This window comes from Budorcas taxicolor, chromosome 18 (assembly GCF_023091745.1).
Source record: "Budorcas taxicolor isolate Tak-1 chromosome 18, Takin1.1, whole genome shotgun sequence".
Classification (NCBI taxonomy): domain Eukaryota; kingdom Metazoa; phylum Chordata; class Mammalia; order Artiodactyla; family Bovidae; genus Budorcas; species Budorcas taxicolor.
This window is the reverse complement of record NC_068927.1, coordinates 53838395-53942634: the sequence shown is the minus strand read 5'-3', so window position 1 is coordinate 53942634 and position 104240 is coordinate 53838395. Positions and strand designations below refer to the sequence as shown.

At 54.0% G+C, this 104240-nt stretch overlaps 6 protein-coding genes across 11 annotated transcripts; all 6 read right to left on the bottom strand.

Moving 5' to 3' along the window:
* Nucleotides 1-6350: 6350 nt before the first annotated feature.
* APOC2 (apolipoprotein C2) lies at nucleotides 6351-8511 on the bottom strand. Of its 2 annotated transcripts, none has more exons than XM_052656604.1 (4): nucleotides 8400-8511; nucleotides 7076-7151; nucleotides 6736-6934; nucleotides 6351-6574 (listed from the first exon to the last, which is right to left on the bottom strand). In XM_052656604.1, the coding sequence occupies exons 2-4, from the start codon at nucleotides 7128-7130 to the stop codon at nucleotides 6484-6486; spliced, it is 345 nt and encodes a 114-aa protein (XP_052512564.1). In that variant the 5' UTR covers nucleotides 7131-7151; nucleotides 8400-8511; the 3' UTR covers nucleotides 6351-6483. The 2 variants fall into 2 exon arrangements, with proteins under 2 accessions (XP_052512564.1, XP_052512565.1); XM_052656605.1 differs by having other exon boundaries at nucleotides 6736-6895.
* A 488-nt stretch (nucleotides 8512-8999) lies between these two features.
* On the bottom strand, nucleotides 9000-12264 carry APOC4 (apolipoprotein C4). Its single transcript, XM_052656722.1, has 3 exons — nucleotides 12189-12264; nucleotides 10790-11015; nucleotides 9000-9165 (listed from the first exon to the last, which is right to left on the bottom strand). Exons 1-3 carry the CDS (start codon nucleotides 12262-12264, stop codon nucleotides 9000-9002), a joined length of 468 nt encoding a protein of 155 aa, XP_052512682.1.
* A 10907-nt stretch (nucleotides 12265-23171) lies between these two features.
* Nucleotides 23172-28125, bottom strand: APOE (apolipoprotein E). 3 transcript variants are annotated; one of them, XM_052656338.1, is made up of 4 exons: nucleotides 28013-28125; nucleotides 24993-25058; nucleotides 24315-24504; nucleotides 23172-24030 (listed from the first exon to the last, which is right to left on the bottom strand). In XM_052656338.1, the coding sequence occupies exons 2-4, from the start codon at nucleotides 25033-25035 to the stop codon at nucleotides 23313-23315; spliced, it is 951 nt and encodes a 316-aa protein (XP_052512298.1). In that variant the 5' UTR covers nucleotides 25036-25058; nucleotides 28013-28125; the 3' UTR covers nucleotides 23172-23312. The 3 variants fall into 3 exon arrangements, with proteins under 3 accessions (XP_052512298.1, XP_052512297.1, XP_052512299.1); XM_052656337.1 differs by lacking the exon at nucleotides 28013-28125 and adding an exon at nucleotides 25833-25873; XM_052656339.1 differs by lacking the exon at nucleotides 28013-28125 and adding an exon at nucleotides 25518-25790.
* A 5021-nt stretch (nucleotides 28126-33146) lies between these two features.
* On the bottom strand, nucleotides 33147-44885 carry TOMM40 (translocase of outer mitochondrial membrane 40). Its single transcript, XM_052655736.1, has 10 exons — nucleotides 44775-44885; nucleotides 44383-44662; nucleotides 43588-43655; nucleotides 42927-43019; nucleotides 41958-42059; nucleotides 40777-40882; nucleotides 35637-35759; nucleotides 35423-35499; nucleotides 35212-35314; nucleotides 33147-33789 (listed from the first exon to the last, which is right to left on the bottom strand). The coding sequence occupies exons 1-10, from the start codon at nucleotides 44883-44885 to the stop codon at nucleotides 33650-33652; spliced, it is 1203 nt and encodes a 400-aa protein (XP_052511696.1). The 3' UTR covers nucleotides 33147-33649.
* A 3939-nt stretch (nucleotides 44886-48824) lies between these two features.
* Nucleotides 48825-81343, bottom strand: NECTIN2 (nectin cell adhesion molecule 2). Of its 3 annotated transcripts, XM_052655851.1 has the most exons (9): nucleotides 81064-81343; nucleotides 67000-67395; nucleotides 63397-63693; nucleotides 62104-62221; nucleotides 61434-61582; nucleotides 54214-54367; nucleotides 50820-50883; nucleotides 50628-50714; nucleotides 48825-49756 (listed from the first exon to the last, which is right to left on the bottom strand). In XM_052655851.1, exons 1-9 carry the CDS (start codon nucleotides 81152-81154, stop codon nucleotides 49493-49495), a joined length of 1620 nt encoding a protein of 539 aa, XP_052511811.1. In that variant the 5' UTR covers nucleotides 81155-81343; the 3' UTR covers nucleotides 48825-49492. The 3 variants fall into 3 exon arrangements, with proteins under 3 accessions (XP_052511811.1, XP_052511812.1, XP_052511813.1); XM_052655853.1 differs by lacking the exons at nucleotides 48825-49756; nucleotides 50628-50714; nucleotides 50820-50883; nucleotides 54214-54367 and adding exons at nucleotides 57525-57762; nucleotides 58541-58689; XM_052655852.1 differs by lacking the exons at nucleotides 48825-49756; nucleotides 50628-50714; nucleotides 50820-50883; nucleotides 54214-54367 and adding an exon at nucleotides 57023-57762.
* Nucleotides 81344-88671: 7328 nt separating this feature from the next.
* BCAM (basal cell adhesion molecule (Lutheran blood group)) lies at nucleotides 88672-100050 on the bottom strand. The gene is made up of 15 exons (XM_052655510.1): nucleotides 99902-100050; nucleotides 97699-97820; nucleotides 96936-97164; nucleotides 96744-96814; nucleotides 96401-96497; nucleotides 96122-96304; nucleotides 95114-95250; nucleotides 94712-94868; nucleotides 92161-92276; nucleotides 91913-92054; nucleotides 91611-91747; nucleotides 91304-91448; nucleotides 91071-91215; nucleotides 89987-90104; nucleotides 88672-89894 (listed from the first exon to the last, which is right to left on the bottom strand). Exons 1-15 carry the CDS (start codon nucleotides 99981-99983, stop codon nucleotides 89889-89891), a joined length of 1887 nt encoding a protein of 628 aa, XP_052511470.1. The 5' UTR covers nucleotides 99984-100050; the 3' UTR covers nucleotides 88672-89888.
* Nucleotides 100051-104240: the final 4190 nt, after the last annotated feature.

Sequence of the window (104240 nt, the reverse complement as noted above, 5' to 3'; positions counted from 1 at the left end):
CTGGGAAATCCCATGGGTAGAGAAGCCTGGCGGACTATACAGTCCATGGGGTCGCAAAGAGTCAGACACGACTTAGCGACTCAGTTCAGTTCAGTCGCTCAGTCGTGTCTGATTATTTGCGACCCCATGAACCGTAGCACGCCAGGCCTCCCTGTCCAACACCAACCTCCAGAGGCTACCCAAACTCATGTCCATTGAGTCGGTGATGCCATCCTACCATCTCATCCTCTGTCGTCCCCTTCTCCCCCTGCCCTCAATCTTTCCCAGCATCGGAGTCTTTTCAAATTTTCGCATCAGGTGACCAAAGTACTGGAGTTTCAGCTTCGGCATCAGTCCTTCCAATGAACACCCAGGACTGACCTCCTTTAGGATGGACCGGTTGGATCTCCTTGCAGTCCAAGAGATTCTGAAGAGTCTTCTCCAACAGTACAATTCAAAAGCATCAATTCTTCTGCTCTCAGCTTTTTTTTATAGTCCAACTCTCACATCCATACGTGACTACTGGAAAAACCATAGCTTTGACTAGACGGACCTTTGTTGGCAAAGTAACGTCTCTGCTTTTTAATATGCTGTCTAGGTTGGTCATAACTTTCCTTCCAAGGAGTAAGTGTCTTTTAATTTCATGGCTGCAGTCACCATCTGCAGTGATTTTGGAGCCCCCCCCCAAATAAAGTCTGACACTGTTTCCATTGTTTCCCCATCTATTTGCCATGAAGTGATGGGACTGGATGCCATGATCTTTGTTTTCTGAATGTTGAGCTTTAAGTCAACTTTTTCACTCTCCTCTTTCACTTTCATCAAGAGGCTTTTTAGTTCTTCACTTTCTGCCATAAGGGTGGTGTCATCTGCATATCTGAGGTTATTGATATTTCTCCCGGCAATTTTGATTCCAGTTTGTGCTTCTTCCAGTCCAGCGTTTCTCATGATGTACTCTGCATATAAGTAAAATAAGCAGGGTGACAATATACAGCCTTGACGTACTCCTTTCCCTATTTGGAACCAGTCTGTTGCTCCATGTCCAGTTCTAACTGTTGCTTCCTGACCTGCATATAGGTTTCTCAAGAGGCAGGTCAGGTGGCCTGGTATTCCCATCTCTTTCAGAATTTTCCACAGTTTATTGTGATCCACACAGTCAAAGGCTTTGGCATAGTCAATAAAGCAGAAATAGATGTTTTTCTGGAACTCTCCTGCTTTTTCAATGATCCAGCAGATGTTGGCAATTTGATCTCTGGTTCCTCTGCCTTTTCTAAAACAAGCTTGAACATCTGGAAGTTCATGGTTCACGTATTGCTGAAGCCTGGCTTGGAGAATTTTGAGCATTACTTTACAAGCATGTGAGATGAGTGCAATTGTGCAGTAGTTTGAGCATTCTTTGGCATTTCTTTTCTTTGGAATTGGAATGAAAACTGACCTTTTCCAGTCCTGTGGCCACTGCTGAATTTTCCAAAGTTGCTGACATATTGAATGCAGCACTTTCACAGCATCATCCTTTAGGATTTGAAATAGTGTAAACGGAATGTGATCCACTGGAGAAGGGAATGGCAAACCACTTCAGTATTCTTGCCTTGAGAACCCCATGAACAGTATGAAAAGGCAAAAAGATAGGACACTGAAAGATGAACTCCCCAGGTCGGTAGGTGCCCAATATGCTACTGGAGATCAGTGGAGAAATAACTCCAGAAAGAATGAAGGGATGGAGCCAAACACCTGATGCGAAGAGCTGACTCATTGGAAAAGACCCTGATGCTGGGAAAGATTGAGGGCAGGAGGAGAAGGGGACGACAGAGTATGAGATGGTTGGATGGCATCACCGACTCAATGGACATGGGTTTGGGTGGACTCTGGAAGTTGGTGATGGACAGGAGGCCTGGCTTGCTGCGGTTCATGGGGTCACAAAGAGTCGGACACGACTGGGCAACTAAACTGAACTGAAACAACAGCAAACAGTAGCGTGCCCCGAACTCCCGGGACTTTCTTGGCGAACATGTACGCTTGCCACAGCCTCCCTTCTTTCTGCCCCTCTCGCGTAACTCCGCCCCTTTCAGTTGTATGAGCCTCCTGGGTCATTCTGTCCGCTTCGCTCCGTGGAGTCTTTAAATCCTTTTCATTTCAACTTTCATGAGCTTTCCCGGCCACCGTAAACGTATCGAACCGCTCCGCTTGAACCACACCCCTCCTGCGTTAAAGGAACTCTGGTCTTCTAACCAAGACTTGGTGGCCTCTCTTTCTGACCTTTTGTTTTCCTCTGACAAGTCTCCCTAGGTTATAGCACTGTGCGCTTAGTTACTATTTCAGACTAGGCGACTTCACTTTCACTTCTCACTTTCATGCATTGGAGAAGGAAATGGCAACCCACTCCAGTGTTCTTGCCTGGAGAATCCCAGGGATGGAGGAGCCTGGTGGGCGGACATCTATGGGGTCGCACAGAGTCGGACACGGCTGAAGCGACTTACCAGCACCAGCAACGCCACCACACTTTCTAACTGGACCCTCTCGGCCCCTGCCTAAAGCCTTGGGGCTGCCTAGTTTAATGCGCAGGCACGTAGCCCTCGTGGTCTTCGCATTCCAGCCAAACCTGCCACTGCGGACTCCGCTTCAGGGACTCAAAGAACTCCATGCCTTTTCAATAACTTGCTACAGCTCCGGATATGTGTTGAGAGACCCTTGGCCCAAGGAAGGAGTAATAGAGGCCCAGAGAGGACAGAAGACTTAGCAGTTGTGAAACGTTCACCAGTGAATTGGATGGAAGTCTGACCTGGGTTCAAACCTTGGCTGTGCTGCGGAGCAGCTAAATGATTGTGGACAAGTGACCTCTCTCTTTGGGCTTCATTTTTTCCCTCTGTAAAAGAATGTAAAGCACCTGGCACCCGTCCTCACTTAGTGTGGACCTTAGTAAGTGATCAGTATCAAGCCCTGTGGTTATGAACTTTACATATGGTCTGGAAAGGAAAGCAGGCTTTGCATTGAGATATTTTAAATATTTATTTAACGTTTTACTAACGAGATTCTCCACTTTCCTCGAGGCCTCAGCTCAAAAGTAGCTGTCCTCCAGGAAACCCTCCTGAGCTCCCAGACCTCCTCTATCCCTGGACTTCCCACCCCGTCCCTGCCCACTTCGTGTCATCACGGATGGAGGTGGGTGTGTCTTCGTCATGGTCACGTGTCTCCAGCACTGTCCCAGGGCATGACTGCTGAGTGAAAGGATGAAACTCTTGAGTGCAGTGAATGACTTACCTCTGAGCCAGCACAAGGACAAGAAGAAACCTTAGAAAACGTCTTGCCTTGTCCCCTTCTAGTACAGATACTAACGATAGTAATGATTCTGTGAAATTGTAGGCCTAGTCTTCAAGTCTAGAGATGGAATGAACATAATGATGAAGTCTCCCAGAAGATGGGCAGATGGAGATTTTGCGGGCTTTAAAAACAACTATGAGTCTTATTTGCCGCACCTGGGATCTTCACCGTTGCACGGGCTTCTCTCTAGTTTGTGGCGCATGGGCTTAGTTGCCCTGAGGCAGGTGGGATCTCGGTTCCCCCACCAGGGATCAAACGCACGTCCCCTGCATTGGAAGGCAAATTCTTAACCACTGGACCACCAGCGAAGTACCTGTGAACCTCTTTTTTAAAAGTGCAAAACCGCGAGTACAAATTTAAATAGAGGACCAAAGAAAGCCAGTTTCACTGTTACCCCATCATTGCTCTCAGCACTAGACGCCCCAACATCCTCATATACCGCAGAGTCCTGCTCTGTTGCAACACCAGGGGCTCTGAGCTACACTGTGACCTCAGATGGGGCCCTTGTAAAGCCCTCCCCCATGTCCACTGAATGACCAAGTAAATACTTCCATTCCTGTTAAATCAATCACCGATCAGACCCACTCTGTGCTCCACTAGGGGACGCCCGACACCAACCAGAGGGTAAGATTTCAAATTCTAAGGGGGCTGGGGACCTGAACTTCTGGGTCCCCAAGGAGAACGGATTGAGGGTCCTGAATTCTGGGAGAGGAGGAGTTTGGGGGGCCTCGACTCCCGGGGTCCTGAAGGGAATGTGATTGGGGGTGGGTGCCTGAGAAAGGAAGGAGGAGTCTGGGAAGTACACCAGGATCGGTTGGAAACAGAACTGGCCTGGGCAGTGGTTTGGTTTGGCTTGAGTCTGTGGGAAACAAGTGGACAGAGCAGGGATTGTTCATCCAGGGTCCCCCCCTGCCCCATCACCCACTGGGCTTGGCAGCTTCAGTTATTCCCAGGCCCTGGGGACTTTGGGGGCATTTCCCACAACCCTCCCCAAGGCCCCTGTTTTCTGCTGGACTCACAGCTGCCCAGCCCCAGGACTGGGAAAACTGCCCCAAGAGAGCTGAAAAGGCTGGCCGGAAGCTAATGTCAAGTCTGTTAGCAGACTACAGGCCCTGCATCCTCAGAGGCCAGTAGCCCGACCCATGGGACTTGGGGGCACAGGACCCACTCTCTAGTCCTTCCAGATGTGGGAGTCCAGGCCCTTCGCCCCCTCCACGCATGGGCCCCAGCACTGTCCTCCCTCAGACTGCAGGGCCTCTGCTCTTAATTCACCCCCTGTGCTTTTGGCCGGTAATTCCCCACTGCCCAGATACCAGAGGATAGAGTCCATCCGTTCAGACCTGGGAGCCAAGTGAATACTCCCCTCCCCTCCCCCTACTTTCCATCAGCAATTGTCCTTACCACACTTCATTGTGACTCCAGGTACCCTGTGACCAGCCCAGCTGCGTCCTTTAGAGTACGCTCCCTGTGACCCCTATCCAAGGTGGCTGCACCTAGATCTTGAACTCTTTCCTCACTTCTTCACCTTTTCTTCATCACCTGCATTGCTGTCTGAAGTTATTTTTTCCATGGATCGTCTCTGCCTCCCACCCTTTCCCCTCAGCCCCTCTGTTTGTGACTCAGGATGGAAGAGTTTCTGGTCCTGAATAGGAGCTCAGGAAACATTATTACTCTTGCTAGTAAGAAGAGCTAAAAAAGCATACTGCCAAGCTGTAATCAGTAAAACCGTATAAAGCTGGGTCAGGACCCAATCAGTACCTTTTGGAGGGGTCATGTGAAGGCAAGGTCAAACCAGTCAATCCTAAAGGAAATCAGTCCTGAATATTCATTGGAAGGACTGATGCTGAAGCTGAAACTCCAATACTTTGGCCACCTGATGCAAAGAATTGACTCATTGGAAAAGTCCCTAATACTGGGGAAAATTGAAGGCAGGAGAAGAAGGGGACGACAGAGGATGAGATGGTTGGATGGCATCACCAAGTTGGATATGAATTTGAGCAAGCTCCGGGAGTTGGTGATGGACAGGTAAGCCTGGCGTGCTGCAGATCATGGGGTCGCAAAGACTCGAACACGACTGAGCAATTGAACTGAACTGATGAAGGCAGGGCTGTCTTTTTCCCTGCTGTGTCTCCAGCGCCTGGTTGTGTCTCAATAAATACATGACGGGGTGCGGGGCGGGGGGGCAATGTATAGGAACTGGCACAGAACACAGCTTTTACAGATCTGCCTTCTTGGGTCCCAGCCAACCTGGGCACTGCCTTCCCACACTCAGCAATGACTCATGGGCACCACTCTCCCCTCTGCCACGGGGCCATTGAACACCTCTCTGCAAGGGCATATTTAAAGTGTCAGCCCAGTGATTGATGTTGATGAATGGCAGAAACCAACACAATATTGCAAAGTAATTACCCTTCACTTAAAAATACATAAATTTTTACAAAGTGTCAGTCCAGGCCCCAGACACAGTCAGAGGCCACTGTAAGTAAGCTGTATTCATTTACCTGATGCTGGGAAAGATTGAAGGCAGGAGGAGAAGGAGATGACAGAGGATGAGATGGTTGGATGGTATCACCGACTCAGTGGACGTGAGTTTGAGTAAACTGGGAGTTGGCAGTGGACAGGGAGGCCTGGTGTGCTGCAGTCTATGGGGTCGCAGAGTCAGACATGACTGAGTGACTGAACTGAACTGATTCATTTATCATTTTACAAATGAGGAATCTGGGACTTCCCTGTTGGTCCACTGGTTCAGGCTCTCTGCTTCCACAACAGGTGGCACAGGTTCGATCCCTGGTCAGGGAACTAGATTCCACGTGCCACATGGCATGGCCAAAAAAAATGGATGAGAAAGCCAGACCTCGGTGAAGGTCAGTCTCTAATGATTGTTGTTATGATTATTCGTTATTATTATTCACCTCTTTATTGTCACTGACCAGGTTAGGAAGATATACATAGGATAGGTGCTCAATAAGTGTTGGCTGGCAGGCATCAGCTCCTCCATCTTGGACCCTGAGGTCTCAGAAAAGTGACGACGTCGAAAAGAATAAACTTGGCTTTATTATTATTATTGATAAGTCAGGCTAGAATTGGGAACAGGATGCTGAGAGTTGCAAGGAAGAGGGCAAGGGTGTAGATCAGGGGACCCAGGGGGTTGCCGGAGCCTGGACTCCCCCGTGATTGGGGGCCCAGCTGTTAATCTTCTCCTGACAGTATGGAAAAGACCTGGTCAGTAATAATCCCTGCATAGGTGGTCACAGCTGCCGTGCTTTTGCTGTATATGTCCCTGGGGAGAAAGGACAGACGGACTGAGGGAGGAAGGGCTGGGGGTCTGGACCCTGTGTCTGAGGGATGGGTGGCTGGGGGTCTGGACTCCTGGGGCTGGGGGAAGAGAGGCTGGGGTCTGGGACTCCGGGCTCCTGGGGTGTGGGTGGGGGCAGGTGATACCTGATTTTCTCATCCACGGTGGGCAGGTATGTCTTCTTGTACAGCTTCTGGGCGGCTGCCTTGGCTGTATCCCAGTAACCTAGGAGTGACTCCTGCATCTTGGTGAGCAGGGCAGGGCTCGAGGCCTCATCTTGCTGGGGAACATGGGCCCCTTGGGCCTCTGCAGGAGGAGAGTGCGTTAGGGTAGCTGAGGGGCCTGCTGCAGGGGGAGAAAAAAAGAGGGAAGGAGAGGGATCGGCAGGGGCAGGGCGGCACAAGAACCTGACTGGGAGGATGCTTGGGGCTCCTCCCCCTCCTGGCATCCCCACCTCCCCTACCAACCCCACTCAACCCCACTCACCGAATCCCAACACCAGGAGGATGAGAAACCCGACCAGGAAGTATCTCGTGCCCATGGCGTCAGGAGACCTGGAACACTGAGGCGGATGGGGGCAGGGCCATGGGAGGCATCTGGTCCTGGGGTCTCCGGGCCTCAGGGATACGGGCCTAGGAACCCCTCTCCCCTTCCTCCCCACCTGAGTCAAGTTCCTAATGACTTGAGCCTCGCTTCCTAATATTCGATGATGCTACTCCTGCTTCCTGGTTGTTCCATCTTAATTCTCTTCTTTTTTTTTTTCATTGTGCTGCATGGCTTATGGGATCTTAGTTCCCCGACTAGAGACTGAACCCAGGCCTGGCACTGAAACTGCCAAGTCCTAACCACAGGACCACCAGAGAATTCCCCGCAACATCTTATTTCTAACATTCATTCATTCAAGAAGCATTTCTTCAGCACCTGCTGTGTGCCAGGTGCAGTTCTGGGCCCAGCCATGAACACAGTGGCCCTTGCCCTCAGGAAGCCAACGTGAGAGAGAAATGCAAGGAGCAAACGTCAAATGAATGAAGTATAGTGCCTGTCTCCCTCTGATAAGTGCTCTGGAATGCAGAGGATGTGCTGTGTAGCCCGGGAAAGCCTCAGCAGTGGGGTGGCTTTTACGTTAAGACCCAGTCAGTACAGGGCCACGTGCCACAGTCTGGGTTAAGAGCCACCACTTGGATGAGTGAGTTTCCTCTGCTCTGGGCCCTGTTCTACCCACATTCCAGAGTCATCTTGATCCCAACCCTGGGAGGGAGTCACTCAGGGACAACAGGGGTCAGCCCATCACATCACCCTCCACCCCATCACATCACCCTCCACCCCATCACATCACCCCCCATGTTTCAGAGACTGCGGTGTGGAGGTTGACATCTGACAGGAGGCGGATTAGCACACACAGACATTCCACAGTTTTTAAATTCCGTGATTTTTTTTTTTTAACCCCGGCAATGCCACATGCTCAGCTTGCGAGATTTAAGTTCTCACACCCAGCACAGAACCCAGGCCCCCAGCAATGCAAGTGCCCAGCCGTAACCACTAGACCACCAGAGAATTCCCTAAATTCCATGATTCTAAAACTGGAACTGATTTTTTTTTTTTTAAGGCTGAGCCAAGCAGCATGCGGGGTCTTAGTTCTCCAACCAGGGATCAAACTCGTGCCCCCTGCATTGGGAGCTCGGAGTCTTAACCACTTGACGGCCAGGGAGTTCCCTGGAATCTAATATCTTGACTTTTGCAGTTTCTGATCTAACAATCTTGGTCCACTCCTGCTGTCCCCCGCCCCCCCCACTTCTGTCCCCTCTCTTACCAGACTCTGGCGGCTGTCCTCAGCAGCTCCAAATGGGCAGAGAAAGGCTTTATAGCTCTTGAGATCCACCCCTCCACCCCCACCTCGACACCTCGGCCAAAGTCCTGGCCAACAGGACTGTGGGGGTGGGAGGGGGAGAGTTGAGGGGGAGGTGGCGTGGGGACAGAGAGGGAGACAGGTTGAATGGGGGGCTGTGGAGGGGTCGGGGGTTCTGGGTGCCCACCAGGCACCAGGTCTGGGGTCTTCATAGCGTGGGAGGGGAAGGCAGAGCTCTGAAGGAGGGGCGGCTGGCAGGGGTGGGGGGCTTGCTAACTGCTCTCCAGCCTTCACCCTCCACCCCAAACGGAGAAGCCTGAAGTCCTCTGCCACCCATAAGCTGGCAGTGGTGGGTCCAGCACTGAGGGCGGGGTGGGGTCATCCCTCGGGGCCTCCCAGTCCTTCCCCTCCTCACCCCCACCCCCACTGTTGCTCCTGCCACGTGTCACTTCCTCCACCCCTTAACCTCTGGAGGGGGATGGGGGGTTATCTCTGGCAAGGCCAGGAGGGACTGGGACAGGGACACACACAGGAGAACTTGTTTATTGCAGAGGGTGTGACGCTTTAATTTTGGTCGCTAGGCCTGCAGAGCAGCTGGGGACACAGACTGTGGGCCTTGTTCAGGAGGCTATCCTTGGAACTGCGCAGCCAGGCCTTGGCGCGAGAGCCCAGGCCCTTCAGATGGTCATCGTAGTAGGTCTCCATGAAGCCCCGGAAGGCCGTGGGGCCCCTGGAAGGGAGGGGATTCACAGTGGAGACCGCAGATAGCCCCCGAGACTTCTGCTCAGTTCACCCATTCCTCCCTTTGACCCAGGAGCCCCCGCTCTCAACACTTACCTCCACCCTTCTCAGACCCAGCGTCAGAGCCCTGCCCCCAACCCATCCTGCTCCTGGAAACCCACGAGTTGGGCACAGTCCCTCCTCCCCCAGACCCAGGAGCCCAGACCCAGGATCCAGACCCCCAGCCCCTCCTACCCCAGACAGAACAGGATCCAGACCCCCAGAACCTCCTACCCCAGACAGACCCAGGATCCAGACTCCCAGACCCTCCTACCCCAGACAGACCCAGGATCCAGACCCCCAGCCCCTCCGCTCACAGACCCAGGGGTCCAGACCCCCAGCCCCTCCTCCCCCAGACCCAGAAGTCCAGACCCCCCAGCCCCTCCTGCCCAGAGCCAGGATCCAGGGCCCCAGCCCCTCCTCCCCCAGACCCAGGGGTCCAGGCCCCCAGCCCCTCCCCCCCCAGACCCAGGATCCAGACCCCCAGGCCCTCCTCTCCCAGACCCAGGGGTCCAGACCCCCAGCCCCTCCTCCCCGAGACCCAGGGGTCCAGACCCCCAGCCCCTCCTCCCCCAGACCCAGGGGTCCAGACCCCCCAGCCCTTCCTGCCCAGAGCCAGGATCCAGGCCCCCAGCCCCTCCTCCCCCAGACCCAGGGGTCCAGACCCCCAGCCCCTCCTCCCCCAGACCCAGGGGTCCAGGCCCCCAGCCCCTCCTCCCCCAGACCCAGGATCCAGACCCTCAGCCCCTCCTCCCCCAGACCCAGGGGTCCAGACCCCCCAGCCCCTCCTGCCCAGAGCCAGGATCCAGGCCCCCAGACCCAGGGATCCAGACCCTCAGCCCCTCCTCTCCCAGACCCAGGAGTCCAGGCCCCCAGCCCCTCCTCCCCCAGACCCAGGGGTCCAGACCCCCAGCCCCTCCTCCCCTAGACTCAGGGGTCCAGGCCCCCAGCCCCTCCTCCCCCAGACCCAGGATCCAGACCCCCAGCCCCTCCTCCCCCAGACCCAGGGGTCCAGAACCCCCAGCCCCTCCTGCCCAAGCCAGGATCCAGGCCCCCAGCCCCTCCTCCCCTATACCCAGGGGTCCAGGCCCCCAGCCCCTCCTCCCCCAGACCCAGGGGTCCAGAATCCCCAGCCCCTCCTGCCCAAGCCAGGATCCAGGCCCCCAGCCCCTCCTCCCCTAGACCCAGGGGTCCGGGCCCCCAGCCCCTCCTCCTTCAGACCCAGGATCCAGACTCCAGACCCTCCTCCCCCAGACCCAGAGGTCCAGACCCCCAACCCCTCCTCGCCCAGACCCAGGGATCCAGACCTCCAGCCCCTCCTGCCCAGAGCCAGGATCCAGGCCCCCAGCCCCTCCTCCCTCAGACCCAGTGGTCCAGGCCCCCAGCCCCTCCTGCCCAGACCCAGAGGTCCAGGCCCCCAGCCCCTCCTCCCTCAGACCCAGGGGTCCAGGCCCCCAGCCCCTCCTCCCCTAGACCCAGAGGTCCAGGCCCCCAGCCCCTCCTCCCCCTAGCCCGCCCCCCCGCCCCTCCCCCTCTCTGAGAGCCAGGCCCCCAGTCCCCTTCTGCACACTCACCAGAACCACTTCCACTTCTGTCTGGTCCTGTTCACCAGCGGCTCCACCCACTCCTTCACCTTGTCTGGAACCAGGCTCCAGGAACTCCTGGCTGGCGCTGGCGGGGGGCTCAGGGTCCTCTCCGGCTCTTCTTGCTCCTTCACCTTGCCTGGAACCTGGCTTTGGGAAGTACTGGCTGGCTCTGGCAGGGGGCTCAGGGTCCCCTCAGGCTCTTCTTGCTGGCATGCTAGGTGGGACCAGAGGACAACTTGGACGACCGGGCCCCTGAACCTGTCCCTCTCCCCTTCCCTCCATGCTTGGGGTCGCTATCACTCCTGGAGTCCTCCCACTGCCTTCTCTGTTCCTCTGACCCCTCGCCCCCCTCCAGCCATCGGTCATCTCCTTTCACCCCCTGTGCCTGAGACCCCCATCAGCCCTCCATCTGCCTGAAGCATCCTCCCGCAGTCTGTAACCCTTGCCCCTCCATGCCTCCCTCGCTAGCTGATCTTGCTGCCTCCTCTTCTCCTGCAACCCCACCCACACGGTCTGAACGACCTCCATGGGCAGTGAGGGATGTCCCCAGGGACGGAGGTTGGCAAAGCCATGTGTCAGGCTGGTGGGCCAGGGGTTCTACCAGGAATCACATACACCTGTCAGTCCGGCACCCCTACACCCGGGCAAAGCCTCACCTACAGAGACCAGCCATCACACGGCTACATGTTTACAGACATATATGGAGGCACCCATGCGACCAGTGGGGTGCCCTTGGCCAATGACTTAACCTCTTCAAGGCTCAGTTTCCCCTTCTGTAGAATGGGCTCGGGACAGGACCTAGCTTATAGGATTACTGTGAGAGTTCAGGGTTAACACGGAGAACTGGTTTCCGGCACATCGGAGGCACTGTGTACATAGTGATATTTTAAATGCATGTGCAGAGGGACTTCCTTAGTCCAGTGGTTAAGACTCTGCGCTTCCAATACAGGGAGCACGGGTTCCATCCCTGGTTGGGGAACTAAGATCCCACATGCCTCGTGGCATGGCCAAAGCAATAAAACTGAAGAACTGCACATGCAGAACCCAGACATACTCACACAGCAGTACACAGACACTCTCCCACCCGCTAACCCTCAAATCTTTTGCATAATTACCCCCTAAAGACACACACGTGCCCACAAGCATACAAATGCGTGTTCACACACACACGTTTACCTCGCCTGCATGCTCTTTTGCTGACACACACACAAGTGCAAATTCATGGTCAGGGTCATCTGTACCAACCCCGTGTACACACTCTTCAAACACAGCCACCCCTGACACAGACTCCCAGACACGCGCACAGATCTGCATGCCTCACAGTCGCGCACACTCACACCCCAGGCTGCTGCGGGGTCCCCATACCCCACCCCCGGCTCTTCCTCACCCACGACACAGGCCAGGACCAGAACGCAGAAGCAGAGGGAAGCCAGGGCCTGGGGCCTGCATCCAGGGAACGACATTTCTGGGGGCCTCTGTCCCTCTGAGCTCAGCTCTCCGGGCTGGGGGAGGGGCAGGCTGCACTGAGCAAAGCCCTCCCCTGGCCACCTCCCCACGCCCCTTGGCAAGGACTTCAGAGAGAGAGGGGCCCAGGTGACAATGACAGTCAGAGGCCATGCCCGCCCCTGTTGGCCTCCTTCCTACCCTCCCACCACCCTAACCTGACAGGGGAAGACAGAAGTTTCTTTGGCCTCCTGAGCTGAACTGAGTTCAAATCCTGGCTCCACCTCTTGTGACAGGCCCTTTGGGGCCTCAGTTTCCTCCTCCGTAAAATGTGCCCCAAATCCATACTTTAGGATGTAAATTAAATGATGTGATAACAAGGGAAATTAGATATTTTAAGTTTGTAAAATTAAAACTTTTATTTTATTTGGTTGCACTCTGTGGCATGTGGGATCTTAGTTCCTGGACCAGGGATCCAACCTACACCCTCTGCACTGGAAGTTCAGAATCTTAACCACTGAACCCCCAAGGACTTCCTAAGGAAGATTCTTACTGTGGAAGCTGGCAACAAAGGTGCTCACAAATCAGAGTTGCCTATTCTTTCTTTTGTCTCTGAGATCCCTTAGCCACTGGGCTATAGAGCCAGACACACCTTCACCGCTTGATCAGGGTGAATATATGCCCTTCTCTGGGCTCAAAGTCTCCATCTGTAAAATGGGTATAGCAGTAAGTGTCTGCCTCCCAGGGTCCACATGAAAGCCAAGTGAGGCCCTGTGAGGGAGAGCTTAGTGGGAGGTTGTCAACATCAGGCTTCGGTCAAACACCAGACAGAGAGAAAATGAGCCTTTTTCTCCTGGGAGACTTGAGTTGTGAGCCAGGGTGCACAATGTAGTCAAGAAACCACGGGCTGGATTCTTTGGTCTAAGGGAGCCAGATAAAATACAGGATGCCCAGTGTCATTTGAATTTCAGAGAAATAATGAAGTTGTTTTTTTGTTTTTTTTTTTTTTGTATAAATATGTCCCACGAAGTATTTGGGAAGTATACTAAAATTTATTGGTTGTGTATCTGAAACCCAAATCTAACCAGGCATCCTGTGTTTTTATTTGGTGATTCCAGCAATCCCTGGAGGAGGAAATGGCAACCCACTCCAGTGTTCTAGCCTAGAGAATCCCATGGAGAGAGGAGCCCGGCGGGCTGCAGCCTGTGGGATCGCAGAGTTGGACACAACTGAGTGACTAAGCACACACGCAGTCTGACAATCGAACTGTGGCCACAACCTGAATGACTGTACAGGACTGATCAGGAGGCCTTCCAGAATGCTGTCCATTCCAGTGGGCCCCGCGCGGGCTCTGGCATACTGTAGGTGCTCATGAGTGCTCCCTAGAGTTCCTCACTCACAACGTGTGTTAGCAGCTCAGTCGTGTCCAACTCTTTGCGACCCCATGGACTGTAGCCTGCCAGGCTCCTCTGTCCCTAGGATTTTCCCAGGTAAGAATACTCGAGTGGGTAGCCATTCCCTCCTCCAGGGGATCGTCCCGACCCAGGGATCAAACCCCGGTCTCCTGCACTGCAGGCAGATTCTTCACCGTCTGAGCCACTGACGATAAGTGAAATAAAATCTCCTGCAGTTTCCGACTGGGATGATGAAAATATTCTGGAAATGGATAGTGATCATGGTTGCACAAGATTGTGTATCTACTTAAATCCACTGAACTGTACACCTAAAAAATGGTTCAAATGGTAAACATGATGTCACATGTTTTACCATGATTAAAAAAAAAAAAGAGAAAAAAATCCACCTTGCATTGTGTTAGGGGAAGCAGTGGGGTGTTGAGTTCAGAGTCTGGCTCCACCTCCTTCCTGCTGTGTGACCTGGTGTATGTTGCTTAATGTCTCCGGGCCTGTTTCTTCATCCATGAACCAGAATCATGGACTATGTGCCTACGCAGGAGACTGAAGTAGATCGTTTACCTAACTTACCCTAACAACGCCAGACACACTGCAAAGCCCTGTTGTCAACCCCGCTGCTAATTATTAAGCTTGCATTTCCTGGTGCTCGCTACCCATCAGGGGCACATTAACTCACTGAATTAACCTCAGTCCTGCGAAGTGGGCATCTTTTTCATTCTGATTTTACAGGTGAGGAAACTGAAGCTGTGGGGGTTGGGCTCTCCAGCCAGTAAATGGTAAATTTGAAGCCAGCCCTTTCACTCTGCCTAACCAAGCCAGAAACGACCTCTGCCTTCACTTCCCCCACCCCAATCCCAGAGGGCAAGAGACAGATGGAAGCAGGGCCAGGGGTGGGTGGGCCTGAGGGGAAGGTCTCTGACCCGGCCCAGGCTCCAAGGTCAGCATGAGCTGTTCCCTGCTTGCAATGTTTGCCCATCTCTGTCATCCAAGGCAGGAACAGGCTGAAGGTCGTTCAGGGTGGACCTCAGGGATGGCTCAAAAAAACAACTCTGGGTGAAGGGTGAGGGGCAGAGAGGTCACAAAGGGGGAATGGGGGATGGGAGCAGTAAGCCCTGAGATCTCAGCATGTGTGTCTGGGGACAGAGAGCATCTCTGAGCCTGAACCTCTGTGTCCACAAGATCGTCAGTCCCACCGCCAGACTCCCAACCACTCTGTCCACTCCCGGGTCTCTGCTTCAATCCAGATTCCACTCCCTGTCCCATGAAATCCTACACTCCCTTCCCTTCCGTCACCCCTAACCTCTCACCTCCCTGGCTGCTCTGGGTTGTGGCAAGGAAGTCAGGGGTGGAAGAGAGATCGGTATATCCCTTCCATCTCTACTTTCTGCCTTTGTCTGGAAGACCTCCATTCATTCATTTTATCATAAAAGTTGAGATATTTGAAAAAGAAAACACAGAACAAAAAACTTAGACAGTAAATATTCACATACCATAACAGTCACCCTTTAAGAGTGTACAGCTCAGACTTCCCTGGTGGTCCAGTGGTGAAGACTCTGCGCTTCCCTGCAGGGGACCAGGGTTTGATCCCTGTATGCAGTGTGGTGATGCCAAAAATAAATAAATAAATAAAGTGTGCAATTCAATGAGTTTTGGTATATTCGTAAAGTTTGCAACAATCACCATTATCTCATTAGAGAACATTTCATCACCCAAAAGGAAACCCCACACCCTTTAGCCCTCACTCCTATCCCCTTCTCCCCAGGGCAGGGCAACCACGGACCAGCTTTCTCTTTGTTGTTGTTCAGTTGCTCAGTCGTGTCCCACTCTTTGTGACCCCATGGACTGCAGCACACCAGGCTTCCCTGTCCCTCACCAACTCCCAGAGTTTGTTCAAACTCATGTCCTTTGAGTTGGTGATGCCTCTAACCATCTCATCCTGTGTCTCTGCAGGTTTCCCACTTCTGGACATTTCATATGAATGGAATCATAACATGAGGTCTCTCGTGGTGGCTCCTTTAATTGTTTTTCCCTGCTGCAGCGTGTCAGTGCTTTGTTCCTTTTTTTTTTTTCTCCTGGATTTTTTTTTTTTTTTTTTTTTGAGGCTTGTGGAATTTTAGCTCCCTGACCAAGGATCAAACCCCTGGCCCTCGGCAGTGAGGGCTTGGTGTCCTAACCTCTGGACCACCAGGGAATTCCCAGGGCTTCGTCTGTTTTACGGCTGAATGATATTCCACTGTGTATGGATATACATACACTATATGGATTTATTTACTCATTCATCAGTTAATAGGTATTTTTTGGCTGTTTTCCACTTTTTTGACTATTACAAATAAAAGTACTATTAAGAGGTGTGTGTACAAGTTTTTGTGGGAAATTGTTTGTAGACCTAGGAATGCAATTGCCGGGCCATGTGGTAACCGTGTTTAACTTTTTTTTTCCTCTTTCGATTTTATTGAGGTAAACTGGACATACAGCACTGTCTAAGTTGTACGGCATAATGATTTGACTTACATACATCATGTAAAGATTACTAAACACCCACATTTCATATAGATACAAAATTAGAGAAATGCAAAGAAAAATTTCTTGTGAGGACAACTCTTAGGATTTGCTCTCATAATAACTTTCATATAATGTGTGTGCAATGTGTGCATGTGCGGTTGTGTCAGACTGTCTGCAACCCCTTGGCCGGTAGCCCACCGGCTCCTCTGTCCAGGGGATTTCCCACGTGAGAGTAGGTTGCCATTTCCTTCTCCAGGGGATCTTCTCAAACCAGGGATCGAACCTGGATCTCTTGTACTGCAGGCAGAGTCTTTACTACTGAGCTGCCAAGGAAGCCCCCACATATAATGTACAACAGGGTTTTGGTTTTTTTTTAAAAAAAAAACTCTCACTTTTACCAAGGACCCACCAATGTGGGCTGAGATCTCACCAAAACCGTGAAGAAGGTGGCCCCTGGTCATCACCAAGAAGTCTACACCAGCCTGGGCAGCCACTTCCACACCAACAAGCGTGTAGGCCAGGAGATAGCCCTGATTCTGGCAGGAAGGTCAGCAACAAGATCAAAGGTTGTGTTGCACATCTGATGAAGTGGATTCAGAGAGGCCTGGTGAGGGGTGTCTCCATCCAGCCGCAGGAGAAGGCAGGAGAAGGGAGAGAGAGTTAAGTGCCTGAGGTCTCAGCCCTGGACTAGGAAATCGCTGAAGTAGATCCTGACGCTAAGAAAACCCTGAAGCTCTTGGAGTTTGGCAGTCTGTCCAAACTGCAGGTCATTCAGCAGCCTAGAGTTGGGATGAATTTAGAGCTATTTGAAGTTTTCTGCTGTGCTGAAATATTTTCATTAAACCTCAGACCAAAAAAAAAAAATTCCCAAGGCGATTTTTTTTTAAATTGAAGTGTAGTTGATGTACAATAACTATTTACTTTTTGAGGAATTGCTAAACTGTTTTTCAAAGTGGCTTCATTCATCCTATTTTCTACTCAGTATAAAAAAAGTTTTGGTTTTTTTTAATAGCAGTATGGTTGTTTACAATATGTTAGTTTCAGGTATGCAGCAAAGGGATTCAGTGTGTACTCATCTTTAAAAAATATTTATGTATTTATTTATTAGGCTGCACCAGGTCTTAGTTGTGGCATGTGGAATCTAGTTCCCTGACCGGAGATTGAACCTGGGTCTTCTATATTGGGAGTGCAGAGTCCCAGCCACTGGGCCACTAGGGAAGTCCCCCTGTGTGTCTTCTGAGCCTTTAACGTGAGAGATTTCTGGGGATTTAGGAGAGTGCTTGCGAAATCATTTGATTGATTCCAAAATGCTAAATAAGTAAACCAAGTTAAAAGTAATTTTTTTATGAAGTCGCTACAGGATATACCCATATACCAACTAGGGAAGACCAGTGCAACTCTTCATAGGAATTCAATCTAATAAAGGATATGGGGGACTTCTTTGTTGGTATAGTAGTTAAGAATCTGCCTGCCAATGAAGGGGACACGGGTTCGATCCCTGGTCTGGAAAGATTCCACCTGTCTCGGAGCAGCTAAGCCCATGCGCTACAACTACTGAAGCCCGTGCACCCAGAGCCCATGCTCCGCAACAGGGGAAGCCATCGCAATGAGAAGCCCATACACCACAAGAAAGAGTAGCCCCTGCCTGCTTCAACTAGAGAAAGCCCGCTCGCAGCAATGAAGACCCAGCACAACCAAAAATAAATACATTAAAACAAAAACTAAGGACATGTGCACGTTTTAACACGCTGGATGTGATGCCAGTGAGGCTGGGGTCGGGTGTGTGTGCTTAATTGCAACTTATATGATAGGCAAGGTGACTTGGGGGAGGAAGTCAGAGTAGAACATAGCCCCTAGAAGCCCCACCAGGGTTCAAATCCCATCTCTATGCACTTTGGGCTTTGTGATGTCTAGCAAGTGACTTTAGCCTTCTGGGCCTCAGTTTCTTTCTCTTATATAATAGGAGCAGTGACAGCATCTGCCTCAGGGGGGTTTTATAAAAATGATAGATTACTTCAGGTTTGTTTTTTTTTCCTGATTTACCATATTTGTTTCACCGAATATTAAATCTTTGTACCACACCTAGTCCTGTGCCAGGCTATGCCTGGGTCCACAGTGGTGATGAAGCCCTGTCCCTGCCCCCCGAGTCTTAGAGTTCAGTGGGGTGTGGGACAGACCCATCCCCAGACAGTGATGACCCAGAGTGGACAGGGCTGGGATGGAGGTGCTTGACCCAACCTGGGAAGGCTTCCTGGAGGGCTTCAAGGAGGGCTCCCTGGAGGAAGGGACATCAAAGCTGAGACGTGCAGACTGGGGATTGTGTCAGTCTTTCCTGGTTTCTAGCCCATGCCCTCTTTCAAATCCCTCTTCGTTATCCGTTCAAAATGTAATAAGATCTACCACCTGCATGGTGATGAGTCAACCCATGAAAAATGAAGCTCATGATTACACAGGGCGTAGTGAGTCTTTGCCAGCCTGTGGACATACGTCCGCCTGCCCCTTGGGCTTGGGTTTTTTCACCATCCTCCAGGACCATCTCTACTGTATGGCTGGATAGGCATCAGGGAACCAGTCTCCCAAGTCTGAGCACCTTGAGATCTGAGAACCAACTGTGTGACCACAGGGACTTTGCCACCTCCCAGTCTCTGAATCTGTACACCCCAGTCCTCCCTTGCCCTGGGAAGGATCCTTACGTGGCCTTCAGAGGAACTTCTCTGTGTTCGACGGTGCCAACGACTCGCTGTGTTGTCTTCATGACTTGACCAAACCACGGTACTCCTCTGATGATGGGAAGGAATTTGATAGGACCTGGGGCCACCTGGGCTGGGGCTGGCAGTGCCCAGAAGAGGAGCAAGGGTGCAAACATTTCCATAACGGGAGCCCTTTAGGATGAGATTCCAGGGATGGGAAAGGAGATCCTTGAATGTGGTTCTGGGTGTCATGGCATTAGAATGCAGCGGAGGGTACCAGAGCGACCAGATCGGGTTCACGATGCTGGTAATCGCCCTACTCTCAGCGCTAGACTGGTTCCCCGCCCTTTCTAGGCGTGGTAAAATCAAATTATCCAATCACGAAGGAGCGAGGTGATTACGTCATCGGTTGCTAGTGCTCCTCTGGGCAGATTGCCATCCACTGGACCAGCCTTTAGAGAGCCGAGACCCGCCCTGGGCGGGTGGAGATGCGGGGACACTTGGTGGAGGATATGAGATCCAGGGCACAGAATGGGCCCCAGGGCTCTCAAGGGTCCTCTAAGCCTGTGCCCCAGGCCCGAGCTAGCTTCAGTCTTCCAAATCTCAAGTTCTCAGTGTCCCATTCCACTTTTACTGCCCCAAACCATGAAGAGAGCCACCAATAGGACCAAGGGCGACAGAACGAGTTTTGTGGTGGGGTGGGTCCGGAGGGGCACACTGAAGGTTCCTTCTGGGCACTGAGGACAGCACGGGGCCTTATTGATGCCGGGGGTGTGGAGGGGGAGGGGGTGGGGGTCAGGTTAGTCTCCCTTCCCTTAAGCCCTCACCTGACCATCTGCCTCCCTGTGCCCACCCACCTCCTCCACTTCCACCCCTCCTTGGTGGTGGTGGGATCAAGTAGGGCACAAGCCTGAAGCCTCAGGCCCAAAGCATTTTGTTGTTCAGCACCTGTGCCTCTAAATTTCCCTGACTGGTGGGGACCTCAAGCTGCTATAGTCCCTTCCCAACCCAGAGGACAGCCTTCCCCCTCTCTCTCTGGTCATCTTCCCTCAGGGGTCTCTCCTCCCAGCCTTGGGTGGGCAGGGGCGAGGAGTGGGTTCTCTCAGTAACACTCAATAACTCACTAACTTAGGACTTTCCTGGTGGTCCACTGGCTAAGACTCCACGCCCCTAGTGCAGGGGGCCTGGGTTCAATGCCTGGTCAGGGAACTAGATCCCACATGCTGCAACCAAAAGACCTGGCACAACCAAATAAACAAATAATTATTTAAAAAACAGACAAACCCAACTCACTAAGTCAATTCACACTGTGTCCCCAGGCCATCTCTACCATCCCCTCTCCCTTCTTAGCCAGCCTCTTCAGGTAAAATGACTCTTCCTCCCAGAGTCTGGGGTCCTACAGTCCACTGCCACACACCTGCCCCTTTATCACATCCAATGTCACTGTCAGACTAGCCTTCTTATTCCCCCATCTTTCTGCAACTGGGAGACTCCCCCAAACTTCCCTGGATGCTCCTCTGGGATTTTAATTTCATGGCTCCCAATGTTTTTTGGAAAGAAGTCTTTATTTTTTTGCCACGCATTGCAGGATCTTAGTTCCCAACCAGGGATTGCACCCAGGGCCATGGCAGTGAAAGCGCTGAGTCCTAACCACTGGCCTGCCAGGGAATTCTCTAGAGAGAGGTCTTTTCAACCTGTCAAAGGTACAAAACCTCAGCTGCAAGACTCCCGACGTGTGCCCCTCCAAGAGATCCACCAGGAACTCCCTTCTGTCTGTTCCCCCACTGTCCAAGCCTCCAGGGCCCCTGTAAACACTCCATCTGCCCTTATGCACCCTCTTGGCTACTCAGAAGACAAGCACCACCCCCTTCCCTTCCACTACATCAATCCCCCCGGGGCTCCCAGCCAAGGCGTCCCCCCTCTTCCGCCCAGCTGTCTTTGACTGCTAGTGAACCCTGGCAGCTGGAAGAGGGTGGCCCTGGCCCCAGACTCCAGGTTGGCTGGCCTCGTGCCCCAACACCCACGTGTCAGCCTTGAGGCGAAGTGGGGTAGTTGTGAAAGCGAGGCACAGACACTGCTGGGCAGGATTGCAACAGCCCTCCGGCCAGCTCTGTGCTGCCAATCCCTGTCGGGGGAGCCCATCTGCTTCCTCTCTGAGCCCCCAGTGCTCCCCACACATCCACCCAAATGCCCCTGCTCCCCACCCCATCCTGTGAACACCAAAGGACCACTGCAGTCTGCCTGCCTCGTCCTCACCTCGGCTATCCGAGTTTCTGTTTACACATGGCGCAACTGAGGCACAGCCAAGAACATTCAGTGGCTCAGTGAGAGGCTAAGGGTCCTCCCCTTCTTTGTCTCTCATCCTTTACCCCCCTTCCCGGACTTCAGGCTGTCCCTCTGGATTCCTGCTGGGGTCAGCCTCCACCCCCACAGCACCCCCATCAGCCTCCTTGAGGGGAATGCTGTGGTGAGGCAGGACACCCTCTGTGCTTAGCTGCCTTCATTAGGGAGAATTCAAGATTCAGGTCTTCAAGTGGACAATATGGCTGATGCCCCTGCCCTCATTGACATCTGGGGAAACAGGCTCAGGGGGCTTGGCCCCAGGCCCTGGACACACAGTGAGTCAGCAGTTAACAGGAAACGTGGGTGGGACTAGGCCCCCTGCCTGAGTGCCCAGAAAACTCCCCCCACCCCCACCCCCCACTCAGTCCCAAGGGTGAAGCATCTGGTGGCAGGGAGGGGCTTGATTCCATCAGGACAAACAAGGCAACTCCAGGGAAAACTCGGAGTGGAGTGCAGTGTGTTGGAGCCAAAGCACGCAGAGGTCAGCCTGGGAGATACAAGTCCTGGCCTGTCCCCTGTGGGGGAACCCTACTCCCCTCCTCGGAGAACTAAGGGCGTGGGAGAGGACAGCGTTGGCACCTCCAGGCTCCAGCCAAGCTTCTCTGAGTGTAATTTCCAACCGGCTCCTCCAGCCCTAAATAGCAGGGGCCTGTTGCACACCCTCAATGTGCCTCTCTCTGCAGTCTGCACCCAGCACCCAGTAGGCTTGTCAGGGTAGACAAGAAGCCAACCACCCACTTGGAGGAGAGAAGGAACAAGAGGAAGCGGTGAAAGGTCTATGTGCAACAAAATGGTGGTGAGGGCAAACCCAGATGAAGGGAAGAAAGAAAGAAGCCACTCCAAGAGCAAAAGAGGGCTTCCCAAGTGGTGCAGTGGTACAGAATCTGCCTGTCCACGAGGGAAAAACAAGAGTCGCAGGTTTGATTCCTAAGTAGGGAAGATACGCTGGAAGAGGAAATGACAACCCACTTCAATATTCTTGCCTAGAAAATTCCATGGACAGAGGAGTCTGGCGGGCTACAGTCCATAGAGTCACAGAGTCGGACATGACTGAGCGCGAGTGCGACACACGGGCAAGAGAAACCAGAGTGAAAAGATGGAGGTAAAGTGGAAGACAGAAAAACAGAGACAGAGGCAGGAAGGAGGCAGAATCAGATCAGGCAGGAAGGAGAATAAGAGTAGGGAAAGAAAAAAAGAAATGACGATGGCTAGATTAAAAAAATTTTTCTTTTTTAGCTACACTGAGTCTTCGTTCTGGCAGAAGGGCTCCGGAGCATGCAGGCTCAGTAGCACATGTGCGATCTTAGCTGCCCAACCAGGGATGGAACCGGTGTCCCCTACATTGGGAGGTGGATTCTTTACTACAGGACCACCAGGCAAGTCCAGAAAATGGCTCAATATTCACAGCAGTGGTCTGAAGCCTTTTGAGTCATGAGGCAGATATTGTGAAGCCAGGCCAAATGAGGCTCAGCGAGGTTGCTTTTTGCCCAGAGTAGTCAGGGGCAACCGAAGAGTTTAACCCACTGGTGGATTTGTTCCAGAACTTTGTCTCTGCAACAAATCGGTGAGAATTAAGGAAGAGAGTGAGCAGTTTTGAGTAGAGATGGAGGGAAAAGGGAAAGACTCAAAAGGGGACTTGCGTGAGTGCTGTCACTTCCTATGGACCATAGCCTGCACCAGGCTCCTCTGTCTATGGGGTTCTCCAGGTAAGAATCCTGGAGTGGGTTCCCATTGCCTTCTCCAGGGGATCTTCCCCACCCAGGGATCAAACCCATGTCTCTTGCGTCTCCTGCACTGCAGACGGCTTCTTTACCACTGAGTCACGGGGCAACTCTGAAAGGGGACAGAAGGAAAGAGACAGAAAGAACACAGGCATACACAGGCTCAGGGGGCAGGACAGCGCGCTGTGTAGTCAGCAAGGGGAAAAAATGGGAAACTGAGGCTTGAGCTGTGACAAATCACACACGGACGCCCAGCAGCTGCCATGAAGCGTGATAAATCTTTATTATGCTAGGGCCCACCAGGAGGGCAGCTGGGGCAGCGGCAGGGCCTCCTGCAGGCTGGGGGCACCGGAGGCTCGGGGTGGGAGTAGGGGGGCCCCCCAGGGCGATGCCCGGGCGCTCAATGATTCTCGCTGGGCGGAGAGGTGGGGCTGAGGTGCAGAGCCAACTGCACCTTCTCGACCAACCCGGCCCACTGGCGCTGCATGTCTTCCACCAGGGGCTCGAACCAGCTCCTGAGGCGGGCCTGGAAGGCCTCGGCCTGCAGGCGTATCTGGCTGCCCTGCTCCTCGACCTTGGCGCGCACCTCCTCTAGCTGCTGGCGCATCTTGTCCAGGCGGTCCTGGGCCCGGACGCCCACCTCCTCCAGGCGCCCGTGCAGCTTCTGGCGCCAGGCCTCGGCGCGGTCCAGCAGCGGCTGGCCGGCCAGGGTACTCAGGGTGGCGGCCCGCGATTGGCCCTGCTCCACCAGGGGCCTGAGGCGCTCGCGGATGGCGCTCACACTGCGCTCAGCGCCCTCGCTGGCCCCAGCTTGGTAGACGGCCAGGCGCTTCTTCAGGTCATCGGCGTCGCGGAGCAGGCGCTTGCGCAGCTTGCGCAGATGGGAGGCCATGCGGGCCCGCAGCTCCTCGGTGGACTGGCCCAGCATGGCCTGCACCTCGCTTCGGTACTGTGCCAGGCGGTTCCGCAAGTCCTCCATGTCGGAGCCCAGCCGGGCCTGGGCTGCCTGCAGCTCCTTGGACACGCGGGCCTGTGTCTCCTGGGCCATGGGGGCTAGCTGTCCCTCCAGCTCCTCCCTGTAGGCCTTCACCTCCTTCATGGTCTCCTCCATCAGCACCCTGGGGGCCGAGAGGGCAGGAATGGAGAGAAGAGGTGGGGATCCTGAGCTAGGGTGATGGAGGGAGAGATGAAGAGGAAGGTGCCAGACAGAAAACGCCGAAGAACAGGATCAGAGAGAGGGAAAGCCAGGAGCCCAAGGAGAAAAGAAAGCAAGAAATGAGCAGAGACCAGACCCCCGCCAAGTGTTGGTGATGGGGACGGAAAGAATCCCAGATCAGAGGAAACTGGGGTCCCGAACACACTGCCCACTGGAGGGATGAGGGGCCAGGGCAGAGGCACTCACGTCAGTTCCTGAATGACCTGGGTGTTGAGCAGCTCCTCCTGCACCTGGTCAGAGAGCGTCTGCACCCAGCGCAGGTAATCCCAGAGGCGGCCCAGCACCTGCTCCCAAGGCTGGCTGTCCTGCCCCCGGGGCTGCTCCGGAGGCAGGGGCTCCTCGGACCCCAGCTCTCCCTCCATATCCGCCTGGCATCCTGCACACAGACAGTTCACCGCGGTCAGGGTCCTCTGCCCGCTCCAGGCACACAGTACCCGGTACAGAGGAGGTGCTCCACAGAGGCTGGTGGGCTTCTTTAGAGCACTGGGGGGTGGAGATGGGGTGGAGAGACGCCCAGCCGGTTTAAGCTCTTGATAAGCATGGATTATGTGTGGTCCACGTACTGCCACGCTGGGGCGATAGAGAATAAAACAGCCCCAGATAGAGAATAATCACCGCTGACACTTAGCTGCTCCTCACTACCTGCCTGACAGCAGTGCGCTAGAAACTCTCATTTTAAGGATGGGGAAACTGAGGCTCTGAGAAAGTAAAACTGCAGCTCAGAACCAAGGAATGTCAGAGAGACCTCAGACCTGGGGAGATAGACCAGCAGATGAGAGGACCCACGGACCACGGACGGGAGGACGGCAAGCTGAGGATGGGAGGGGGTGGGGCAAAGAACCTGGGCAAGCCCCGCCCCCATACCTGCCAGAAGCGCGACCACCAGGGCAACCCACAGAACCTTCATCTTCTGGCTTGCGATTGGCCAACCTGAAGGAGGGAGAAATTGTCACTCAACCCTGGGGGGTGGGGGGACTCCCTCCCCCTCAGAGCCCCGCCCCACCCGGTTTTAGCCTTCAAAGCCTCGCTCCCAGCAACATCCTAATCCAATTCCAAATATTTACCCAGCGGCCCCTACATTGTCTATTTCATTCCCTCATTGTCTCCTCTTATCTCCCCATCCCCAGGTCTGCCGCTGCCTTAATTCCATCTCTCTCCCAGGGTTCAGATTCCACTCAACCCGCCTTCCCCTCCATCCCGGAGTTCCCCGAGAGCCCCGGCTGGACTTTCTAAAGTTCCAACCTCGCATTCCCCTCTGTATCTTCCCATTCTCAGCTCCAACTTCACATCTAAACGCTGTCTTCCGCATATTCGCTAATTTAATCCTCATTTAGAAGTCATTCAACCCACGCTTTAGCTACCGTGCCGCCGCCCCTGAGCCTCCCTTACCGGAAATCTTAGGACGATTGTGGGCATCCAGTAGGTGCTCAGTAAACAGCAGTAACAGTTAGTGGGTTTTTGCTATCTCTCGTCTGGTTTTTCCTGCAGGTCCAGCTGCTCCCCTGAACCCACCTTCCAGTCCAAACGGGATACGCCTGCTCCCCACCCCTCTAGGTCCAGTCCCCTGCCTCTGGTCTCCTCCTCTGCTCAAGCTTTTGTCCTGGTCCGGGCGGCGTCGGACCGTCACCTCGTCCACCTCTCCCGCAGCCCGTCCCCCACAGAAGCCCTGAGCTGGTCTCCGTGCCCCCCAGCTCTGCTTCTCACCGCGCTCTTCGCCTCCGGAAACCGCGTCCTTCGCCTCCGGGATTGAGCAGGGACTCACGGATCCCAGATTCGTCCAATTATAGGGCTCCCCCCTGGCCCGCCCACTACTCCTGAGCTGGGGCAAGCTGGGCCAGCCCCCTCAGGTCACGAGGTGGGCTGTCCTCCCCCTTCACACACACCAAGGAGGGGAGGGGGTGGGGCCTGGAGGCCTGGCAGCCCCCACTCCCAGCCCCCTTGAAAAGATGACTTCTCACCTAGTAACTCAGGCGGCTTCCTCCATCCTGGTGGGTGGGTGAGCTGGTGAGGCTGGGACAGTGGGCATGGAAGGGGCTGGAACAGGCCACTGCCCACAGCACCCATCCCCTGCCCCTCTCTTTTCCAGCGGATGGATGAATAGAATTTGGGGAAAGGACTGGGGGCCTGAAATCCCTGGTTAGAGGAAGGAGGGGATTGGGACTCTGGGTAGGGAGGGGGAAGGGAGCTGGCTGGCCCAGACAGAAATGGGATAGGAGTTCTGGGGACAGTACAAGGTATCTGCTACAAGCCCAGGCTTTGAGTGCAATCTGGACTTTACCATGAGCTCCCTCTGCGCTCTTCCCTTGGGCACAGGAGGGTGCCTCTCTTGAGCCCCCTTCCCCGGTTGAGACCTGAAAATCCAGCATTTCTCCCAACTGTGTATTGTTCCTTCAGTGGGGCCTGAAGCATGCTTCAGGGCTGTGCCTGCTTAGGACTGTGGATTCCGGAACCAAACTGCTCAGGCCTGAATCCAGGCTCTGCCAGTTGTCAGCTGTGTGACCCTGAGCCAACGACCCAGCCTCTCTGAACATCCAGTTTCTTGGTCCACAAAACCAGGAGAAGAGTTGCACTTAACACCGTCATTCGGTGAAGCAACAGGCTACTGTGTGTACTGAGAACAAGTAGGGTTAGCTGGCAAACAGTGGCCCCATGTTGGACTTCACTTCTGTGCTGGGCCACAGTGAACACTCCTGTCCCTCCCTCCCTTGCAGCCCTGTTCACGAACCCCAGCTGTTTCACAGATGGGCGTCCTGAATTGAGAGTGTTGTAGCCACACTCTCTGCTCTCCGGGAAGCAAACTCACTCAGGACAATGCAAATAGTGGAGTGCAGCTTATTACACCGGTGGGCACAAGGCAGAGTCTTCTCTTAGCCAAGGACCCGGCCAGTTTTTGACAACCTTATATACCCTAAGTGTACGTGCTCAAACCCTCCTCCCCAAATTCCTCGAAACTAGCCTGGATAATGTGAGGGGGCTAAATCATGATTCATATATTAGTCCAGACACCTAATTAGGGTAACATATATCAATAGGTTTTGTGCAGATAACAATTTGTTTCCCTCTGGGGTAGATTAGTATATTCTTTTCGGCGACAGAAAGTCCAGGAACAAGTTCTGGAGTCCCTTTATCCGGGGGGTCTGTTTTTCAGTTGGAATGTTGTTTCTATAGATTCTGGGCACATATTTCAAAGTCCACTGGGAGAACACTCAGGCATGTAGTCCAAAGTTTAAAAGAAGTCTAAAATGGGGTCCCGCAGCCAAGATGGAGTCCGCTTTGCCCACTTTCCTCTTTCATTCCTCTCTCTTGATGCTCCTAACTCTTAGTGGGAGCATCACTCATAGGAATATATTGTACCCTAGGCCTCCTAACACCGATCTGGGAAAGTGAGGTTAGTCTCTAGGTTACAAAGTTAACAACATGTTGTAAAATGCAAGGGCCGGATAACAAAACTATTAAAATGACAGTGAGCACAGTTTTACACCAGTCACCCTTTACCCAAGATAGGACCGAGGTCCAGAAGGGAATATTTTCATCTGACATTGCTTTTACTTGGTTCCTCATGTCACCCAAAGCAGTCGTTACATTGCCAGATAAATCAGGAATGTATACACAACGGTCAGCCTTAAGTATGGCACAGGTTCCATACACAACATTCAACCTTAAGTATGGCACAGGTTCCTCCCTGTGAGGCGGTGAGGATGTCTAATGCCATTCTATCCTTGATTTTTGTTGTCTTGCTTGATGCAAAAAAACCTCATAGTCATATCACCCCTCTGTAGAGGTGATACGCGCCGTGGGAGCCCGTCGATCCCAGATAGAGGCATGGCGCTGGACTGGCCCAACAGCCTTGTGCCCCTCTTTAGAACAAATCCCAGATACCTCACCTCCTCCTGGCAGATCCGAGCCTTCTTTTTCGAGACCGGGTAACCAGCCTCCATCAGCAGTCCCAGCGACGCCTTGGTTCCTTCCCAGCAATCATCCTTGTTCTCAGCGGCCAGGAGCAGATTGTCCACATATTGCAGCAACCAACAACCAAATTTTTCTGGCTGAAATGCGCCTAAGTCCGAAGCCAGGGCTTCTTCAAAAATGGTTGGAGAATTTTTAAACCCTCAGGGGAGGTGGGTCCAGGTTAGTTGTTGTTTGGCGCCCCCTGTTGGGTCTTCCCACTCGAAAGCAAAACTTGGTGGTGATACCTGGGCTAGGTGTGTACAGAAAAAGGCATCTTTTAAGTCCAGACAAGTATAGCACTTTTGCACTTGGAGGGAGGAAGCTGAGTAAGGTATATAGGTTTGGGACTGTGGGTTGCAGGGTCATGGCAGCTTGGCTGACCAGCCTTAAATCTTGTATTGGCCTGTAGTCCTGTCCCCCTTCCTTTTTAACTGGCAGGATTGGTGTATTTCATTCTGATTGGCATTCAATCAGGATGCCAGCCAGTTTCAGTCTATTTATATGTGGCAGTATGCCGAGACGAGCCTCCAGGGGCAATGGATACTGGCGTTTTCTAACCGGGGTGGCACTGGGCTTAAGTTCTATTATTATTGGAGCATGGTGTTTGGCAAGCCCAGGGGGGTTTCCTTCTGCTCAGACCTCGGGCAGTTGTTGAGCCAGTGTTTCCTCCCGGCCGTTCATCCCCTCTAGTCTTTTCTCAGTATATTCATGTAACCTCCATTCATCTTGTGGGGTAACTGAGAGGGAGAGTAAGTAAGTAAGTAGCTGGGCCCATGTGCAAAGTGGGGTGTTCGTGGGGGGGAAAGGTCATTTGTGATCCCAGTTGAGAGAGTAGATCTCTTCCCAATACAGGTACTGGGCATTCAGAGATATATAAGAACTCATGAGTCACTTGGTGGCCCCCGCCATCTGGCACTTTTAGGGCTTACAGAATTGTTTAATCATTTCCTTTCCAGATATCCCAGTTATGGCAGTGGCCTTTTTCGAGAGAGGTGCCGTGGGTTCAGTTACTACTGACAATCCTGCTCCGGTATCCACCATGAAGTCAGTAAGTTGGTCCCAACTTTTAATGTTATCATGGGCTCTGTGTCTCTGAGCCCCGGCATCCCTATTCAGCCTCTCATCCGTCAAGGCTTACCACTGTACTGGTTGATTCCCGGCTTTTAGTGGTTTTAGGACATTCGTTTTTCCAGTGGCCAAACCCTCGGCACCAGGCACACTGATTGGGCTGTAACGTGGACCTAGGCTTTCGTGGAGGTTTCCTGAGGGAGTGGTCTCGTCTCCAGGAGGGAGGGGCTTTCGTGGGCAGCCCGGCAGGCCTTCCCAAGGCCACGGCTAGCATTGCAAATCTCTGGTCTGCTCTCTTAGTGTCCTCCCTCCGTCTTTTTTCAGTTTCTTTCTTGGCTTCCACATCTCTGTTTCTGAATACTTTGTTTGCAATTTCAATTAGTTGGGAGCTGGACATTGATAATACTCCATCCAGCTTCTGGAGCTTTCTTTTAATATCAGGGTAAGCCTGTGACACAAATGTTGAGTTTATAATGATGTGAGAGCCCCTGGCTTTGGGGCCGATCAGCATATAGAGTCTATAAGCCTCACACAGTCTTTCATAAAATTCAGAAGGGGGCTCGGCCCCTCGTTGCACTACTCCGGCAGGTCTTGCCATATCTGTAGGCCTGCGGGCTCCTCTTTTTAGTCCTTGTAGAATGGCTGTACGCTATCTGTCTAATTGGTTTCTCCCCCCGTCTGTATTATAGTCCCAATTAGGTCTGTCATCGGGAAGGGTTTGTTTCACCCACATCTATGGGTTTACAGTTCCTTCTGGAACCATTTCTAGCAGCCATTTCTTTGCTTCAGTAAGAATTCTATACTGCTGTTCGGGACTGAAGAGGGAAGTTAATAATTGGATAATATCGTCCCATGTCAGTCGGCGGGTACAAAAAATAGTTTCCATCAACCTAATCATATCCTGTGGCTCCTCTGAATATGGTGGCGTATATTTTTGCCAGTTCAAGATATCAGTAGACAAAAATAGTTGATAGTAGTAGGCCATGGGAGCCTGGTGATAATTACCGTCTTTCCCCTGTATGCGGGCCTGCTGGACTTCCCTAAGGGGCATCTGAAATAGTGTCTTTTCCTCTAACTCCTTGGCAGAGCACAGTCTCTGTTTAATTCCAGTGTTCCCCTCCCTTTCTCATCGGTACTCTTGGGGAGGGGGGGTTGTTGGCGGTGGGTAGAGCTTAGGTTGTGCCTCTGGGGTAGGAGCTGAATCCGGAGGGTGGTATCCAGTGGTCCCTCCCGCTGGGGTCAGATCCTGCTGGGGTGGTGGCTCTGCGACCCCTGGGGGTGCTGAAGGAAGGGTCGGGGACAGCATTGATGCTGGGATGTCCTGTGGCCTCTGTCTGGTGGCTGTTAAGGCCCCGGCCTGGCCGACACATCTGAGGGCCGGTTCATCGTCCAGTACAGTGGGGGAGGAAGTTCCTCATTTGGATCCTGTAGAATCTCTTTTTTATCATCAGTTTCTGTGCCTTTTTCCTTCTCCATTTTGAATATAAAATCGTGCCCATGGTAGAGGAATCTTGGGCCAGCTCTAGCCAGGAGTACATACGGGAACCGGTCGGGTGTCCAGGCTTCCCCGTGACTCTCACCTAGACTGCTTTTATTATTTTCAAGTCCACTGTGCCCTCTGGTGGCCAGCCAACTCCCATAGCAGACTATTCGACCTTGAAGAGGGTGCACAGCCGGCCAGGTGTCATTTTTACCCCATAGTCTCCTCTGAACCCCTTTTTGAAACTTTTGATCACAGTGGTCAGTATGGTTGCCTTAGATCTGTTTCCTCCCATTTTGCCTACCTTTCCGGGAGTGTCCCTTCTCCTGTTGGCGGAGTTTCTGGTACCCCAGATACTTCTGATATTTCCACTCGATGAAGCGCTTAAATTGCCACTCGGCTTCTTCCCTGATAGGATTGAAAAGGGCTTTGCCGGCCAAGTCCCAGAGGGAGAGGGGAGTCCAGCGTGCTTTCTCCCGTTGTTGTATGTGCTTGAACCAGAATATCACTTTGTCTAGGACCACTTCTCCTGAAACTTTAAGTGCCTTCTCCGCCTTGGTGAGCTTGATTGGGCATCGACAAAAGCCCAGGTGAGTTAAATAACCTGCGTCCCAGGCGATCTCCGGAAAAGCCAATTCGTACGCGCTTATTATTTCCCTTTCTCTGCCTTAAGAAGCTTGAGGGGATTGAGGCTTTCACAGCAGATGGGACACTTCCTGGGGGAGGGCAGAATACGTGCACACAGAGACCGAGTTTCTTCCCCCAGTAACCCTCTTGCGATTGCCTGGTAATAATTTTCTGCAAGACGCCACCTCCTACATGACAGTCACAATAGAGTCTTCCTTAAAACCCCGTCACATCTGTCAACCTGTACCCAACAATCGCAGTCTCTCATACATCAGCCACCATAGGTCCGTGCGCTTCTCTAACCTCAGGGGGCTGAGCAGGCCCCCTCTCCCACCCTACTGGGTGGGACCCTCCTTACCTGAGCGCTCAGTTTCCTTGCTACCATCCACTACTTGCTAACAGGAGAGGTCCGGGCGTTGAAAGGCAGAATTCTTCCAGAGGGACGAGGCACCCTCACCCCTCTAGGTGATTCAAGCCTCAAGGCCCTGGAGGAGCCCCATATGGGACTTGTCTCCTCAAAGTGCAGAGCTTCCCGGCCAGTGCACCAAAAATGTTGTAGCCGTGCTCTCCGGGAAGCAAACTCACTCAGAAGGACAATGCAAATGGTAGAGTGCAGTTTATTACACCGGGGGCCCAAGGCAGAGTCTCCTCTTAGCCGAGGACCCGGCCAGTTTTTGGGACAGTCTTATATACCATAAGTGTACGTGCTCAAACCCACCTCCCCGAATTCCTGGAAACTAGCCTGGATAACGTAAAGGGGCTAAACCATGATTCATATATTAGTCCAGACAGCTAATGAGGCTAACATATATCAATAGGTATTGTGGAGATAATGTTTTGCTCTGGGGTTGATTAGTACATTCTTTTTGGTGATGGGAAGTCTAGCTACCAGTCCTAGAGTCCTTTTATCCGGGGGGTCTTTTTTTCAGTTGGAATGTTGTTTCTAGATTCCAGGCACATAGCTCAAAGTCCACTGGGAGAACACCCCGGCATGTAGTCCAAAGTTTACAGTAAGTCTAAAATGGAGTCCCACAGCCAAGGTGGAGTCCCCTTTGCCCACTTTCCTCTTTTAAGAAGAGATTCAGGGTTGAGGTGGATGGTAAAGTCACTCTGGAAGAACTGGAGGAGTTGGGATTCACTCCTGGTCCTTTAAGGAGGTGAGGGCTGCTGGATTCCATGGGGCTGGGGAGGCTGGATGCCTGGTCCCAGGAAGGGACCCCCAGTGCCAGCCTGTGTGCTCTGGCCTCAGAAGGCGCTGGCAGGGAGTGGGTGGAGTGGCTTCTCTGGGCTATATGGGGTCATCATGGGTCAGCAGCCTCCCTGCCCAGACACTGTGTGAGTGAGAACTTTCAGTTCCCCTGTCTGGAGAGGGGTTAGCGATGTCAGCTTGCCTCAGCCCTAGGTGCGCAGAACTGACCCCGCCCACGAGTCAGACTCCAGCCCATCCCTCCCCCACCCCACAAGAACTAAATGATTCCAAACTCTTTCCAGGTGCTCAAATGCTTCCTGAAGTTTCCTGAAAGCGTTGACCTTCTATTATAATCAAGTCTTAACACCACTTCATCCCCTGCCCCTTCTGGAACCTGGAAAGACCCCAGAGTCCCAGCTGGCTGCCTCCCCGCACCCGCTTCAGTTCACCGGGACAAAGTCTTCTGCGGCCTCGCTGGCCACGCCAGGCTGAGTGACCACAGGCTACACCCTCCCAGGGAGGGAAGGTCACAGGACAGCTGTGGGATCCTGGGCCAGGCCCTTCCCCTCTCTGGTCTGGGCTCTGGCCAGTGACCAGGCTGGATTCCCTTGCCCCCCACGGGCCACTGTGGGAGGTCAGGGCCGGACCAAATGGGCCACAGACACAGAGGAAAACAGAGGCCTCCCATTTCTTTTTTTTTCCATGTATATTTTTTGTTATTTTTTATTTTTTTGTAAAATGTCCCGGTTCTTCCATAACTTATAAACATGATTTATACCGAGGGGTGGATGGGAAAGCGGGCAGGGGCGGGGTGACTGGGGACGCACCTCTCCTTGCTGCCCCCTTGGGGCTGGGCCCATTTGGCCATTTTCAGGGAACGGGGACACCCCAACACCTCCCTGAGGTTGTCTGGCCGCCTCTGCCCCTGGTGCTCAGAATCCTGTAGGCCCCTTGACTCCAGAATTGCTTCCTGGACCCCAAGACTACTGGGCACGCGGCCCCTTGTCCTCCACATCCTGCCGTGCCTGTCCTTCGGAGAATCCCCCCTTCAGCTGCTGGGGTGATGGGTCCCCTCCTTTCCGCTGCCCCCTGACCCCCGAGGAGGGAGGGAAGGGAGGGGGAGGGGGGCTCAGGTCTCCCCTCCGTGGCAGGGGGAGGGGGAGGTGGGATCAGAAGGAGGAAGGGCGAGGAAGGCGGGCCTGTGGGGGCTCAGCCAATGGTGAGGCCGAAGCCGCACTGGAACTTGTTCTTTCGGTGATTCAGGAAGGCCCCGAGGGCCAGCGTCAGGGGCAGCGGAGGGAGCTTCTTCTCCAGTGTGGCGCCCACGATCCAGTTGCTGTCCACAGAGCCTGTGGGTGGATAGCTGTGTGAAGAGCCTCACCGGACACATCAGACACCACTGGCCAGGCCGCTGACTGTGCTGCCCCGCCGCCCGGAGCCCTCTTCACGCCCCCAAGTGCTTCAGCCCTGAGCTCCGCGACCCCTCCCCTCCGGAAGCCCTTGGCCACCCCGTGGACTACCCTCCCAGTCCCAGTCTTGTCCACATTGGGTCGCTGCTGTGTGTGGATGGGCCTGTCCCCGCCACTGTGAACCCTGGGTTGGGGGGGCCAGGTCACTGTTGTGTCCCCAGCTGGGCACAGAGCAGGTGCTGAGTATCTGCTGAAACGGAGACTAAAATCTCTCCTCGTGCCCAGGACCTGATGGGTGTGCAAGTGCTTGCTGCCGTCTGTACCCAGTGGAGCTCAAGGACTCCCTGAAAGGGAGCAGAGACGCTGCAGTCCAAACACAGCCTCAGACCTGGGGCTCACTGCAGAGTGAGGGCTTAAGGCAGGTTTCAGAGGCAAAACAAACCCCTCCCCCTGGGCCCCCTGGCTACTTTTGTTAAAAAAAATTTTTTTTGGCCACACTGCATGGCTTTTGGGATTTTAGTTCCCTGAGCAGGGATTGAACCCGGGACCTCAGCAGTTGAGAGTGAGACCACTGGACCACCAGGGACTTCCCCTGGTTGCCTTTAGAAGCCTTGAACCAGGGCCACTGAAGCGGCCTTCCGGGGTGGTCTCCACACACCCCAAACCCAAGAGCTACTGTGACACAGAGAAACTTAAGATGAGACTCAGTCAGCCTGGGGGAAGGTTGTGGGTCTGGCTGTGACCGGGGAGCCTCTCTAAGGGGAGACAGTGGGGCAAGGCCGGCTGCGCTCCAACTTGCCTTCCATGCGTGAGAAAAAGAGAAGCAAGGGCCGTGCATGCAGGCTGCTGAGGGCTGCTGGCTGGGGTGGGGGTGCTCCCTGCAAAGCTCGGGCCCAGGTGCCCCCGCACCGTCTTCAGAGCACTCCTGGGTAATGTGGGGCCGGCATGCTGCCCTCTCCCAGGCGCCCCGCACCGTCTTAACGAGCGCTCCTGGGTAACGTGGGCCGGCATGCTGCCCTCTCCCACTTCCTTGGCCCGCACCATCTTAAGGAGCGCTCCTGGGTAATGTGGGCCGGCATGCTGCCCTCTCCCAGGCGCCCCCACACCGTCTTAACGAGCACTCCTGGGTAATGTGGGCCGGCATGCTGCCCTCTCCCAGGTGCCCCCCCACTGTCTTAACGAGCGCTCCAGGGTAACGTGGGCCGGCATGCTGCCCTCTCCAAGGCGCCCCCGCACCGTCTTAACGAGTGCTCCAGGGTAATGTGGGCCGGCATGCTGCCCTCTCCCACTTCCTCGGCCTGTACCCCGCTCAGGGCCGGGTCACCTCTTGCTTCTTTCTCTCAAGGAAAGCGAGATCTGTACCTTTGAAGAGGAGGTTGGCCTTGGGCAGGTCCAGCTGGTACCCAAAGGAGACACTTGTGTCCTGCATCCTTGTGCTGGCCTCAAACTCCACACCCACCTGCAGCTGGAGGGGCCAGGGCAACACACACGAGTCAGCCTCCTAGGCTGGACTCTCAGGCACGCCAGTCCTGGGCACCCCATACCCAGCCAGCCAGTCCCCAGATGGGCTCACCTGGTCACTGGCTTTGTGGTAATACGTTGCATGCATGCCCGCCTGACCCAATGTTACTGTCGCCAACCAGTTGTTCACTGGAAGAGAGCAGGTGGGTTACCAAGGGGGCTTAGGCAGCCAGGGGCCCAGGTTATGCCCCTCTTCCCTCAGACCCAGGAGTCCAGCCCCCAGCCCCTCCTCCCTTAGTCCCAGGGCTCCGGGCTCCCAGACTCACATGTGTATTTCCCAGCTAGCGACATAACAGCGCCCTCCTCCCCGGGCCGCCGGTGGTAGACCAGCTCTCCGCCCAGGGCCAGGCACGGTGTGATGCTCTGGAGGTAGTGGGCCACGAGGATCCCTGCAGGCGAGAGGTGGAGTCATGACTTCTGAGCTTGGTGGTCAGTTTCCACCCGGTTAAGGCAGCACCAGACTGGACTCCCACTTCCTTGGGCCTCCCACTTGGGCTCCTTGCTGGAGTCGTTCACAGGACTGAGGTCAGCCTCCCACGGCCCCCAGGACCTCATCTCCTCTGCATTCACCTCCCTTTACACAGGAGGCTGCAGAGGCTGAGGAGTCAAGTCGCTCCCACATGGTCACAGGACACGTCAGGAGCAGAATCCAGGGCTCCCCATCTCCTGAGCCCAGGCTTTGAGCCACCCTGCCGCCACGAGTGGTAGGTGAGAGCACACTTTGGGGCACCAGACGGCCTGGGTTCAAATCCCAGCACTTGCTGCAGGGGTAACTGAGGGCCACTGGCACCACTTCCCTGTGAGCGGGACACCTCGCAAGACTCTGAGGAAGAGCAGAGCGCTGGATGCAGGCATGGTGTGCACAAGGCGTGCTCAGCACACAGCCAGGGCCCGGCTGCCACGGAGACTGGCCCTGCGGAAGTCCACTTCCCGGGCCCCTCGGCAGCAAGGATGGCTCTGAGGGGCCCTCAGTGTTTGCTAACCGCCCACTCCACCGCCGGGCTGAATTCCTCGAGCCCAAGGACTGATACTGTCTGTCTTTGAGAGCCCAGGAGGGTGGACACCACAGAGGTGATCACTGCGGAGGGCAAGGGCCAGGGAGGAAGAGAGGCAGTGGGGGACACAGAAGGAGTGACGATGGAGAAGCGGAAAGCGAGAGTCATCTCTGTAAAGACGGGGAAGCGATCAGGGATGGAGGTGGATGGCGGGCCCTGACGACGCCCAACCTGAAGGACAGAGCAGGTGAGGACCGGTGAGGTAAGCTTAGAGATGGACACCCAGCCAGAATGGGGAAGACCGGGGCAGGGGGGAAGAGGTGGGGACAGGCAAGGACAAGGAAAGCGCAGACGTGCAGATGCTTCCCTGGACAGAGATCAGAGGCACCGAGTGGGGACTGGCCTGAGGGGGCGGGACAGGCCGGGAGGACAGGATGGGACCTGCTCGCATCTTCAGGCACACCCAGGCAGGGGCTGCCACTGGGGGCGGCTGCGATCAGGGCAGGCTGGAGCTGGCTTCTCCCCGGGAGTGGGTGACACTGACCCACCTCCTGGCCCCTCCTCTGCCAGCTGGTTGTTAAGCCATCACCCGCACACCTCTGGACAAGAGCAGCCTCTGTCCCAAGAGAAGGGGAACCTTGGGCCCACAGAGAGAAAAGTGACCAACCAGGGGTCACACAGGGACTTCAACTCAAGAGCCTCTGGTCATGGTTTAGACTGAGAGCTTCGAGACCCCAAACTCCTCTCCCACCCCCCATCTCCTCGGCTTGCCACACCCTCCGCTTCCCAAGCCCTACCCTCCTCCTTGGCCTCCTGCCCCAGTCTCATCCTCTCCAAGCAGCTTCACATGTAGAGGGATCTTGTTAAAGCGCACACCCGACCCTGCTCCCCCTGCTCAGAACCTGCCATGATGCCCCAGCATCAAGGACACCCTGGCTTTTTAGGACACGGGCGCAAAGCCCCCCGTGGTTCATCCCCAGCTTTCAACAGACTTCCTCCGAGAGCTTCACAAGTACTTGCACAGTGCTCATCCTCACAGGTCTTTTCCTTGAACATCCTGCCCTTTCCTAGCACCTCCATCTCCTTCAGATCAGTTTAGTTCAGTTGCTGAGTCATGTCCAACTCTTCACGACCCCACGGACTGCACCACACCAGGCCTCCCTGTCCATCACCAACTCCCAGAGTTCACTCAAACTCATGTCCATTGAGGTGGTGATGCCATCCAGCCATCTCATCCTCTGTCCTCTCCTCCTCCTCCTGCCCCCAATCCCTCCCAGCATCGGGGTCTTTTCCAATGAGTTAGCTCTTCGCATCAGGTGGCCAAAGTATTGGAGTTTCAGCTTCAACATCAGTCCTTCCAATGAACACCCAGGACTGATCTCCTTTAGGATGGAGTGCCTGGAGTGGCTGTGAAGAACCCACTGAGTTCAAAACTCCACGAGAAGGAAAACAACACCTATTATAGGTCTGAGAGCAAAGAGGTGGCCTCGGACAAGGGGCAGAGTGTGGCTTTCCTGGAACCTATGGGGCTGAGGCCATACCTGGCTCCCTGGGGAGCGGGTACACAGTCGGCTCTTGGCTGGGGCCTGACAGAACAGCTTCCTGCCCTCCCCACGCTGCGCTCCCTGGGGCTTTGGCCACGTAGCCTTCCTCTGGGAGCGCTGCCCTTCTCTTCACCCTCCTCAGTCTAGACACTGGCATCGAGAGGCACTGCCCTCATCACTCCAGGCGAGCCGGGCCCTCCTGTTGTAAGCTCTCACAGCAACCTGGACCTCTCCCAAGTAGGCGTTCTCCCAACAGTAACACAGTCACTGTGATTATTTGTCTTAAGGCAAGAGTCTTGGCTACTGGCCGGGGAGGGGCTGTGTGTCCCAGGGTGGGCACACACTCGGGGTGCTCAGAACGAAGCCGAGGCCCCAGAGAAGGAGCTGAGGCCAGGGGAGGGGACCAGGTAGTCCGCGGGCTCCTCGTTAGGCCTTGACTGTGATTCTAACGCCAGGCCCTCTGCTTTCTCGCTGTGCGATCCTGGGGCGGGGCCGATTTCACCCCAGACCTTGTACTTCCTCACCTGTGAGAACCCCGATCCCCCTGCCTGTTGTGGGGCGGCCCAGAGACCCATCCCACAGTGAACCCTAACTAGCTGTGTCTGGCCTCATAAGGGGCTGACAGGTCCACCCACTGATTCCTTCACCACGGTGCACTTGCTGTGTGATTGTGTCTTTGAGATGGATGGGGAAACCAAGGCTTAGAATGGGTGGAGCACCAGCTGTCATTGGTCATGAATAATTACATGAGTAACTACTCATATCCTCAGTACTGCCCTGGGCCCAGAAGTTCTGATTGGTGCTTGAGGGGAGGGAAGGATGTCTATAGGGACTAAGAGACCAGAGTGTCCCTGGTGGCCTTGGGCTCCAGGGAGGAGACTTAGAGGTCAGTGCTGAGGAGCAAGAGAGGCCAATGCTGGTGAGTGTTTGCAGGGGCGGAGGCCCTGGTGCCGTGGACTCTGGAGGTGGCCTTGCTGTGTGTCCTTGGGGAAGTACTTGCCCTCTCTGGGCCTCAATCAGACAGGGATAATGGCAACGCCACCCCACAGGGCTGTGAAGGATTGCACGAGCCAATCCTCATTGGCTCGAGTGACTGGATGAAGGCCCGGGTGAGCACAGTACGCCGAGGGCCTGGCAAAGGGCGCCAGGTGGGAAACAGGACCTGCGGTGACCGCTGCTCACTCCTTCGCGCACTATTTTCTGAGCACCTACTCTGTTCCCAGCACAGTTCCAGGTGCTAGGCACCTTCACGCACTCACCCCCCAAGAGCCTGCTCTTCCTGATAGAGCGAACAGCAGGCACAAGAATCTGAAATCACCAACTCTACCCTTCTGGTGGGTCAAGCCCCCCCTGCCCCCCAAAAAGGCTGACTTCTCAACTCTGACCTCCCTCTTATCCCCCACACGGAATCCAGCAGCGAATACTATTGCTCCGCCTTCAAGGTACATCCAGACCCCCAGACCTCCGCTTACCCCCTCCGCTGCCCCCTTGTGGCCTGGTCCTGTAAGAAGCTATGTCGGACGATCCTGTCCCTTTCAAAATCCTCTTGTGGCCTCAGACTCAGAAGCTCTCCAGAGCTTTATGTTTCAGCCCTGCCATCCTGACTTCTACCACTTGCCCTCCTTCCTCATTTGTTACAGCTCCAGTCCTCCTCGATGTTCCAGGGAAGGGTCGTACCTCGGGGCTTTTGCACTCGCTGTTCCTTCCGGCCGAAAAGCTCTTTTCCCACATATCTGCTTGGCACCTTCCCTCACATCCTTCTGTCCTCATTCAGATACCACCTATGTAATGAGGCCTTCTCTCAAGACTCCACCAGCCCCTCCCGACGCCACCATCTTTCCACAGGGCTCCATCACCCACCTGCTTTACTCGTGTCTCTAGAATGGAAGGTTCCAGAGACTTCCCAGGCAGCGCTAGTAATAAATAGCCTACGTGCCAGTGCAGGAGATATAAGACACCTGCGTTCAGGTGTCTTACGTAAGACCCTGGGTCGGGAAGGTCCCCTGGAGAAGGCCATGGCAACCCACTCCAGTATTCTTGCATGGACTCTACCCTGGACAGAGGAGCCTGGTGGGCTACAGTCCATGGGGTCACAGAGAGTTCAAGAAGACTGAAGTGACTTACCACGTGTGCACGCCTCCGTTAATATACATAATATAAAAATCACCACTAGAATGTCCAGAAGACAGACTTAATTTTCCTTAGTTCACCACCATATCCTCTGGACATGCAATATATGACTCATAGTCAAGAAACATCAGATCAATGTAGAGAAATCAAAAGGCAGATGCCCAGAGACAAAAATAAAAAAGGGGGAAGCACAGAGGAGAGACCAGAAGTACAGACATTAGTCAGCAGGTCCTTGCCCCCGAGCCAACCCAAACAGGAATCTTCCTTGTCGCCCTCCATTGGAGACTGACTTGCCTCCCCTCAGCTGCATGTGGGCTCTGCCTGCCTTGGGGTCAGCTCTGTGCCCCTGAGCAACCCCAGAGCCCCAGGAGCAATGCAGCAGCTCATTTCCTTGGGACCTGTCACACGCCTGACCCCATTTGAGACTTTCCACACGTGACCTGCTCAACAACCCTGTAAGGCAACCCGATTTTAACAAATGAGGAAGCCAAGGCCCATGAGGGTGATGGAAGCTCCCCCCACCCCCCCGCCCCCAAATGCAGTGAACCCAGTGGCAGAGCTGGGACTTGAACCTGTTTGTCCCCCCATGAGGCTACAGGACCTAACTGATGCTCTGTGTTCTGAAGTCACGCCTGCCCCTGAAACCATTTCTTGGACGGCAGAAAAGGAGGGTCAGAGGGAGAAATGGACTTGCTGGGCATGGGGTCTGACCACCTTCCAAGCCCTGTGCCTCTTACCTGAACCCACCAGGACGTCTGGGTTTCCCAAAGTGACGGCTGCTGTGAAGTCGGAACCCCGGTACTCCCCATCCACCTGCCAGTTCACAAACTTCGACTGCTGGGTCTGTGGGGGGAGGGCCAAGTATGAGGGTGAAACTGAGCAGGACTCCATGGGGCCCACCGGGGCACAAAAGGCCTTTCAGAGGCCTCCTCTTTTTGTCTGTAGGAAAAAGGCTTCAATCTCCTAGACCTTCCCCGAGGGCAGATCCATTTACTCATCAGAGAAGAGAAATCAGAAAGAAAGAAAAGCAACCCGCTAAGAGTCACACAATAGTGCCGGGAGGGCTTCTCTTAGGGCTCAGCAAGTGAAGAACCCACCTGCAGTGCAGGAGCCACAGGAGACACGGGTTTGATCCCCGGGTCAGGAAGATCCCCCTGGAGGAGGAAGTGGCAACCCACTCCAGTATTCCGAAGAGTTGTCTGAAAAATCCCATGGACAGAGTAGCCTTGTTGGCTACAATCCAAAGGGTCGAAAAAAGTCGGACCCAACTGAGTGACTAAGCACAGCACAACAGTGCCCTGATAAGGTGGAATCCTAGCTCCTGTCAAGGACCGCCAGGGCCTCCACCCAGGAGGAGCATGGCAACTTCCAGCTGAGCACAAGACTCCTGGCACACCACCCACCCTATGGCCTCACGACTGACCAACCAGAAGAAAGTCACACACCCTGCAGCACCCTGCCCTCAATGTGCCTGTAAAAGCCCTCCCCTGAAAACTGGGCTTCCCTGGTGGCTCAGACAGTGAAGAGTCTGCCCGCAACGCGGGAGACCTGAGTTCAATCCCTGGGTCGGGAAGATCCTCTGGAGGAGGAAATAGCACCCTACTCCAGCATTCTTGCCTAGAAAATCCGATGGACGGAGGAGCCTGGCAGGCTACAGCCCACAGCGTCGCAAAGAGTCGGACACAACTGAGTGACTTCACTCACTCACGCCCTGAAAACTACGGGGGAGTTTGGTCTGTAGAGAACCAGCCACTCATATTTCTCGCTTGATCTTTGCAATAAGCCTTTCTCTGCTCCAGACTCTGATGTTTCAGTTTTTTTGGCTGCACAGTGCCTTGAGTTCTTGGTTTCAACACCCAAGGGCAGCTTGGGGCTCAGGGAGGCTGGGGGCCATTGCCGACTCCATCCTCCCACTCACCTGGATGGCCATCTTGGACCTGAGGCCAGGGCCCAGCTGATGAATGACCTGAGCATTGAGGCTGCCACTATTATCCATGTCACCCACCAGCACGGGAAATGCCTGCGGGGTAGAGGACAGGGTTAGAGGTGAGAGGCCTAGTGTCCTGGATGGACATGCATGACGGGCTCTGGTGAGAAGCCTAGGACTGGGAAGCCTAGAATGAGGTCCTCTCCTCCAGGAAGCCCTCTAAGACCACCTAGGCTGAGTTAGGCTCTCCTCTGGGCTCAGCCTTTGGGTTCCCCCATTTCAGTCCTACTCTCCCCGGACTGTTCCTTTCTGGGGACAAGCTTATTCTCTTTCTCCACTAGGCTGTGAGCCCCTACGGCTGTCTCAGTTACTGCTGTGTCCCCAGGACCACCCAGCACAGAGATGGGCAGGACACGGGGGTGCCCTGAAGGTTTGCTGAAAAAATAAGTTTATTGCATGGAAATAGTTAACACAAGCAAAAACCCAATTTAGCCCCCCAATTCCACCTGTGTCCTGCCCCAGCCTCCTTCTGGGCTTCCAGTTTTGCCTTCCGTCTTCTAACCCAGCTTCCGCAGACAGCCTGAGAAATGCTATTTCCAAAGCACCCATATCACCGCATCTTCTCCTCCTTTAAATCTTTCCGTGGCTCTCTAGTGCCCCCTAGTGGAAGTTCAAATGCCTGGCTTGGCCTTCAAAGCCCTGCATGATCTGCAGCCCAGCCCTGCCCACTCTGGGTCATCACTGCTTGGTGACCCTGGTGTCCTCAGACTCACCCAGAGAAGTGGGGGTCAGGATGAAGGAATGACCCAGGTTTCGATGCACCCTGGAGAGACCTTGTTCCCACCTCCCCACACCACCAGCAGCCCAGTCTCCTACTGACAAAGCTTTCTTCACTGACTGGCTACATTATTTGTTAGAAGAAAGATACAATGAATGAATGAATGGCAAAAGGTATCTCACCTCTGTGGGACTGAGCTGCTTCGTCCCCACGTACGTCACCCCGAAGTGGTAGTTGGACTCCCCGATTGTGCTGAGGGCTACTGTGTGGTTCACCTGGGAGAACAAGGAGGGCTGTGGTGATGGGCCTGTGCGCCACCCCCCAAGGTACCCAGCCGAGCCCATTTCCAGGTCAGCTCCCCTCCAGCCTGGGATGGGGGATGCTTGCCAATCTGACTTCCCAGTCAGGGCGTCTCTGGGCGTGGCAGGGGATGAAGACTGGGAGGTGTGGCCTGACTAGATTAGACACTAAAGAGAAGGGATGTGTGGGGCACACCTGGTACTTCATCCCTGCCTGGATGTTGGTTGCAGGGGTGGGTCCCTAAACCCTACCACTGCCCCCAGATTGAGTGGTCAGCCTGGCACTGTCTCTGGTGTCTTTAAGTATCAAGGAGCCCAGATCTTTAAGGAGAAGTTAAAGGACTGGAGAAGGGAATGGCAACCCACTCCAGCACTCTTGCCTGGAAAATCCCATGGACTGCGAAGCCTGGTAGGCTACAGTCCATGGGGTGGCAAAGAGTCAGACATGACTGAGCGACTTCACTTTCACTAAAGGACTGGATGTGCAGATGCAGAGGGATGGTTGGGATGACCTCTGGAGGATAATGGCACAAGAAAGGCTCACCTGGAAATGATTACTCAACCCTTTGTTGACTGTGAGCTTCACACCTTCCATCTGAACAGGAAACAGCTCTGAAGGAGAGAAAAATGCTGTCACACTTCAACACACACACCCCATCTCTCATCCCTTTCTTCCCTATGGTCCCCACTCTCCCTTCTCCAGGAACCCACAACCAGCACACTGCACAAAGCACCTCATCCAGTAAAGAGGCAGAACAGCCCAGAGGATGGGCTCAGGACCAAAGCCTTTGCCTGTATCCAAATTCCAGTGCCACCATCTACTACTTGTGTGACCTTAGGCAAGTTATTTTATCCATGTCAAACCTATCTGTTAGTTGAAGATGCTCACCACATAGAAATACTGCAAGGATTTAATGAGTTAACACACACTGAATGCCAGCACAGTGCTCAATAACCCACCACCACTTTCACTACCACAATTACTCCAAGCCAGGATCCAGAAGCCTTGGGTTCCACCCCACTGATCCATTGCTGACACTGTGACCTTGGGCCTCGGTTTCCCTCCCGATCACATGAGGCTGGCTTGGCCGATTCCTGGGGCACATGAGGTCCTTAAGGTTTTTCTGTACCGCTCTGGCGTTCCATCCTGAGGTTCCATCATTTGATCCCATCATTCTAAGCCCCAGGTTCAACGTTCCACTATTCGATCCCAACGTCAACTCCTAACGCTCTGTTAAATGATTCCAATGGTCCGTGCCAATTCCCAAGGTCCTCAGTGCGCTCCTCCTTCCCCCGAGATCCGGGCCATCACACCCCTGCCAGGCCCCTAGCCCCTCACCCTTGCACTTCCGGTGGCACTCCTCGAACGTGCCCGGGTTGGGCAGGCAGCCGCAGGCCCCATCGTCCCCAGTCCCTCCAGCGCTGGCAGCCGCAGTCCCGGGGGTCCGTTCGGAACCTCGACCTGTGCCAGCCCCAGCGCCCAGGCCGCCCCCGAGTGGCGGCAAAGTGAAGCCGGGAGGAGAGGGCGGAGGTGGCGGCAGTCCCACGAGGGGAGGCGCAGGCGGCGGCGGCGGCCCTGCGGGCGGCGAGCTAGCGGCCAATACGTTCCCCATGGTCGCCTGCAAGGGAAAAGGTCAGAGGGCAGAGGTCAAGGGCCGCAGGCTCCAGGCTGAGTCTCCAGCCAACACCCCCCAGCCCCCCACCCCCCCCGCTCAGAACCCCAATTCTTACGTGCGGTAGCGCCTCCTCCCGGTCCGGGCTCCGCTCCCACACCGTGGGCCACGCGCAACCGAACCCGCTGCCGCCGCCGCCGCCACGGTCGCCCCGCCCCACCAAGCCCATTGGTTTAGCGGGCCCTGAGGTCCTCCCGCCAGCTTCAGGGTCTGGCCTTACTATTGGAGTCATGGATGAGAGTCCCACCCACCTCTTTGGAACGTCCTTTTCTGTTGGTTCCCACTCACAGACAGGTCACAGCACACCTCCGTGCCCTTCCCATTGGCTTGGGGAGCCCACGCCGATTGGCTCGCCATGCCGCGGGTTCCGGGGCTCACCCACCATTGGTCTGTGCTGCTCAGTTTGCACCGCCCATTGACGTAACACCTCCGCCCCATTCCCGAAGGCGTCCCTCTCTCGACTCCGCCCCGCGGCGAAGTTGTTAATGATAATTGGTCGGCCTTGGCCCTTGCAGCTTCCTGATTGGCTCCTGCAGGTACAGGGGGTCGGACCCTGGTGTCGTAAGCCATCTTGTATGTTCATTGGCTAACGTGCGAGGGTCAAGGGACACGGATAAAGATGCGTTGCGCAGCAGAGGCTGCTAGGCAGCAAGGTCAGCCCTCGCGTCCCACCAGGCACCACGGCAAAGGGGCGGACCCCTAGTCCGAAGTCGGGGACCGAAAGCCGGAAGTGCTAGCCCTTCGCACAGTGCCACGGGAAGAATTCGAACCCGTCTTGTGAACTCTGTTCTGCTTCTGGTTACCCACAATGCCTCTTACCTATTTAACGGGACAGTTGCCGTAGGCCCACCCCTTTCGTTACCCATCGTGCTTTCTGTGTCTTTCCCCCAACCGTTGCCTCAGGCACTGAAGCGTCTATCTTTGGCCCATTCATTCTTATCCCATTACCCAGCATGCCTTCTGCTCCATTCATTTCAACTTAGTTGCCCGTACGACTTTTAGCCCTTTTACGCCTGTTCATTTCCCACTTTCTTTTTTTTTTTAATGTGTATTTATTAATATTTGGCTGCACGGCTGGACATGTGGGATCTTTAGTTGTGACCTGTGAATTCTTAGTTGCAGCACGTGGAATCTAGTTCCCTGCCCAGGGATGGAACCCTGTCCGCCTGCATTGGGAGCTGCAGAGTCTTAGCTGCTGGACCACCAGGGAATTCCTCCCGCATTCTTCTAGCTGTACCATAGTTGAGGATCAGGCTTTGTGTCTATTGCTCTACTTGCCTGTGGCCCCTATTTCTCCCTTATTCATTCCTCCACCCCTGGCTCTTTCAGAATTTTCCACAGTTGATTGTGATCCACACAGTCAAAGGATTTGGCATAGTCAATAAAGCAGAAATAGATGTTTTTCTGGAACTCTCTTGCTTTTTCCGTGATCCAGCGGTTGTTGGCAATTTGACCTCTGCTTCGTCTGCCTTCTCTAAAACCAGCTTGAGCATCTGGAAGTTCACCGTTCAGGTATTTCTGAAGCCTGGCTTGGAGAATTTTGAGCATTACTTTACTAGCGTGTGAGATGAGTGCAGTTGTGCGGAAGCTTGAGCATTCTTTTGTATTGCCTTTCTTTGGGATTGGAATGAAAAATGACCTTTTCCAGTCCTGTGTCCACTGCTGAGTTTTCCCAATTTGCTGACATATTGAGTGCAGCACTTTCAAAGCATCATCTTTCAGGAATTCCATCAACTCCTCTAGCTTTGTTCATAGTCATGCTTTCTAAAGCCTACTTGACTTCACATTCCAGGATGTCTGGCTCTAGGTGATCACACCATCGTGATTATCTGGGTCGTGAAGATCTTTTTTGTACAGTTCTTCTGTGTATTCTTGCCACGTCTTCTTAATATCTTCTGCTTCTGTTAGGTCCATACCATTTCTGTCCTTTATTGAGCCCATCTTTGCGTGAAATGTTCCCTTGGTATCTCTAATTCTCTTGAAGAGATCTCTAGTCTTTCCCGTTCTGTTGTTTTCCTTTATTTCTTTGCACTGATTGCTGAGGAAGGCTTTCTTATCTCTCCTTGCTATTCTTTGGAACTCTGCATTCAGATGCTTATATCTTTCCTTTTCTCCTTTGCTTTTCGCGTCTCTTCTTTTCACAGCTATTTGTAAGGCCCCCTCAGACGACCATTTTGCTTTTATGCATTTCTTTTCCATGGGGATGGTCTTGATCCCTGTCTCCTGTACAATGTCACGAACCTCATTCCATAGTTCATCAGGCACTCTATCTATCAGATCTAGTCCCTTAAATCTATTTCTCACTTCCACTGTATAATCATAAGGGATATGATTTAGGTCATACCTGAATGGTCTAGTGGTTTTCCCTACTTTCTTCAATTTAAGTCTGAATTTGGCAATAAGGAGTTCATTACCTGAGCCACAGTCAGATCCCGGTCTTGTTTTTGCTGACTGTATAGAGCTTCTCCATCTTTGCCTGCAAAGAATATAATCAATTTGATTTTGGTGTTGACTGTGTGGATCACAATAAACTGTGGAAAATTCTGAAAGAGATGGGAATACCAGACTACCTGACCTGCCTCTTGAGATACTTATATCCAGGTCAGGAAGCAACAGTTAGAACTGGACATGGAACAACAGACTGGTTCCAAATAGGAAAAAGAGTACGTCAAGGCTGTATATTGTCACTCTGCTTAATTTAACTTATATGCAGAATACATCATGAGAAACGCTGGGCTGGAAGAGGCACAAGCTGGAATCAAGATTGCCAGGAGAAATACCAATAACCTCAGATATGCAGATGATACTACCCTGAGATACTACATATCTCAGATGCAGATATGGCAGAAAGTGAAGAGGAGCTAATGAGCCTCTTGATGAAAGTGAAAGAGGAGAGTGAAAAGGTTGGCTTAAAGCTCAACATTCAGAAAACGAAGATCATGGCATCTGGTCCCATCACTTCATGGGAAGTAGATAGGGAAACAGTGGAAGCAGTGTCAGACTTTATTTTTTTGGGCTCCAAAATAAATGCAGATGGTGATTGCAGTCATGAAATTAAAAGATGCTTACTCCTTGGAAGGAAAGTTATGACCAACCTAGATAGTATATTCAAAAGCAGAGACATTACTTTGCCAACAAAGGTCCATCTAGTCAAGGCTATGGTTTTTCCAGTGGCCATGTATGCATGTGAGAGTTGAACTGTGAAGAAAGCTGAGCACCAAAGAATTGATGCTTTTGAACTGTGGTGTTGGAGAAGACTCTTAAGAGTCCCTTAGTCTGCGAGGAGATCCAACCAGTCCATTCTAGAGGAGATCCAACCAGTCCATTCTAGAGGAGATCCAACCAGTCCATTCTAAAGGAGATCAGTCCTGGGTGTTCATTGGAAGGACTGATGCTAAAGCTGAAACTCCAATACTTTGGCCACCTCATGCGAAGAGCTGACTCATTGGAAAAGACTCTGATGCTGGGAGGGATTGGGGGCAGGAGGAGAAGGGGATGACAGAGGATGAGATGGCTGGATGGCATCACAGACTCGATGGACATGAGTCTGAGTGAACTCCGGGAGTTGGTGATGGACAGAGAGGCCTGGCGTGCTGCGATTCATGGGGTCGCAAAGAGTCGGACACGACTGAGCGACTGAACTGAACTGAACTGATTATCCATTGGACTGCTGTTGTAGATTATTTTTGCTTATGCCCTGGACTCCTCCCGCTCCTTCCATTAACCATGGTTTATGCATTTTTGCTCATTATCCCCTCACTTATCTCTTTCATATCTTTGGTCCTTTTCTTTTTGTCTGTAACCTATCTTAACTTCTAGTCTACTGATTCCCTCAAGCCCTGGACCCTGAGCCACACCTCCCCCCCCACCCCACCCCGCACTCATTACCCATTATGTTCCACTCCTATCCCCTAAACAGCCCACAGAAAACACCAGTAGAGACCTGGTCAAAGTACAAACTCATATTTTGTAGGAAATGCTATATTAAAAACCACATCCCCATCCCTAACCCAGATGATCCACTCCCCCCAACCCCCAAGGAGATGTTTGGGTCCAGTCCCACTGGGCAGGAGTAAAAGGGCTCAGTAGTCTTCAAAGTAACAGCAGATTCTTCTTCCAAGGTTGGCATCAGCAAGGCACACTCTGCATGAGGCTCACCCCATGTAGCCCTGAGCTGGGGCTTAATTCTCTGGAGACAGGAATTGGGGTAGTGGGGGCACAGGGAAGAAGGGTCAGTACCCTGAGACTCCTGCCTGCAGGAGGGAGGAGATGGGGAAGTTCTGCTTTGGGCTGGGGAATCCCCTCCCTCCACCTTTAGGGGACAGGGAGGGGAATGGGTGACAGAGGTTCTGCCGCCTGGAGGGCTCAGGTCTGAGCAGCAGAATGTCCCCAACACCCACCCCAGCAGATCTATTAGGAGTTACTGCCTGGGGAAATATCAGGTCTGGGGTCTTCTTTGGGATTGGGGAGGAGTCTGGAGATGGTGGGTCGTGAGAGGTATAATCTATGTCTGGTGAGTCCTTGGGTAAGAGTGTGTGCAGAAATCTACCTTCTCCAGCCCCTCCTAAGCTTATTAGGTTTCCATCGTCATGGCCAGTTTCTCTGAATCAGAGATCATTGATTAGAGGTCACAGTGGAGCCACCAAGATAGATGGTGATGATGAGATGCATGTGTGCTAACTGACAGTGGCTGGGCCCGAGGTCAGGGGCCCTAGATCCCTGACAGAAAGTTAAGATATCAGAAAATGAGAGGTGAAAGGGCAAGGCCATGGTGGCTCACACATACATGGCCCGGGACATGACAAAGCCTTTGCCCTGGTAGGCCTCGGGGGGGCTGGAGTAGGACAGGGCGTCATAGATGGGGTTGATCTTGTCCATGTAGTCTTCCTCCTCCTCCTCGTCCTCTAGATCCAGGGAGACCCTCTCCACAGCAGGCGGCCCTGGGGGCACCAGGATGGGGGACCCCAGGCTTGTGGCCCCAAGGATCAGGGGCCCTGACCGCTCTTCCAAGGTGGGCAGCTCATGGTATCGAGGCATTTCCTGGGAATGGGGAGGGAATGAACCCAAGGTTACCTCTTGAGCATGACACAGAATCCCAGTTTGCTCCTTAACCCTCGAATCCTGACCACCGTCTCCCCATGCCAACCAGAACAGACCTCTCCCTATGTCACCCCTTGTTCCCTGGGTTGATATTGGGATAATCATGTAGGTGGTTCTTAACTCAAAGCCCAGAGCATGGACCCTACCCCACTGATCCTAAGCCTCTCCTTTTCTTTTAATCACTGAAACCCTGGTCTTTCCTCATGAGCCTTTGAATTCAATCTTGACCTAAACTTAAGCTCTACCCTTGAAACTTAACTTGTTCTCAAACTCAATATCCACCCCCTGACCTCCAGGAGGCCACTGAGGGGAGTGACTGTCTGTCTTGTCCCAACTCCAGGCACAGTACCCAGCAAATGGAGATACTCAACTGGTCCTCTTTGACAGAGTGATTTTAACTCTCATCCCTTGTCCTTGGACTTTCAAAACCATGTCCGTCCTCACTGAATCCTAAATACATCTCAATCCTCTAAGCTCTGACAAGAGATACAGCCCTGAACTTGAGTTGTAACCTTTAAATCCTTGATCTGTTATGTAAGATTCTGCGTGTGTGCTCAGTCATATCTAACTCTGTGGGACTCCGTGGGCTGTAGCCCGCCAGGTTCCTCTGTCCATGGGATTCTCCAGGCAAGAATACTGGAGTGAGTTGCCATTTCTTACTCTAGGGGATCTTTCCCACCCAAAGTCCTGCGTCTCGTGCATCGGCAGGCAGATTCTTTACCACTAGCACCACCTGGGAAGCCTCCTTTTATGTAAGGAGGCCCTTAAACTCAGATCCCAAATCCACCCTTGACCTTTCCCAAGTTCCTACCTGCTCGGCACATGAGACACCAGCATCAAAGTAGGGGGTCTTGAGTGGGCTGTGCTCCGAGGCCCCCAGGGTGAAAAGCTGGGAGGGCTTCGATGGGAGAGAGAGGGACAAGTCAGGACCACCCCCCTGGCCTCAGTGGGGGAAGGTGGGTGGGGAGGTGGGGGCAGGCTGGGCTCCAGGGAAAGTGCTTACCATCTCTGGTTCCTCCAGCTTTGCCTTTGGGGTCGGTGGCTTGTATGAGGGCGGTCCCTCCAGTCTGTGGGGTAGGAGGTAAGTCAGGTGGAGGCTAAGCCCTGAGAACCCCTCTGTTTCAGAGCCACTGCACATCGCTTTCCTCTACCTGATCTCCCTTTTCCACAACCCACCTCCCCTTCCCCTGCTGTCTCCTACTCATCCCATGAATTTCTCTTCTTGCAGGAAGTCCTCCTGACTCTCCAGGAGGAGACAGAGTTCCTGTGATAGGATCATAGCTAGCTATGTGTCTCTAATAGGGCACGTACTGAGTTTGTATTTGAAATATTACTTCTGATCTCATTCAACAATTGTATCCTGCTGCGAACAGTGTGAGAGGAGAAAAATGAGATTTGTCCTGTGTTCCCAGAACCCATGATGAGGAGTATCAGGACATATTTGGAGAAAGACAGAATGAGAACTTCCATGGTGATCCAGTGATTAAGAATTTGCCTGCTACTGCAGGGGACATGGGTTCGATCCCTGTCCCGGGAACTAAGACCCTATGTGCCGTGAGCCAAATAAACCCATGGGCCACAACTACTGAGCCTGCATCTAGAGCCACAGGCTGCAAATACTGAAGCCAGGGCGCCCAGAGCCCATTGCCTGCAGCAAGAGGAGCCCCACAATGAGGAGCCTGCGCCATAGCTAGAGACTAGCCTCTGCTTGCTGCAACTAGAGGAGGCCGGGGCGCAGCAGTGAAGACCCGCGCAGCCGAAGAGATGATTTTAAAAAGAGAGAGAATGAAAAGAATGAGTGAAACGCTTTCCTGTCGCCCAAACTATATTAAATTCCCTCATTCTGCACACCCACAGGCCACAGTATCCTGTACATATAATAATGGCAGGTGCTCACTACACCTTCTATCCCCAGCTCAGATGTCCCTGCCTCCAAGAAGCCCTCCCTGATCTTTCAGGCTGAGTCAGGTGCTCTCTGTAGCCGCGCTCAGCTCCTTCAGTTTCCCTAGCCCATTCCTAGCCATCCTGGACTGTCATTGTCTGGGGATGGATCTGTCTTCTCCAGACTGGGAACCCCAGGAGCTCAAGGCCAGCGCCATCTCAGACACCACTGTGTCTCATGGGCTTAGAAGATGAGAACGTCAGCAGGTTGTTGGTTTGCATGGACTAGATGATTAAGACTGGTTCACAAACATCCATCTTAGGGAGCTTGTTATAATATAGACGCCAAGCCCTTCTTGTGAAAGTGCTGATTTAGTAGGCTTGGGGTTAAGCCCAGGAAGGTGCATTTTTAACAAGTGCTCCCCTTACACACGCTGGGTCACATTATTTCAAAACCATTTTGCCCCCAAAACTTTCTTGCTGAACAAATTTCAACAAGTGATTTCAGCTCTCTGAACCTGTTTCCTTTTTTGAGAAGATGTGTAGCCTTAGCTCTGTCTGAGAATTTAGGTTTCCTTGATATGATACGTTGATGTGTGTGGATATCTTTTATTTGCATTTTATATTTATTACTTTGGGGACATTTTTTAAAGGCTTATTTATGTATTTGGCTGTGCTGAGTCTTCCCTAAGGTGCATGGGCTTCTCTTCTTGCAGAGCACAGGCCCTAGGCACACGGGCTCAGTGTGTGTGATGCAAAGAACTGGTTGCTCTGTAGCATGTGGGATCCTGTGGGACAAGGGATCAAATCTGTGTCCCCCGTGTGGGCAGGTGGATTCTTAACTACTGGGCCACCAGAGAAGCCCTTCTTTGGACATCTTTTAAGTGTTTTGTCTCATCGTTGTGTTCCTAAATTTAAGGGCCTCGCCCCACGGGGATACTTTCTGAATTACCTACTGAATGAACAAATGAATGGATGGATATGAGGCTTCACTGAGATCACAAGTACGATGCCTCTTATCAAGTCTCCATAAGATGCTGTTGAGATGTCAAGATGCCTCTCATAGCAAGTGCTCTGCAGAGAGGAGTGGAGCTAGTTTCCCCTAACAGCCCCAATATTCCTCTTTCTTCACAGTAATACGGATTTTGACTGGGCATGTGGCCACCCAGAATAAAGACTACATTTCCCAGCTTCCTCTGCAGCTAGGGCAGCCATGTGACTAGACCCTGGCCAATGGGAAATGAGAGAATGTGATGGTTCCCTCACAGCACTGCCCTCTATTTCCATTTCCCCTTCCCACTGGCAGGCAGGGTGGTCCCTGAGGCCAGGATGGCCATGTCTGGTTGTCCTGTCCATAGACAATGATAAGAGAGAAGGGAGCCATCTTGGAATGTGAATGAAGGGAAGGCAGAACAACAAGATAGCAGGAACCTGGACTTTGATGACATCACAGAGCAGAATTGTCATGGCCGTGATTTCTAGGAAATAAACCCTCCTCTCCACCTCATTTAAGTCCTGGTCATTTTGAATACTTACTTATTTGGTTGTGTCAGGTCTTAGTTGTGGCAGATGGGATCTTTGGCCTTTGTTGGAATCTTTAGTTGCAGCATGTGGATCTAGTTCCCTGACCAGGGATCGAACCCAGGCCCCTTGCATTAGGAGCGTGGAGTCTTAGCCACTGGACCACCAGGGAAGTCCAGTCCTGGTCATTTTGGAGCACTCTGTTTCACAGAATTGATACCGTGCAGGGTCCTGTGGGAGTCCTGGGGCACAAGGCCTTTCTGTGTCCCCCATTTCTTTGTTTATGGGAAACACCCTTCATTCAGCCTCCATGACCTTCCCTGAGTGCCAGTGGGGAGACTCAAGCAGTTGTTACTTAGGGAAGGCAGGAGATGCAAGACCAGGGAGAAACAAACAGTTGAGAGCAGCCTTGGGCCAAGGTCCTGTTTCCCTATTAATGGATACACACACAACAGTATCTTTGAACTACTCTGCAGATAAAGAAATCCCCTCCAGGTGGGAGAAGCAACTGATTAATGATGGTAAGTGGCCCACAAGCAAGTAGACCCCAGACCAGTTGGACCTGAAGCTTGATGCTGCTGACTCCTACTTACCTCAACACCAACCCATCAGAAGAATGTCCATGGGATGATCACACTCTCTTTGAACAATTATATAAAACTTCTCAATATCTTCCTCAAGTTAGGACACTTGGGTTCTGAGGGCAGTAGCCTGCTGTGTCCCCCTTTGCCTAGCAAAGCAATAAAGCTACTCTTTTCTGGGTGTGTGCTAAGTCGATTCAGTGGTGTCCGATTCTTTGCAACCCTCTGGACAGTAGCCTGCCAGTCATCCCAAATTCTGTCTTGGAGATTTGATTCGGCACTGGTGTATGGAGAAGCTGAGCCATTTCAGCGTCACAACCATCACCAACGACTTTCTCCCAGCCTCCTCCCGGACCCTGTGCACCCTGGTCCTGGGACCCCTCCCCCATCCACTTCTTAGGACCCTTCACTCACTCCTCCTCCTCCTCTGCCCCCTGCAGCCTCTGCTCCTTCCGCTGCTGCCTGCAGATCAGGATGCCCGTGGCGGCCACAGCAGTAGCGATGATGGCAGCGATGATGCCCCCAATGATGCCCCCTGTGGCCCCTGCTCCGGCTGTGTTGGGTGTCTCTGCAAGAAGGAGGACAGCGTGAGGGAGTCTCCAGGAGGAAGCCACACAAAGCCTTATTCCCAGTCCCACCCCACCCTCCAGTCACCACCTGCCTGCCTACCACCTCTCCCAAGGGCAGAGGACATTCTTTTTATCCACTTAATCCTCACTGAGCATTTGTTGTGCGATAGAATGGTGAACAAAACATCCAAAAGCGCCAGTCCCATGGGACGAATGTTTTGTCGGGCAGGGAGGCCACAAGTAGAGAAACAGACATAATAGCTAATGTGCCAGGTGACGGCAAATGAGAGAGGGTAATCGTAGGGGACTTCCCTCGTGTCGAAGTGGATAAGAATCCACCTGCCCGTTTGGGGGACATGGGTTCCATCCCTGGTCTGGGAAGATTCCACATCCTGCGGGGCAACTGAGCCCGTGCGTCACAACTACTGAGCCCACGCTCTAGAGCCGCCAAGCTGCAACTCCTGAAGCCTGCATGCCTAGAGGCCCGTGCTCTGCGACAAGAGAAGCCACCACAGTGAGAAGTCCGCGCACTGCAATGAAGACCCAGGACAGCCAAAAAAACCAATTATACACATATATATGTATACTTCCCTGGTGGCTCAGATGGTAAAGTGCCTGTCTGCAATGCGGGAGACCTGGGTTCGATCCCTGGGTTGGGAAGATCCCCTGGAGAAGGAAATGGCGGCCCACTCCAGTACTCTTGCCTGGAAAATCCCATGGACAGAGGAGCCTGGTAGGCTACAGTCCATGGGGTCGCAGAGAGTCAGACACGATGGAGAGACTTCACTTTCACTTTCACATATAAAGGCAAAGCCACATAATGCCACATAATGCCAGTGTCATTCACCTTACTTATAGTAGGGAAGTGCTAAGTGACAGAGCAGGGTAGTCAAAAGTAGTCAGAGAGCGTCTTACTGGGAGATGTTTGAGCAAAGGCCTGAAGTAGCTGTAGGGGGCGAGCCATGAGGGTATGAGAGCATTCCAGGAAGAGCCAACAGCCAGCCAGAGCCAAGGTCCTCTGGAGGAAGCCTCGGGTTGTTTTTAGGGACAGGAGGGAGCAAAGCAGAGAGCTGATGGGAGAGTGTGGTGCTAAGGGAAGACAGGTGACAAGGAATGGAGCAAAAAGGCAGAAAATCGGGGGCAGGCGTGATTCTGGGCTTGGGATCAGAACCCCTCATGTATTATACAGAATGAAGTTATCCTGGGCTGAGCACTAGAGGGCCTCCAACCTCACAGGAAAAGGGGTGGAGAGAAGTGTGACTCCCCCGCTACACAATCCTGGACCTCTCCTTTGTAACACTTTCCACTTCCTGAATCATTATTGGAGCCATTACCTGTTTACTTGCCAATTTCCACACTGTGCGGTCCAAGGGACGGGGTCTGGCACACAGCTGGTGTTTTTCTAGATGCATAAGGAGGCGCCCAACAGGGACACTTGGGGAGCCACTGTCTGCCAGATCGACCACATTCCCGCTCCTGGCACTACCCTCCCGGTGGGGGAGGAGGCGGCAGCTGGGGTGGGAGGTGGGCAGGACAGGACAGGGTGGTACAGACAGTAAACAGCCAGAGGAAATAACAAGTGTGCCGAGGCCCCGCTCACAGGCCGCCCCCTTCCATCAACCCCGCTACAGAGGAGAGGAGAGAAAGCTGCCCGAGGGAATGCTGTCTGGATCCCTGGACCATCCCATTTCCACAGCTTCCTGTTACACAGCCTGGCATCCTCTGGAGGGCTTCTCAGAGCGTCGGGGAAATATCAGAGTAATTGCGCTCAGTCCACACACTTGCCCATCCTAAGGCTGCTCCTCTGACTGCGCGCCACCGCCGTGTCCGCCGCAGAGCGAGTGGAACGCTCTGCTGGTGGCAGAGGCAGACTCACCCAGCGTCTCCCGGGTGCTTCACCCCACGCTAGGTGTTCCGGTGCAGCCTTAACTGGGTCCCAGGACAGCCTCAGGAGCAGAGATGAAGGCCACCTGGGGTGGTCGTGGGGCTGGGGAGAGTGGAGGTGACTGGATTTAACCTTGCCTCCTTCCCCGCCACCCCCACCACAGTCCCCAGCCCGAGTTTGGAAGATTTTCTAACGGAGAGAGGGGGCAGTGAGAAGGATACAGAGCCCCTCGTTGGGCCCAGCCTGGGGATAAGGGACTAGGAAGAAGGTAGGAAAGGCTGACGTGATGTCCTCCCTAGGTGGGGCTCCCCTGATTTCTTAGCACCCCAAGAATGCAGGTGGCAAGTCCTCTCTTCCAATGTCCTCAGCAGACTCCGGGAGGTCGGGTCTGAGATGCCCCCAGAGGATCAGATTCCAGGCCCTCGCCACCCCTGAGGGCCCAGGAGTCCACGATCTCAGCCCCACTGGGCCCAGAAACTCAGTTCTCCGGCCAGTCTGGCCACTCTGCCTGGGAAGGCTGTTCTGGAAGCCCCGCATCCAAGCGCCAGCCCCTGAGCCCAGCTCCCCGGGCCTCAGATGGCTCGGACATCCAATGTGTCCTTCAAGGACCCAAGTGACCAGAGTCCTCCCTTCCATCAGCCTCCCCAAGTCTAGCCCCCACCACGCTCCCTGTCTCCAGCGCCCACCCGCTGGGACCTAGCAGTCCCTGTCCCACCCCCCAAAGAGGGGGTCTGATGTATTACAAGACACCCCGGGATGTTTTCCTCCAAAGCGTTTATTAACTCCTGAGTATCATGGGGCCATGGCAGGCTGGAGCCCGAACCAAGAGTCTCTGTGGGGGGTGGTGCTCTGTGGGTCCCCATTCTCCAGCGCCCCCCTCCCCCGGGGGGGCCGTCCCCTGCTCCTTGCGGCCGGGAGTCAGAAGTCCAGTGTATGATATTGCAGCGCCCTCTACATCCCAGGGAAGGAAGCGGGAGGTAGCCTTGAACTCCAGTGTGTTCCGGACAAACGAGTTCAACCAGCCCTGGGCCCTTGGCTGGCCGGTGTGCGCAGTGCTGTGTCTGTCTCAGTCTGTCTGTCTGTCTGCCTGTGGGGGGGTGGTGGTGGGGGGTGAGTGGGGTCACACGTAAATCGCCCGCCGGGAGATGAGAGAGCCGTCCAGCTGGGACTCCAAGTCGTCCTCCAGCGCCGGGGGCGGCGGCAACATGAGGCCTTTCTCTGCCTTCTCCTCCTCGTCCTCATCCTCCTCATCCTTGCCCTGTGGCCTCAGGGGGCCAGGGTCCACGGGCGTCCAGAAGACGGGACCCCCATTCCCAAACACCTGAGTTTTCGGGTCGCAGGACCCTCCTGTGCCGCCGTCTCCTCCTCCTCCGGGGCTCTTCCTTCTCCTCACCCTCAGCAGGATGAAGGCCAAGGACCCCCCAGCCAGAAGCAGCAGCACCAGCAGTGTCCCCCCCACAGCCCCCCACACCACTGGGCCCGCGCCTTGAGACGAGGCCCGGGGGGTGTCTGAGGAGAGAGAAGAGGGGTGAGAGAGAGAGGGAGACACGAGGTCAAGAGAAGACATCTGGAGGTGGGGGGCGGGGGAGACAGGACGCAGCAGGGCAGGGCTGGGAACTGGGGAGGCGGGGAGGGAAGGGAGAGCCCCGCTCACTCTCCGCGCCAGTGGGTGCCCTCCCCCGGATGGATTTCCTTACACCTGCCTAGTGCTTTGCTAACAAGACAGAAAAAAAAGAAGACTCCCGAAATAACGAACACAAAACCAAAATGACGATTGCTAGGGATTCCCTGGCCGTCTAATGGTTAAGACTCCGTGCTTCCACCGCAGGGCATTGCTCAGTCACTCAGCCATAGTTTGGACTCTTTGTGACCCCATGGACTGCAGCCCGCCAGGCTCCTCTGTCCGTAGGATTCTCTGGGCAAGAATACTGGAGTGGGCTGCCATTTCCTCCTCCAGGGAATCTTCCTGACTCAGGGGTAGAACCCGAATCTCCTGCGTCTCCTGCACTGGCAGGCGGATTCTTTACCACTGAGCCACCTGGGAAGCCCTGCTATAGGGGCATAGGTTCAATCTCTGGTCGGGGAACTGAGAGCCCACCTGCCGAGCCACGCGGAGACAAAAGCAAAAACCAACACACACATACACACGTGCACACATGAAACAACAGCTCGCTACCCAACATTTAAAGCACTAGTCATTTCACTGAAAATTCCACATTTCTTTTACGGCAAAAAAAAAAAAAAAAAAAAATCAGATCTGGCACCATCACTCCCTCGTCTCTTTCACCTGGTGATGGGCTGTGGCTGAGTGAGGCTGCGGACTCCGGGAACAGAGTTCCACACCTGGCCACTCTGTCACTCGCCAGGACCTTGTAGGCATCGGAATTTGGCACTCCCTCTCAGAAACTCTGAGGTCAGGGTCACAGAATCTTGTGGCTGATCCAGCCAGAAAGAAGCAGAGATGGGTTTGAGCCTGAGGCTGTTGGATCCCAAAGCTCCTAGCACTTGAGAGAAGGGGACTGAGGAAATTGAGCCCCCCCATCCCCAAGGTGGAAAATGGTACCCCTTAAGCCCACAGTCCCGGGGGTTTCTTCTCCCTGCTGAGGCTGAGCTGGTGGGAGGGGAGGGCGGGGGTGGGTAGAGAAGGAAGCGGGGGAGCGCTAATCGGGGAGGAGTGAGGATGAGGGAGAGGGCATCTGGGGCCCACAGATGCAACCAGCATCTTATCACATATCTGCCTTCCCCCACCCTGGCATGCAGGGCCTGACTGGGAGAGACCAGGGAGGGACCTGCTCATACCTGACCCTCCCCTCCCCACGTTTACTGGAGTGGGGTGGGGTGGGGGTCATGACCTAGGGGGCTGTCAAACCAGTGCAAACAACAGTAAAACAGAAGAGAAAAAGTCCACCTCAAGGGTGAAGGGCCAACAATACTCTGTGAAACTTCTGGCGGGGATATATGTCTACTCCTGCACCCCGGGGAAGGCGGAAAGACTCTGTTCGGTGAAGTCTGGAGGCCAGTTTTCACGCATGTTGGGACGTGTGTCCGCGTTACTGAAGGTAGTATTTTGGAGGTGCTGGCTGAGCGTGCTCCTGTCTTAGGGTCAGAAGTTTCTGAAGCAACGTCTAGCCTGCGGTGTGGCCTGTGTACTTGTTTTCTCTGGCATGAGCCCCAAATGGAGTGTGATGGACTGTGTAGGTCTGTGTGCACGTGAGGAACGGGAGGCGTCTCTGAGAAACCCTCTGAGGTGACTTTGCCAGGAGCTGTGAGTGAATCTCCTCTCCGGGCAAGGCCCTCTGTTGACACATCACTACCTTAGACTGAATTTCTGGAGTGCTCAGAGAGTACCCCCATCTGCTGGAGTCCATCTGTAGGTGTGTGACTTTGCAATGGTGTTTTTGACTGCCTGTGGGTCTGCGGTTGCCTTTGCGGGGATGGGGGGCGTTTCCACGGGTGTGTGATTTTGTGCGCACCCCACCCACCCAGGTACGTGTGCTTCACTGGGTGACTACTGCCTGTCCAAGGCTGAACTCTGATGGTGGTGTGTTCACCTTGGGGGTTGCCAGTGGTGGGCGTTCCTGGGGTTTCTGGCTGTTTCGGGGGCAGCGTCCCTGCTTTTGTGGCTGTGTGTTTCTCCCATGGCCTTTTAGCGTGACACTGTCTGGGTCCTGCAGGCTCCAGACCCAAGGGCCCAGTGTGGGCGGAGAGACCGGTTTCTCGGGTGGGTGTGTATCTGGGGTACAGTTCAGGGGGTGTATTTCCAGTTGGGCACCTTGCTGGGTGGGTGGAGCTGACCCTCCTCTGGGTGTGCCTTGGAGGGCAGGACTCTGACTGGGTCATCGCTGTATTCCCAACATCAAGGAGAATGGCTGGCCAAGAGGAAACCTCAGCAAATAACTTGTCAGAGGATGATTTGTTGACAGAAGCTCCACAGCAGCATTTCTGGAGTTTCCGAGGGCGTGCCCTTGAGAATGTCTTCAAGTCTCCCTCTCAGCGTCGGGGTGATGGCGTTTCCCCGTGTGGGCTTGCTGCGTGTCTGTGTGGCGGTGTATCCCTCCAGGTGTGTGTGTTTGTGGACCTGAGTGTGTGAGACGTGCTGAGGGTGGGCCAGTGGTCTCTCTGGGCGTGTGGTTTGTGACAGTGTTTCTCAGCGGCTATGTCACATCTCCCTGGCACGTGTCGGAATTCCTCAAGAGGGATCCGTTTTCATTTTTTCTGGGGGGGGGGGGTGTGGGTTGAGGATCCGTTTTCATGTGGGTGTCTTTCTAGACGTGTGTCTGTGTGTGTGAGTGCGTGTGTGTGTTGTGATTGTCGTAGCAAGGGGCCTGCTTCCACCCGTCTCCAGTGTGTGTGTCTGTCTGTCTTCACACGGGTGACTCTGAGTTTGTCTTTGGTTGTATTTCTGAGATGGGGAGGCACACCAAGGCCCCCTGGCTCCCTGTAAGCATCACAGTCTACAGTTGTGATTTTAACCCCATTTCCATCAGCCCGCACCTGGGCTTCATTTCCTTTCACTTTTTCCCTCTCCAGCTGTGTATCTTGGGTCCCGTCAGGGAGACTCAGAGCACTTCTGACTGCCAGACACACCAGCCACTGTTTCCAAAATACCACCTCCAGGGAGTTGCCTGGCGCTCCACTGGCTAGCACCCCACGCTTTCACTGCCATGGGCCTGGTTTTGGTCCCTGGTCGGTGAACTAAGATCCCGTCAGCTGAGCGGCAGGCCAACAAAAGAACAAAAACCAAAACAAACCCAAAATACCACCTCCAGGAACACAAACATCTCAACACACATACGCAAACTGGTTTCCGGCTGGTACCGGCCAGCCCTCCCTGTAAAAAGTCTATTGTCTCTGAGTGTTCGTCCAGCTGCCCTCCCGTGACTGAGTTGTCTGATTCCCATGGGTGTGTCTCGTTGGCTGGAGGCTGGGCCAGTTGCCCTGGATCTCTTCCTAACGACCCTTCTCAGGCCTCAAGTTCCTAACTCCTGCCAGCACCTACCCAGTCACCCCAATCCAGACTCCACCTGGGGCGGGGGATAAAAGCCATGCCCCACATCGGTGAGGTGGGTGCAGCCCACCCCAGGTCGGCGGCACAGCCCCCCAGCGCAGCCCCAGAGCCCAGCGGGAGGAACACTCGGGGAGCAGGCCCTTGTCGTCACACCACCCCAAGACCCACTCACCTCGAACGAGGACCACCTGCTCGGCTCGGCCGGTGCCCACGGCGTTGGTGACGGTGCAGATGAAAGTGGTGTTGAAGAGCCGGTCCACTGAGTGGACGATCAGCTTGGGGCCCTGGGCCACTGCTGAGGCTGGGAAGACACCGGAAGTCCTAGACGGTGTGGGGGTCACGTGAGAGGGACAGCATGGTCCACGGGGGGCCCAGATCTGGTCCCTGATGACACAACCCTCAAGAGCCAAGCTCCACAGCCTTGAAACTTACTCCTTGACACCCCAAACTGCCAGCTCCCTCCTCCTGGGGGACTTACGGTTGCAGGCCTCAGGCCTCGGGTGTTCCTTTCTCATGACACAGGAGTCTGAACCCCCAGCCCCTCCTTCCTCAGACCCAGGGGTCCAGGCTCCCAGCCCCTCCTCCCTCAGCCCCAGGAGTCCAGGCCCCCAGCCCATCCTCCTCCAGACCCAGGAGTCCAGACCCCCAGCCCCTCCTCCCCCAGACCCAGGGGTCCAGGCTCCCAGCCCCTCCTCCCCCAGACCCAGGGGTCCAGCCCCCAGCCCCTCCTCCCCCAGCCCCAGGAGTCCAGCACCCCAGCCTCTCCTCCCTCAGGCCCAGGAGTCCATGTCCCCAGCCCCTCCTCCCCCAGACCCAGGAGTCTGGCTCCAAACAGGACTCACGTGCTCCAGTCGTAGCCCGTGGGCTCTGGTTTGCTGCGGACATTACAGTTCAGGGTGGCCTCACTACGGCCGATGTACCAGTTGTCGTCATAGCCAGATATGGAGACCTGGGGGGGATCTGCAGGAAATAGGGGGGACTGGCTCAGTGATCAGGGGAATCCCAGAAGGGGTGACAAGTGAGTAGACAGATAAGAATCCTAAAGAACAGGGTGGGCTGGCAGGAGGTGGACCCAGGGACAGTGCCTGCTCAGAGACCGCCCAGGGACTTCACTGAGGGTCATTCTGAGGAAGTTATTGTTCAGTGCAGGCAGCGTCCGAGCCAGCCACTAGAGATAATGTGTGTCATTTCTGACATGCCCAGAGCAGATTAGGGAATTAGTTTAACTGAAGGCATTGTCTGGGGGGCTAGTATAGAAAATGCTGAGTTGGGGTATGCGGTTGGAAAAGCTGCTAAGGTAACTATTTGGCAGAGTCTGTGGGGAGAATGCCAGGAGAGCCTCTCTGGGGAATATCGGGGTGGGGGGTGTCAGGGGAAGCAGTTTGGGGAAGAGTGAGCTCAGTACATATGGGAAGGGGTCGGTATTCACAGGGTCCAGTGGTTAGGACTTGGTGCTTTCACTGGCATCGCTCTGGGTTCAGTCCGTGGTCGGGGAACTAAGATCCCGCAAAACCACCACCACCATCGCCACTAACGGCATTGACAACAGCACAGTATGTCGACAGGGTCCACAGGGGCCAGTGTGGTCACATTCGGGGCAGAAGTTGGTGTAGAGACCCCAGGCGAGTCAGTATAGACAGTGCCCAGGGAGCCAACTCAGACAGTATGAATGGGGAGGTGTGCATAAGCAATACCGGGTTGGGCCAAGGAGACAAAGGAGTTGATATAGAACAGTGAAGGAGCAGTGTCAGCTGGGGTCCATGGGAGCCAGAAGAGATTGCTGGGGGCACCTGTATGCTGGTTACAAAAAAAAGGGATAGCCCTAGTTTGCGGTGTTTGTCAATTCTCTTGGTATAAATACTCCCCACAGTTGATTCAAGCAACCAGTAACACTTAATGGACGTGGAACTGGGAAGAAATGTACAAAACTGACCCTTGCAAGCCCATTCTGATGTACTATTGACTGCGGCAATAAGTTGAGAGCCTAGTGAAGCCAGTGTACACAATGGGCAGGAAGGCAGTGCAGAAGTTGATCCAGAGTGCCAGTGTAGACCGCACTCCGGGATCGCGGAGACAGTGCCCCAGAGGAGCCAGTGTTTTGGGGCGGAGGAGCGGTCACAGCCTGATGTACTCACAGCGCACGGAGAGAATCACTGGCAGCAGTTTGGGCTCCTGGAAGCTCTCATGTTCCACTTTGCAGATGACCTTGACCCCATCTGCTTCGCTCAAGGGTGTCACAGTGTAGCGACTAGTGACGGTGACTGTGCCAGGCAGGGGCCCCGATCCCTGGGTCTCTTTGGCCTCCCCATCCAAGGGTGAGAGCCAGGAGACCCGGGCAGGTGGTCGGCCGCCCGCGGAGACACAGCGGGCCACGGGTACAGGATCCAGATTGAATGTGACCTCCTGTTTCTCGGCATGGTTCTGGGGCTGGGCTGGGGAGAGGAACAGAGGGGGTGGGTCACTCCGCACCTAGAGTCAGTCAACAAACACCCTCAGCAGTGGAGCTGAGCAGTTAAGTCCCAACTGGAGTGGAATGGATTGCCATTTCCTTCTCCGGGGGATCTTCCAGACCCTGGGATCAAACCCATAACTCCTGCATTGGCAGCCGGATTCTTTACAGCTGAGTCATCTGGGAGGCCCAAGACCCAACTGCAGGGCTTCACTTCCCGGTTTTGGGGCTTTGCGGCCGCATGGCTTTAGACAAGTCATTTTCAACCCTCTACGTCAGGTTCCTCTTTTGTAAAGTGGGGATAGTAATAGGACCCACCACAGAGATGAAATAAATTGACATATAAGGTGCTTTGGACAGTGCTTGACACTCACTGTGCTATCTAAGTGTTAGCCGTTATAGTACAATGCATTTTCTGGTCTGCTCTGCTAGTAAAGCAGACGGTGTCCACAAGCCTGGATGAAGCTGTGATTTTAAGCGAAGAGCCAAAGCAGAACAATGCAGTTCAAAGGTCCAGCTGAAAAGAACTTCCACTTCTTCTCCTGTCATCACCACTAGATTTCGGCCCAGAAGTGAGATAAAGGCAATGGAGATTCCCAAAGCTGGACATTTTTTGCCCTTTTCACCCATCCTCCTGGGAGACATGGAAAAATATTAGGCGGGGTAAAACCTCCATGAGGAATAATAATGCCAACCACAGTTACTGATGTGTGCTCACAACCAGACAGTCCCCTCAAGTTCTGACCTGCATCACTACCTGTCCCTGGTCCCTGCTCCTGCCCACTGCGGGGTGTTTAGTGACTTGCACTGCCTGGAATGTTCTGGCATCTTCTCTTCTTGTCTTGCTCCTCCTCCTTTTCCAGATGCCGGACTCACTTTCTCATAGAAACTTCCCTGAAGTTGGACTCCCCAAGAAAGTAGCAGTTTCACTATTCTGCTCTGTGCTTTGATAGGCACCTGGTGCCTGGTAGTAAGTGATCTCTACTTGATAGAACAAATGATGGCAGACAAAGAGAGGCCTTTGAGAAAGATGGGGAGGAGAGTGGTTTACTGTGTGAAACAACTGTGGTCTCAGGGTTCCTTGGGAAGGGAAGTGTGTACTGAGGGACATTACAGGGTACACTTCTCCAACTCTCTGGAGCTCAGAGCGGGTGGGGGGAACGTATCCAGAGTGATGTGGCTTCTTCGGAGTTGCTGGAGGAAGGCGGGACCCCAGGGGATCGCCAAGATTTAGCAAGAAATAGCATCCTTTGAAAAGATGCCTTCCCTGACTCTTCCACATTTCGCTAAGTGGTCATGCTGGTCACTTCCTGTTGGAGCCGGAAGGCTGGGAGTTCTTCCTCCTCCTCCTCATCCCTTGGTTCACGGACAAGCACCCACTACCTCCCAGAAGGGTGACTATTTCACTTCTCTGTTTATTCCACTCCTTTCCCCACTCCTCCCTGCTTCTTCCCTCTTCCAAACCAATGCCTCCTCTCACCTGTCTCCTTGCTTCCTTCTGCCTTTGTCTACTCTTCTGATGCCCCATGCCCACCACCCCTCCCTGACCCTGGCAGCCAGTTGATCTTTTTCTTTTTCCTTTTATTTATCTTTGGCTGCTCTGGGTCTTTGTTGCTGCAGGCGGGTCCTCTCTAACTGCGTTGAGTGGGGACCACGCCTGGTTGCGGTGCACGGGCCTCTCGTTGTGGTGGCTTCTCTTATCGTAGAGCATGGGCTCAGTAGTTGGGGTACATGGGCTAGGTTGCTCCATGGCATGTGGGATCTTCCGGGACCAGGGATTGAACTCATGTCCCCTGCACTGGCAGGTGGATTCTTAACCACTAGACCGCCAGGGAAGTCCGCCAGTGACCCCTCCTTTTTAAAAAAAAAAGAATTTCAAGACCCTGGTCAGGGTGTTCTTATGATTTGAAACCATCTTATGGCTCCAAATAACATTTCAGATGAAGGGAATTCTCTGGTGGTCCACCAGTGATTAGAACTCCATGCTTTCACCGCTAAGGGTGTGGGTTCAATCCCTGGTTGGGAAACTGAGATTCTCCAAGCTGCTCAGCACGGGGGAAAAAAAAAAAACAACAGATGAATTCCAGCCACCTGGCCTCTTGTCTATAAGGTTCGTGTAACCTGGCCCTGTTGGTTCCTTGCCTCGTTGAGGCTCACTCAAGCCCTTGCCACTAGCCTCCTGTCTGTTCCTAGAATGTGCCAGTCTGTTTCTCTTATCCCAGCCTTTGCCTAGACTGTCCCGTTCCCTCTGCTGAGCCTTCATTCTTCTCCCTGAGGGTGCCTCCTGCTTACACGTCGGGATTTGACTAAGAGGCTTTCACTGACCATTCTCTCTACGTGAGTCCACTGGGGCCTTACTCTGAGTATTACAACATCCTGGTGCTCCTTTTGTTTGCTAATTTGATTATTCTCTGGCTTGACCTCTAAAAGATTTCCATAAGACAATGACATCTGGCTACCTCCACTGCCTCCCCTTTGGTCTAACTGCCATCACCTGTCTCCTGGACTTATGCCCTCGCCGCCTTTCTGAGCCTCCATCCTCACTGCCCACATAGCCTGTGAAAACCCAAGTTGACACTTGCTCCCCTACTCAGGATCTCCTGTAGCTGTTGTTCTCTCAAGACAGAAGCCAACATCTTCTCATGGTCCGTGAGGTCATCTGTGATCTGTGCTCCCCCATCACTGCCTTGACCTTGCCTCTCCCTGGCCCCCCATTCACTCATCTCCAGCCATACTGACTTCCTGGCTTTTCCTCAGACCTTCCAGGTGTGCCCTGCCCCAGAGCCTTTGCACTTGCTGTTCCTGCTGCCTGAAACTCTCCTCCGTGGACCTGCAGGACTCCCTCAAACCCTCCTAGTTTGGGTTCAAATAGCACCAGACCGCCCTTACTAAAATGGTAACCTATTTTCCTCCAAAAGTGCCTACAACCGCCCAGCTCACTCTTTTTCTTGTTATTTATATTATCTACTCCCTTAATTGGAGTCTAAGCTCCAGGACAACGGGGACTTCTGTTCTCCTTACGGCTTCATCCCTAGAGAGTGGCACAGTGTTGGCCACAGAGTACGGGCTCAACCTTCTGAATGCTTCTTGCCGGCTGTATCTCCTCCCTGCAAAGCTACCGGTGGCAAATAGCAGGTGCTTAATGAATCACGGCCGGCTGATGGATGACCGCAGACAAGGTAGGTCGATTTCCCAGCTAAAGCCCAGAAACATGCCCGTGGGGGGTGCTCGCGCGTTGCACCCCTCCCCCTCTCACTGCCGCAGCCCCCGCCCCCCCTACCCTGCTCACCTAAGACTCTGAGCCAGGTGACTCCCCGACTGGTGCCCTTGGGGAACGTGGCAAACTCGCAAGTGTAGTTGCCCTCGTCCTCCACCGTCAGCCCCCGCAGGGACAGCGTGGCGTCCCGCACCTCCAGCTCCGTGCCTTGCCCGGCCCCTGCGCTCGGCGCGGTATTGACGAAGGACAGCCGCTCCTTGCCGGGCTTCGGGCTGGGGAAGCTGCGACCATACAGGGGGTGGAAGATGGCCACGTTCTGTTTGCCTTCGGGCGCGTCCAGGCGCAGCCACGTCACCTGGGACACTCGGATTTCAGGCGCTGAAGGCAGCAGGTGGCACGGGAGCTCTACCGTGTCCCCCAAGTTGCCCCGAACCTCAGCAGCGACCTGAACTCGCACATCCTGGGCTCCTGGGGAGAGAGGAGAGAGAGACGTCGGGTCGGGGAAGGGCCTAGAAATCCCTGGGCCAGGCAGAGCCATCATGGGAGGGCTCCCCCACCCCCACCCCCCCCACGGAAATGTAGACCTCAGGGTAATGCAGGCATCTTCACCCTGTCCCAGTTCCCAAAAGGCCAGCCAGATAAGACAGTTTGAGGAAAACTAGGGCCATTTGGGTTCTGGGCTAGCTGTCATACGATTATGGAATTACTGCTCATCGTCTTAGGTGTGATGAATAAATTGAGATTATGTAGTATTCACGTCGGAGAAGGCAATGGCACCCCACTCCAGTACTCTTGCCTGGAAAATCCCATGGATGGAGGAGCCTGGTAGTCTGCAGTTCATGGGGTCGCTAAGAGTCAGACAGGACTGAGCGACTTCCCTTTCACTTCTCACTTTCATGCATTGGAGAAGGAAATGGCAACCCACTCCAGTGTTCTTGCCTGGAGAATCCCAGGGACGGGGGAGCCTGGTGGGCTGCCGTCTATGAGGTCGCACAGAGTCGAACACGACTGAAGCGACTTAGCAGCAGCAGTATTCATGTAGCCACGAAATTAAAAGACGCTTCCTCCTTGGAAAGAAAGATATGACAAACCTAGATAGCATATTAATCTTCAGAGACATCACTTTGCCAGTAAAGCTCTGTAGAGAGTCACAGCTATGGTTTTTCCAGTAGTAATGTATGGATGTGAGAGTTGGAGCATAAAGAAAGCTGAGTGCCAAAGAATTGATGCTTTTGAATTGTGGTCCTCGAAAATACCCTCGAGAGTCCTTCGGACAGCAAGGAGATCAAACCAGTCAATCTTAAAAAGAAAATCAACCCTGCATATTCATTAGAAGGGCTGATGCTGAAGCTGAAGCTCCAATACTTTTTGGCCACCTGATGTGAAGAGCTGACTCACTGGGAAAGACCCTGATGCTGGGCAAGACTGAAAGCGAAAGGAGAAGGGGGCGGCAAAGGATGAGATGGTTACGTAGCATCACTGACTCAATGGACATGAATTTGACCAAATTCTGGGAGATAGTGGAGGACGGAGGCGCCTGGCGTGCTATAGTCCACGGGGTGGGAAAGAGTGGGACATGACTTAGCAACTGAATAACCACAAAGTGTTCCTTAAGTCAAAAATCTTTAAAGATATCCTATTTTATTTCATTTTTCACTGCATAGCTTTTAGCGTCTTAGTTCCCCTACCTGGGATAGAACCCAGGCTTGGCATTGAGAGTGCCGAGTCCTAACCACTGGACTGCCAGGGAATTCCCTATCTTATTGAAGTATAGTTGATTAATTTATTTTCTTAAATTTATTTATTTAATTTTGGTCTGTGCTTAAGTAGTTGTGGTGCTTGGGCTTAGTTGCTCTGTAGCGTGTGGAATCTTCCCAGAGCAGGGATCGAACCCTGTGTCCCCCGCATTGGCAGGCAGATTCTTTTTTTTTTTTTGTTTAATAGACATTTATTCCATTATTATATAGTTGAACAACATCTACACACAGAATAATATGGTTTAAGATTTTTTGAGTAGGAAGGAATTTGGCTCTCAAAAGGTTTTGCAAGCCTGTTTTCTGGAAATCACTTAAGTGGGCCTTTTAAAAGACCCTTGGGAAAACAACAACAACAACAACAACAAGAAAAATTGGTTCAAGAAAATCAGTAATTAGATTTCAAAATTAAGTTCCCTATTAAGATAGCAAACCAAGAACTGGGGCAATTCCTCTTCTGTATATTCTACACTCAAATACACCCTGGGAAACAGAAGTCTAGTCTACAGGAAGACACAATGCAACGAGCAGAATGAGGTGGTGAGCCCAGCCACAACTGGTGGCCTGGCAAGTCTGGAACTGTGAGGCTCTTGAGAGTGGTTTGAGCAGGGATGGGACAACTGTAGACAGCACAAAGTCAGAAGCCAATTGAACTTGTAGTGACACCAACTACATGACTTTTCTCAGTAGCCTTTTGAAAAAAAAAATATATATATATATTTATTTGTTTATTTATTTTGCCAGGTCTTAGTTGCAGCATGAAGGATCTTTGATCTTCATTGCAGCATGTGGCATCTAGTTCCCTGACCAGGGATTGAACTTGGGCCCACTGCATTGGGAGCACAGAGTCTTAGCCACTGGACCCCCAAGAGAAGTCCTTCTCAGTAGCCTTTTAAGAATGGAGTGACTTGACCCTAGAGAAAACTGATTACACTTAGCAATGATACTTTTAACCCCTAAGGTGGTTCATGATGGTCACAAACTAATACTACAGATAAAATATTTAATTTTTTGATAAGTTTTTCCTATCATCCTACATTTGAAACATGTAGGTTGATGAACATCAACCTCCAAATCCTAAATCCTAGGAGTTATTAGCCTCCTAAAACCTCAGGGCTAATAACTCCCTCTCACTTATCTAATGTTCAATTTCCATTAGTTTTAATCACCACCAGTGTCAATACAACCATTTTGCATGAAGTTCAGTATTCTAGCGCTACCAGAGTCTGAACCAGGAGCTTTATGTGAACTTCAGTGGTACCATGGAGGCCAAGGCAATTTAATTTTGGTAAACCAGGATTTGATTCATTTGTGAGAACCCCCTTGCAACAGGTCTATTCAATTCTCTTAAAAATGGTGGCATTACTTTTCGCCTTTCAGAAGCGGCAGTTACATAAATGTAGTATCAGATTAAGCCTAAAACATAGACCCTAGTCAACTTTATTTTTCTGCATATGATCTTGAGAAAGGATCAGGACACCCTTCACATTTCCAAGGAATATCCAACTTAAAACGTTGTAGCTGCCAAACTCCATAGAACTGCAGAGCATTGCCTCACCCCAGTAAAGCCACAGGTCTCATCACATACATCAACAAATCTACAGGGTTAAATTTCTGCACTCCTCTTTTATAGAACTTTACACTTATTGCCCAAACAGCATTTTAAACATGGACATATCAACTCCTTAAGAAAGCAAAAACAAAGGCATTTCCCTTATTAGAAACGGGTTACACTGTCACTTAAAGTCTTCAAGCATCACCGCACTTTAACTTCCATAATTTTTCTTTGGCTGTGCCAGGTCTTAGCATGTGGGGTCTTAGTTCCAGACTGACGAGGGATCAAACGCGTAGCAGCACAGGGTCTTAATCACTGGACCACTACGGAAGTCCCTAACTTTTATAATTTGACAATGCATTCAATGAAGCAATCTGCAGACTAGTTTTAACAAATTAAAAAACACTTTTAAGCAAACAAGAACGTCCTAAATTGTTTATTAGGTAAAAACTTGACTAACATTACTTATATTAGCGGTAGCGGTGGAGTTGGAGAGTACTGTGCCTTCTCCAAGCTGCACAGCGAGGGCCACCAATAGCGTGGTGGAACTTGTAGCCCTTGCCTGGCCTGCGGCTCTTTCTGCCTGCAGACGTCAGCACCCGCATCTCCCCGTGCTTGCGGACTGGTTTAGTGATCCACTGGGGGTCAGGGTTTCTTCTGATAGCTTTATGGAATGGATCAATGAGGATAACCTCAAAGAATTGGTATGTAGAATCTTCACCAACCCAGTAGGAATTCAGGACCCTCAGGGCCCCACAGGGGCATCCAGTGCGCTCCTCCGCAACCGACGGAAGGCTTCCAGCAAACTTGAGCTGGTTGACACCGCGGTAGACAGGCTTGCTGAAGTGGCACCCTTAGGAAATGGGCGTTTGTAGCCACCGTGGCGCACACGAATCCGATATATGACATAACCTTGCTTGGCCTTGTATCCCAGCCTGCGCGCCTCATCGGGCGGGGGGGTGGGGGAGATGCGGCGAGTGGGGCACGGTGCATCGCGGAAGAGCGGGTGGTGCAGCCAGCCGCCAGCCGCGCACCCGGGGTAGGAAGCGCATCACGTCTGACTGCTTCTTCCTCCAAAGCTCCTGGATGTACTTACTCGTCCGCACCCATTTCGACTCACCCTGATGGCTGCCGCCAGACAAAGGAGCGAAGCTTTCTCCCTGGCAGGCGGATTCTTAACCACTGGACCACCGGGGAAGGCCTATAACTGATTTACAATGGGTCAGTTTCAGGTGTATAGCACGGCCATTCAGAATGGTCTTCAGATTCTTTTCCTTATAGGTTTAACAAACATTGAGTATAGTTCTCTGAGCTATGCAGTGAGTCCTTGTTGGTTCTCTCTTTTATGTAGTATTTCTTTTTCTTAGACGATAAAGGGTGGATGAGAATTTCCTGGCGATCCACTGGTTAAGACTATGCTCTCTCACGTCTGAGGGCCCAGGTTCAACCCCTGATTAGGGAACTAAGATTCCACAAGCCGCCCAGCACAGCCAGAAAGAAGAAAAAAGAAGGGGAAAATAGAAGGTGGAAATGTCATATCTGCAATGTACTCCGAAATGTCAAGTCTAGAGGCAGAGATGAGGGAGGCTGCTGGGCCTTTCTTCCAACTTACGTGTGTATGTTGGAAACTTTTCGTTGTCAAATGTTTGGAGGGAAAAAAGAATTTTCCAAAAATAACAAAAACTCAAATCTACGCCAAAAGAAATCAAAAAAAATTTTAAGGGTATGTATTTCATTTTTTTCCTGCACAGTTAATAATCCTTTCTCTCATGTTTCTATAAAACCTACAACCCTCTGAGCCTGTTTTTTTTCTATTAACAGCCTTAGTGAGATTAATTCCCATTTACCCATTAAAAACGTATGAGTCAGTGGCTTTTCATATATTCACAGGAGTTGTGTATCCATTGCCATAATCAAATTTAGGACATTGTTATAATGCCCCAAAGAAACCCATGCACCCATTATACAGTCAATTGCACCTCCCATCCCCCAGTCACTAACAATCAGTAATCTATTTTTTGTCTAGAGATTTGTCTCTTCTGGGCATGTCACATAAATCAAATCATAAAATATGTGGCCTTTTGTGTTTACTTTCTTTCACTCGGCAATGTTTTCAAGGTGTACTCAGGCAGTAACATGGATCAGTGCCTTGGTTCCTTTTTACGGCTCAGTAATATTCCACTGTACGGACTGACCACATTTTGTTTATTCATTTAGCAGCTGATGGACAACTGAGTTGTATTCACCTTTCGGTGATTATGAACAAAGCTACTGTGAATTTCCATGCCAGTTTTTGTCTAAATATATGTCTTTTATTTCTCAGCTCATCATTTGTTTTCTGGCTTTTAATAAAAATGAACATAAAAATAAATGTTTCTCCAGAAACTTCCACTGGTGGTCTAGTGGCTAAGACTTCACGTTCTCAATGCAGGGGCCCAGGTTCAATCCCTTGCCAGTGAACTAGATCCCACATGCCACATCCCTGACTCTAACCCTGTGACCCAACGCAGCCAAATGAATGCATTAATAATTTTTTTAAGGTGAATTCTTTTTTATTTTTACTGTGCAAGGCAGTAAATCATGGGGACTGAGAGCACAGACTGTGTGCCTTCGAATCCTAGCTCTGCCACTTACTGGCTGTGTGACATTGGACAAGTCGTTTAACCTCTCTGTGCCCCAGTTTCCTCAGCTGTAAGTTCAGTTCAGTCGCTCAGTCGTGTCCGACTCTTTGTGACCCCATGAACTGCAGCACACCAGGCCTCCCTGTCCATCACCAACTCCTGGAGTTCACTCAAACTCACGTCCATCGAGTCAGTGATGCCATCCAGCCATCTCATCCTCTGTCGTCCCCTTCTCCTCCTGCCCCCAAACCCTCCCAGCATCAGAGTAAAGGGGAGGGTAATAATGGTGCCCACCTCCTAGGAGTTGCTGTTTAAGGATTAAAGGATGTTTGTTGAGCACTTAGCACACAGGGCCCCAGGAAGCGCAAGATCAGTGCTTGGTAAATAAACATAACCAGCTAAGTATAATTACAAGTAGCCCTTGACCCCAGCTCTGAGGCAAGATGTGAGGCAAGACCGAGATGTGAGGGGAGGCATGTGTGCAGCGGCTGGCCTCCCACACGAATCCAGGGAACATTAACAGTGACCCTAGTGAGAGGGTCCCCAAAAGAAGGCAGTCCTTCAGGCAGGACCCATCGTAGGCCCTGCTCAAAAGAAGCCATCAGTGAAGGCCGTGTGACACACACATCACCTCGTGGAATCCCTACATATATCTTGCAACTCAAACCCGGGGGGGGCCACCTTGAGATATGGGCATCCTCCCCTCTGGAGGGACCACACTGCAGAGTGTCATGTGTGGGACCCTGGAGCAGATGGCTGGGGGCTTCCTGCTGGCTCTGTGCCCTTTTAGATGGGTGAGTTTTTTTTTTTTTGTAATATTTATTTATTTGGCTGCACCAGGTCCTGGTTTCAGCATGTGGGATCTTCCATCTTCACTGTGCCATGCGGGATCTTTAGCTATGGCACGGCAACCCAGCTGTGGCATGTGGGATCTAGTTCCTTGACCAGGGATCGGACCAGGGCCCTGTGCGTTGGCAGCATGGAGTCTCCCAGCCACTGGGCCACCAGGGGAGTCCCCGGGTGACTTTGTTTTGAGCCTGATCTCCTCCATCTGTAAAATGGGAATGTTTGAGCAACCCTGGAGGGTCCCTGGAGATGAGGCCGTGGCATGATTTTCTCCTGTAGGTTCCTCAGAGGGCAGGCACAGCAGGTGAGTCAAGCGGGGCAGACAGCCGCATGCTACTGGCCAAGTCCAGCTCCCTCAGTTACTTTTGGCTCAGGTAGCCTAGTTTCTGAAGTGACCTAGCAGCACAGAAAGGTCTGGAGGTCAAATCCAGACAAAAATCAGGATATGAGACCCTGGGGGCAGCAGTTGGGTGGAGCTGAGGCAGGGTCACCCCCTTGCCTCAAGGTGCCAGGACCCTGCGTGGCCCCCAAAGGCGCTGAGGATGGGACAATAGTTCTTACAGCCTCTGCCCATTTTGAGCTGGGTGAGGAGGGATGGGAACTCAGTCAGGGAAAAACACCCAGGCCAGTGTGAGCCGCAGAAGAGACGTAGGGTGTGGATGAGGGTTTAAGTTTTCTGCTTGAGGTAAGTGGGAACCATTGAGGGTTCTTCACTTGGAGAAGAACTTGACTAAAGCAAAGATTGAGAACTTCAAGGGCTTGAGTGGTAGAACCTGCCTGCCAGCCATCCTTTTCCAGCCTATGCCAACCAGTGGGCAACAAATAGTTGCTCAACACGGTGACCCCAGGTACTAGAGAGTCAGTCCCTGAGGACGAGAATTTGTCTATCTTGTTGCTTACTGTATCCCTAGAGCCCACACCAGGGCGTGGTTATAGTAGGTGCTCAATCAATACTGTTGGGGAAAAAAACAACAACAAAAAACTGTTGAATAAATATCAAGATCTATTCCGGCTGTACACTTCACAGATGTGTCAGGACAAGTCCTCTAGAAGCTGACATTCCAAGAGAGGGGAGAGATTGCACAGACAGTTGGGTCGAGGAGCAGGGCTGGGGGTGGAGGGGAGGACCTAAAGCAGGGGCCTGACCCAGCCGAGGGGAAGGGCAGGAGGGCTTCCTGGAGGAGGAGACCCTTCCCAAGGGAAGCCAAGCTCCAGCCCATGGAGCCCCACACCTCGCTCTGGGTCACTGGGTCCCTTTGGGGACTCAGATTTCTTGTCCTAAGGAAATCCTGTGGCTGCCAGTTGCCTCTCTTCTGGGGAGTTCCCTGGTTGCCCACTAGTTAGGACCCGGGCTTTCACTGTCGTGGCCTGGGGTTCACACCTCTCTTCTGAGGGAGGCTGTCCTCCTGCAACTTGAGTGGCCCTGGTAGCTTCAGAAGATTAAAAAAAAGGAAAAAAAAAAACAACTTTGGGGATTTCTTGGCAGCTTAGTGGTTAGGACTCTGTGGTTTCACTGCCGAGGGCAGGGGTTCAATCTCTGGTTGGCAAGCCTGAAATAAATGAATTAACTAATTAAATAAAAAACCCCACTTTTAGCTTCCTGTGGGGCAAGCTTCTCAGGAATTTCTTTTATCACCAATACTGTCCTGGATGGCTGTACACCCTTCCTCTTTCTGACTAGCTGGCCCTCAGCATCCCCTCACCCCACACCCATCTCCCCATCTCACACACCAGGTTCTCATGACCCTCCTGAGCTCCTGGAGGGCAGGAATTCTTTGCCTGGTCTTGTTCACAGGGGTACCCTCAAGACCTGACCAGAGACCTGCTCCTGGTAGATGCTCCATACATGTGAAATGAAGGAGGTTCTAAAATTCCAAGGCTCCACGATCCCCATTCTAAACGTCTCATTTTGAATGAATGAATAGCATGGTTCAGCCCCCATATGGTTAACGGCGCATCTTTTAGGTCTTTCCACCTCAGTAAAAGGTTTAGGATGGCAGCTTTGGAGTCATATCTGACTCTACTTTTTCTTTCTCAACCCCCATTGCAATCCATCAGGAAAGCCCATCAGCTTCTTCTTCAAAATATATCTTCAAGTGGACCAGGTCTGACCCCTGCATTACCCGTATCCTGGTCTAAGCCAGCGGCATCTCTCCCCTAGGTCATCCCACACACACCCCCTCCCTTGCCATGGAGGGCTGCAGGTGCCCCCTGCAGTTCCCACACGCAGAGAAGGGTCTCCTTCTATGGCTCTCTCCTCACTCAGAAAACAAAAAAAACTTAAGTCTTTACAGCAGCCCACAAGGTCCTGTGTGACCTGTGCACGTCCTCTTTCTGACCTCATCTCTCACCCTCTCCCCTTGGCTCACCCTGCTCCAGAAACGGCATCCTCCTCACCATTTCTCAGACATGCCAGGCAAGTCCCATCTCAGGGCCTTTGCACTTGCTGTTCTCTCATCCTGGAATACTTTCCCCTCCCTCACTCCCTTCAGATCTTTGCTCTGGGGCATTCCCTGACCACCCTAATGATGAGAACAGAAATTCCCTTCCTGCTAGAACATTAGTTCTGGGGGCAGGGATCTTTGTCTTGAAAGTGTTAGTCCTTCAGTCATGTCCGACTCTTTGAGATCCCATGGACTGTAGCCTGCCAGGCTCCTCTGTCCATGGAATTCTCCGGGCAAGAATACTGGAGTGGGTAGCCATTCCCTTCTCCGGGGGATCTTCCCGACTCAGGGATCAAACCCAGGTCTCCTGCATTGGCAGGCAGATTCTCTGTCGTCTGAGCCTTGGTTCCTGCTGTATTCCCAGAGCCTAGAAGAGTACCTGGCACACTGTAAGATGTCCAGAAATGTGCTGAGTGAATGAATGAGGTGGCGATGGGGAAGCAACAGTGCATTAGATGACAGAGGCTGAGGCTGAGTCAGAGTTTGGGCTTTTTCTTAGGGGCACTAGGGAGCCATAGAGAGTTATAGGCAGGGGGAGGGACAGGGTTAGATTTGTGCTTTAGAAAGAACCCTCAGAATGGACTGGGGCCAGGCTTCAGGGGTCAGGGCAATGGGGATGGAGGATGAACTGGATTGGAAACACATTCAGAAGCTGGAATGGTTGGGACACGGAGGCTGACCAGCTGTGGGGCAGGGGTGGGTGGTGAGGGGAACAAGGTGTATTGGCTGATGCCCAGATGTTTTGCGTTTCAGGCAGAGGCGGGAGAAATGAAGCCAGGAGGAAGGTTGGCCTGGAGTTCAGGCCCTAGTGTGCAGGACACTGTTGGGCGGGAGCCTGTGCCCTGGCCTTGGCCAGAACATGGGCAGCAGCACAGTGGGGGAGGGTGTGGCCGTGGGAACACCAGCCGCCCTCAGCTTTCCTCGGAGAGCCAGGCTGGTGACAGCTTCATGGGGTGTCACCTGGGTCCCCAGACACACTTCCCCTGGCTGCGGCCTGGCATGCCAGGCTTCCTGTGGTGGCAGGGCAGGGGCAGCCCAGGGCATTGTGTGAGCCCAGGGGAATCCTTTGGGCGGGTGGGGACAGAGACCCAGAGCCTGAGACCCTGAGATCTGGGGAGGGGAAATCAGGGCTGAGAGGAAGGGGCTGGGGGCCTGGACTCCTGGGTTCCTGCCTGCCTGGCTGGCTCCTCCCGGCTTGGCTCACCCTCTCCAGACCTACAAGGTATCATAACCTGCCCTCTGACCACAGGGTGTGGCGGACGCCAGCTGACCCTTGAAGGCCAGCGTGCTTGGAGTGCTGGCCTCAGCTGCTGCCTTAGCTACCTCCTTAATTAATTAATTGCATTAATCATGGTGCCCACCCCCACAGCGGACATCCAGGAGCCGGTTTGGTTGCGTGGGTTGGGGGGGCGGCGGGTGTTGTTGAGCAGAAGCAGCCAAGATATCGGGCTGTCTGTCTGGGTCTGCACTTCTTCACCTGCCTCCCCCAGCCCACCTCTCTGATGGTGGTCATCACTCAGCTCGGGGAATGGTCATCATTTCCCTCCCTGGTCTGTGATTTTCTGCCTTTCTGCAGGGACTCCACCCCTACTGAAGGTCTCCCCTGTGGAGTCTGATGCTTCTGGGGGTGAATCTCTAGGACTGTTCTTCCTGGCTGAGCCCCTCAGACAGAACCCCAGCCGACTGTTCTGCCCAGGACAAGTTTACACCAAAACACTGCTGTCTCTGAGACTCTGGCCCTCCCTCTCACAGGTCCTGTCTCTGACCTCTTGTGTCTCTGTCTCCGGTTCTCAGGGTTCCCAGTCTGCCCCTCTGTGTCTCCCAGGAGTCCCTAGTCTCTGCTCTCTATGTCTGTCTGTCCGTCTCTCTCTGAAAGTTTTATTGACATACAGTTCCCATACCATATGATTCGCCCATGCAAAGTGTCTGGTTCAATGACTGTTAGTAAATTCCTACATTTGTGCCTCCATGACCACAATCAATTTCAGGTCATTTTCACCAGGCCCAAGAGACCCTATCTGTGCAATTCTCTTTCTTCTGTACTCCGACCTCTGAGGTCTGGATCTTCTGGGTCTGGGGGTCTCCTTGTGTCTGGGATCTGGCTCCCGGCACCGATTCCTGGGGTCTCTAATCTCTCCAGGTTTCTGGTCTCTGTCTCTCAGGATCTCTGCTTCTCCGTGGCTCTGACCCTCTGCCTCCTGGGTCTCACCATCTCTGCATGTTTCTCCACACCCCTGACATACTTTCTCTCCGTTGGGCCATCTTGCTGGGTCCGCTTTTCTTCTCCTCCTCCTCTTGCTCCATTTCTCAGCATCGTTGGGACATTAAAAATGTAACAGTGTCCCTGGTGGGGGCGGGGGAGCTAGCCGGCCTGCCCAACTCCCTGTCCCTCCCGTGTCTACCACCGCTCGTGGCCCCCACATACTGAGGCCTTGAGGTTGGCCTGTGCCCTGACCACCCTGGGTCATCGCATCACCATCACTGACTGGCTGGGGTCTTTTAGGCCCCCACCCAACTGTCACAAAACCTGTCTTTTTATGCTGTTCCTGCCTTTCTCAAGATGTCTTCCCAGCTCCCTTTCCCCTGCCCCCCTCTTTCTCTGCCCCCATCCCTGTGGCTGGATTTCATCCCCCATCTCTCCGTTCCATTTCTATGTGTGTCTCTGACACCGTCCCTAAATTTGTTTGACACCCTCCCTCTATTGGCTTCTGTCCCCATGTGTGTATCTCCAGCCTCTCCCTGAATTCCTCTTGCCCCTCTACTGCCCCGCAGGATGTGAGCAGACCCACCTCTACTTCTCCCCTGTCCAGTTCTCCTTCCCTAATGAGAAGAGACAGCAGGCCGGCAGTCCCCTCTCCTCCCATCCCCCTCCGCTACGTGGGGCTGCCTGGCTGACATGGATGAGCAGTGAAAGCCCGGGAGGACTGGGGAGGGGGGCCGGCCAGGCAAGAAGCCCAGGTGGTGCACCCTCATTCCTCGGAGGCCAAGGAGGGGGAAGTTAGAGGAGCCAGGGGCAGGGAAACAGAGATGGATGGAAAGGAGAGGGAGAGAGAGGGTGAAAAAGGAGGAGAGAACGAGCTTGGAGAGAGATTAGAGCCAGAGGAGCAGACAGGGAGAGGGTGAGAAATGGAGAGAGGAAGAGGGGGAGAGAAAGTGAGGGAAAGAGGGGAGGGAGAGACGGAAAAGAGGAGGAAGGGAAGGAGGGAAGGAAAGAGGCAGAGATGAGAGAGAGCAGGACACAAAGGCTCAAGGATGGAGTGTGGGGAAGGGGGACGCTCTCCTCCTCAGGTGCTAAGAGCTTCCTCCGGGGATCAGTGGGGTCTCTGAACCTGCCCCCCCCCACACCCCAGTGTCCCTGCTGGGATGGAACTGTTATCTCAGTTTTCCAAAGAAGGGAATGGAGACTCAGAGGCACTTTCTGGAGCCCACCAGGTAGGGCAGAGCCAAGAAAGACTCTGAAGTCTGCAAACTGGCTAAGGATGCTGGGAAAGTGGCTTGTCCTTTCTAAGCCTCTGTTTCCTCATCTGTCGAATGGGAACAGGAACTGGACCTGTCCCTTAGGGCGATTGAGAGCCTTCTGTGAGATCACGAAGTCAACGCCTGGCCCAAGGTGCAGAGGATTCTGAGCATTCTGCCAGAGGTGGCAGGTTCTGATTTTATCTCACTGTTTCTGACGCAGAGGGAGAAACAGGCGGAAGGAAAAGTCAGTGCCCCCGCTCTGGGTTCAAACTGGGAGACCATTCGGAGACAGGCTGGGGGGAAAAAAGATCTAGGGCTCCCAGGAGCTCCCTCGCACTTTCTGGCAAACGTTTGTGAAACTCCAGTATCGTGAGTTTCTAGCTGGGAATAAACAACCGGGTCACCTGCAAAGGGGAAGGGCGAGAGCTTCCCTCACCTGTTTCCTCGCAGCCCCTCCCACTCCTGGGGATGCACCCCTCCCCCAGGGGAGGTGGGGGAAACAGGAGTCGGGGAGGGGGGCGGGGAAGTGGGCACAGCGGAGGGAGAGACAGCGGATTAGGGCGGCGTCTCCTCACGTCCACCTCCCGCTGCGGCTCTGAGGACAAAGGCGCGACGAGAGGAGAGAAGTCCCCCGAAACCGGGAATCCGGAACGGGGACCGTGGAGAGCTCCCGCCCCCGCCCTGCCCCGGCTCGACTCAAGTGAAACCCGGAAAACTTCCCCAGGGATGTCCCCGCCGATCGCTCACAAGGAACGGGAAAGGTCCCAGATGGCGGGACTCTGCCTCCTTAGTCTACGCGGGACACAGGCCGACCGAGCCTCCAGCTTTCAGACAGGGCCTCTGGCTTTCATTATGTCTAGAACCTAAGAGACAGAGTTCCTGCCCACATTTATATCTGAATTCCAGGACATTCCATCGCCCACAGTTAAATCTGGAGCCCAGGAGACAGGGCCTTTTGGCCTCTTCTCCCCCCAGTTCTGTCTGGGACCCTAGAGACAGACAGAGAACCCTGCTCACAATCTGGAACCCACAAGTTCGAGCCCTTCCTGACCCCAATTCTACCAGGACCCCGGTAGAAGGAGCCCCTAGCCTTCATTCTCCTTGGGACCCGAGATAGAGCCCTCAGCCCCTATTTCTTCTGGGGCCCAGGAGTTCCTTGTTTTCCGGGCCCAGGAGTCAGAGCCTTCAGCACCCTGGGGCCCGGGGTTGGAGCCCTTAAGCCCTTTCCCAGGTCGTCCGAATTATCATTCTTGGCCCTGTAAGGGGCCAAAGTCCGAGCTCCCCGCCCGCCCCTATGAAGACATCCGGCTCCCTGCCCTCAATTCTCCCCGGGCCTCAGACTCCCAACTCTGAGAGGAGAGATGGGGGTAGTCTCGCCTTATCATCGCGACCCTCCTTCTGGGGGTAGGGAAAAGGATGGTTTCGCGCGCGGCGGGGAGGCGTCTGCGTTCTCTCACCGGTTTCCCGGACCAGGAGCAGCAGCAACGGCAGTAGCGGCAGCGTCGGCGGCGACAATCTCAACGGCCGGAGGGCTGCGGCCCGGGCCATGGGGGGCCCGGGGAGGGACTGGGCCCGGGCAGGGGCCTGAGGGCCACTCTGCGTGCGCCAATCGACTGGGCAGACGAGTAGGTGCCTGAGTGGCTCCGGCTCCCGGCCGGTTCCCGCGGCGCTCGGCTCTCGGCTCTGCTGTCGAGGTCCGGTTCTTGGGCTCAGCGACCCTGGCCCTTAGATTCTTTCTGGCTTCGGAGTAACTGACGTCACAGGACCCACCCCCTTTCTCCCCTCCTCGCCGAGCTGATCTGGCTCCGGCCACGCCCCCTCAGGCAGGTCAGACCCCGCCCCCTCCTGGGATTCCATGTCTGTCTCCGCCCAGGATTCTACGCTCGCCCCGCACCCCCAGCATTCCTCTCCCTCCCCTTCCCAGGATTCTACACCCGCTGCCTCCCAGGACTCTGATCGCCGGCCTCCATGCCCCAGAATTCTCTCTTTGCCCTCTCCAGGCAAACCCCGCCCCTTAGTGCTATAGCCACGCCCCTTTACACACCTAAATTGCCCTCGAGCCCCGCCCCCTGTCTAATAGGGCAAGTACAGCGCTTCCGACTGTCTCCGCTTCCACGAAGTCCCGCCCTCAGGCATGGCCCTGCCCATTCGTTCTCCCCGTAGTCGGCCCTGCCCCTCAGGAGTTCAGTTTGCTCAGGCCTCGGCCCCGCCCCCTTTAGTATTGGATAGGGCCATCTGGACACACATGCGTGAGGCACGTGGTTTCCTATAGACCCGCCCCTCTGGGGCCCCGCCCACATGCCGAGACTCCACCCCCTTCCCCGCTTAGAGTCTTTCCCGGTTCTCGCCCCGCGCTCACTGTCTTGTCTGGCAGGTCTGTCCGCATCTCAGCCTATCCTCATCTCTTTCTAATCTCTGCCTGAGACTTTGGGAGTCGCCGCGTCGTGTCTTTTTAGATTCCTGTCTTTTAGTGTCTCTGTCTTTGTGAGTCTCTCTGCCTCTTTTTCCGTCCCTGTGTTTATCTCTGGGTCTTTCAGTTTTCACGTTTCTGTGTCGCTTTGTGTTTCTGGTCTCTTTCTTCCTGGTGGTCTTTCTATCACTGTCTCTGTGTCACTTGATTCTTGTCTTTTTTCATCCCTTGGACTCTGGCTCTGTCTCTCTCGCTCCCTGCATCTGTGTCTGTCTCTACCCCTGTCACTCTGTGGGTTTCTATCTCTGTGTCTTTCTCTTCCCTGTGTTTCTCGGTGTGTCTTGTTTCTCTCTCCGTCTCTCTTGACCTCTCCGCGTCCCGCAGCCCTCTCCTCCTGCATCTGGTCCGCACCATCGCCTTACTGCAGTCTTCCGCCAGGGGGCAGCACAGACCGCTCCCAGCGGTCGGCTGGCCCTGCGGGGTTGGGTTACGATCGGGCCTCCAGACTTGACTAGTCCCTCCCCGTGTCCTTGTCCCACTTCTCCTATCTTCCCAACCTCCTCGCGTCTTTGTGTCTCTCGCTCTGACTCGGCCCCTTTGTCTCTCCCCGGCGGCTCCCGCTCGTCCCCTCCACCACCTACCTCTTCACATTCCCTGAACTCCCCGGGGGAGCTGGTGAGGCCGCGCAGCGTGTAGGGACGAGGGCGGCAAGCAGGAGGCTGAGGGAGACGATGCCATTGAGCGCTTGAAATCACTTGGTTCCAGTTCCTCGGAAAAATAGCTGATAAGCTGGGGGCTGATGCTTCGGGCCCTACCAAGAGGACCCCCATAGACTTGCCCTCCCTTCCCACCTGCCACACACCTGAGTTTTCCTACCCAGAAATGCAAGATCTTAAGTAGTGGAGACTCTTACTGACTGGCATTCACATCTTGGTAATAATACTGTTAATAAATGTATAGCACTGACTATGTGCCGGGTGCTAATCCAAGTCCGCTGTATTATCTCAAATAACCCCCCACAGCACCCTATGTGATGAGGAAACTGAGGCACAAAGAAAGAAGTGACTGGATCCAAAGTCAAAGAGTTGGCTACTTGTCAGTTGGTGGTGGTTTAGTCACTAAGTCGTGTCCGACTCCTGCGACCCCATGGACTGTAGCCCGCCAGGCTCCTCTGACAATGGGATTCTCTGGGCGAGAATACTGGAGTGGATTGCCGTTTCCTTCTCCAGGGGATCTTCCCAACCCAGGAGTTGAACCTGGGTCTCCTGCATTGCAGGCAGATTCTTTACCAGCTGAGCCACCAGAGATGCCCACTTGTCAGTTAATTCCACACAAAAATCGCACGAAGGGAGATTTCACGATCCCCATTTCACTGAAAAGCACACAGAGCATAGAGAGATTCTCTGCCCCCATGCCTCCCAGCAAGGAAGTAGCAGGCTAGGACCTTCCCATGGTGTGTCTCTCAGCCTGGCATGAGGTCAGCTGGACAAATACAGTCGTCACCTCCCCCCCGCCCTTATCTGCGGTTTCAGTTACCCCGCGTCAACCCCAGTCCAAAAATATCAAATGGAAAATTCCAGAAATAAAAATCCATCGGTTTTTAACCATTCTGAGAGGCATGATGAAGTCTCGAGCCCTAAACATAAATCATCCCTCTATCCAGTGCTTATACACTACCTGCCTCTGAGGCACTTAGTAGCCGGTTGCATTGTCAGATGGATTGCAGTACTGTCACAGGGCTGATGTCCAAATGACCCTCATTTTATTTAATAATGGCCCCAAACACAAGAGTAGTGATGCTGGCAATTCGGACATTCTCTTGCTGTCCTTATTTATAGATGAAAGTTTGTCACAGGGATGTGTATATAGAAAAAAACACAAAACACTGAATATGTAGGGTTCAGTACAATCCACACATCCACTGGTCTTGGAATGTATCCCCTAGATAAAGGAGAATGACCGTAGGTGCATAGTAAATTCTCTCTAGAACTCTGTCCTTCTCTTCCCAATCTGGGGCCAGACTAGAGGGCCAGGATCTCTGGGGTTAGTGCCAACTTTGCTACGGATTTGCTTTGTGAAATTCTGCCCTCTTCCCCCATTCCTCCCTTGGACAAAATAACCAGTCCCCAAGGAGAGTTTCTCCAGGAAGTTCCCCCCTTTAGCACCCACTCTTCTCCAAGCCTGTCAAGGAGTGTGCTCAACTGTCTCCTGGCTCTTCTTTGTGAGCTGGGGTGAGCCCAGGAGATAAGCCCCAGTAGGCTGGAATTTCATGCCCCCAGTCACGTGCATAAAGGGACTTGGATAAGGCTGAGCACTACCTTGTGTGTTTGTTGACAGATGACTGGGTGAGTCTCATACCTGGGGAGTTGACTTCTAGCGTCAAGGAGTCTCAGAGGTGACACTTCACTGAAGAGTCATAACCACTAGGAGGTAGGGGCACAGAGCCAAAGGCTTCCTGATGGAGCTAGGGAGTTGATGCCAAGTATTATATTTTACCTGCCCTTTAACTAGTCAGTCCTAAAGGAAATGTGTGCTAGGTCGCTTCAGTTGTCAGGCTCCTCTGTCCATGGGGTTCTCCAGGCAAGAATACTGGAGTGGGTTGCCAAGCCCTCTTCCAGAGCATCTTCCCAACCCAGGTTTTGAACCTGCATCTCTTATGTCTGCTGCATTGACAGGCAGATTTTTAACCACTAGTGCCAACAGGGAAGTCCATTAAAGGAAACCACCCTGAATATTCACTGGAAGGACTGATGCTGAAGCTGAAGCTCCAATACTTTGGCCACCTGATGCGAAGAGCCAACTCATTGGAAAAGACCCTGATGCTGGGAAAGATTGAGGACAGGAGGAGAAGGGGGCAACAGAGAACGATATGGTTGGATGGCATCATCGACTCAATGGACATGAGTCTGACCAAACTCCAGGAGATAGTGAAGGACAGGGAAGCCTGGCATACTGTATGTAGTCCATAGAGTTGAAAAGAGTTGGACATGAATGAGAGACTGAATAATAACAAAACCTCTTCCATACTAAGCCCTTATGGTTCAGAGTGAGCCTGGCCCAGTCCTGGCCAATCAGAGCATTGGGTCCCCTGGCCACAGCGATTGGTTCAGGAATGGGGGTGGAACTCATTCCTGACCAATGAAAATTAGCCCTGAGATGTCTGCTTGAACTAATAGGGAAGGGACACCTCTTTGATGAGGGTTGCTAAACAGGTAAAGGAGAAGGCAATGGCACCCCACTCCAGTACTCTTGCCTGGAAAATCCCATGGACGGAGGAGCCTGGTGGGCTGCAGTCCATGGGGTCGCTAAGAGTCGGGCACGACTGAGCGACTTTACTTCACTTTTCACTTTCATGCATTGGAGAAGGAAATGGCAACCTACTCTAGTATTCTTGCCTGGAGAATCCCAGGGGCGGCGGAGCCTGGTGGACTGCCGTCTATGGGGTCGCACAGAGTCGGACACGACTGAAGCGACTTAGCAGCAGCAGCTAAACTGGTAAAACACTGGTACTCTGGGTGCCTCCGGAGACAAAAGAAGCTGCCTGTGCATGGAGGACAGGAGAGCTGAGAAATGCAATAGGCCAGCTTTCTGATGAAACTGTCTGAGCCCCTGGATCCAGCTATGCCTGAAAGTAGTCAGTCTTTGACCTTCCTGGTTATATGAATGAATAATTTTCCCTTTTCATTTACACAACTTTTTTTTTTTTGTCATTTGCAACAAAACACATCTTTACTAATAAAATCTGTATGAGTCCAGAGGTGCCACAAATTCCAGTAAAGTTCCAAGGACAAGGAGTGTTGTTAGTTGTTCAGTCGTGTCCGACTCTTTGCAACCCCGTGGACTGTAGCCTGCCAGGCTTCTCTGTCCATGGGATTTCCCAGGCAAGAACACTGGAGTGGGTTGCTATTTCCTTCTCCAGGGGACCTTCCAGACTCAGGGATCAAACCCAGATCTCCTGCACTGCAGGCAGATTCTTTACTGTCTGCGCCACTAGGGAAAACTTGTCGGAATTCTTAAAGATGTCCTGGCTTTGAAGGAGAGGCAATCTTTGTAACAGTGCGGGAAATGAGAGAGGACATTCCAGGTGGGAGAATAGTAAATTCACAAAGGCACAAGATGTGAGAGACAGAGCGGTGGGTATGTGTGAGGGGTGACATCTTAGCAGGTCCTGAATGCCAGGTGAAGGGTGCCTCATGGTCCTGAGAGCAAAAGGGAGCCACAGAAGGTTGAGGAGCAAGAGGAGTCCACTCTGAACTTGCCTTTATTTCCTGGAGCCCCAGATCATGGTGGTTCATCACCCCCACACCTGCTGCCCCTTCCCCCAGACCCTTGGCCAAGGTGGGAGGAGGGGTCAGACTAAGGAGGGCACAGGCTGCCATCTGTATGCAAATTGCCTGGGATGCCATGCAGATGAGGGATCTTATGCAAATGTATGCCCTCTTGGGAGGCAGGCCAAGACCCTCCTCTCATTAATTTGGGGACCAGGTGCTGGGCGGAGCATCCCTTTCTCCCTGGGGTTCCCTCTCTCCCCTCCCCCAACCATCTGTTCCCTCCCCCTCCAGCTCCCCAAATCCCGCCGCCCCCCCCCACCAATATCTGCCCTTAATGCGGTATCTCTCTCCACCCGGTCCCTTTCTTGCTTTTCTTTCTGTCCCTCCATTTTCCATGAGTGATAATAATAACAGTACTAAAGACATATTGAACACATGCTCTGTGCCAGGCTTTGCACTAAACACTTTTCACAGCTATCAAATTCTCCCAATCATTCTATGATTTCTCTGTGTGTCTGCTGTATTTTTAAAAAAGGATATTCCATTCTGGGTGGGGGAGGGAAGGATTGGGAGATTGGGGTAGCAGATGCAAACTATTATATATAGGATGGATAAACAACAAGGTCCTACCGTATAACACAAGGAACCCTATTCAATATTCTGTGGTAAATCCTAATGGAAAAGAATACGAAAAAGACTGTCTATATATGTAAAACTGAATCACTGTGCTGTACATCAGAAACTAACACATTGTAAATCAACTATACTTCAATAAAAAAAAAATGTGAGCTGAATGTCCATGGGAAGGAGGGAAAGATTGATTAAGTTTCAAGTACCTGAGAGTCCTTGAGCTTCCCTAGTGGCTCAGACGGTAAAGAAACCACCTGCAGTGCAAGAGACCCGGTTCAATTCCTAGGTCGGAAAGATTCCTTGGAGAAGGGAATGGCTACCTACTCCAGTATTCTTGCCTGCAGAACCCCATGGACAGAGGAGCCTGGCGGGCTACAGTCCGTGAGGTTGCAAAGAGTCGGACAAGACTGACTGACTCATTTCACTTATCCGAGAGTCATTAAGTGACTCCTGGGACTCTCGCTCTGCTCGGTGAGCCCTGTGCTCACGTCATGGAGGTGAGAGCCATGGCCAGGAGGCATGTTTTCCTCCACCTGCAGGTGTGGCTGAATGCATTTGCCCCCCACGCAGCCCTGGCAGCTTCCGGGTGTGGCTCCTCCCTGCTGCCCCTCGACTCTGGGCCTGGGGACACCACCACACGGAGAGGACAGCAGAGCCCCATGAACCCCCAAGCTCAGGCGGCAGAACTGTGATCGTTTGTTCCCCATCTCAGCGTGTTAACCTGCCCCATCTCTCTCGTTTCTCACATTTGTTTTATTTATACATTCATTTATTTTTAATCTTTTGACCACACCCGACAGGAATCTTTGTTCCCCAACCAAGGACTGAACCCTGACCCCTGTGTTGGAAGGTGGAGTCTTAACCACCGGGCCACCAGGGAAGTCCCTCCTGTTTGTTTTAATCTGACTCAATAAATCATGGGATTTGAGCACCTTAATTCAGCCAATGTGAGCTCTTCTGTTGTGGAAATCTCTGAGCATTTGCTCAGTTGCCTACGAGGAGGCTCCCATAGCATCTCTTCAACTCCCCACAGCCATAGATGCTACTTGGTCCATCTGGTGGCTGAGTAAACTGAGGACAGAGGGGTGGGGTCACCGGTAGAGACCTGCCAGCATGCACTGCACTTGCTCCCCCTCCTCACAGTGGCCGTCCATGGCCCAAGTATGATTTATCTCTATCTGATGGACTCAGGGAGGTAAAGTCACTTGCCCAAGGTCACACTTGTCCGCCCTGCACTGCTTCTGAGCTGCTCTTTTGAAACTTTTTTTTCCCCTCCCTTTCTAACTGGAATGGTCTCTCTGAATCCCAGTTCTTTCTGTGTTCCTGTCTGTCTCTGCAGCCCTACCTCTCTGTATGGCACATTACTTTATTGTGCCCCTAAGATACTGCATTTAAAAATAATAATAAATTACAGGTTTGTGGTAACCTTGTGTCTATTGGTGCCATTTTCCCGACAGCCTTTGCTCGCTTTGTATCTTTGTGTCACGTTTGGTAATTCTTGCAATATTCCAAGGTTCTCCATTGTTCTTCTGTTTGTTATGGTCACTGATGAGTGACCTTTGATGTGACCGCTATGACTCACTGAAGCCTCAGATGGTTACCATTTTTAACAAGAAAGTGTTTTGTTTTTCAAAGTGTTTCTTAAGTTAAGCTGTGTACTTTTTTTTTTTTTTTAAGGCAGAACACTATTGTATACTTACTACAGTACAGTGTAAACGTAATATATGCACTGGAAAACTGAAAAATTTGTGTGACTTGCTTTATTGTGATCTTCGCTCTATTGCTGTGGTCTGGAATTGCGCAGTAAATAGATCCAGGACATGTCTCTATTTGTCTGTCTTTGCCTCTCTCTCCCCACATCTCTGTCTGACTCAGTGGCTCTCTCTCAATTCTGAGCTGCCCCAGCCCGTCCCTCTGACCTCCCTCTTAGCCTCTCTGTTCTCCTTTCAAATGCCTCTCCCTCCGCTTCGGCAAGTCTCTGTTTCGCTGTTTCTGCCATCTCTTCTCTCCGCCTAGATCCCTTCATGGGGGTTCCTCCAAGTTGCCCCTCCTCATCTCCCACCCCGCAGCTTCAGGCCCCAGGCTGTCCTCAGAGAAGATGCCTAAGTCCCTAATTCCATCCACTCTACAGCTCAGAGAGAGCTTTTCCTCTGGATGCTTCAATTTCCTCTGGGTCTCTGGCGAGAGAGACTGGGCATTTTTTACTTAAGGGGACAGCACCCCACCTCCCCCCAAAGGCACTGGTCTTCAGGGGCCAGGTTCAGCTCCCTCTGGACCGCCAGCACCTCTCTTCTCCAGCTTTTTCCAGCTGAGTCACTCTCCATCCCTTCGCTCTCATTTCTTTCCCCATGGCATCAGATCCCTTCTGAGGTCCAGCAAGGGGGCGTGGCATCAGATCCCTTCTGAGGTCCAGCAAGGGGGCGTGGCATCAGATCCCTTCTGAGGTCCAGCAAGGGGGCGGGAGAGCCAGCAGGGCCGGAGCGCCACCTGCACCCCCTTCCCCTCTCACCCCCTAGAGGCGGCGGCTCTGGCCACAGGATGGTGTCCAGGTGACAGACAGCATTTATTCCAGACTCCAGTGTCCACAGATGACGGGGTCAGGGCAGGGGGCGGGGATCCAGTGTCAGACTCTGCAGCAGGACGTCAGGTGGGAGGCGGGGACCAGCAATGGAGGCAGGAGGTAAAAATAGCCCCAGCCAGCGACCCTCGAGCCTCGTCCCAGGCCAGGACTTGGGCTCGGGTCCAGGAGCTATTCTGGGGCCTGGGAGAGTCACAATCCCTGGAGGAAGGTCCCCTCCCTCCCAGGCCGCTGTGATCCCTGCCCAGCCCACAGAGGAAGGAAGGGAGGGCCCAGAGAGGGAAGAGGGAAGGCCAGGAACGTGGGGGCAGGCGGAGGTGTGAGCAGGGCTGGTTTTCTGATGCTTGCCATCCGGGTCGGGTTCAATGACTGCCTCTGGGAAGGGCCTCAGGCTCAACACTGGGGAAAAGATGGGGAGATCAGCCTGGGCCCACAGCGGCTCTTCCACCTGCAGTGGCCCCCTCTCCCCAGGGGCCCAGGCCCTCACTCACCTCATCTCCAAATCCCCTGCTCCCATGCTTGGCTCCTCCAGAGGTACTCCCCATGAGAAGGCCTGTCTGCTCCGGCTGCTCTTTTCCTGAGTGGCTCAACTTGGGTTCCCCAGGTGGCCTAGTGGGAGGAGGCAGTGCGTTGGAGGCGGTCATGGCCAAGGAAGGAACTGGCCATGGGTGTGTCGGATGGGGACAGACTTGGCGATGGGTGGGTGGGAATGAGCTGGGGGTGAGGTAGGAGGTGGAAGTGGCCCTGGGGTCAGGGATGGGGTGAGGACATGCTTGACGCTGCTCTTGGAGTTGGAGCTGGTGATGTCATTGGGATGAGTTCGGGGGAGGGCTGTGGGGATGGCTGGGCTTCCCCGGTGGCTCAGTGGAAAAGAATCCACCTGCCATGCAGGAGTTCCGGGAGAGGTAGGTTCAATCCCTGGGTCCGGAAGATGCTCTGGAGGAAGGCATGGCAACCCACTCCAGTACTCTTGGCTGGAGAACCCCATGGGCAGGGGAGCCTGACGGGCTATATGGTCTATGGGGTCGTAAAGAGTTGGACATGACTGAGGCGACTTAGCACGCACGTACGCACGTGATGATGGCTGTGGATTGGAGTTGAGGGTGGCCGTGTGGTTGCCGTTGGAGATAAGGTTAGATGGGGATGGGTTTGGAGTTAGGAATGGGATGGGGGGATGTGCAGGGGGGCTTGGGATGGGGAGGTGGCTGAAGCTGTGTTTGGTTACTGGATGTGCGCTGGAGCTGAGGGTGTGGCTGGGGGAGAGGTTGGGGTTGGAGAGGAAGCTGGAGGTATAGATGAGGTTACTTTGGGATTGGGGTGGGCGTGGACACAGGTGGGGATGAGATTGGGGATGGGGTTAAGGTGAGCCTGGGGTGGTCTGGGAGTTAGTTACGGGTTGGGTGGGGTTGAGGAGAGGGGAAGGGACGGTCATGGTCCAGGTTGGAGGTTGGAGATGGGATGGCATCTTATTTGCCGATGGAGTTGGGGTTGGGGCTGTGGTTGGTTTGGGGCTAAGGTCGGGGTGAGGTCAGGGTTGGGGTAGAGAGGTCAGTTTCAAGGTTTCAGGCCACTCACGGAGGCCCCTTCTCGCTCCGCCGGCAGCAGCCGGGCCGCCCCTTGCGTCTCATGCAGTAGAAGACGGCAACGACGAGGAGCAGGAGGCCCACGCTGATGGCCACGGCCATGACCGCCACGCCAGCCTGGGAGGTCTGGGGGGCCACTGCGGGGCAGGGCGGGGGGGAGGGGTCAGCCAGCAGCCCGCAGTCTGCCCTGCACCCGGTGTCGGTCCCACCACGGTGGTTACTCACCGGTTCCAAAGTGGAAGACGTGATGGGTGTTCCCGAGAGGGTTGGAGGCCTCACAGGAGACGCCGTCTTGGCTCAAGGCACTGGTCACCTTCAGGGTCAGGGAGCTGCTCACCCAGCCCTGGCCTCCAGGGGCTGGTTCTGTGGGCTGTGGAGGCTCAGGTCAGGCCCAGGTTTGCGAAATCAAGGGCTTGGGGTGTGGGCAGAGGTGAAAAGGAAGTGGTTGGTGGAGGTGGAGGGTAGGGAGGACAGGATGCGTGGACCGTTAAAGGGGCTGGGATTTGGGGAGGGTCAGAGGAGGGTCCCTTACGCTGCCGCCCAACTGGCTCCAGGTGAGTTTGGGCTCCGGGTAGCCGCGGGCATAGCAGATCAGGGTGACTTTATCTCCTTCGGTCCAGCTGCCTTCGGCCTTGGGCTGAGTCTCCTTTGCCTTTAACTCTGGTGTCCCTGTGGGTGGTGGGGCGGGAAAGGGGGTAAGATGTAGGCACCCCAGGAAAGGAAAGGAGGGAGAGAAAAAGAGGAGAGAAGGACCAGCTGTGGACCCATCTCATTTGTCCTGGCCCCCCACACTCCCCCATACTATCCCCATCCCAGCCTGCCTATACCCCGAACCTTGAACCAGCAGCCTGAAGCTCCGGGTGCGACTCAGGAGGGGGATATTGGGCATGGAGGCCTCACACGTGTATGTGCCGGCGGAATCGAAGGTGACGGAGTGGAGGGAGAGTGTGGGGTCCTCCCCCATGGGTGCTGAGTCCTGGGTGGGGAGAGAAACAGCAGGCACCAGCTGGGTGTGAGAGGCAGGGAGGGGTTGATGGAAAGGGGAGGGTCCCGTGCTGGGGAGGGACACCTTCCCTTCTCACCTTGGTCCAGTGTAGGATCGGGGTGGGCAGGCCTCGTGCAGAGCAGGTCACCGTTGTGCTGTTACTCAGAGATAAGGAAAGCTCCTCCCCTGTGCTGAGCTCCAGGGAGTCCAGGTCTGGAGTTGGGGGAACAGAATGTCACCTTCCCCAGACCCTCACCCGATCAGTTAGGGGATCCCCAGGGCTTTTGAGAAGGGCAGACGTGAATGGACAATCGTCAGCAGAGAATGCCAACTTCTCCCCAGCTCCACGAGCACTCCACTCTCATCTGGGCCCTTGAGCCCAGATCTAGGAGTCTGACTCCAAAATACATGCCCATGGGGCTTCCCTGGTGGTCCAGTGGCTAAGACTTTATGCTCCCAATGCAGGGGGCCTGGTCGGGGAACTAGACCCCACATGCCACAGTGAAGACCTGGTGCAGCCAAATTAAATAAATAAGGTTAAACACAACAACAAAACCCCAAAATACAGGCCCACTTTGACCACCTGCCTCCAGAGCTGACATCTGAGCTCAAGGTTAATGGATAACCTGGGAGGTGTTGGGCGCTCCTTCTCTGACTACCCCTCAAGCCTTGGCCTTCTCTCCTCCACATGACCCGTTTTTTTCCATCAAGTCTTTCTCTGCTCTGTCCCTCAAATGGATCTTCTCACTTCTTTCCATCTCTGATCCTGGGGTCCAACCGCCTTGACCACTGCAGCCACGTCCTCACTGGTCTCTGTACTGGGCAGGACTCCTGTCCTTTCTGGTCCATTCTTTGGTGAGCAGCCAGAGGGATCTTTTCTTTTTCAAATAGTGAAAGTGTAGTTGCTCAGTCGTGTCCAAATTTGACTTAAAAAAAAATTGTTTTTAAAATTTATTTATTTAATTTTGGCTGTGCTGGGTTCTTTAAAAAACAAAAACAAAAACAGCCCACTCCTCTCTCTCTCTCTCTCTCTTTTTTTTTTGTAGTGCCCAGGCTTCTCTAGTTGCATCACGGGGTTTAGTGATGGTATGTGGGAATCTTAGTTCCCCAACCAGGGATTGACCCCAGGTTCCCTGCATTGGGAGTGGGGAGTGTTATCCACTGGACCACCAGGGAAGGCCCCCCAAGGAATCTTTTCAAAACACACACTGGTCAGCCCTTGCCTCTGCTTAAATTCTTGCAGTGAGGAAAACACAAAACAAAACAAAACCCTGCAGTGGTTCCCCAGTATGGTGGGCATACAGGCCTCTTTCTTTGATGAAGCCAAAAAGTCCTGCCTGGTTGACCCTGCCCACTGCTTCAACCTCATCTCCCACCTTCCCCTCTTGTTCCCTGAGCTCCGGCCACCCTGTTCTTTCCCTGTTGTCCTCCAGTATGCCAGTGTGGGCCTCAGGGCCCTTGCATGTGCTGTTTCCGCAGCCTGGAATGCTTTTCTTCTGACTCATCATAGCTCTGGTTCCATTCTTTGGTTTCCTACACATGTTCCCCTTCTCAGAGAGGTCTCTCTGACCCTCTGTGGTGGACACTCAGATTTCCCCTTTGGCAGCAAAGGATTTTCTCCCCCAGCTGTTGAGAAGGGTGTCAGCTGTCAGCCCTCAGCTGTCAGCCCTCTCTGGAAACTGCCTGAGAGAGAGCCCCTGGCTCAAGGTCATGTCCCCTCCTTCCCTAGGCAGCCCACATCCAGTGATAGGTTGACGTGGACGTACAAAAGACCCAGCCCCTGTACCCCAACTGGGGATCTCTCAGCCCTGTGAGCATGTAGAGGTCTTCCTTAGGCTGAAGCCCAACTTCCGCCTCTGCTGTATCCTGCTTCCTTCCCTCATCACCCACCAAGAGGTGTAGATACTGGGGCACTTCCCATAAATTTCCTTCCTGCAGTCAGAATCTTCAGCCCCCAACACCCTCCATGGAAAATAATCTCTGCTTGCCGCACCACTTCCTTATCCCACTCCTTTGCGTTAGTCTCTGTAGAGGCAGGACTGTGACTCAAAGTGTGTGTTCAAAAAAAAAAAAGTGTGTGTTCAGCATTTAACATCTGTCTCCCCTACTGGACCCTGGAGCCTGGCGGAGGCTGGGGCTTCACTGTCTTGTTCACGTGTGGCATAGGGTCTAGTCCCAGGAAGGGAGGTGACGGGAGTGCCCAGCAGGCACAGAGCCTTTGCTCAGGGCTTGTGTGCAGGTGGACCAAGAAGGCTTCTTGGAAGACTGGGACCCGAGAGATGAGTTAGGATTGGATGGAAGAGAAAATCGGGAGTTACTGTAGGAAAGAGGAGAAGAGCTTGGGATGTGATGGGCAGAAGGGTCCGCCTAAGATGAGGCCAGTAGGGTGGGTCTTGAAGGCTGGGGTGAAGCATGTGGGTCTTATCCCCAGAGGACTGGGGAGCTACAGCAGGTTCTAGGCAGTGGAAGGTCAGGTGTATGCCTTGGAAAGGGGTCTCTGGCTGCCTTGTATGGGAGACTGGAGGGGCTGGGGCCATCGAGACCAGGCTGGGCACCACCGAAAGGGTTGGAGACAGGGCTGCAGGGGGGCGGTGAGGGTGAGGAGACTGCTGATGCCAGGGCCCCCCTGCCGCTCCGGAGGCGCTCACAGGCCACACGCAGATCCAGGGTTTTGGAGAGATCTGCATCCTCGGGGGCGTCGTAGTCCTCTACCCTGCAGCCATAGGTCCCGCTCTGGTTCCGCTGTACCCTCTCCAGTGTCAGGTTCCCCTCAAGACTTGTTTTTAGCACATCCTCCTGCTTGTCCTGGGGGAGACCAGGAGTGAGGAACCCAGTTCAGGAGATGCTCTGGGCTGGCAGGGTCAGGTTAGGTCCGGGGTCACCCAAGCCAGGCATCAAGGTATGTCAAGACTCTCACAAATTGGTGAGCTATCTCACAGATAGCTCCTGGGTCACATGCCTTGCTAAGCCAGGGGTCACCCAGGTGAAGGGTCAGAAGTTGGTGCAGACAAGTAGATCGCACAGGTCAGGGGAATGAAGGGGTGGGTTACCTGAAGCCGAAAAAACGTGTACTCCGGGCTGGGACTGCCGTCCCCCTGGCACAACAGCTGGACAGAGTCACCCTCGCGGACCCAGCCCTCGGCAGTGGACTGGCTGCCCAACCAGAACAGCACGCTCTCTGTGGGATCTAACAGAAAGGGCAGACTCACGATCAGAGTCAAGGGTAAAAGGCAGGGCTAGGTTAAGGGGGAGAGGCCAGCACTGCAGCAAAGGAAAGGGCTATGGTTGGCCAAAGGTAATATCTTTTTTCTTCTTTTTTTTGCCATGCCATGAGGCATGTGGGATCTTAGTTCCTTAACTAGGGATTGAACCCACACCCCCGGCTTTGGAAGCGTGGAGTCTTAACCAAGGAAGTTCCTTAGAGGTCATATTTTGAGGCTCAAGTTTGCACTCGTTCTGAGATCATGGGCTCGAGGTCAGAGGTGGAGAGTACAGGTCAGTGTGTACCTTGGGAAGAGCTCTCTGGCTGCCTTGTATGGGAGACCGGAGGGGCTGGGGGTATCCAGACCAGGACAGGCACCATAGAGAGGGTTGGAGGCAGGGTTGTGGGGGGGTTGATTCCACACTTCCAATGCAGGGGGCGCAGGGTCGATCCCTGGTCAGGGAACTACGATCCCACACGCCTCATGGTGTGACCAAAAAAAAAAAAGATATGACCCCTAACCTTTGGCCAACCTTAGTCCTTTCCTTTGCTACAATGTGGGTGACAGGTCAGTGTGAGATTCGGGGGGACCCATTTTGGGGTGGAAGCGTGGGGCACAACGGTTAGTCCTGAGACTCCACGAGGTTCAGAGTGTTATGGGGGGAGTCAGAAGTCAGGATGGGGCTCCTGCTGGCACTTGAGGTCAGAGGTCAGAGGTGAGTACCCACTTCAGCCTGAGGTAATGGTGGGGGAAGGCCTGGAAGGGGTGGGGCAGGTCACCGGGGTCGCCTTGGAGGGTCAGGCCTCAGCTCAAGAGTTCCAGGTGGGGGCGGCCGGGGGCCCAGCTCGGACTCACAGTGCAGGGTGAGGGAGAAGGAAGGGCCGTCCTGGCGGCCATGCTGGCCGGCGGGCAGGTGGTAGTGCACGGAGCAGTGGAAGCTGGCCTCCCGGTCGGGCTTGTGGAGCCGCAGGTAAAGGGTGCTGGTGACAGAGAGCAGGCCGGAGGCCTCCCGGACGGTGCGGGCGGTCATGTAGCCCTCTGTGGGAGGGGGCGGCGGGGAGGCGGTCAGCTGGCCCGGCCGCCGCCCAGCCCCAGCCCCTGAGGTCTAGCTGAGCTCCCTCAGGCGCCACTCACCGGAGTTCACCTCCAGGGGCACGGCCAGGGGCTGCCCGTTCCGATACCACATGATCTTGGGGGCTGGGTTCCCGTTGCGGCTGCTGCAAGTGGCTATCTGGGACAGACACAGACCCGCCCGGGCTGGGAGCCAGGTCCCTGGAGTCTGGGGACCAGACCAGACCCGGACACACGAGTCCAGCTCCCAAGCCTCTCCTCCCGGGAGACCCAAGGTCGGAACTCCCGGACCCCTACTCCTGGACTGGGAAGCCCAAGCCCCCAGCTTCTCCCGACCTTGGGCTGTAGGAGCCCAGGACCCCCTCCTCCCCTCAGAATCCTGGAAGCAAGATGCGGCCCAAGGTACCTCCTGGGCAAAGTCATCCATCACAGACAGGGTTCCTTTGTTGGGGGAGACCTCCGGGGCCTCGGGTTTGGCTGCGGGAGGGACTTACAGTCAGGAGCTGGTTCCCGGGGTTCTCACCTCCCTGCCCTTTCCCAGGATGTGTGTGTGTTGTGGGAGGGGGGCGGTGGTTGGAGGGGAGGCACAGACACTCACCAAACACACTGAGCCTGGCAGTGGCCTCGGCAATGCCTGCTGCCCCCGTCTTCACCACGCACACGTAGTCGCGCTCGTCACCCACCTGGGCCTCAGGCAGCACCAGGCGCCCCATGGAGTCCAGCTGGTACGGGGGGCTGCGGCCCTGGGAGTTGAGGTCTTTGTCCCAGAGCTTGGACCCATGCAGCTCGGCCCAGGCCAGGCGGTGGCGAGCCCAGGAGCGGTCGACCTGCGGGGGCAGGCAGGGAGCATCTCAGTGAGAGGTTGCCCAGCCGCGGGCCCTCCTCCGTGTCCCCTTTCCCTCTGCCGCTCCGTGGGTCTCCTCTCACGCTCTCTCTCTGGTCCCTCCGTCCTCTCTCCAGCTCTCCCACCCCCGCTCTCTGTCTGTGGTCACCTTTCCCCCTCTCTGGTTCCCTCCTTCCACCTCTGTCTTCCTTTCCTGCCCTGGGTCTCCTGTTTCTCTTTCTCTTTAGTCCCATCCCCGGGCTCCTGCCTTCTGGGTGTCTGCCTCTGAATGTCCTCTTTCAAGAGCCAAGGGACCTCTTTCATTCTAGCCTCAGCTGTGCCTGACACCAGGGTACCCTGGAGAGGGGCTTCCTCTTGCTGGGCCTCCATTTCCCCACCTGTAAAATGGAAAGGCAGCTTGGTGGGGCTCCTAGGGGCTTTCGGGCTCGGATGAGGGGATGAACATTTGCAGCCCCACTGCACCCTGACTCTCAGGCCCCGCTCTGTCATGTCCTCGTTCCCAGCCCACAGCACTCACCAGAAACCATTCCAGCATGAAATAGTCATGGGTCCCCAAGGGGCTGCAGTCCAGAGTGACAGACTCCCCCCTCATCACCTCCACCAGGGGGGGCACAGACAGGCGGACCTCAGCCTTGGAACCTGCAGGAGGGTGACTGAGCTCTCTCCCACTGCCACCAGGAGGCAGAGCTCTCTAGGTCCCCAGTCCTCCTCCCCCAGCCCCTCCGCCCCCAGACCCAGTGGTCCAGGCCCCCAGACCCTCCTCCCCCAGACCCAGGGGTCCAGGCCCCTAGCCCCTCCTCCCCCAGGCCCCCAGCCCCTTCTTCCCCAGATCCAGGGGTCCAGGCCAGGCCCCCAGCCCCTGCTCTCCCAGACCCAGGGGTCCAGGCCTCCAGCCCCTCCGCCCCCAGACCCAGTGGTCCAGGCCCCCAGACCCTCCTCCCCCAGACCCAGGGGTCCAGGCCCCTAGCCCCTCCTCCCCCAGGCCCCCAGCCCCTCCTTCCCCAGATCCAGGGGTCCAGGCCAGGCCCCCAGCCCCTGCTCCCTCAGATTCAGCTCCTCTCTCCCTTCATCTCTCATTTCTGCATCTCTAAGCTTCAGATCCCATCAGCATGTCTCTCCATCTCTCCGTTCACTTGCAGAAGTGAAGACTCCTCCCCTGGGCCACACAGGGCCCCGGTGGCCTCCATACAATCCGCTTGGACTCAAATCCTGTGTGTCCTTGCTTGTCCCCCAGACCAAATGCCCCTTGAGGGCAGGGCCTTGGCGGGCTCATTCCTTAGCCTCCAGCACTTCACCTGGGGCCTGGCACAACGAGATGGATAATCATCTCCATCTCAGTCACCGCCTCTGCGTGTGTGTGCGTGTGTGTGTGTGTGTGTGTGTGTGCGCGTGTGCGCCCCTCACCCTGCGTCTCGTCTCTTAGTTTCACGGTTCTCTGCGTTCCTCTCCGTCTCCGTGTTGCCCAGCCCTGCCCCCCGGGTCTCTCCATCCGGAGCGGTGGGGGAGGGGGGTGGGGGGCTGGGGCTGGGCCAGAGCTGAGGCAGGATGGGTGTGTGGGCGCGGTGAAGGGGGACAGGGCTGGGCAGGTTTCAGGAATGTGGGAGGGACAGGCTGGCTCAGGCCTGCCCGAGCCCCCTACCCTCGCCTCGGCCCCTCTAACTCTTTGAGAGAGCAGCAGCACGTGCCTCACAGCAGGACAGGGTGGAGGGCTCGGATCCTGGGTCCTGAGGGAGAAGGGAGCGGAGGGCCGGGACTCCTGTCCCAGGATCCAGGCAGGTAGAGGTGTTCGCATTAGGAAAGCGAGCTCTTTCAGCCTCTGGGCTGGCAATCTGGCCTGAGCTCTCAGTTCTTAGAGTCTCCCTCCCTTCCCCGCCCAGCCTGGCCCAGCTTTGCCCCTGGGGACCCACTGTTCGCCATGCTTGTGCCAGGGGCCTGGATTCCCAGGCACCCACCTCTGGCCCGGGCCTGCCCCATGGGAGGGAGTGTGGGGCCAGGCTGGTGCCCAGGGCTGGGTCCAAGCGGTGGAGACAGCAAGGATGGTCAGAGGGATCTCTCTCTCCCCCAGTTCTCTCTTCCCGCAGCCCCTGAGGGCCTCTACCTCTCCTCCAACCCCCACGCAGGTGCGTGGCTTTATCTGGGCCCCCGGGGAGGGGGGCTCTGTCACTTGGAAACACTTGGTTCCGCTGTCACTGCCCAGGGGCTGGGCTCCAGCCCTTTCTGATGGAGCGGGAGGCGAGAGGGGCGGGTCCTTTAGAGTCTGGGCTCTGAATCTGAATAGGGGGAACCCTCAATCGCATGTGACTTGCTGGTTTCTAGCCAGAGGGTCCCTGACCCTCTCAAAACTTGACAACTTTTGAGCGGGGAGTTCCGCTTTGGTCTCTTCTGTCCCCGGGGAAAAGGCACTCCGGCCACTGGAGGCCAGGACCTCTGGGTCCGGGGAATTAGGGGCCAGGCGGGGTGGGAGCGGGGGCAGATCCCAGCGTCTGAGGGGGCAGGGAGCGGAGCGCCCGCACTCCTGGGTCCAACGGCTTCTCAGATCGCTTCTAATACACAGCTGAGGATCCTCAGCCCTCTGCCAGGCTGTCGCTGGGTCTCTCCCTGGGAGGGGCACTCCATATCCCTCCTTTCCTGGGGTCCCTGGGGTCGGCGAAAGCCCCTCCCCATCTCCCCTCCCCTCCCCGCGCCTCCCAGGCGCGCCCTGCTCTCAGCCCGAGCCATACCTGGGTGCGCCGCCAGCAGGAGCGCGAGCACCAGCAACCGCGGGGCCCTACGCGCCCCAGCCCGCGCGTCTGGGGGCTCCATGTTCAAGGCGGCGGCGGCAGCGGGCGGCGAGCGGCGGGCGGCAGGGGCAGAGACTGAGCCCGGGCTGGGACTCCTCGGCCGCCGGGACTGGAGCGAGGAGGCCCCGCCCCAGGCAGCCCCGCCCCACCCCGCCCTCCCGGTCTCCCCCTCGTCCCCCTCCAAAGCCGGGCGCCAGGCCAGGACCTCCCACTGCCCGGAGCCGACCTCCCAGCGCTCAGCCGGGAGCCAGGCTCCCCGCCCCCCGGCCCCAGGGTGTCAGGCTCCAACTGACCAGCGCCCCTGGCGGGTGACCCGACCAACCAGTTCGGCCGGTGTCCAGAGCGGGGTCCTCCTCCCTGGACCCCCGCGGATCCTCTCCGCCTCATTCTCACTGGTGGGACCCGTTCCCTCCCCTCGTCGTTTTCGACCTGCTGGCCCGGGTCCAACCAGTGGACCTGCACCGGCCTCTCCCAGTCCAACCAGCAATCCCCAGCCTCCCCAGTGGCCAGTGTGCTAGGCTGCTTTCCTGTCTGACCAGCGGCCTGGAACCCACCCGGTTCTAATGTCTAATAGTTCTAATGTCTAATGATCTTCAACACCCAGCTCTGCCCAGGCCTCTGAGATGCTGGCAGGGGCGGGGGCTGTGGGGTGCTCTTCTCTTAGCTTTCCTCCCTAGGGCCCTCCCTCTCTTCCCCCCTTCCAGGGAATCCTAGGAATGCCACCCCCCTTCCTCCCTTTCTCTTCCCTTTACTCCCTTCCAACTTTGGGGGGAGGGGAAGAGAAACGGGGTTGACAGGTGAGTGGGGGCGGGGAGGAGGCCCAGGCACCTGAGGGAAAAAAAGGAGGAGTCCTGCCATGGGTCACAAGGAAGGGTCACAGGTCAGGCTTGGGATCACAGATCAGAGTGTCCAGGGCTCCTTACAAGGCAGGCCTGGCTGGGACAAAATTCCTAGATGCTGGCTGGGGGGTGGGGTGAGATTTCACTGGTTACCCGGGAGAAGCTAGCCCTCAACACTGGCTAGTAAGGGGCAGCTGGTCATGCTGGGAGACTTTCCCCAGGCCTCTGATCAGATGTGGCGGGTGGATGGGCAGAAGGGGGACCACTGGTCAGGCACCAGGGACATCTTGGATTATAGGTCAGCACGGGGGTTATTGGTTAGACTGCTCAAGGCTACTTTGTCCATACAGGAGAGCGATAGTTATAGATGGGAGAGGTGACCTTTTAGTGTTAGCTCCCCTTCTCCAGAAAGCCCTCCGTGCTCTCCTTGGCTGAGTCAAGTGCTCACCTCTGGGCTTCCCCACCTAGCCCTGCCCATTCTGGGTCAGCTCTGTCTGGGGATGAGTTTGTCTCCTCCACTGGACAGAGAGCCAGGAAGGGAAGGGCCAGGGCTGTTGTGATCACTACTGCGTCCCCAGTACTGTCCAGCCCAGGCAAGACATGGAGCAAGAACTCAGGGAAGGTTTGCAAGGCTCAAATGCAGGAGTACACAGGCTCACATGCAAACCCCACCCAGACTGGATCATGGCCCAACACACCTGCAAACTCGCAAGTGGACAAAAGAGCTCCCTGGCACAAGCTTCTACACAGGGACCCCAGGCACCCACTCCCCAGCTCCCCTGCCCCTGGCTCATACACCTTCTGCTCGGGCTGCTAGGTATACCCTTTCCTCGACAGCCCCCTTCCACCTTCCTTAATCCAACCAGCCGGGGGGTTCTGGTTCTGGTTCATAAACGTGGGGGTGTGTGGAGTGTGTGTGAAGGAGGAAAGTCATAAATGCCAGGGCCATTTCCTTGAGGGCTTGCACCAACTAGTACTGAAATATCTGTCTTTGTCCCCTACAATTTACTTCCATAAAACAGCCGGAAGGATCCCATTAAAATGTGAGTCAGCCCGTCACCCTTCTGCTCAGATCTTCTCCTTCTGAATAAAGTTGAAGTCCTTTCCGTGGTGCGCAATGTCCTGTATCTGGTCCTCATCGCCTCCCTGGCCTCATCTTCCTCTTCTCTGCCCTACCTCACTAGCTCTTTTCCTGCCACATTGATCTCTTTGATTCCATGCTCTTCCTCCATCGCCAGGCTTGTTTCAGCCTCAGGGCCTTTGCTCTTGCTCTTCCCTCTTGTGGGACATTCTTTCTTGCCATCTCTCCCTCCCTGTCTCGCTTCAAATCTCTAAGGCATCGTCTTACCGCAGAGCTTCCCTTAACCATCCTTTCTGATGCAGCAACGAACCCAGCCCTTTATCTCGCTACATTTTTCCTCCGAAGCACTTATCGCTGCCACATATTTATTTTTTATTGTTTTGCACAAAACAGAAGCTCCAAGAGAATGGGAACTTTAGTTCACCACTGTATCCCCAGGGTCGAGAACGGTGCTTGGTGTAAGGAGCTGACTATGCCTGGAATCAATGAATTTTCTAATTCCATTGCTGTCTCATGTGTAGCTACTTAGACATTTTAAGTAACAAGCCCCATATTTCTATACCTTTATCCTATTATCTTATGTACAGTGTGGGATGTGTGTGTGCTCAGTCACTTCCAACTCTGTAGTCCGCCAGGCTCCTCTGTCCATGGGATTCCCCAGGCAAGAATCCTGGAGTGGGTTGCCATTTCCTCCTCCGGGGATCTTTCTGACCCAGGGATCGAACCCAGCCAGATTCTTTACCGCTGAGCCACCGGGGAAACCCACAGTGTGGGCCGGTTACTCTAAACTAGTTCACAGATTGTGGAATACAGGAGAGTCATGATGTATTTGGAGGGGGAATGTCTACTTCCCCATGATTCTAGACTTGCATCTGGAAAATGTAACTACTGAGAGTTTGTGTTGTCTTGGGGGCCAGCATGATGTATTTTTATCTGTACAAGACTCAGTTGTGCAAGGAGAGCTTTGATAAGAGGTTTTGGGGTTGGAGACCTCTCTGGTTGCCTAGTGGCTAAGACTCTGAACTCCCAATGCAGGAGGCTGAGGTTCGATCCCCGGTCAGGGAACTCGATCCCATATGCCACAACTTAGAGTTCACATACTGCAACTAAGACCTGGTGCAGCCAAAATAATAAATAAAAATAAATATTAAAAAAAGAACTCTTTGGGGAAGAGAATGTAAATCTAAAGCAGAGGATACCTACTGATGCTGAACATTCAAAAGGATGAATTATGATGGCCTTTGTGGGGGTGGGTTAGCTAGCAGCTGCACCCCGCTTTGGGGCTTCCCAGGTGGTGCTAGTGGTAAAGAACCTGCCTGCCAATGCAGAAGACGTAAGAGGTGTGGGTTCGATCCCTGGGTTGGGAAGGTCCCCTGGAGGAGGGCATGGCAACTCACTCCAGTATTCTTGTCTGGAGAATCCCCATGGACAGAGGAGCCTGGCGGGCTACAGTCCATAGGGTTGCAAAGAGTCAGACACAACCGAAGCGACTTAGCATGCACACAACCTCATCCCCGTATTAAAAAAAATCCTTGCAGCCAAAAGCCTATTACCCTCTGTTGAAACCAAACAGATATTTCTTTCCTGCCTCCGTTGTAGCTCAGATGAGCTAAGCCTGGTGAGTCCCACTCTACCTTGGAATCAGGTGCTAATACCAAACAAACCAAGACTGGCTAATCCATGCCCTTGACGGCAGATGGACAGGTGCTACTTTTCAAAGATAGCTGTGACAAGAGCTGTCATCCCACATGCTCTCCTACAAGCTGAACTTGACCGTCTTTCCATTGAGAGGTGAGGGTCTATCTGTTAAACACGTCCCCTCCTTTTGAGTCTTTGCATCTAACCATTAGAATGTGGCGGAACTGGGGACTTCCCTGGTGGTCTGGTGGCTAAGAATCTGCCTTCCAATGCAGGGGACATAGGTTTCATCCTTGGTCATGGGACTAAGATCCCACATGCCGAGGGGAAACTAAGCCTTAGCGCTGAAACTAAAGAAAGCCCGTGTACCACAACACAGATGCAGCTTGACCAAAAAAAAAAAAAAAAAGAGAATACTTCATTCATGAGTTCCAAGATTAGGTAGAAAAAACCATGTAACTTCTGTCTGCATCACTGGAATATCTTCTGTGAAGACTTCAGCCATCATATAAGCACTCTGACTACCTTGAGGCAGCCATGCTGTGGGGAAGCCCAAACTAGCAAGCGTGGAGAGCATGTGGAGAGATCTGAGACAGCAGAGGGATGTCTGTCCAGCCCCAGCTGCCCTGCTCCAAGCACCACTCGATCACACCCTGAGCCAGAACCACCCAAAACCCTTACTGTTGCACACAAATGAGTTTCTGTGTTGGACTTGCCTGGT

What these genes read in the sequence shown, in the direction of transcription:
- APOC2 (XM_052656604.1), bottom strand. Translation starts at nt 7,130, where the DNA reads ATGGGCACGAGATACTTCCTGGTCGGGTTTCTCATCCTCCTGGTGTTG. An exon ending in CCTCCTGGTGTTGGGATTCG is followed by an intron (nt 6,935 to 7,075) that starts GTGAGTGGGGTT and finishes CTCCCCCTGCAG; the next exon opens with CAGGCCCCTCAGCTACCCTA. An exon ending in ACCGTGGATGAGAAAATCAG is followed by an intron (nt 6,575 to 6,735) that starts GTATCACCTGCC and finishes CTTTCTCCCCAG; the next exon opens with GGACATATACAGCAAAAGCA.
- APOC4 (XM_052656722.1), bottom strand. Translation starts at nt 12,264, where the DNA reads ATGTCGTTCCCTGGATGCAGGCCCCAGGCCCTGGCTTCCCTCTGCTTC. An exon ending in GGTCCTGGCCTGTGTCGTGG is followed by an intron (nt 11,016 to 12,188) that starts GTGAGGAAGAGC and finishes GGTCCCACCTAG; the next exon opens with CATGCCAGCAAGAAGAGCCT. An exon ending in CAGAAGTGGAAGTGGTTCTG is followed by an intron (nt 9,166 to 10,789) that starts GTGAGTGTGCAG and finishes CCTCCCTTCCAG; the next exon opens with GGGCCCCACGGCCTTCCGGG.
- APOE (XM_052656338.1), bottom strand. Translation starts at nt 25,035, where the DNA reads ATGAAGGTTCTGTGGGTTGCCCTGGTGGTCGCGCTTCTGGCAG. An exon ending in GGTGGTCGCGCTTCTGGCAG is followed by an intron (nt 24,505 to 24,992) that starts GTATGGGGGCGG and finishes GTCTGTGTGCAG; the next exon opens with GATGCCAGGCGGATATGGAG. An exon ending in CAGGTCATTCAGGAACTGAC is followed by an intron (nt 24,031 to 24,314) that starts GTGAGTGCCTCT and finishes CTCGGCCCCCAG; the next exon opens with GGTGCTGATGGAGGAGACCA.
- TOMM40 (XM_052655736.1), bottom strand. Translation starts at nt 44,885, where the DNA reads ATGGGCTTGGTGGGGCGGGGCGACCGTGGCGGCGGCGGCGGCAGCGGG. An exon ending in GTGCCACCGGAAGTGCAAGG is followed by an intron (nt 43,656 to 44,382) that starts GTGAGGGGCTAG and finishes TCTCTCCTTCAG; the next exon opens with AGCTGTTTCCTGTTCAGATG. An exon ending in GGTTGAGTAATCATTTCCAG is followed by an intron (nt 43,020 to 43,587) that starts GTGAGCCTTTCT and finishes TTGTTCTCCCAG; the next exon opens with GTGAACCACACAGTAGCCCT.
- NECTIN2 (XM_052655851.1), bottom strand. Translation starts at nt 81,154, where the DNA reads ATGGCCCGGGCCGCAGCCCTCCGGCCGTTGAGATTGTCGCCGCCGACG. An exon ending in GCTCCTGGTCCGGGAAACCG is followed by an intron (nt 67,396 to 81,063) that starts GTGAGAGAACGC and finishes CTCTCTCCCCAG; the next exon opens with GAGCCCAGGATGTGCGAGTT. An exon ending in AGCTGGAGGAACCAGAGATG is followed by an intron (nt 50,715 to 50,819) that starts GTAAGCACTTTC and finishes CTCCCATCGAAG; the next exon opens with CCCTCCCAGCTTTTCACCCT.
- BCAM (XM_052655510.1), bottom strand. Translation starts at nt 99,983, where the DNA reads ATGGAGCCCCCAGACGCGCGGGCTGGGGCGCGTAGGGCCCCGCGGTTG. An exon ending in TCATGCTGGAATGGTTTCTG is followed by an intron (nt 97,165 to 97,698) that starts GTGAGTGCTGTG and finishes CTGCCCCCGCAG; the next exon opens with GTCGACCGCTCCTGGGCTCG. An exon ending in GGAGCCAGTTGGGCGGCAGC is followed by an intron (nt 91,449 to 91,610) that starts GTAAGGGACCCT and finishes GAGCCTCCACAG; the next exon opens with CCCACAGAACCAGCCCCTGG.